Source organism: Dermacentor variabilis, chromosome 1, assembly GCF_050947875.1.
Source record: "Dermacentor variabilis isolate Ectoservices chromosome 1, ASM5094787v1, whole genome shotgun sequence".
NCBI lineage: Eukaryota > Metazoa > Arthropoda > Arachnida > Ixodida > Ixodidae > Dermacentor > Dermacentor variabilis.
Window position 1 is genome coordinate 169783280 of NC_134568.1, and position 128621 is coordinate 169911900.

Consider the following 128621-nt stretch of genomic DNA (forward strand, 5'->3'; position numbering starts at 1 on the left):
TTCTGTCATCAGACAGTAATCAATGGTTGCCGGTTTCCCACTTCCCATGTGATCTGCCCTTCACACTTAGGCTATGGCACATGACACCATACTTAAGCCCTGTATTCACAAAGGTTCCCGTTGTTGTCGGTATAGCCATTTAAATCCTGCATGTGGGCATTCATGTCACCTAATAGGATAATTTCAGCACCATTCCCGAGACCCTTAATATCAGCGTTTATGCATTCCACTAACTATTCTTCTCTGTGCAATTATTTCCGGTCCACAAATACGGAACGCCCAGCCAAGTTTTTTTCCCACTCATTGTACCGATAACGAAGCGAGCGCCATCGCTTGGCAGTATACCGCACTCTCGCGCGATGCCGCAGTTCCCTAGCAGCGCGGTTGCCATGAAAATCAATCGCAGCGGCGCAGGGCGGCCCATCCCACAGCGAATAGGAGCGGGCGCCGGCACTGTGGCGCTGTGCGTAAGCGTAGGCCTCTCGCTGCCGCTTTTCTATCGTTTTGTCTCTACTAAAAATCAAGTGCTGTGAGAGTGTACTGCCAAATTGTGCGTGTAGTCGCCTCCAAACGTACTGTCTTCATTATTTGTGCAGTGTGCGCGTGTAAGTATAGTTACGACTGCTTTTCTGCACGAATACAGCCACGTCTTAAAGAAAGAGGAGCTCCCACTTGTGGCCTTGACAACTGATGGAAATGTGAAGCCCAAGAGACTGAGATAATCTGCGCCGTGGAGATGCTCTTAGTTGCCTTTTTGTGCAATTCTTCGGAAAGTGTGACGTGCCATGTGGGAACATTGAGATTTTGTAGACGCTGGCTTTGGGAGGTCGTACTATCGCGATGAGAAAGCTTGTGTCACAGAAATGCAGGATACGCGCTGGCTCTTCGCTGCGTTGAAAGAGAAACGGCAGTAAGGAGGCCATTTAGCTCGGAGGCGACAGCACGTCCGCTCCTGCGTTCTGTACATTCCTCGGTAATGTAGAAGCTACCATTTCGGCGGTTGGCGCCTCGTTTGCACCTTAATTCGACCCTCGGCTGACAGTAGTGCCTGCGTGAGTTCATCAGTTTGATCGCGTCCGTTGTTTTAATCATGACACGAATGACGAGCAGCGAATTCTTGTGGATGGAGATTTTGGTAGAGTGTTAGAAATTACATTTCTTGCACAAAAGGGAAATTTGACGCACCACATTTAAAAAAGGGCAAGGTTCTGAGTGGTGTTGTAGAAGTCGCGGGGTGCTTTTTTAGTTGCTGGGTGCCTTTCTCGTCGCGACGATATATTGAAGTGTTTACAAGTACTGCTCGAGCAGGGTACATGTAACTGCCAAACGGAGGCCTCAGGAAAACACCTGAGATTATATACGCTGTGTGGAAAGGTATGTCGCACGTATCTGCTTTGCTTCAGTCCGTTTCGCTAACTCTGTGGCTCACGCCTACTCATTTTTGCACATGTTTTTTCAGAAGGACGTTTATTTAACTCAAAGCGGATAATTAAAAATGCTTTCAAATAATCACAGAGAGCAGCATACGAAAAGCCTGGCACGAGCGCAGATGCCCCTCAAGGAGAGCAGGCCCGGTCTCTACTACGGACTCTACTACTCCCCCGGAAAAATCAGTGATGTTATATTGAAGGTAGAGCGCCGTAAGGCGCGCAATAGGTATAATCCGGCATGACTGAGTCAGCACAAGCGCCGCAGGCACGAGAAAGTTTGTTCGGCGTAAACCCAGCAACCCAAAAAGCGCCCCGCGACTTCTACAACACTAGTCAGAACTTTGCCAAAAGAAGTACTGGAGTCAATTACGTAATAAATGTGCGTTTGATGTTTGAGCAGTATTATATAACAATTGTAAAGGACAGCATTCCGTGCACAAAGGCTCAAGCCCCAATCCCAATTTGGATCCTGACTAATGGCATCAAAACGCAAATAAAATGCCTGCATCACGCAGTTTGCAAAAAGTTTAAGAATATTGTCATGCATACCAGAAGTCAGTGTTAGTGTTTTCATATGGCATCGGACGCATTCCATGGCTTGTGAAATTGACATTGGCCTGAAAACAAGAGGCTGTAAAGAGTATGATGCGATTTCTCCACTATGATAAGATTTTTTGGTGGAGCTCCCATGAGCTGTAGGATGGCCTAAGTAATGCGGTGCTAATGCTAAGGTTTATGATGTTTATTATTATTTCACTGCATGCTTGGAAGAAGTATTCAAGCTATTAAACTGGGAAGGCTTAGAAGTGAGGATCAACGGCAAATATCTCGGCAACCTTTGATTTGCAGATGACATTGTCCTTAGAAGAACTTGATGTTGGGCGAGTTGGTGCATATCAGCAAACAATTTTATAACTGCGCGAACGACCAAAGAGAAAGCACACAGGGACTGCTCCTGTCCTTGTGTGCTTTCTCAGTGGTAGTTTGTTCGCGCAGTTATAAAACTTTTTGACATTGTCCTATTCAGCAACACTGGGGACAAATTGCAACATATGATTGAGAACCTAAACAGAGAAAGTGTAAGAGTGGGGTTGAAGATTAATATGGAAGACAAAGATAATGTTCAATAGCCTGACAAGGGAACAACAGCTCAGGATCGCCAGCCAGCCTCAAGAGCCTGTGAAGGAGTACGCTTACCTAGGTCAATTACTCACAGGGGACCCTGATCATGAGAAGGAAATTTACAGAAGAATAAAAATGGGTTGGAGCGCATATGGCAGACATTCTCAGATCCTGACTGGAAGCTTACCATTATCATTGAAAAGAAAGGTGTACAGTTAGTTCATTTTTTCTGTGCTAACATATGGGGCAAAAACTTGAAGGTTGACAAAGAAGCTCGAGAACAAGTTAAGGACCACGCAAAGAGTGATGGAACGAAAAATGTTAGGAGTAACGTTAAGAGACAGGAAGAGAGCGGCGTGGATCAGAGAGCAAACGGGAATAGCCAATATTCTAATTGACATTAAGAGAGAAAAATGGAGCTGAATAAGTCATGTAATACATAAGATAGATAACTGGTGGACCATTAGAGTTACAGAATGGGTGCCAACAGAAGCAAGCGCAATCCAGGACGGCAGAAACTAGGTGGGGTGATGAAATTAGGAAATTTGCAGGCGCAAGTAGGAATTGGTTGCCGCAGGACAGGGTTAATTGGAGATCACAAGGAGAGGCCTTCGTCCTGCAGTGGACATAAACGTAGGCTGATTATTATTATTATTATTACCAAGAAATTGCTAAATCCGAGTTGTTGATCACCCGATAGAGAGGGTAAGACAACATTGGTTATCAGCATCGTAACACCCACGTGTGGAAGGATACCATTATTGTTGGCATGGACGGAAGATTGTTGCCCTCATCCATGCACTATTGTTTCATGTATTCCTTAATGCATATAATTTTAAATCAAATGTAAAGGTACTTAGATCATGGGTCACAAATGTTATGTTCCAAGGCATTTAATTACCTGCTGGTCTTTGTATGCACTGTTTTGCGTTAAGATCATAGTTTCTTCATGCCATAAGAAAAAAAGAACATACGAACACAGGTAAGAATTTGCCTTGCAGCGTACTAGGGTGGAAGCCTAGGCAAGTTGGTAATAGTACATGGCAGTGTTTTGTGCAGTGCGTGAATCACTTTAGGAAAAATACAGGAGAGGAAGAGCGCTGACTTCCACCTGATTTTTATTTTAGTGGAGAGCAGTATATACACGTAGGTGTCTAAAAAATAAAATCAAGAATAGCAAAGACGAGTCAATTTGCTTGCAGCACGTGCCCATAATTGCCCCTCCACCTGACCAAGTAATCACGCGATAGTGCGTTAGAAGGGGTGCTTACGCCGCAGTCACCAAGCTTACAAATAGCTTCGCTTCTATTATTTCATGTTTTAACTGGGACCTGTGCCTTGCCAGTCCAGCACACTGATCAAGAAGGGAGATGCAGCCACAATCGCGGCAGTGAATGCTGAGACGGCCCTGCACCACACTTATGCACATTATTTCGGTGCTCACGCAGCCTGTCATTGAGACATCTGCTGGTCTACCTGACATACCTTTTTCCACATGTCAGTGGAATTGAATAAGTGACCCCTACTGCACATGACAGAATAAAAAGACATGTTAGTGTAAGGTGCGTTAACTTGTTTGCACAGTTTTTACAGCGTCATAGGTGCCGAAAAAACCAATCTCACACTGGCACACTGACCAATCTTTTTTAGCTTGTGTGAAATGTGTACATAGTGTAGTACGACTACCCGGCTCTTTACAGAGCTATCACGCTTTTTAGACTTGTCCCATCGCTTGACAACCTTTAGCAACTTCTTGGTCACCGCAGAAAGCAAGTGGTTTGGGTAGCCAGCGTCTACCAGACGCCCCACCTGTTGTGCGAGGCTGCAATGCATTGTGGAGGGCAGAACCTCTTGAGGGCGTCGGCAAAGCAAAGGTTGGTGATGCCCCTCATAACTAACTTCGAGTGGGCCGACTTGAAAGATAAAAGTGGTTTACCACTTCTTGGCTCATACATCCCGCAAACATGAGTAGGTGACATAGAAAGCCTCAAGTCAAGAAATCGTTGAATGTCATCAACAGGCAATTCATATGTCGGCTCTAGCAGCTGCAAGCAGTCACGAAAAACAGCCACAATGTCGAAATAAATTTTCTGAAATTTTGCATTGTCACATCAACAAGTACCAAAAAGCTGTTGACGTAATGACATACCTTGAAAATTACGGAGTTATCAAGTTTGTTTAACAAGGTGCAATCATGACGAGCAAGAAAAATGTCACTGAGAAGGGGTGCTAAACAGGATCCAATACAAATTCCACTTTCTTTTTATGTAGTTCCTGTCATTCCATGACAAAAAGGTAGCTTTAAAATAAGAACTGTGTAGTTCTAGCAGGCTTGGACGATTTGGTAATAGTACATGGCGGTGTTTCGCGTAGCACGTGAATGGCTCTGTATTTTTCATAAAGCCATCCATGCGCTGCACAAAATGCCGCCATGTCTTGTAGTAAAAGTTTTTTTTAGCTTTGGAAACTACTGCACGACTTTCACTTTGTGAATATGTTAGTTCAGGCAAGCACAGTCACTTTTTTTTTGTTTAATCAGTAATGAAAGCCTGTGAGGGAAGGCCGCAGCACGAGTTTAAAGGAAGCATTGACACCCTTTTCTGTACTGAGGATGTGGCTCACTTGAGGTTGGTTTTAGCCTGGGACCAGCATCAGGAAAAAAGGTTGCACATTTTGAAACTGCAGTTGGTAGAGATCACCATGTGAAGCAATAATGGTCTGTAAGCTAATTGGCCCCTTATCTGAACATGAAAAGTGCAAACAGCTCACCTTGAATTTTGTGTTGTGCACCACCCGCTGCAAAAGTGTCACAAAGAAAGTGTGGAGGCATACCTCGTATCAGCTCTTTAAAGTATTGTTGGGCATGTCTCTTCAAGCCAAGGCTGATTTGATACTGGAGGCTTGTTAACTTTCCATGCCAAGCAAATTCCCGAATGAGATTATTTGACATCATTGAACCTTATCATGTTGGCCAAGTGCGCCATGGAGACTTCCTTCATTGAATCCGGACTCTTCTGCCTTGCCGGTACATTGCAGGACTTTAAAAAAATGTTCAGAGTGCAGTTTAAAAAGGATTATTCTCGCTCATATCTGTGCCAAGCTTTGTTCCGCGCAGTGCATGACTGTCAAAAAAAGAATTTCTGCATGTGGGTGCATTTAGAAATAATATGGAGAGAGTTACATTCCATGTAGCTGCAAAATTAAAATGCGGTGTGGGACTTTTGTACCATTTGATTTGTATGCATAGCTGTCGATTTTCCATGTGTGACATGTGGGATGGTGTTCTTGCCTTTTTCATCCATTAGAAACAATGCATCATCACAGTGAAAACTGTTACAAAAAGCATAAAGCTTTGTAATCCAGAGGTGAAAGTGTCCAGTTTATCCATTTAAAGAAAAGTCTGTGCAGGTTGCTATCACTCAGCTTTGATGGCCACATAATACTATTTCTTTGTAGTGCAGTGGAGCACAGGAAGTCATGTATTCATTCATATAGATTTTACTAAAGAATAGACATGTTGACAGTTCAAGATGTGGCTCCCTTCATGTCTGAAATTTTACCTAAAATGTTTATCTGAACCAGCAGCAAGAGTAGTTGTGTCAAAGTGGCCCTCTCCCTCATGATAATAGTTTTGCATCTGGAAGTATGCATTTTTTGACTGCAACAACCAGTTTATGTATATCAGAGGCATGCATTTACAGGCATTACAGGCATTGTGACACCAAAGCTCTAGCCCATCACACAGGGTTAGACAAGGGTTAATGTATTTATTTTCATCGTTTGGTAATGGCAGTGACGATAGCTTTGCGATTAGTGTGATTTACATTGATTGGTTCGGTTATAACCTCGGACAGAATCTTCATCAAAGTTAAATCTATACACGACCATTCTTAAGGAGTTAAGTGACTTTCATTGGTGTGGCACTTCAAACCAAACTTTTCTAGCACAAACTGAGCGACCCATATCTTGTATGCTTTTGAATTGTCCCCTTTGAAGTCTCCAACGATGATCACAGGGGTAGTGTCATCATGACTAACCCTTGCAAAGTGCGTGGTCATGAACTTCTCGCACTTGGGTGTGCTTGGAGATATGTGCACAGTGGATATCATAATTCCGTCTTTGATTTGTACGGCATGGACATCCATCCCCACAATCGCTGCCATTGTCCTCTTGTGAGTCAAGAGGACAAATGTTCATACATTTTGTCCTTTGCATATATGGCAACACCTCCTGCTCATGAGTCCATGTGCTGTTCACAAATGACTTGAACCTTATGGAGCTATGAGCCTTTGCATATTTTGCTTGCATACGGGGCTATGAGCCATTGCTTCCGTGGGTATGAGCATTCATGGTAACAGTTTTCGACGTGCTGTTCTCTGTGTTGTATGCGGGATTAGAAAGAATGTAGGCACTGTTCGTTTCACTTTGTTAAGTGCTTGTAGCCTCTACCTTACGCGGCTATGAGCCATTGCTTTTTTGTTGGCACACATGAAAAATACACGGAACCCTAGCCATATACAGCTTCACTGTAATAAATGATGTCGAATTAGTCGTGTGGAAATTCGGATGGTGGAGTAAGTTTCATGAAAGTGAAAAAAATTATTCATCCTGCTGACATTAGCAAGAAGCTACAAAGGAAACCCATATGAGTTTCTCAGAAAGCTTTACAATTGAAGATAAATTGATCCTGATCTGAAGGATCAAACCTTGGAGCAATGCCCGTCTGGGGCAGTTGCTTTATCATCTGAGCTAACCAGGAAGTTAGCAGATTGCAGAGCAAGGCTGAATCGGTCGACAATTCAAGTCCAGATTCAATCCCCAGACCAGGATAAATTTTTTTAACTGTGAAACTTTCTTTCATAGAAACCTGTATGGGCTTCTTTTGTTGCTGTGTGTTGCTTTCAGGTGGATGACAATATTCCCTTTTATCAAGCAACAGATGATGCACTTTTGTTGAAATCTTATCATTAGTGATTACCCTATAGTAAATACCATATATACTTGTGTAAGGGCCGCACTTTTTTTCTATAATCTTGGCTGGGTGCGGCCATTACGTGTATCAGGCTGATGATGGCCCGCTAAAGGTTCACACTGCCTCTGCAATTGTAGCAGAGGGTAAGAGAGGCGCAAAGAACATAGCGCTGCAGTAAACGACCTCAGATGCCATCCCTTCGTCCCTGACCAGCACTGACCCAAACAGTGCTCCCTTCCCCAGAGGCAAAATGCCACCGATCTAACTGGAAGCACTGTCAACCACGGTGTAAGAATATTATGAGAGGTGTGCGAATGGCAGCGCCTCACCGTGCTGAATGCGCATCAACAACTTGTGCATGTTTTGGCCATCCTCCGAAGGGCAGCGCTATGTGTTCAGGGCCGCCAGCCCGTTCTAAAGGGTGAAGCCACATGGACATCACACCATCGTTTGCATTCGTCGCATGCATTTGCAAGTACTTCTGTGCTTTGTGCTGGTCTGCGTGTGTTGCTTTTGCATGGTTTCCTGCGATATGAATTGTTTTGTGAACCTGTTCACCGGTTTCTTTTTCAGCATGACAATTGAAACGTGCGTGAACGAGACTAAACGAAACAAGCGCAAGCAGCGCAAGCGAGAGCAGACGATAGTACGAAATGAGCAGTCGGGCATGCACCAGTTTTCCACGCACACGTCACTGAAGGGACTACTTTCATTGGTCTCCACTGTTCGCGGCTCGCATCTGTCATCCCCGCTCCGCATTCGTTCGTGCATCTTTCACTGTGCTCGTTCGTTGATAGCACCACATGAGCGCACCACCTTTCGGAAACTGCTTGAAGCGCATGCTAAACTAGTATGCTGGGCGGGCGCCATTCGCACACCTCATAATATTCCTACACCATGCTGTCAACACAGCCGAGACATCGCACCTCACAAAGAAATAATGGCGCAGCGGCGCCAGCTTGAGCACCTTTGATGGAAAAACAGCTTGCATCATCTAGTGGTAATGGAACTGACTTTGCCTTCTGGCGGGACGTTTTGAATTTTTTTCCAAAATTTTGCCCTCCAAAGTGGGGGTGTGGCCCTTACATGAAGGCAGCCTTGTACGACTATATACGGTACAGTTAGTATTTGTCAGCTTGAAGTTGTGAGTAGATTGCGAGTAAAAGCCCATCAGTCACATGGTGACAATCTGTTCTGCAAAGTATAGAACCTCGTTCATACGTTTCAAGGAGGAAGCATAATAACCGGGAAAACGTACGATCCAAATAAAAAAATATATATAACTGAAACAAATTGACAGACTCAACTGTTGTTAACATCTACAAAATGCGAAGCGTCGCGCGGATCGTTGCGGCACGAGGCGCCGACACTCGTGGAGCTGGTGCTGCTGCGGTAGAGATGGGTAGGGTATGCTTTCAAAGCTTCGTATTTCTTTGGTAGAAGAACGTACATTAATGACATAAGCAGTTATATATGTGCTTTTAGTTAATTTATAGAGGTAATGCTCTTGTCATGACAGCTTGCAAAGTTAGGAATTTATTTGTTGATCATATTGGTTGTATGTGCCCATGCAATGAATATAACCTGTGCACGAAACTGTACTTTTCCTTTTTCTCACTGAACCAAGTATAACATTGCAAAGTGTAACCAGAAATGCAAGCAAGCAGTTCAGTGGCAGCTCAAATGTTCAACCTTGCACATTTGTGCTTTTTTTTACATCATTAACATGTATTCAAATGTCTTTACATCTTCGTGTTTCCTTGTTAGATAATTATTTACTTTATTGATACTGATTTATGCTCAGCTCGAGTCAGGAAAGTTGCTATTATAATAAACTCAGTGTAGCTGTGGTTATGTGACTTTGAAATGAGCTAATAAATGCTATACTTTCCCTTAATTACAGTATCAAAAGTGGCGCATGGGATAAGAGCAGAGGTTTTATTAAGAGGCATGTTAATTTCTTCCTTCCTTTTCCTTCCTTTCCTAATCTTCCTTTTGTAATTCAGGCATTTCTTCTTGGCGGAGCGTGTGCCGGTTCTGCTGGTCTACCGCTGCCCATTCTATGCCTGGATCCCGCATCAGCATGCCATTTCTCCCCGACCCGTTCTGCTGGCTCTTCTGTTTATCTACCCATCCGTCTTCTGTATCTATCAGCGTGGCGCGGCGATCAGTGACGTCACAACTTCCCGAAGCTATAAAGCCTGAACTTCAAGGCTCCTGGATCAGTGGGCATGGCAAAATGAAGTTGTCAACAACGCTGACCGTTCGTCTTTCTTTTGTAATTCAGGCATTTCTTCTTGGCGGAGCGTGTGCTGGTTCTGCTGGTCTAGCGCTGCCCATTCTATGCCTGGATCCTGCATCAGCATGCCATCTCTCCCCGACCCGTTCTGCTGGCTCTTCTGTTTATCTAGCCGTCCGTATCAGCGTGGCGCTGCGATCAGTGACGTCACAACTTCCCGAAGCTATAAAGCCTGAACTTCAATGCTCCTGGATCAGTGGGCATGGCGAAATGAAGTTGTCAACAACGCTTACCGTTCGTCTTCCTTTTGTAATTCAGGTTAGCTACTCGCATTCTTCTGTAAAATCTAGTAATAGATTTCTTGTAGTTGTGCCATGCCCAAGCGCTCTTATGCATATCATGTACGAATGTTTTCTTGTGTGCGAGCTCCTTGTTTGCGGAGACGTTGAGTCAAATCCTGGCCCTGATATCGAGAGCAAGTTAATTGATATCGCGGCAGGCCAGAATGCAACAATTCAAGCTATTGCAGAACTGAAATCCCAGTTGTCGGCATCACAGGCTGCTTTAGTTGCAGTCAGTGCCAGGGTAGTGGAACTTGATAAACTTCTGCAAGAAGTCAAAAAGTCTACAGACCAAATTAACGACATTAATAGTGCTATTGACTCGGTTCTGTCACTCAGCAGTCCGAGAAGTTGGTCAACCTTGAAGACCGCAGCCGTCGTTCCAACTTGGTTGTTTACGGCGTACCTGAGGCGCCCGATGAAACAGCAGATCAACTAAAAGATAAAATTGTAAATGAAATATTCGAACAGAAGCTTGGGGTGAAATGTTCGTCCGTTAGTAGAATTCATAGGCTTGGTCGTAGTCATAACAAAAATCGACCGACTATTTTGTACCTGCAGGATTACAATGAAAAGCAGTGCATTCTAAAAAATGCTAAGAAACTGAAAGGCACACATATCTTCATCGAGAATGATTATTCCCGTTGCACTCTGCGCAGGCGCCGGCTTCTGTATGAGAATGCAAGGGGAGATAGGGCAAATGAAAAGAAAGTCTATCTTGTCAATGATAAACTACGGATTGACAACGACACGTTTGTGTGGGACGAGTACAAAAACACACGTGTTAGGCTCCCTGCTAGACGCGTCAACGCGGATAGCAATTTACAACCACATGTTTCTCGGCCACAGCATTTGCGCCTCTTAAACGTAAAGGTACGAAGTATAATTCACAAAACTGCAGAACTAGAAACTATACTCCTTTGTCAGGACCCTCATATAGTAGTATTAACCGGAACATGGCTCCATGAAGAAATTAAAGACGAGGACTTGGTTCCTGGTTCTTACAATATATACAGAAGGGACCGAACTTCCCGTGGCGGTGGTGTGGCCGTTATTGTGAGCAAAAACACGTCTGTTTCGTTACTAGAACAAATTGATAACCATGAAAGTTTGTTCCTATAGATCAATTTATACGGGTTCTTGTTTAACCTTGTAGCAGTGTACCATCCGCCGTGTGCCACGTCGGATTTCCTAACCAAACTTCATGAACATATTGTTAAATATTGCAGAAAGACCATAATAGTGGCTGGCGATTTTAACCTTCCCAGCATAAATTGGAAGAAACTTTTGTCACCTACTCTGGCGGACCAAATTATTTTCGACACAATGTTAGCTTGCGATCTCGACCAAGCAGTTCACGTTCCAACACGGGTGCAGGGATCTGCGTCCTCTATTCTTGATCTGGTTTTTCACAGCAGATCTCTTCGAGACGTTGAAATAACTGTTGAGGAAGGCATATCAGATCATCGGCTTGTGTGCTTCACATGTTGAACAGATAGTTCAAACAATAACGCGCTTAAAAATTGCAAATCCGTCAAAAACTATACTAAAGCAAATGACGAGTCCGTTATCGATTACCTTGAACTAGCACTGGAAGACTTCTCTGGCGATGATGTTGACTACCTATGGCTAAAGCTGAAATCCATTTGCCACTTCTGTATTGATAACTTCATCCCTAGTAAAATAAAGAAGGTGCACCGAAAAAATCCTTGGATCAATTGAGATATAATCCACCTCGTTAGAAAAGTAAAAAGATTCCGAAGGCAAAAAAAATTTGGCCCAGTATTCGACGAGCTAAAACAAACACTCACTAAAAAAATTAGAGCAGGTAGGCAGTTTTATTGCTCCCACACGCTCACCCAATTTCTTAAGACTGACCCTGAAAAATTTTGGCGACATTTGAACTATAAGAAGAGGCAAGCTCTTGACCATCTAAAGATTGAGGGTCAGATAATTCAAAATAAGCAACACCAGGCATCCAAATTTAATCATTACTTCCATTCTATCTTGTCTGAATCTAACCAGTGCTCTCCGGTCATTGCTGAAGATGTGGAAAACGTAAATTCTGATTTTATAACACACGAGGGTATATTTTCTATGCTCTTAAACCTAAACACAAAAAAGACATGCGGTCCTGACGGCATTCCTAATGCTTTTCTTCGTCGCTATGCCGAGTGGCTTTCACATTTTCTTCTCATAATTTTCCGCTCGTCCATATCTTGTGGCATCGTTGCATCAGACTGGTGGGTCGCTCGTGTTGTGCCTGTATTTAAGAAAGGCGACCCTACATTACTATCAAACTATCGCCCTATATCACTGACGGTTACATCTTGCAAGCTTTTAGTGCATATTATCTTAAATTACATGACGGAATTTCTTGAAAAACGTGGTATTCTGTCCCTGCGCCAACACGGCTTTCGTAAGGGGCTGTCTACCACTACTCAGCTTCTCTCTAGCGTCTACGCTTTTGCCTCCGTTCTTGATAAAGCCGGCCAGGTTGATGTTATATTCCTCGATTTCAGCAAAGCCTTCAATAGGGTCTCTCATTTTGGATTGATAACAAAAATAAGCAACTATATGTTTCCACCTAACATTGTAAACTGGATCTGTGAATATTTGAGCATGCGCAGACAATTCGTCGATGTTGAGGGCCATTACTCTGGATGTCTCCCCGTAAATTCGGGAGTGTCGCAGGGAAGCGTGCTTGGACCGCTACTTTTCCTAGTATATATTAATGACATAACAGCATGCATAGATGATAGTGTGAGTATGAAATTGTTCGCGGACGACTGCTTACTTTACAAAGAGATTAAAGATGCCAATGATCAAGTGATCCTGAATAAAAGTCTTACTGCCATTTCTGACTGGTGCGACACCTGGGAAATGAAACTTAATGAAGAAAATACGTTTTTTGTGTGCATTACCAACAAAAAACACCCTCTAACATATCAATACACTATTACTCAATCCGCGGTCTCTGAAACAGACTCCTTTAAATATTTGGGTGTAACCATCAACAATCGTCTAACCTGGTCGCAACACATTGATAATGTTTGTGCGTCTGCTCGACGTAAACTCAGCCTACTGAGACACAAGCTGAAACATTCTCCTCCATCCGTGAAACAATTGGCATTCAACACACTCGTAAGGTCGCAACTAGAATATGCTTGCGTCATCTGGGACTCATTCATAAAAAAAAATATTAAAAAACTGGAAAACATAAACAGGCTTGCCGTCCACTACATATATAATTGTTATGGACGTTATGACTCCCCCTCTCAATTGATTAATGAAAATAATATTGCCACCCTAGAATCCCGAAGGAAGGTAGCACGCCTAACATTGCTTTTCCGCCTTTGGAAAAGGGAACTACAACTTGGTCATTCCCCCTGTCTCCAGCCGCTACCAGCTAGAGCTACCAGAAATTATCACCCCGACAAGATAACCCCTATTTTCGCGAGTACAAATTGCTTTAAATATTCCTTCTTTCCTAGAACAATAAATGATTGGAACTCTCTGCCGACCGATGTATTTCTGTCCAATAACATATTACATGCCATTGAAAAACTGCATTTCAAATAAACGTGTGACCGCTTGAGTACTTTCATGCGTGTTAGCATGAAAAAAAACAACCTGTGTAAACTGTGTAAAAACTGTGTAAACTCTTACTGTAAATATTTCTCTGCTTTCAATTCAATCCCTTGCATTGTATGCTTGTAGAATGTGTTTTTTATGTAATTGATATCATCCTTCAATGTACCTCATATGATTCAATGTATTTCATATTTCATATGCACTTCTTTTCTTTGAACGTATTTAATTGCATTGCTGTATGAACATATTCCCTCCCGCCTGGGTCACAAGTTGGCCTGCAGTATTCTGTAAATAATAAAATAAAAATAAATATTACTAGCTCAGTGGTGCATATACATGATATTTTTTAAACTTACTTTGAAATTGTTAGCTAACCTTATTCCCCCAATGCCTTCATTCTGCTAAACATTATATCTTTATCTCTTTAGGTGTGCAAAAATGGCCACTGTGCATCTATTCATGCACATGCTTGTTGCTGCGTGCTCTTTCACCATGCTGAGTACACAAGTTCAGGGTGAAGTTTTCACCGCTTTGGTTGACCTCGAGAATCTTCTGCACACAGAAGGTGCCATCGTCCAGACGCTTCAGCGTTACCTGGACGCTGAAGAAGATAGACTAGAAAAAATTAAAAAGTAAGTCACTTTTCATCTGTCCTCTCATGTCGAATGGCTTTTTTCTTTGCTCTCTCTCTCTCTCTCTCTCTCTCTCTCTCTCTCTCTCTCTCTCTCTCTCTCTCTCTCTCTCTCTCTCCGGGCAGAAAAATGGGTAATAAAAGGAAACAGCAAATAAGTTTCATGAGGCCTCCTAGAAAATTATTATATGCCACTTGTTATATAATGTCTAGAAGGCTGATGTCTGCTTTCGCACTAAGCTTTTTTTATTGTCTCTCGCTGAACTTTTTTTGTCTATGATGAACCACAGGATGGCTTTTACACTTTTTTTTTAGATGTGTGTTTGACAGCACCCACAACTTTATTCTTACATGATTCAGAGATAATATTTGTAGGCAGGTAACTTTGAATGCATTATTTGTTACAGCACTTGACCTGAGAAGTTAAAACTGCATGAATCTCTGTGCATCAGAGCTCAGTAAAAATTCCTGTGAATCAATATACACATCACATTTCTCTGTCTATATGTTCCATTGGAAGGGTTTTCAAATGGAAGAAGTTACATCTTGGTAAGTATGGCAGTATTAGAATTGTGGTTTATCATGTTTGCTATTTTGGTGTACTTGAATTCTTAAAACTTTTGTAGACTGAATTTTGTCACCCTAATAGCTGCCAATTTAACACAGTTGTATACTTTTGTGGTCATGTTTACAGCTTAAAACTATATTAGCCAGACAAGTTAGTTGGTCTTGTTCTATCTTCATCTCATTGATACGTCATATGATTTTTTTTTTTAGACTTAGGCAAGAATTCAGCCAGCTGCACAAGGCTGCCAGTAGAGATGGTGATGAGTTCGTCTCCAATCCTGTCAATGCATTCCTGCTTGTAAAGAAGCTCACTGCCGATTGGAAGACTGTCTCAAGACTTATGTTGAACACAGAAGGAAAGGGTGAGCAGAAATTTGATGCAACTATTGCAGGCAGCAGCTGCAAGCTATAAAATTATGTGAATGTGTGCATTCATTCATCTTTTTGTTCAACTGCCACCTGTGCCACTGTCATGAGGCACGTGACACAAGATCTGCACCGTGCACAGTTGGGGAGATTCCCTTGTCATCAAAGGAAGAAAAGGGCTCCAACAGCAAGCATGATTGGGGGTAGGCGGCATTTATGGAGCAGCGCAGGAGTGGATGCTTACACTTCGAAAACACCAGGCAGTAGATGTTGCCATCACAGAAGCTTAAAAAGAAGTGGCATTTGTGAGCTAAAAAATGGACTGAACATATTCGTTCAGAGGATTTTGCAGCGCAGCTGTTAGTGCAACTAAATGCAGTCAACAGGGTCCCTAAAAATGCATGATACAAAATTTTTCTGCATTACCACCAAGCATTCTGATTTGTTGCTAAAGAACTACAAGCCAGGCCAAGACAGCTTTGTAGTAATGCTGAGAGCAGCTTGCGTGATATGCAAAGGAAATTATAATATAGCAGAGGTAATTGTGGGAGTTGTAAGAAGCTGGATGGTTAGAAGCATACTGACATGACATTTTTTACTGTTCATTTTTTGCATTTGATGAAGGTCTGAGGCTCTCTAAACCCTAGAATAAAATACTTGCAATCCTCAGAGCATTCTAAATAATTTAATATATGTAATAGCTTTTCTACAGCCGGTATCGGTTTTGTTTCCCAGAACATTACTATGTCATGACGTTATGACACAGAAAGTGGTCATGCGGGAGTAGGCCATTGTGAGGTTTTGACATTTGCTTCTGCTCGCTTGGTCCTCTTCTTTGCTGCTACATGAGCCCTCCAAATGAGGAGCAGCATAGAAGGCGACTCAGCGAGGTGCAGCAATTGCCAAAACAGCGGTGCCAAAGTCTGTGCAAGTTATCATGAGAAAGCTTTCTAAGTGTTTGGAGTGCTCCTGATGACCCATCAGAAAGAGCTAGATACCTTGTGGATGTCTTCTTCATACATCATCAAGAAAGTGTATCAGCAAAGCAAGTAATTATTTTAAGTGCTGAAACTTTTCTTGTGGCTCATGATTTCTGTTATGTACTAGGAATTACTTTATTCCGCACATGATACACATAATGAACGTAGCCTTGTTGGAGATGTGGTGACCGCACAACATCACTTGGTGCGAACCAACTGTCCATGTGACTGTCCCGCACCAGGGCTTGCCAGGGATGTGGCGCCACCCATCGACACAGTGGAGAACGTTCGCGTCTAGTTCTGGACACTCCCACTATGCGGCTGCACCCGTCTGCATACGAAGACCGAAACCCGAACTTAATCACGGACACAACACTTTTCCCCCCTTAGAAGGATGCCTTGTACCAAGTAGGCTGCCGTCTGATCCGTGCTGGTCGTTACGGTATGCTCGATTCGTATTCGAGTGGACATGAAGACGGCATAGCTGGTGTGCTTTTCGCTGGATTACTGTCCATGCCCCACGTGAGCGTTGCTGAGGCTTGTCTGTCCAGCTTAACTTCGCCGGTACGCTTCCTGAGCTGGTTTAGATGGCGTCTCACAATTCTTCCTGCACATTTCACAAGCCAAGATCTGTAGCCCATCCTCTTAACCAGAGTTCCTTCTGTCCAGTCTGGCCCCTTGCTGAATTGTTTTACCCATATGGCTTCTCCTTGTACAAGTTGACGACTCTTGAGTAGATCAGCTTGTGCAGCCTCCTGGCCTTCCGATGCAGTGATGAGGTCCTGCTGGTTTGGCAGCTGCCACCCGAACATGGCTTTAGCTGGTGTTAGCCCGGTTGACTGATGCACAATGGTATGCTTCCGAAACAGAAAATGTGACAAGCGAACACTGAGTGAACCGGGTGGTTCTCTGGCCAGTGCCCTCTTCAGTTCTCCAACATAACATTCTGCTTGCCCATTTGTAGCAGGGTGGTAAGAGGCTGACGTTACGCTTCGAATGCCATTTCTCTGGTAGAAGTCTTGTATCTCGAAAGGCACAAACGCAGCCCCATTGCCCGACACAACCTTGCGTGGTATGCCAAATGTGGCAAACAAAGAGCGCAGCGCACTAATGACTGCTGTTGACGTCGGGCTGTTCATTGGTCGCACCTCCACCCACTTGGTGAAAGCGTCGACAACAACCAAAAAGGTATGTCCTTCTACCGGACCTGCAAAGTCCACATGCAATGTGTGCCATGGTGTCGTAGGCTGCATCCAATTTGGAACGGGAGCCTTTTTGGATCATTCGGGGTGCGCTGGCACTGGTCGCATGACTTGACGGTTGTTTCGATCTCGGCGTCCAAGTCAGGCCACCAAAGATAACTGCGCGCACAAGCTTTTATGGCTACAATTCCACGATGGCCCGTGTGCACCAATGAAATGGCCTGTTCTCGAGCTCTCCGGTATGACAATTCTTGAGCCCCAGCTGATGCATCCTTGATGGATAGCAAGTTCGATGGCTCTTCTGCGGTATGGGGTGAAACTGTCTCCCTGCAGACGCTGCACGGTGCCATTCTGTACTGCTGAAAAGACCTCTGCTAGAATTAGATGCTCTTGCGTTAGTGTGGCCACAACCTCAGCTGTCAACGGTGGTCGTGGTAACACCTCGAACATGAGCACGTCTCCTCGTGGGTTAGGCTCTTCAATGCGGTCTGGCAGAGGCAGTCTACTCAGCGCATCTGCATTCTGATGACAACTACCGGCACGATACTGGAGGTCATAGTTGTATGCTGAAAGTTTAAGGCGCCACCTTTTCATTCAGGGCGAAAGCATTTCCGGTACAGACTTCCATGGTCCGAAAATCCCCAGTAATGGCTGGTGGTCAGTCACAAACGTGACATCTCGACCCACAATGTACTTGTGGAAGTGGGTGGCTGCAAAAACTACCGCGAGTCCTTCACGGTCAAGTTGTGCATAATTATGTTCGGCAGCACCCAATGTCCTGGATGCAAACGCAATCGGTGCCTCTCTGGCTTGGCTGTCCAGCTGAGCAAGCACGGCACCTACACCATACGGTGAAGCATCACATGAAATCAAGAGGGGCTTGTTTTCCTTATAGTATGACAGGACTTTCTTCGATAACAAGCATTGTTTGAGCTCATCAAACGCTTTTTGATGCCGTTGCTCCCACTTCCAAGTCTTGTCCTTTGCCAGAAGTTCATACCGGGTTGATTCCACTGTAGCACGGCGCTCCAGAAAGCGATCATAGAAGGCCAACATGCCTAAAAAAGACTGTAGTGTCTGCTTACTTGTGGGCGCTGGTGCCTTCATGATAGCTTCCATTTTTTTTATCAGATGTGTGAATCCCTGCTGCATCAATCTTGTGACCCAGGAATTTAACCTCCGCTATACCAAACTGACACTTGGATTTGCAGAACCGAAGGTTTGCCTGAGCCAGCTGCTGGAGAACTGACGCTAGGCGGTCCTTGTGCTCTTTTGCGGTTGCTACACTCATGATGATATCATCCAGGTAAACACAAACTCCCGGCAAGCTGCTCAAGGTGGTCTCCATAAACCGCTGGAAAATTGCTGGGGCGGCTGAAACACCAAATGGAAGCCTGTTTACCTTGTACAGCCCTTTTGTAGTGTTTACTGTGAGAATCTGTGCTGTCGCTGGAGTCACGTGAAATTGAGTGTAAACCTGAGCCAAGTCCAAGGTGCTGAAAACCCGGCCACCTTTCAAAGTGCTAAATACTTTCTCTGTTGTGGGCAGGGGTTATGAAGCCTTTTTCGCAGCCTCATTTACTGTACAGCGGTAGTCACCGCAGGCATGCAAGCTTCCGCCTTTTTTCCGCACCCATACTAGCGGCGTAGCCCAGTCTGGGAGTGTTGGACCGGCTCCCAAATACCGTCTTCTACGTACTTGTCAATCTGCGCCTCTGATGATCTGCGCATGGCAAAGGACACAGGCTGTGCCCTCAAAAACTTGGGGCTTGCCCCGCTCCTTCAGTTCCAGATTTACTGGCGCACCCGTGTGTCCTGTGGTGTCTTCACAAAAAATGTCTTCATGCTTCTTTAGCAACTGGGTCAAACTGCCTGCCCCGTTGTCTGGTGAATGCCGTAAAGCTCGATGCCGAGCCTGTCAAACCAATTTTGTCCCAAACAAGCTGCATCCAGTGCCCTGGACAACGAGAAGTAGTAGCTTGCAAGCTGTGTTCCTGTGACAAGCCGTTACTGTCGCCGTACCGACAACCTGCAGTTGCTGACCTGACCAGGTGCGCAGATGTATGTTGTCCTGCCTCAGAGAGAGTGGGTGTGTGTGGCATATGGTTTGAAATGTGTCTCTGCTAACCATGGTGCACACTGCACTGGAGTCGACCTCAAAAGTCACAGGTTTGCCGTGCAAGCGTCAGAGTAAACTTCGGGGCGCTGAATCCGTCTGCCACTGTACAGAGGTCATGCAACGCTGAAACCTCATGTTTGGTTTCGTTAGTCACTTCCGCAGTCCGTGAAGTTTCTAAGGAGATGCTGCGCTAGTATGTCTTTTTCTTGGCCTTCATCCTCGAGATACAAGCCTTGGCAATGTGCCCTTGTTTCCGGCAGTAATTGCAAATAGTTATGCTGAACTTACACATTTTGGGACTGTGCGAACTGTCGCAACGCCAGCAGCGTTGCCCTTGGTGAGAATGCATCTTGGAGATAGAACCACTGTCGCCGGCGCACATTGCTGCCTAGTTGATTTCCGCGTGATCAGCTTTTATCTGTGGTTGCTGCTGGACAGCACTTTCCGCTCGAATGGCGAAATCATAAGCCTTGCAAAAGGTCGCATCCTTCTCTGCAAACAGTCGCTGTTGAAGATTCTGGTTGCGGAGACCACACACGAAGCGATCGCGCAACATCACATCTAATGGCAGAAACGTTTGATTGCAGCCCGTAGCTTCCTGCAGTGTTAGTGATGCCATTCCCTCAACTGTCGTCGCCATGGCTGTTGTTGCCGTCGGCAGCATGCCGAAATTGCAGCTTGTAGCCAACTTACGTAGAGCAGCAACGTAGTCGTTTACCGACTCACCTGGGAGCTGATCTCGCCTTTGGAACATCGCATGACTGTAGACGGGGGTCGTAGTGTGCCTGAAGTGCGGCCATGATCTCGGCATAGCTCACTTGGTCAGGAGTCTTCGGTTGAAGCAAGTGTGCTCGTTGCTTGACAGGGTGAGTCACATCGTTGGACTTGAAAAAAAAATTGTAGCCGGCCGAACCACAATGCCCAGCTGGAGCCAGTAAACTCCTCCAAACATTCAGAAAAATCATACTGGCGCTCAGCCATGATTCACTGGATGCTCCACGATGCCCTCTGTGCTTCCCTGCCGCGGGTGATCCGCCTTGTCGACAATGTTATGTACCGGGAATTACTTTATTCCGCACAAAATACACGGGCCTCCTGCATTGCCCAGGGGGCACTGCAGAAATGGTGCTAAAAAGCACCCTCTGTCCTGAACTGGGTAGTACCAAGCTCGGTCGTCTGCTTTGGAAAGCACATTTACAATATGGACCCGCCACTTTCGATTGTGTTGTACCGCAGCTTGCAGCGAATATCGGGCACCGAAGATTTTTTCAGGGGTGGCACGCTGCGTAAAGGCAAGAAATTATGCAACGCCGAATACGTGTACACCGTTCAAAAAATAAGCGGCGAAGTTTTTGCGCGGTGTCAATCGCAAGTGAAATGAGTTGAGTATGAAGTTGAACTTCAGGTAAGGTTTGCACGCTACTAGATTCAGGCGCACATACGCAGGGAAATGCTTGCTATAAATGAATTCACAGCAGCGATAAGCAGGCATAATGTTTACAGAACTGCTCGAGCGCACGACGGTACGCGCCGCGACGGCAGCGGTCTTTCGACATGCCGTGAAACGGCGGGCCTCCTACAATCTTTGTTGACTGCATGCCGCTAGACAAGTAGTTATGCCTGCGCTGTAGTAGCAGCCATCTGTCCCTTTAGCAACTGATAAATAACTGATGCAGTGCATATGAGCTCGCAGTAACGTACGTGCGAATCGTGCTGCAGCGCGAGCTCGTGCACTGCTCGCTTGATGTTGCTTTTAATGACAGCGCGCGAACATTGATGTGCTGCAGTCAATACTACCTTGCTGCACTGCTTCAACGTGCTGGCTTGAGGTCAAGGATGAGCACCTTTAACTCTCTAACCTCTGGTGCTCGTAGTGGGGTAGTGAATTGTCACCGAATCAGCCCGACCATTTGTGATCATTTGCACACACCTGGTCACTTCACCACTTAGCACCTGTTGAATTGTTAATTGTCGCTGTGGCCAGGTCTCGAATCGTGAATCACAAGCCATGCCTGCTGCTGTGTTGGTCTGCCGTCAGGACTGTAGGTGTAAAAGACCAAATTTTAGAATGCAGATAATCAAGCAAGCTTCAAGACAGGCGAAGCAGTCAGCATAGCATGAAGTTTCGCTTACCCAGCACAACGAACTGTAGCTATCCAGCGCGCCCAATGCTCCGCTTCGTGAGGCCTTGAAGGAAAATGGTAGAATCTGATGTTGGGATTCGGGCCTTCTTGTGCATGGCAGCCCATGACGCAGCACTAACGACGGTGACGCTTTTTCAAGGCTGAACTAGGTCTCTCCGGATTGGCGCCGCAGATTCCTTCTGCTTCCAGCATTAAGTCCCACAGAGAGTCCATTTTCATTAAACAATAGGCTGCGGCTAGCTCTCAGCGTGGTCGGCGGGGTCTGTGAGAAGTGACGAGCCTTTTCGCACTCGCAACAGGGCAGAAAAAAGTGTGAATCGACGCAAAACTTGGGCTAAAAACGTGCTTCGCCACAGCCAGGGCTCAATACTACCCAAGCTGGCACGACCCAGATAACGTTTCGTGCACCGCCACCAGGTGCTGCTACTATTTTTTTGTGTGGTTTTTGTTGAATACTTAGTGCAGATACAAAAATGTTGATATTTAGTACAGAAAGAGGTCCCATAGTGTAAACACTGTAGGGGGACCTTTTATAAAATTAAAAAAACCCTAATAATACTTGACAACAAAAAGGCAGCGAACTCCAGCGCAAGACGCCCATACACATAGTGAATGTAGCCTTGTCGGAGATATGGCGACCATACAATATCACTTGGCGCCATACAGTTACTATACTGAACTCTATGCTTGGCGCGAACCAACTGTCCACGTGACTGTCCCGCACCAGGGCTTGCCAGGGATGTGGCGCCACCCATCGACCCAGTGGGGAACGTTCGCGTGTAGTTCCAGACACTCCCACTATGCGGCTGCACCCGTCCGCATTCGAAGACCGGAACCCGAACTTAATCACGGACACAACAATTTCATGTATTAGGTGAACTAAATAAAAGATATACACCAAGAAAGGAATGCATTTGGTCCAAAGTGCTTGAAAGAACTTGAGGAACAGCTGACTTTCAGCAAAATGGAATGTAGGAAGCTAATCACAGATACTGCATTTTTACTGCATTTTTACTGCAAAGCTGTGTAGGGCACTACTGAGCTTGCTTCAGCACAGCCTGTTTGCCCTGACTTCACCGAGCAGTAGGTACATAAGAGAGAGCACAGTGGGGCTAGATACACTCAAGATCAAAGGGGCTTCCAATCTTGTTTGTGTTCATTACTGCAACTGACCTGTATCACAGCTGTCGCTGGAAGAAGGGGGTGCTGTTGGAAAGAACACAAGGTGCACAGCTGAAAAAGATGTGACGTCACATAAAACCACAACATAAAACCACCCACACAGGATGATGCACTTCCATAGTTTCCAGGATAGCACCACCGAGGAAGTGTGCAAAGTCTAGAGGAGCACCAAGAACAGTGAGCAGCAACAGACTGAGCCTGGCAAGCACACACAGGGTACAGAAAAGACTTACCACAGCAAATAGGACTCCCATAGAAGAAACTGTGGGCAGGGCAGTGAATACTGTGCTGAAAAGACAGAAACAGGCAGAAGCAGCAGAACATATGACTTGAACTGGTTCAGCACTCTGGAAATGATGCACACGAGAAAAGAACAGAATAAGTCCACTCTGTTTGATATGTGACTACTAAAGGTATGCACAGACCTGGGGTACTTTTCTTGTATTCAGCTCTCTTCAAGTGCACAGGTTTCTAGAATGGGAGGGCAGTCACAAAGACAGCATATGTAGGTCACCAATTATCACATTATTAATGATGTTGCTTTGTCTTAGATATTATATGCTAGATTATTTTCAGCATGTAGTTCTGTGCTTCACATTTTACTGATACTGCATGCCATCAAGCTGCAGCTCCTATATTGTCATCTTAGAGGGCAGTTTCTTGTGGACAAGTCTTGCATTTTTGACATCGTCCTGCTGTGGTGGCCTAGTGGCTAAGGCATTGCACTACTAAGCCTGAAGACACGGGATTGAATCCCGGCCATGGCGGCCGCATTTTGATGGAGGTGAAATGCAATAACGTCCATGTGCCGTGCATTGGGTGCACATTAAACAACCCTAGGTAGTCGAAATCAATCCGGAGTCCCTCACTACAGTGCGCCTCATAATCAAATAGTGGTTTTGGCACATAAAACTTCAGACTTTAATTTAATTTGTAATTTTAATTTTTGACATCAACACCCTTAGCCTGATGTTGAGCTGTGATTTGCAGTTTCTCTTATCAGTTCCTCCACAACAAAAGCAAAGCCTGCATGAATATTTCTATTTTGTGTACTTTAAGTGCATCAACAGCTTGGGTATACTACTTGAGACCTTGATTTAGTCTTCTTAAGAATTTGAAAAGCCTAAATTAATTCTGCTGACTTCCTCCTACAGTCAGTAGATATTTCTTTTAAATGCAACAAATTTCATTCAAGCTAGTTCAATAGTTGCCCAGTGAGATCATTTCTGCACATCACATGTCTGAATAGGGGAGGATCAAGCTAAAACTTACCTTTAATATTTATGGTCATGTTTGCTCAAACTTTTCGTGTCATAGCACCGACTACCAATTCACTGTTCATTGCTGAACTTTGAACGTGCTCCTTTTCTCTCTGCTTATTATTGTGCTCATAGGTACCGCAGATACTCAGCAGCTTTTCTTTAACCTTGTACAAATCAGGGATCAGGTTTAATTGCTTGAAATGTATAAATGCTGACCATTCATGTACACGACTTTGTTACGTTACTGTGAAAAGCAGTGCGCATCAGTGTGATGACAGAAACCATTCAGTGGGCCTGTGGATATTTTTGGAATATTTGTTTTTTTATTTTCTTGTTCTTGTTGTTTCTAGTCTATTTTCTGTTCTGTGAGTATTCTGTGAGTGAATTTAGTGAGTTACATAGCAAAAAGCTTTCTACACGTAGCTCAATCTAGTCACCAGGCGTTGGTGGTTTAATGTAAGTTCTGTGGCTTTAGGCATGAGTATGTTGCATAAATGCATACTTCGAACAGTAATGCATAAACCACCAAAAGCAAATGCAAAAGTAACCCTCTGTGCCTTTGATTATACTAGGATGATTTTGTCTTTTCCTATGCATACATCAGCAATGGTGGACAACATAACACGCTCTAGCAACCTGCGCTTCCCAGATGAGGAGGACCTCACAGGAGCAGCCGTTGCTTTGCTCCGGCTGCAGGACACATACCGCTTAGACACAGCAAGCCTGGCAAAGGGCCGCATCCAAGGTGTTACCAGGCCATCCCCAGAACTTTCTGGTATGCAGCACTGTTTCGTTGTACTTATTTATTGTTTGCTTCTGGCTCTTCTTTTAGATATACTTTCTTTTTTCTTTTTTTTTTCTTTTTATGTGATAGAATATGGGTTGTGGGATAGTCTTTGCCTCTTTCGTGAGCAGACAGACGCTTCATGCATGATTTCATTGAAATTCTTTTACTACAACTGAAATTTGTTTATCTAGGCCTTAGAGAGACACAAATGAAAGGTCTGGCAAAAATCAAAGTTCAAACCATGCACCCCTTGGTCCTATGATAAGCATCTATGGTATAGGTTGCAGGCTCTTTGGTTACTTCAAAGGCTCAGAGAAACTAATGGTTCATATGAAAAGTAGCTGCATGTCAGAAAGTAGGACAAAGGGGACCAAACCTAAAGGTGCACTTCTTTAACTATGCACTTGTTGCTTTAACTATGCACTTGTTGCAATGCTGCAGGATGGTGTTAGGTTGGACGAGTTGGTACCTTAATATAACAACAAGTGGTTCAAGAACAGGACGATGGACAAGAAGGGCAGATGACATAGGTGTTGACTTTAATCTGAAGCTTATTTTGCAGCATTCACATTACACAAGTGGGAAGTGGAGAGCAGTACAAAAGCACACTAAAAATACAAAAAGAGTCAGCAGTGATATGGGTGTAGCATGTGCATTGCAGGTTAATTGAGTCACTGAGATGTGCAGCAGCTGAATCAACAAAGTGTTGATGAAGGAGAAGCTGCAGTTGTGTATCTGAAAGACCTGAGTAATTTCATGTCTTGCTGCTGTACAGTGATACCTCGTTAAACCGTAGTTGGCCGGAGCTCGGAAAAAGTACGCACTAAACAGCAGTACTGCTTAATCGAAATAGCATGCGATCGTCCGCTTACCTGTCAAAAACGGAACTCGGAGAGAATGTGATGAAAGGGGAAAAAACATGCAGTATTTATTTACATTGCGCGACAAACATGTCATTTTCGTTTGATGCCGCCACGACCTAGCAGTGACGACAGCGGCTTCAAACTTGCTGAAGCGGTGAGCCAGCTTTTCGGCCAGCCCCCTCTTCTTGGCAAACGCTCGCATGGCAGATCTCTCGTTGGCGTTACATATTCTCCGTTCAAAGGCGTGGTAGCGTTGCAGAAGTCGCTGGGCACCTTTTCATTGCGAGGTGCTGTTCTCGTTGCAACGATTGAATTTATGAGGCTGGCGTAATGCGCAGCTTCTGCCACTGTCGGGCCTGAATCGCCCGTGCTGTCGCTTTCTGTGTCGTCCTTATCACTGTCGCTAGGCGACACTTTGGCAACAACAGAGGCAATGATGGTGAAAAGTCGAACCTCATAGCCGACATCTCTTTGCGGTTGCAGCAGCGCTGCCGAGCAACTTCTTCGCATTCCAAATGCCACACGCTGTAGTCAACAGTAGACCTATGTCGCATGCCAGCGCTGACGTTTCGCGTCACATTCGATAGCACGAAGGATGTCTAATTTTTCTTCTAAGCTAAGCACCCAGCGTCTTTTATATCCGAGTTTCGACATGACGCGAGTTTTCGCTTGCACGACCCCACAACGCTCCCCGGCGCAGCGCCAAAATGATGTTGATGTTGATGTGGCTTAATGCGCAAACGCACAGGGTGCTTGGAGAATGAAACAAATGTGAACGCTTCTAACAACTGAAGTTTTTTCAAACATTCCATGTTCACATATACAGTAAAACCTCGGTTATTCAGATTTCATGAGACTGAAAAAAATTCTCGAATTAACTGAATGTCAAATTATAGAGGGTATCAAGAAAACAATAAACAAATGGTTACTATGTTAACACGCTAGTATTTACTAAATGAATGAGTAAATCCTGTTTCTATTCTGTACAAAAGCAGTGTGGAAGCTGCTATTCTTGTCATCTCATGACTGATTGGCTCTTGCAGCAGGGAAGGCCTCGTGACTTCCTTTGCAGCGCATACTTTCATCTGGGAGGCGCTTTTCACTACTGTGCACACGTACCAATTATTTTTTTGCCAATGAGCGATGTAGCCGGTGCTCTTCATCCCGGACAACGTTGCACAGAGTTAAAACAAAACAACTGTTTGCTGCAACCGCAGCCGCTATCGACACGATCATGGACAGCGACATTGCAGTTCTGAACATGCAGCCGATGCACGCACTGAGAAAACAAAACTACCGTTTGCTGCAACAACTGCGGACAAAACTGTGGTTGCTATCAACGTAATAATAGATGACGACTACGAAGTTTTGAAGGCACACAGCTGACGCTGAATGAAACTAGTCAAAGTGAAACTACTGTTTGCCGAAACCGCTGTGGAAGAAACTGTGGTGGTTATTGATGCGATCATGGATGGTGACTACGCACTTATGAAGGCACACGGCCAACGCGGTGTTCACTCTTTAAGAAGTCTGCACCCTTTGGGGCTTATCTTATCCAGCAAAAATAATCATCTGCCTTGCTTGCGTTTCCTTTCTTGAAAACTCTGCACTCGCTACTTTCCTGTTGAGAATGCTATGTAACCCTGATAACGTGTATGCCGTTTGTGACCTTAAAGTACTGGGCACACAGTGATAAAGAAAGGAAAGGTGTACAAAACAGATGACAATTATTGTTGTGTGACAAGATGAGCCCCAAAGGGGCAGACTTTTCTTAGAGTGTTACGCGCGGCAGTAAACACAAGAATAAAGGTTTAGCCACTTCTAGGTGGATGTACATAACGAGCCTGCTTACGTTGCAAGTACATTGCAAGGCTGTGGGAGAGAAGTGCGCATACGTAGAAGGGAATGCATCTATTTCAAGAATGTGTTCGTAACGCGTGGCTAGCTGCATGACACACAAGCAAGACTTAAACAACGCATACATCCATGGAGGAAGGAAAAAACTGAGAAGAGGCTATTCCTCGCGCTAGTTGGAAAGTGTGGAGAAAGTCACATTAGAGGCCCACAAAAGGCCTGAAAGAAGCCCGCAAAAGCATGCGAAAAGTGCCGGACGACTAGTCGTGGGGCAGTTTTTTGTGTTTTGCAGGCTTTCTTTAATGCTTGGAAGAACTTTTATGTAGCACGTATCGAGCAACAAAAAGATGGATCGGGAATTTTTCATGATGGCCTACAATTTCCTGATTGACAATTTTGCTCTGATTAATATATTTGATAAGTTAATAACTAATTATGAAATTAGGCAAAATACAACAAATAGTTTGACTTGCCCCAAGCGACGGCAAACAACGTTACCTTTGTTCTGTCCAGCTACGTGGCACTCGCATATTTTTCCATTTTGGCACAAGTTAGATCGGACATCCTGTATACGTCGTCGTACAGCTACCTGATGCGTCCTGTCTCACTCGCAAGTTAAAAAGCAAATTTCTTTTCCATCAAGTGATAGGATGGTGTGCTGAAATGCTTGGCCCCTTTGCTGATTATGCCTTTCACTTCTGTAATTTCATGCGTGCATTTATCTTTACAGTGGCTCATTATGCAGCAGTTTGAAAACAGCAGTGAGCAACTAGTCATTGCATCATAATGACAGGTGCCCATCTCTGTGAAGTGCCCATCTCTGTGAAAATGCAACATTTTGTTTGTTCTCTCTTAGCCAGTCATTTAGACAGGCCAGACGGGCCGTTGCATAGTTTACGCCACATGACAGTGGTATACTGTAGACCAATCCTGTGTAGGGCACAAATTGTTTGTAGTGCACTTTGGGCACCCTCTCTGCTTTTTTAGTCAGGGTAGGTTAGCCAACATGGGCGGCTTAGCTTCTTCAGTGCCGAAAATGCCACCTTCACACTCACCGTGCTGGCACCCTTTCTCAGACAATGCAATATTCTGCATGTATGTATGTACGGAATTATCACCAGCTTCTGCTTGTTCCTGAATGCATTCGTAGGGATGTCACCTGGGTTCCGCACTTTCTTTACAACATTGCTTTCTACTGAGACGAGCACCTGCTCTGGATAGCCTGCCGGCTTTAGACAACCTGCTTGTTCTCGTAGACTTGTCTTGACAGCATGACCACAGGACTTTTGAACAGCATTTGCAAAACATAGGTCAGCAATAGCTCGCTTAATCAATTTTAGGTGCGAATAATTCTGCGGCAGGAGTAATTTGTTAGCTCAGGGATGAAAAGTCCAATATGCATGTTTGTCATTAAATGTTAGTCAAAGATCGAGAAATTGCAAGTGCTGTCAACTGGTGATTTGTAACATGAGGGGGCAAAGCAGTTCCGGAAGATTCGTAAAATTTTCTTTCCGGGTCAAGGCTGCTAATACATTGCGATGGCTGTGGTCACTCATCGCTGTTTTCAAACTGCTGCATGACCAGCTACCATAAATATAGATGCACATGTGTAATTACAGAGGTGTAAGCCATAATCAGCGAAGGAGCCAAGTGTGTCAGCACACCATTCTGTTCTGTTAAAGGAAAAATAAATTTGCTTTTTAACTCGTCAGTAAGATAGGACACGTCACATGGTTGTACAGTGGGGTGTGTGTGTGTGAACATGGAATGTTTCAATAAACGTCAATTGTCAGAAGCATTCCCGTTTATTTATTTCTGGGCCTTGCTCTGTCCCTGTCTTAAATGTGCATCCCGCTGCAGTATGTAATTCCAGCTCACCCAGTAAGCAGCACTGTTTTGTAACATGCCCAAGCATTTGTGGGCTTGGTAAGATGAGGAGTTTAGTGCTGGTTTGAAATGTATTTTATTTTATTTGCGATACTGCCAGTCTCAGTGAGACAAAAGCATGGGGGGCACAGTTTTACAAAAAGAAACAGACAAGTCATGCTACATGGTACAGTAAAAAAAAGAAAGAAAAGAGAAAAAGCTTCCTTAACTACTGCAGAAATCACCAATGACGATGTGAAATGCAATACTTTTGGTTGGTATAACAATATTGCTCAGTAACAAATTTAGTATTACAAGAATTTATATAAAAAATAGCGAATAAATGACACATGTAAGTTTAGAGAAGTTATACAGCTAACAGATAACTGCACAGAAGCGGCCAGTTTAGGGCTTGAAATGCAGAAATTCCACGCACAGAAATAAGTATTACAGTTAAGATATGTGGGTGAGTTGAGTGACGTCTTCTGTGTTTCATGTCTCTGGTAGGTTGGTGAACGATGAAAGTGACAGAGAGGAAACTATGTCTGAGTGGAGGAGATTCCATTCTTTGATCGCACGTGGGAAAAGTGAAAACTTGAAAGTGTCATTGGAAAGTGTCACTGTACTGGTTTAGTGTAAATGGATGCTTTTTTCGCAATAGATGTGATCTAGACAAAGTAAGTACTTAGCTCGGTCCATCTTATAACTGCCGTGCATTAGTTGGTTCTTGGCAGCATGACAACATGCCACAAGTGAGCGTGTGGGCCATTCTGTGAAATCATGCTTTAGTGCTTGGATTCCATTTTTGCTTTTTATTATTATTATTATATATTATTATTCACATAATTTTTCTCAGTCGGAATTCAGTAGTAATGCTTATGAGCATTTTTCCCAAGTCTCAGATTAAATAGAGCAGAATAACTCAAAACATCTGGTATTGACCATGTTTTCATGAAACTATACGCTTCCTGTTTGCTGTTGAAAATGAGAGAGAGAGAGCCCTGAAACCAGGATGTTGAAGTGAACTCTAACCTCAGCCAAGAGAAATGCCTGAACGGGAATTTTGATTGGAGCTGAATTTGAACTGACCCCAACTCTGGAATTCTTGCATGTTGCGTGCTCAGCCTCCAAAGAGCATCGAGTTTCTGTCCCACATGAAACACGGTTGTGCCCAAGTTAACAAAGGACAGGCTTTGAGAGACAAAAATGACATCCCCCTGTCTTGTAGCACAAAGCTACAAAGGAAACCCACATAGGTTTCTCAGAAACAATGGTTCGCTGTTGAAGAAAAATTCATCCTGGTCTGAGATTCGAACCCAAGACCAACGCCTTTCTAGGATGGTCGCTCTACCATCTGAGCTAACTGGGAGGGTAACAGATCGCAGAGTGAGGGCAAAATAATTGACCACTTGAAGCACTGGGACACTGAATATGGCAAATCAGTTCTGCGGAAGCTTACGAGGTGGAGAAAATTTTATGAAAGGGTCAAATGACATCCACCTGTCTATACAGGTTTTTCATAAAGAAAGCATCACAGTTGAAGAAAAATTAGTCCTAGTTCAGTATTGCTTTCCAGACATTGCAGTATGCATAGAAAGTAAGAGGTTTTTCAATATGTCTAGGACTAGTTTACATAATTTATTTTTTTAAATATTTGTCACTTGTCAAATCTGTGCGTGTGCTTTATGTTATGATTCTTTTATCATCTTTTAATTATTTTACATATTCACAACAGTTTTTGAAAGCATGCACTGTTTTACCTCTAAATTTTGATGTCTCATTTCAGTAGAAAAAATCACATGGTAATTCAGTTATCACCATGAACATCTTGTTTACAAAATAAATACCAAATTCCACATATTTCAACCACTCGTTAGATATTTAACTTTACTTTCTGCAGCTTTGGTAAGGATCAGGATTAAAAATAATGTGGAAAAGGAGGAGTGCAGGGTCTGACATGTTCAGGTGCCGTACAGCTGGCGTACCACTGCATCAATGCTACTGCCTAAAAAGCCTCATTTTGTGTGCAAGCTTGCCCTACCTATATAACTATAAATTTCTATGCTTTATATTCATGTAAAGACATCAGTTGCTCTTTACCACGTGCCAGTAAGTCCACTTCTGCCTCTTCTGGACAAAAACTTGTGTATGCAAAGGAGACGTTATGTTGCATGCATCATGGGGCCCGTCAGTGTCGGTGGTGTGAACTGCAGCGAAGTGGTTTGCAAACTATCGAGATTTTTTATTCTGTCAAATCGGTATAGAACTCAGACAAGATAGGCGGAAACTCAACTGTTTCGCCTTCCCTGTTTGACACCCTGCCCTAAACCACCTTCACATAAAAATTTCATTCTCTACTGGCTGCTCTAACGCACTGTGTGAGGAACATTCTACTGCAAGAATTTTTCTAAAAGGCATAGTAGCAGTAGCTGAGCTACAAGCACATCTTAAATATCTATTGTGCAAGCTATTGCCAGGTATGTGTACAGTGCTTAGCGATTCAAACGCAATATCGGTAGCGCACTATGCCGGCGCTTGTGCCATCGGTGGGTGCTGGGGAAACTGGCTAATGCATTGTGGTATAGGATAAGGGTGTGTGTATTCATGACGCTTGGGGACTGCGTTTGGCCCCCCAGCAGTCACTCAGTGCTGATCATTGGCACTACAAGTGCCGGCCACCATGTTGTCTAAGTAGTATCATGCGTGAATCTCTGAGCACTGTACATAGGTCAGGAAGTGTTTGGCTATATTTTCATAAATGACTGCCATTATAGCGCACTTTGTGTCATAATTTAGAAGTATATGGTCAATCATAGAAGATTGTTAATTAGAAATTTGACCTTGCAAAATTTTTGATGTAACAAAATTTATTAATTTCTTTAGATTGCTTCCATAGAATACACTGAATTCCTTGAGTAAGTTTGGAGGTGCTCATGTGACTACAAAAATATAGTCTTAACAGTTTAGCTATATAATTGTTGCCCAAATTTTTTTGTTTGAAATCCCCTTTGCAGATGCTCATTTATAGCATGCTACCCAACAGGTCTGCTTCTTGAAGCATATAAAACTGCAATATAACAAATAGACAGAGGCCTGTTGGAGTAGTAGAATGGATGACAGAGCAGATGAAATGCAGTTGGAGGTTAATTGGAGGTGGTTTGGGGATGGGTTGATGAAATCAAATTTGTAGGTGTAGGATGAGTCTGGTTGACATAGGACAGACGTTAATTAGAGATACATTGAGTATGTTTTTGTCTATAAGTGGACTAAATAGGCTGCTGCCAGAGATGATGACGATGTTTACTGAACATTGCTTATAGTCATAGTACTTCTTTCTACAGTGTTCTGGCTATACTTTATGCCTTCAAATTTCCCTATCAACAGCGGGTGATTGCTTTGAGCTGGGCCGGCAGTCATACAACAATGAAGACCACTACCATACAGTATTGTGGATGCAAGAGGCACTCGACAGGGTTGATGAAGAAGTGGACAAAACTGCCGACAGAACTGAAATTTTGGAGTACCTGGCCTTCTCCACTTTTCAGGTGGGCTTCTCCTTTTCTGACTTGGATGTTACTGGAAAAAAAAAACAACTATACTTGAGGAAAATAGTCACATATTGAGCGAAAATATCCAATCATGTACCTTCCCACTCGTTTTAGCAAAACATTTTGCGCATTTTTTTCAAGCTGGCAGCACAATTTCAATCGGAAGTGTCTCAAGATGTATGCGTGTCACGAAGCTGTGTGGCTTCGAGTTCAGGTTATTTAAATAAATAAAAACACGATGATAAAAGTCATTGGAAACGATGAAGCCACTTGTAAAGGCACACGGCAAACAAGCTATATTTAAAGCACACAGGACAAGCAAATGGAAAACACACAAGAAAGAAAGTTATATCATGAGAAGCAAGCCAACGACCAAAGACACCAAGGACAACATAGGGGAAATTACTTGTACTTACTGATTGAATTAAAGAAATGGTAAAGTAATGGTCGTTTCCCACTTGCGGCAAGTTGTTTTTTCATCCACTTTCATTGCCATTAATTTATCATTTAATTAATTAGTAAGTATGAGTAATTTCCCATATGGTGTCCTTTCTTTGATGTCTTTGTTTGTTGGCTTCTCATGCTATGATTAATAAAAATCGGGCCCCTCGGTCACCCCCCTTTCGTCTTGTTCATTACATCATGATGGTCTCGAATCTGGCAACATTGATGCCTTCAGGTAGCATGTGTGGGTTTATTGGCCAGTTGCCTTCACCCAAAAAAGATCACATACTCGTGACACCTGCTGCAGAGAGGATATTCCACATCCACTGCCAAGGTTTTGAGTGGTGGCGCTGGCTAACATTCCCAAGGTTAGTTCTAGTAGTAAAGCATAAATAAGCATAAAGGTGGATGGGAAAACGGCACTGCGGTAGCTCATTTGGTTAGAGCATCGCATGTGTAATGCGAAGACGTGGGATCATTCCCCCCTGCGGCAAGTTGTTTTTGTCCACTTTTATTGCCATTAATTTATCATTTCTTTAATTAATTAGTAAGTACAAGTAATTTCCCCTATGTTGTCCTTGATGTCATTGTTTGTTGGCTTCTCATGATATTATTAATAAAAATCGGGCCCCTTGGTTAACCACCTTTCTCCTCGCTCAAGAAAGAAAGTTCTAGTTCATGCAAGTGTTCAAGGTCCACGAAGAGCGTTCGCCAGTGAAGTGGGCACGATGTACAGTCAGGGTGATGAGTGCTCAAAAAGTAGATTGGAGCATGTCTTAGATATTGAGCTCGGCACTGCATCGATCCTTGTGTATTTCAGCAACAGCTGGACGCCCTGTCGATGTTCACCGGCCGGAGCTTGGTTAAGGTATTAGAGACGCCGGGCAGGCCTGGATTGTGGGGGGGGGGGGGCACCCTTACGGCATTCACCAGCCGCAGGCTTTGGAAGGGACTAGATGAGGTGCCTGTGTCCAGGTGGAAGCCAGTTGAGGTAGCCTGTTGAGGAAGCCTGTTGAGAAGCTTGGTTGAGGTATTGGAGATGCCAGCCAGGCCTGGGTTGGACACCCTTACGGCATTCACCAGCCGCAGGCCTCGGAAGGGACTAGATGAAACACTTGCATCCAGGTGGAAGCCTGTTGCAACCACAGGCTGAGAGCTCAAGTGGCCACTACCCCCGAACACTGGATGCCACCTTCCATCTCCTGCCATATCTTCTGTGATCGCCGGCTTCTCCTTAAATGCTCACTGCTTCTTTTTCTTCCACTTCGTTTGGAGGGTGCTGATTGGTTCTGATTCTCATGAGCCTCATGCTGCGGCTTTGCGGCAACTTCATCCTTCACAAATTTTTGTTAGTGCACATGCACCAGCATTCTGCGCCATCGTCATCGTCGTAGTGTCTGCACCACACTGCACCCGCACACATCGTGATATGTGTCCCTCCTTCAAATTCTTATCAGAAAAAAATAAAAGTCACAGTTTCACCCGAAAGGCGAAGCACTGATTCCGATAGCAAATTAGTAGATAGCTATACGAAGTAAGGATAGTAGTTTTATCAGCCGTATGAACTTGTAAACATTCACTTACTAACTAAATTAACAATAATATAATGTGTAAGCACAACTGAATGAGGACGTAGAAAGAAACACACGCACAGAGACAGCGCTGTCTCTGTGTGTTTTTTTTCTACATCCTCGTTCAGTTGCGCTCACACATTCTATCATGGATTCAAACGAACTAGCCCACCAACATCTTTCAACTAAATTAACAAGCATGGTGCCATGCGTGCACAGGTAAACATGAACACGTCTCGCTCAATGAGTGCACATCAGCACATCAGGCAGCGGACACATCAGCACCTACAGGCAGCATGCACCGAAGAAATGCTGCTGCATGCGTGGAGTGCTGTTGCTGTGCATCCAGTGCTGAGTTGTGCAAAATCTTGCAAAAGTTAATAATAATAATAATATTTGGGGTTTTACTTGCCAAAACCACTTTCTGATTATGAGGCACGCCGTAGTGGAGGACTCCGGAAATTTTGACCACCTGGGGTTCTTTAACGTGCACCTAAATCTAAGCACACGGGTGTTTTCGCATTTCGCCCCCATCGAAATGCGGCCGCCGTGGCCGGGATTCGATCCCGCGACCTTGTGCTCAGCAGCCCAACACCATAGCCACTGAGCAACCACGGCGGGTTGCTGTCACAAGTTGTTGTCACAATCCTCTCAGCTTCGTGAACAAGAGAGGGCTCGAGGCACCCTGTCAGAGTGACGCTCTTCAGCGTGGTGTTGGTGAACGATGACTAACCACGAGCAGCTGTGCTCGTCGGTGTTTATTCGGTACGGTAACCAATGTTACCCACCGAGCCTGGCAGGCCAACGAAGATTATGCCTGAAGGGGCGTCACTTGCTTGTCACACCCCTTACCGCCAGTTTGTTCGTTCAATACAAACAAAATATGCCCAGACGCAATGTATAAAAAACATAAGTTCACGCCTGGTCGAGGCTCCGCCACCGTCCCAGCCAGGTCGACGGCGCCTGTTAACCAGGCGAGTAACGGTCCGGCGGCCTCTGTGGTCGAGTACTTTGCCTGGGCACCGGTGTTGACGGGCCAGGTTCGGCAACACCGGGTGCTGCCTGAGCCAGCCTCGCTCCGTCCGGAGGGTCTGTTTGGCCGGCCTTGAGAGTGGCACTGGACTTCACACTGGCCCAATGGGTGCCGCACAACTGGCAACGCTTGCCGCCTCCGAGCGGGGCGGTGCTTCGCTGGCAGCGACTGGTGTTGCCGTTGGTCCCTTTGTGGGCTGAACTTCTGAAGTGGCAGTTGAGGGTGCAAGCCAGGTCCCGAGGCGAGGCCTATCATGGTCGGCATGCCGGTGCCATGTGGTCCCATCCTGCATGCGGACGAGCAGCAATGAGGTGCTGCAGGAGATACAACCTGCCTGGCGGACCAGGATGGGCCAGGACGGACCTGGTGAAGACTGCAGCTCCCGACTCTGGCAAAGGCCCGGGACAGCACCCTCGGTCAGCAGGCAGCTTCTGCTTCAGCTGCTTCAGAAGCGCTATGGACCGGAGGTCAGGGTGCAACACGTCCAAGGGTGTCTTGATCATCCGACCCAGCAGGAGCTCACTGGGGGCACAGCCAATGACATTGTGGGGCATGGTCTGGTACTGGAACAGTACCCGGGCAACCTGCGTCCAGAAATCCCCAGCCTGGCTCTTCTTGAACCCGCCCTTGATGGTCTGCGTGACCTGCTCGGCCGCACCATTTGAAGCAAGGTGATATGGCGGAACCATCATCCGGCGGATTCCGTTCTTTGTCAGCCAGGCAAGGTACTCTGTGCTGGCAAAAGTGGGATCATTGTTGGACACAATGACGTCCGGCAACCCCTGGGCAGCGAAGACCTGTCGCAGCACCGCAATGATCGCGCCTGCTGATGGGGTGGTGACAGGTAGAACTTCCACCCACTTCGAAAAGGCATCCATCACCACCAGGAAGTAATGGCGCTTGAAGGGCCCCCCAATATACACATGCAGGTGGGACCAGGGTCTCTGTGGGAACGGCCAGGGGGGGATTTCCACATGACGTAAGGCCTGCTGATGCTCCTGGCAGACTTGGCAGTTCTGCACCATGTAAGCAATGTCCTGGTCCAAGCCAGACCACATAACGTGGGACCGGGCCACCATCTTTGTCTTTTCCACATCAGGATGACCTGTGTGCAGCAACTGCAGGACCCTGGACCGGAGACATTGTGGGATCACCACCCTGGAACCCCACAGTAGGCAGCCCTGCTGCAGGCTCAGCTCAGTGGCCTTGTGGCTATAGGCCCACTGAACCAACTCCTCCCCACGGGACACCGCCTTGACCACCTGGGACAGGACTGGGTCTCGGTTGGTCGCCTGTGACACTGCAAATCTGGAGAGCACCTCCCAGTATGCGTGCTCGAGCATGAACATTTCAGCAGGCTCTGGAACAACAGCAGGCACCTCTGGAAGGGGCAGGTGGCTCAGTGCATCAGAAGGTCCCACGTCCTTTCCCGAACGGTAGACCAGCTGGTAGTTGCAGGCTGCCAGCCTCAAGGCCCAGCGTACCACTCGAGGTGATGCCTGCACGGGAACCGCCTTGTCAAGTCCATGACCGCCTTGATCTTCTGGTCCCACAGGTACTGGTGAAAGCGCTCAACCCCGAACATGAGGGCCAGGCCTTCCTTGTCCAGCTGGCTGTAACGTTGCTCTGCAGCATGAAGCCGATGAGAAGCAAACGACACAGGGCGTTCCTGGCCATCCTTGTTCCGTTGCGCCAGAACGGCTCCCATGCCATACCGCAATGCATCTACGGTCAAGACGACAGGCTTGGCCGGATCAGCACTGGAGCCTTGGTGATTAGCTCCTTGCTGCACTGGACTGCCATGTCCTGCTCCTTCTTCCAGACTCACTGCTGACCATATCGAAGCAGCAGATGGAGTGGCTGTAGATGCGCCGACAGGTTTGGCAGGAAATTCCTGTAGAAGTTGATGAGGCCGAGGTAGCCCTGAATCTCCTTCTTGTTCTGGGACCTAGGCGCCTTGAGCACAGCGTCAACTTCGCGCGGGGCCGGAGCCAGGCCAGCCTGGGAACTGACATGTCCCAGGTACTCAACACTGGGTTTCAGGAAAACGCACCAGCTTGAGCTTAAGACTGGCGTCCTGCAGTCCTGCCAGGACATTGTGCAGGTTCTGCAGGTGGTCCCCTTCGTCGGTGCCAGTAGCCTGGATGTCGTCTAAGTACACTGCCACGTGCCTCAGGCCCCTGAATCGGTTGTCCATCTCCCTCTGAAAAATGACTGGGGCAGAGGCCATGCCAAATGGCGAGTGTGTGTACTGGAAGAGCCCCAAGGTTGTCGGTATTGTGGCATACTTCTAGGAGGCATCCTGAAGCACCAGCTGCTGGTAAGTGTCTTGGAAGTGGAGTTTCGTGAACTTCTGTCCCCCAGACAACGCTGACCAGAGATCTTCGATCTGGGTCAGCTGGTACTTCTTGACGGTAGCGACGGGGTTGATGGTACCCTTGAAATCCCCACAGATCCGCCGTCTCGCTTGAGAACTGGTACTGTAGGAGCGGCCCATTCAGACGTCATGACGGGCACCAGAATGCCCTCTTGCTGCAACCATTGCAGCTCCTGGGTGACCCCATCCTTCGGGCGAACTGCAGTGAGTGAGGCTTGAAAAAATGAGGCCGGGTTCCCTCAGGTACATAGATGCCAGCCGTCATGCTGGTGAATGTGCCCCCCCCCCCCCCCCGGCTCGAACAGGGACTTCAAATCAGTCAGGAGGCTGGGGCGTCTTTCATCACATGCAGGATGGCTTCTTGGTACTCCGGCAGACAAACGCACAGTGCATGAATCTGAATCCAGTTTCAGCCCAGCAGCATAGGCAACCCCTTGGTTAGATAAAGGGGAAAAATTGCTTCCCCGTCGCCAAAGCAAACACTGACCTGGGCCTGACCCTGGACCTGGGAGAGCTGTCCGGAGTAGCTGCACAGCATCATGCATGAAGCCTCAACAAACATGGCGGGGAAGGTATGCTTGAACAGTTTCCCGGCCATGACCTACTTGCTGGCCCCTGTGTCCAGCTCCATGGAAATGGGGTGCCCGCAGGCTTCGGCGGTCAGCATGTACGGCAGCACAGACGATGGAAGAAGGCCTGTGTGCCACATGTCGAAAATTGGCTGGTCCTCAGCCATGACGTGGAGCCTGGCCGCGGAGGGACCTGAGCCTGCTGCCACATATCTCTGCCGCATACCCTTGCGACAGCTACCCTGGCCGCGGGCTTGTGTTGAACCTAGGCTGGATCCAGGCTGCTGCTGCTGTACGCTGTTCATCCTCCCCCCCTCGGCATACCCGTGCCCAGTTTTCCCGCATGTGAAGCATTGTGCTTGGGAGAGCTAGCACTGTGAGGGGGAGTGGGCACCGCCACCACAGCGACTGCACGTACTGCCCTTTGTCACCATCTTGTTGACCACATCTTCCGCCGACGGTGAGCTGGCCACAAGTGCAATCTCGCTGGCGTCCTTGGCCGCAGCATCCATCACCAGCGTTGCCTTCACGTCGTCATCCAACGACATGTCGGGAAGCTCCGGGAGTCCTGTCTGCATGGCGGGGTTGTTTATGCCGCAGACAAAACGGTCCCAGAGCAGCAAGTCCAGCTGGTCCCCGAAAGCGCAGGCACTCGCTAACCCTCATAACGCAGTGACAAACTGCCCGAGGTTCTCTCCTTCCCGGAGGCTCCGTTTGTTGAAGCGGAACTGCTCCATTAGTGTGGATGGTGCAGGGTTGAAATGCAAGCGCAGTATGGTGAGCAGCTCACTCAGCGTCTTAACATGTGGTGGGGCTGGCTTCAGAAGGTCGAGCAGTAGACTGAAGATGCAGGTCCCGCAGCTGGCCAGGAAAATGTCTGGAAGAACATGTGGACTTGCTCCTCGTAAACTGGCCAGGTGAACCCATCTCCCTCGAACGGCTTGAGCCTTCCGTACAGCAGCATGGCAGCAGGAATGGGGGGCAGTGTTTCACCACTCGTGGTGGCATGGGTCGATTCATGGGTCCTCGTTGCCAGTGTCACGATCTGCCCGGGTTACTGAACGAGGGGGTGCTTGAGGTACCCACTGTCAGACTGACGCTTCTCAGCGTGGGGGTGGTGAACGATTACTGACCATGAGCAGCTGTGCTCGTCGGTGTTTATTTGGTGCGGTAACCAATGCTGTCCACCGAGCCTGAGGGGACCAACGAAGATTATGCCCAAGGGGGTGTCACATGCTTGTCACAGTTGTCGTATCTCCGAAAGCAATTGACTGAGAATACTGCTCCACGGCAATGCTGCCACTGCTGATCGACACATGCGGTGCACTTTGTACTGTTGGTAGTGCAATTCTATATCCTCGAGTAGTGCTTGCCAAAGTAGGCCAACGAAATTTGGACGGCAAAGTTTCGTTCTGTGATGCCTTACTTACCTGTGCTGTCTCATTTCGCAACAACGAAATTCTCGCGAAGGTGAATTTTTTCACCCTTCCTGCCAGTTTCGTTATTGTAAGGTTCAACTGTACAAAATAAGGTGTCCAGAAATCAGTGAAGAGCAGGCTTCTGTTGAAAAGAGCATGTGAGGGAATGGTGACTTCACGGTCTGCTTTTGAGCTCCACATGCTGTGCACGACTGCAAAATCTGGCTGAGATATTCACAGCAGTCTATGCTATCCGCAGATTGCATTTCTTTCACCAAGCCTGAGGGGTAGTTAGGGCCCTATTAAAGAGGCCCTAAACCGCCCCTCGGGCTGGGTGAAATAACATAGTCCGCGGGTAGCATACGCTGCTATCAACATCTCAGCCAAGTTTTGCAGTCATACATGGTGCATGGAGCTCGCAAGTAGATCGCGAAGTCACCTTTCTTTCAAATGCTCCTTTTTCAACAGAAGGCCCTGTCCTCACTCTCTTCTGGATGCTTTATTTCGCAATTCTCGTTGACAGCTGCTAAATGGTGTAGATACCACGGCTTCCACGGGGTGCCGCCACGAGTCCATTGGCTAAGTGTACTGTGGCTCGCTGAGGACATCCATGTTTGGTTTATGTTTGGCGCATCGCAAGCACCAAACGCGGAAGTCGTGGTGTCTACGTTAGCATCCAAAATGAAGTTTGAGCTGCATACCACGGTGACATTTAGAAGGTGGAGCGTTGTGGAAGCGCCCCACTGCGCCGTAGCCTTTGCAGCCCAAGGCATTGAAGAAGGAACGGGAGCACAGTGGAGGCTGTGTTTGATTGCCAATAACTCCGCTTCTTCTGCATGCATTGAAGTACTTGTTGCGGCAAAATATTTCTGAAATAGCCTATTTCCACTTCAAATCCCTTTCTCCATTTTAATAAAAAGTGGTTCAGGGCCCCTTTAATAGTTTGGACAGTGTGTGGCTCATCATTCAAAGCCCATAATTAGCGCATGCACACGAAGTATAGCAGTCTACAGTGTGTCTCATGTCATACGCCAAAACATATTTTTTAGGTTAGAGGACTGTTTTAAGTAGTGTTTTGCTTTTTTGATGTGAAAAAAATTATGGCAGAACTCATCTGGCAATGTCTGTTGGCAGTAACGCGATTAGCATTCGAGCAATGTAGCAACACACCATATTCCTGAAGCCACATTTATTTACCATATGTAGTGGTCATTCTGAGACTTTCATTGCTTCGGCTATATGGGGCATGCGCCGTTATCGTCGGACTTTGCTGTGGCACTCGCTTGCCAAGGTCACCCATGAGCACAGCGATATGATGATGACTGTATGAAGCCGACGCAGTGACGAAGAAGGAATTACGTCTGATCAACAGAAGTGGTATAGCGATGACGACACGACGACAATGAGATGAGGATGGTATAATGATGACAGCGTTACAACGGCAACCTGAGGACATTGACATGATGGCGTGACAACGATGGTATGATGACAACAGGATTCATCGTCATCATCATCATGAGCCTATTCTATGTCCACTGTTGGACGAAGGCCTCTCCCTGCGATCTCCAATTACCCCTGTCCTGCGCCAGCCGATTCCAACTAGCACCCGCAAATTTTCTGATTTTGTCGCACCACCTAGTCTTCTGTCACCTCTACTTCGCTTCCCTTCTCTTGGTACCCATTCTGTCACCCTAATGGTCCATACAAAGGGCAGTACCTGCAGTCGCTGTGGTGGTGGCTCCCACTCCCCCTCACAGTGCCAGTTCTCCCAAGCACAATGCTTCATGTGCGGGTCTTACATTAACAGGATTACGAAGCTGGAATAAGACGATGGCACGACTACAACGATATCAGGATGACGATGTGACAACAGATGCACGATAGCGACTGTCTGGCAGGTTAGGTTAGGATAGCATGGTTAAAATAGAAGGCTGACAAGGAATAAGGTTAATAGATAGATGAATGTGGTATGACAAAGATGGCACGACGATAATGAGATGACATTACTGAAATGATAACAATGGTAAAAGGACAGTGGCATGATGACAATGGTACTATAACGACTGTGTGATTGTGATGGCTGACGACAACGGCATGGCAAGAGTCAGATGTCGCAGTTAGAATGATGACAACAGAAAGACTGTGATGGCCTCATGATAACAGTATGACAGCAAATGCATGATGGTGACAAAATGACAATGATAGCATGACAATAGTATAAGAATAATGGAATGATGAGTGTATGAGTAAAACATACTTTTATTAAAATACCATAAATTAACGGCAATTTACTGGCAGTTCAGTAATATGAGGCAGACTGTGATCTGCAGGTTCCATTTACTAAAGAGACAAAGAAATTGTTAAAATGTGCAGGTAATGAAGCACCTGAGAGCTTAGCGCTTGATAGAAACACTAAATCAGCTTAGACTGATACATTTTTCAATCAAAACGTTATTTTTTATATTTTTGTGGTGATGGATTGATTAGAGGAAAAAATGGTAGTCAAGGTTCCATTTCTTTTGCGCCAGAAGCCCAGCATCGGTATACATTTCAAGTAATATATTGTATTTTGATTGTTGTGACTCTGTAAACTTGCCAAGTTACGTCTGTGACTCCTTTAGAATATAACATGTGGTTCATCCGTAATTGCAAAACATTAATTAGGTCTGAGCTGATGCCATCAAACACCATGATGTCACAGCGAGCTGGTGTGAAAGTTGAAGGTGGCATCACCACGATTTTTTTCATTTTTACATTGTTTGTGGCTTATATACCCTCTTCTGCAGTAAGAGAGGCTGCTTTAGTATTGTAGAGGCTAATACCCCTGTCAAGCGGGCAAGTTAAATGCACTTATGGAGAGTGCACTCAGTTTTAAGTGCGCTTTCCCAAATCTAAATGTCGCAAGCGGAGTGTACTCGCAGAAGAGTGCACTCCGAACAGAGTGCGTTCACGGAACGCACTTTGCTGGTCGAGTGCATAGCCTCGCCGCCAGCGGTTTCAGCGATGCAAAATGTAATGCATAGCAAAATTACACAGAAGTTCATTCTAGCTGTTGAACAGCTTTTAACAATATAATCAGAACAGAACTCGCTGACATTCTGTTCTAGCAGAATCAGAGGCCGCTTCGTCGCAGGCCACCATCTTATTCTGGATTGGCCACGCAATTGTCTTGGCCGGCCTTGACTTGCAACACTCTTATGATAAAAATATTTTCGTCTTTTGTTGAGTAAATATAGATTATGATTGTTTTTCATTTATAATACAACTAAAGCAATCGCCTTTTAGAAGTTTTTTTTAAATTTTAATCTACATCTAAACTCCCAGCCCACGTCCATTAGCTTGCAATGTGCTAAATTTGTAATCTTCTGAACTGCTTTACATGCTGTGGTGGATGATTCGAACAATCGAGCTGGCACCGGTAGACCGGTAGAGAGAAGCACTGTCTGTTGTCAGGCTGGCAGAGTGGCCGTGCTGATGCACCATTCGCACTCCTGTTGCCCGAGCGACCTAGGTCACTCCTTAGGAGTGCCTCGACTTCTGCCCCGTGTGTACTCCCTCCACCCCCCTGAGAAAGAAAAAGGAAGAAGAAAAGCTTTTGCTTTGTGCATGATCATGAAATTTGTCAATAATTTTCAAACACCTTGTAACTTTATTAAAATCCTGCAAACGCACGCAACCCAGTCTTGCCACATCACCAAGAATGGTGGCATTCACTTCCATGGGTAGCCTTATCTCTGTATTCCATGCCATCCATCGTCTTCAGCATCCAATGACATTTTGAAACTTCTCTACCTTTATGCCCATCATATCAAACGGTACGAAGTAGTACCTTTGCAGCTGCCAAGAAAAGTAAACAGATTCCCTTGTCGTGTGTCAATCATGTCCTTATCACCATCAGGCAGCAGTTAGAATGCCGCAGTGACAGAAATGCAAGATAACCAGGCAGGTAATGAAATGTCAGCCTCTGAATGCATGAAATGTACAGCTTTCTGCTGCCAAAATGTTTGTGGAACAAGCATACCAGCAATTCAAATTCATGTCAACTAATAGGAGCGCTCCCTGCATGCCATGTGACTGCAGTAATAAATTGTGATGCAAGTTTCCCCTTTTCACGCTCGCTTTGTTGTTTTTATTTCTACATGGAGAAAGGCTGCACTGTGGCTGTCTGTAACTCCAATCTCGTTTGTTTACGACGATATCAAGATGGCAGCACTGCGTCAACAGAGAGCCACGTGATCAGTGGCACGATAGCACCTCCCGAAGCCAGATTCTGAGGACAACACGCTAAAAAAGTGAAATTTTCTTAAATTCCACTCTTTATTTCTTCCAAATATTTCACCATGAGATAAAGGAAGGTCTTAGGATTGCGGGCAAAAAATGAAAAAATATAAAATTCTGAGCAAGTCAGCCATGTCATAGCTGTGTCCCCTCTTAATTTCCAGATTTTTGAGGGTTTTGGGTGATACGAATTTTCGGGCAGTCCTGAGACGTTTGTTTCATCGAGATTCTACTGTATTTAGTTTTAGCAATTTTTCCGTAATCCAAGGCTTGCAAGCCCTCTTCGTGCGTACCGTTTTGGTAATAAAGAATTTCTTGTAGACGAAGTTGAAAATAGACAAATTCATTAGGCTGTTTCAACGAAGTTGAAAATAGACAGATCCCTCATAGGCTGTTTCAGGATCGCTCTGGCTGTATATTGCTTCCCATGAGACTTGGAATAACGGATTGTGAATCTTGCCTAAAGCATATGGATTTACTTCTTGAAGAGACGAAAGACAACTTCCTTACTCAATTTAGTGGAAACAATCTTATGTGCTATTAGAAAAATAGGTAGATAATCACTTATCGTGGCACCTATAACTCCAGCATTTAATGCATCAGACTCAATATTGCTGATGAATACATCAAATAATGCTGTAGGACTGTTCTCAAGGTGAGCAGGTTTCTTAATACTAGTTAAAATGAGCATGCAACTGTAGTGAAGTTATTAGATTGCAATGACCAGATGTAATGTATAGCACATTTATGTTTGTCTCCTCCTGACGCGAGGCTGTGTATACACATTCTCATTAACTCAGCACAGGAAGTTGTCCAGGAACTTGAGGAAAGTACTTACACAGCTGCTAGGTGGCCAGGAAAGTACCGTAGAAATATTCTTCTTAGAAATGATAGTGAGTATGTCGAGGTCATCAGTTGTGGTAAAATCTTCAGCTAGGTCTGATTGAATGTGGGTTTTAGTCATTAGAAGTATGCCACCTCTTTTTGATGTATAACTTAAGTACTAATAGTAGTTTAAATATTTTGTCCTTTCATCCATACCATGTTTCGGGAAACATAACTTCAAATGAAAAGGTGATGCAGGAAAACAGTATCAAGGTTGTCACCCTTATTAAGTGCAAACTGCAAATTTAAAAGGAAAAATAAAACAGGGGTGAAAAGAGATGCAGGTTTTTTTCTTAGAGCTACATACTATTTCATTAAAATCGTATGGGCTAAAGCAATTTGTTGCCATCCTTCATGTGCACCTAGTTAAAGAAGCAATAGGTGCCTACTCCATTTTACTTAGGTCTTCGAAAGTGTTGATGTGCAGAACGTGAGACGAGTCATACTTTTGCACAAGAATTTCTCCTTCTTTTGTCCACGCATATTTCCATTGTTTTTCGTTCTTCCGAGGGATAGCCTGTCCAAGCACTTTCTTGAGCACAGGGCACAGATGCTCACTGATAAAGATTGGAGAGCAGCCAGAGACGCTGAGCTAAGACGAACACATGCATTTCTTTTAAGCTTTTTCAACAACCGCATCACACTTTGCTCGTGAGCAGAACTGAACAACATTTGGACACCCTTCATGTTTTCTGACGATGCGATGGCAAACATCAGTTTCACTAATAGGCTCACTGACTGCACCACCACTTTTTCAAGGATGATTGGAAGATTCTCATGCTGTGAAGAAGGAAGGCTTCTGATTTCTATGTTTTTGTTCCTTGAATACTGCTTCAGGATTGTTATCCTTTGCTCAAAAGCAGTAATCTGTTCCTTGAGCCTTTTACATTAGGCTGTGAAGGCAGCGTTTCCCTTTATAAATTTTCAACGATTGCATGGCCATTGCATACCAGCCAATTCTCCCAAAATTTCTGTTAAATTTATAAATTTTGGCTCATTCTGTGATTTGACTAATGTTGCTCAAGTTTTATGGAAAATAGATCCTGTTCACGAAAATGCTTCAATTGTCATTCTCCAGAGCTTTTGTTGGAAGGAAGTCTGATAGTGAAAGGACATGAGAGATGTATTTGCATTGAGCAAGTTTGTAAGGACAAGTTCCTGAATAGGCCAAATCGGCAGCAGCAAAGTCATTGAAAAAGCCACTGTTATCTAAAATCATGTTGCTTATCAATCTCTGCTGTTCCAAGTTTGCTGATACTTTTGTGCTGTGTCTAAAGGTAAAAAAATCTTTCATAAAGTGCATATGTACCCTGCGAAAGGCCTGTGTTGAGGGCAAGGTTTAAAAAGAAATGGATGCTATCCGCACCCCCCCCCCTTCCCCCTGTTGTGTCTGTAGAATTTTAAAACATTTTTAGGTTCACAGGTTGGCTGTTGTGCCATTACTTTGAACTGTTCGTAAATAAAATTGCTCGATTGGTTTAATTCTTCTATTTCTTTACATTGTTCTGCTTCCATTGTGGTACACATGTCACGCATCTTTTGCCTAAATTCCTTGAAAAACTTATATAGCTGAGATGGCAGGCCACAAGCACATACAACATTTGCAATACAAGATATACAAGACTACTTGGCAACAGTGGAAGCATTCCCACTTGTCTCCTCATTACTCTAAAGGGGGCAGAAATGGATCATGCAAGATAACCTAGAAACTAGGCACTCCCCACTTTATTTCCTTTGGCCATACAACAGATGATGAAGCACGCATTAACAGAAGCAGGTTTGGCAATGAACTCTTATCTTCCTGTACTGCTTTTCTTATGGGCATATAGTATTATATCATTTGGTAGTTGTGCTTTAGTCAATGACAGCATATGCTTTAATAATGTTTGGTTCAGCTGGAACAGCAGGAGCAGCAAAATGTCAAAATTTTAAATAAACAATCTCATTTGGCCGAAGAGGCACCTGTGACCTATGTCACACACAGTGCACTTTTCTCACAGCACTCCAGAACTTTCTCATGAGTTTTCACAGCCAATGGGACGTGAATATAGCACCTTGAATTTTTCGCAAGATATTGTTTCTGCACTACAGGAAAGCCCTATATTTATGCACAGAGGAATAACTGCTGTGGCTGGCCTATTATCCTCACTGCAGTAAATATGCTCTATCAGCATGTTTGTGTAAGCAGTATGCTTTTTTATTCTATGAAGATGTGCTATGTCTGTGTAGGCTAGTGTAGCATGACCCCCTTTTCTGTGAGGAGAAAAATTTCCTCAGGTGACCATCTTTCAACTTCTGTACATATTTTCATGTCACTGTGCTTTTCTTCCAAAGGTGTTTTCTGTCATTGGCTTTTGGCTGTTGCATGTTTTGTAATAGTACTTACTTTTATTTATTTCACAGCAAGGAAATGTTCATCATGCACTTAAGCTGACAAATGACTTGCTCGCTGCAGGTGAGTCATTTTATTTATTTATTTATTTATTTATTTATTTATTTATTTATTTATTTATTTATTGTGTGTATGCCAGGCAGTAATTCATTGGTGACAGTAAAATACTTGCCTTCCATGTAAAATGACCAGATTTGTCTTACTGCAAAGTGTAACAGGAGAGAGAGACAAGAGGAGGGGAAGGAGGAGCAGCTGATGTTTACTGAAAGAGTAAATGAGCATTAAAGGGCACTGTAAACAGACATGTAAACAGACAAGTGCAGTGCATAGGTGATGCACTGTAGATCATGTTTGCAAAGTATGAAACTGTTGCACAGCACAAGAATGGCTACAGTTTCAAATGAAAGCCTGTGGGGCCTTCCTCTCGAGGGAGCCCCACTTCCTGATGGAGAATCAAGGTCACATGCATAAATGCTTTTACATAAGACGCCTGCAATGTTGTTCATTATGGCATGTGACTTTGGTGAATTCAATGTAGAATGCACAAAACCGCCACTGGAACTGTGCTGCACTATGAAAAGCGAAGAGAAGGGGGGGAAAAAAGAAAAAAGAGGCAGTGCTCATAATGTGTGCGTCAGACCCTTGGCACCGGTATTGGAAAAGGCAGGAAAGGAATGTCATTTGCGCACACTAGTCAAGACAAAGAGAGAGAATGCCTATGTTGGCAGTGAAGCTCACATCCTGGCAGCATGACAATGATGCTACATTTCAATTCCTCCTGTCTCCTCTAATAAATAACCAACTTGAAAAATTCTTGTAAGATTCTCCCTAGACAACACTTAACAAGTTCCAATGTATAGGTATAGCCAAAATTTCAGATGGGGCATGGTGAGAAGTCGTTAATTGCTGTCTGGTTCAGTTTCGTCGTAAAATTCCGAGCAAGCGCACCCCCACCCCCCCTCCCCGCTAGAGTGAAAGGTAATCTAAGAACGTTTGCAGGGGGCCCTTGCTCGGCCACGGATTGAAATTCAAGGGCTGTCGGGCCCAGATTTGGCAGCCAGCGAGCTAGGCCTATACCGTCTGCCAAGCGATCGCAAGCGCGCATGGCTTGCTTGTTCGCTTCCGTCGGTGTTGATAAAATCAAATGTATCGCAATGTAAGCACAGCATAATTGTGTATACGTTGTGCTGACCAACATAGGTGCTTTATTACGAGCTCCATGCGGTCGTGTCACAAGTGCCACCAGTATCGGATTCAATGGCCCAGCGAACTAGGCCTACCAGCTCCTAGTCATCGGCAACTGTCACTGGAGCCGGCGCTATGATGTGGCCTTGCAGAAACAAACATGTCTATGCTGCTCGCATAGTTGTGTTTATAGTGGCATCTTTTGTTTAATACGACAGAGCTGTACAAACATGTTTGTTTTCACTTTATTTGTGAAGTCATTCCAAGCGTCCATGCAAGGGCACTGGCTCTGGGCGGAGCTAGCGCCGCCTGCTCATTTGTACCATGTGTCCCGAATCGTTGTATGCGGCAAGTCGGACTTCGACGCATCATATGACAGATTGCACACAAGATGGCACCATATGTCTCATGCTTAATTCACATGTGACACTTCACACGTTTGACCAAAATGGCGACTGACGAAGGCTATGGCTATGCAGATGCCTGGCTGTGATGAACTATCGGGCCTCGGCAGAAGTGCGGCTAAACAATAAATTTCTTTCTCACTAAATTGTGTCATTTTATGCAATTTAGTATGCAATTTCATAAAAAGTTTACAAAAATACTGCAGCCAAGCAGTCCGGTGAAAATGCATGAAGCAGTAAACAGGATGAAGAAATGTAGCGGGTGCTTTCTCGGTAGTTGGCGCCAATTTAAAATCACTCGAAAGTAGAGGAGGGCACTTGCACAGGTAAGGGCGCTTGCTCGGAATTTTACAGTAGTTTCATTTTCTTATTGTCGAGATTACTGTTGAGGTTGATTTGTTGTTCAAAAGACCCAAGTTTGTGGTTCACGGAGCATAAAAAAAGTGTGTTCACAAGAATGCACACAAGTATTAAATTTATTTCCAACGTAGTACGAGAGGGCATTGTGTCCCAGCTCTGTTTTCAAGCCCTTGTGGCATGCGCTGAGCCATCTGGTAGGTTTGGCTGTTATGTTATCTATTAATGCAAACAGTATTCTTTGCCTACTTCAGCCGTTTTTAGTTTATCAATCTATCTATCCGTCCGTCCGTCCGTCCGTCCGTCCGTCCGTCCGTCCGTCCGTCCGTCCGTCCGTTCGTCTGTCCGTCTGTCCGTCTGTCTGTCTGTCTGTCTGTCTGTCTGTCTGTCTGTCTGTCTGTCTGTCTGTCTGTCTGTCTGTCTGTCTGTCTGTCTGTCTGTCTGTCTGTCCGTATGTCCGTCTGTCTGTCTGTCTGTCTGTCTGTCTGTCTGTCTGTCTGTCTGTCTGTCTGTCTGATCTTCTTCACTGACCCATTGGTCCAATTTGTCTATGAGCTTGAAACACTAGGTATGTGCTTGTAGCATGATGCCGTCATAGTCGTTCCATCAGCGTCATTGCAGCTTGGTGATCTGACTCGCCGTGCCATTGCCCTCGTACCTTCTACACCGGCTCAGTGGCATAAGTTGTCTGATAGCTTTGGCCACTAGGTGGCCACTTCTGGTCATGCTGCCATCAGGGTCGTTGCGTCATTGTCCTTCCAGCTTTGTCATCCAACTCTCTTCATGCCATTGTCATCATGCATTCGCTGTCACACTGCTGTTATGCCTTCGTGGTTCTTCCGTTATTATCACTCCTGCTACGCCATCCGACTCTCATCATGCCATTGTCGTCTCACCATTGTCGTCATACAGACTTCATGATACAGTCATCACGCCATTGTTGCCATTCACTCGTCGTCATCCCATTGTCCTCATACTATTGCCATGCCATCGTCGTCAGGCAGGCATGGTCATAACGTTGTCGTCATTTTAACTTCATCCGACTCTATGTCATCGTTTGTCATGCTATCACCGTCACAGAGTGATCGTCATATCATTGTCATCACGCCATTGTCGACACCCTGTTGTTTTACTATCGTCATCACTTCAGTAATGTCATCTCATTGTTGTCATACCGTCTCCGTTGGTTCATCTACGTCCATCCTTCTTCGTCACTTCACTGTAATCATGCTGTCATCATTCAATTGAAATTATTTTGTCATTGTCATCCATTGTCGTCCTTTCGTCGTTGTCAGACAATCATTATGCATCTGTTATCATACTTTGACGCTATACCACCATCGTCACGCCAGCGTTGGCATATGCTTGTAGTCATCCAATTGTCCTCGGGCCATTGTCATGCAATCTTCCTCATTGCGTTGTCACACCATTGTCATCATACGTTTGTCATCATCCCATTGTCCTCAGGCCATTGTCATGCAATTGTCGTTATTGCGTCATCATCATGCATCCGTTGTCATACTTTGTCATCATACAAGCTTCGTGATTTAGTCATCACATCATTATTGTCATGCACTCAACGTCATGCCATTGTCCTCAAGTTGTTGTTATGCGATCGCTGTCATTGTATCCTTGTCATGTATTCTTTGTCATACCTTCGTCGTGATGGCATCACGGTCATTCCAGCGTTATCATTCTAACTTTGTCATCGGACTCTCGTCATGCTGTCATCATTCAGTCTTTACTATGCGCTATTGTCATGCCATGGTTCTCATGCCGTCGTCATCAGACAGTCACTATCATGCATTCGTTGTCATACTGTTGTCATGCCGTCGTGGTCGTACCATCTTCGTTATCTGGTTGTCATCATTCCATTGTCATGTCATTGCCATCACACTGTTGTCGTTATACCATCGTCATCATTTAAAAGATCATCACCTCGTGGTTGTCAGGCCATTGTCGTCAGGCCATCGTTGTCATACCTTCATTGTCGTTCCATTGAAGTCGCTCCTTCTTCATCATCCCATCATCGTCACTGCATCGTCATACAGTCTTCGTCATGCCTTCATGCTCATGGGTGAACTTAGCAAGCGAGTGCGATAGCTAATTTGGACTAAACCAGAGTGTTTCACATATAGCTGAAGCAACGGAAGCCTCAGAACGACTCTAGTCATTCTGTCGTCATTCAGTCTTGACTATGCGCTATTGTCATGCCATGGTTCTCATGCCGTCATCATCAGACAGTCACTATCATGCATTCGTTGTCATGCTATCCTCATGCCATCGTGGTTGTACCATCTTTGTTATCTGGTTGTCGTAATTCTATTGTCATCATTTAAAAGATCATCATCTCATTGTCCTCAGGGCATCATTGTCATACTTCCGTTGTCATTCCATCGAAGTCATTCCTTCATCATTCCATTGTCGTCACTGCATCGTCATACAGCCTTCGTCATGCCTCCTTGCTCATGGGTGAACTTAGCGAGTGTGATAGCAAATTGGGACTAAACCGGAGTATTTCACATATAGCTGAAGCAATGTAAGCCTCAGAATGCCCGCTACATATGTTAAATGAATGTAACTTAAGAAATACGGTGTCCCGCTACATTCCTCCAATCCTAATCACATTAGCATCGATAGTCATCATGAGATGACTTATTCCATTTATTCCATAATTTTTTTTCTGTTAGCAGGTGCGACTGATCTTTTCTGGGTATTTGCAGTTCAACCATGTGAATTCTTTTGGGTGCACTTTACCACAAGGAAGTGAAGACCAACAAGTCATAGCCAGCAATAGCAAGATGGCCTTTGATTTTCTGCAATAGGTCTCTGTCATACTCAATGTATACATGATCCAGGAGACAGTCTACCACTTTCTCTTCAGCTTCCTCTCACACACACGGTCTTGTCCAAATGCGTCGTAACAATATATTTGTAGTCAGTCATACGAGCATGACCATTTTCAGACATACATAAAGCTGATGCTCCTACTTCCTGCATCATAGTGAATTCTGGACAACTTAATTGCCAAAGCCTTAACTATGGAAGAGCGCAATTGTCACACCTTTAGCAGACGCCCACTAGTGACACGGCATTTACACCTCAAGGTCACACAAGCATGAAACGAGCATCCTTATCAAGTTGCACTCTCACTGAAATCTTGTGGGTTTCCATGCTGGCTTTTTTAGGGGCACAGCACTAGGGCTCATTGCACCTGCTCAAAAGTGCTTGTCATCTTGCCCAAGGGCACGATTAATATGCTGCGACAACATTGATACATCACTGACAACGTCCTAAATGAGAAGGGAAAAAACATGCCAACTGCCAGCTCACTACTACTGTGTGAGGACTCAAGCAAGTGGCAGTATGCAGCCATGCAAGTGTGCATGAGCGGTGATAGATAGAATGAAGGGCGAAAGATAAGCGTGGACCACAGCCTGGCACAGTGTTTGCTATATCATTATGTCGAAGTTTAACTGCTGCAGGTGTGTGTGCACGGGTGTGTATGCATGCATGTGTTAAAGCTCAATATAATGAAGTCTGTAAAATCGACAATTTGCTTTGTTGTATCGAAATTTCGTTATATGAAAATTAACCTTTTATGCGAATAAGTACAGTCACCGAAGAATTATTTTTGTTGTTGTTTACATGTTGTTTAAATTTTACGAATTATCGGGCAATCCCAAAAAGCAAATTAAAATGATAAAAAAATTCATTTTGTTGAATTTGAGAGTCTGCAATGAAAGATGCGGTTTCATGGCGTGCCGATGATATCTTCACATCGGTGATACGAAGGACAAGGCAAGTTCTGGAGGACATGCTGCTTAACGTTTCCCTTGTTGCTGTTTTTTTTTTTCATCTTTTTTTTTTTAAAGGTGCAACAGCGTTATATTGCACAAAGCAAATTTCTCTGGTGCATTTTTATTTTTGAAGTGATTTGACCTGATGAGAAAGGTTACTGCAGTGCGCAAAGCCATTGAAATCGGTTCATACAAAAGATTGCGCCTATGTTTTTAAGACAGAATAGCACAAACAAATGATAGTTTGCATACAGATACACCTGCCAAAAAGAATAGCACCCACCACCCAAAGAATCTCATTAGCAGGCTTCACATCAGAAAGAAGTAAGCAAACAGTACTCATTGTACTGTTTGTCGACAACAAGCGCGACATTGCAGACTTTGTTGCTGATGTGTGAAGCATGCTTGGCATTTTTAATTGGGTCTTACGTTCACATATTATGTGACGTCTTAAAATTACAGGCACAGCAGATTCTCACCTTTCTTGGTGTTCCAATCACAAAAAAGACATTCTGCATTAGACAGTTTCTCAAAAACAGCACTGTAATTTACATGTTGCCATTTCTCATATTGCCATTAGCGCGACAAGTAGCAAGAGGGAGAATGCACAGCACGTGCGCCATGAGCAATGAGAGAGAGTGCATGCCCAGTGCGAGCGCTACGAGCAATTCATGACAGAGCACACACAGTGCAAGTGCCACGAGCAATGAAAGAGAGAGCCCGTAGAGTGTGAGCACCGCGAACAACAAGAGAGAGAGAGAGAGCACGCACATTTCAAGTGCTACGAGCAACGAGACAGTACAGGCAGTGCAAGCACAATGAGCTATGAGCATAAGAGCACGCACAATGTGACTGAGTTGCATGTACAACTAGATAGGAGCAAGCGCCGCACGAGCGCCATAAGCAACAAGTGAAAAAGCACACGCAGTGTGAGTGCCACGAGCAACAAGAGAGAAAGCACGCATAGCGAGTCGGAGTGCTGCAAGCAATGAGAGGAACATGTACACACAGTGGCACAGCGACATGACCACAAAAAGAAATCTTTTAGCAATGGTGGCAATTCTCAACTGGCACAGCGTACCGCCTGGCCGAAGTTGTTAGATGTATAGGATCTTACTGCACTTGGACTTTATACAGAACATGACACTGCTCTATTTTGGCAGTCGCGCGTGGCCGTGTGGTGTACAATTTTAGGGGTGCATGTGCAAGTAAGGTGTACTAGATGGGGGGGAGTGGGTCCAACAGGGGCTCCCCACTGAGGCTTTTTTTCTTGAAAAGTTGGTGGAGCCACCGTTGCCTTCACCTGAATGAGCGGCCCAGCGCACCGGTTGGACGCTTGTCGTGTCAGAGACCCTACCACAGCTGCATGGAGCTTTGACAGGTGTTTCATTCTTCTGCATCTAGTTTTGATACTGGGTGGTGGAAACAGTGAATTTATTCCCCATCGAGCTGTAGTCAATAAAATGGAGAAAGAGCAATGAAAAGGATGCAAACGATGCAATGACGATGATGCATTGAGCAGACGGCAGCTACTCAGCCCGTGAGCTCGCCTCAGCGAATGGATGCTGCCGAAACAGCCGGAGCTTCAGAATACGGCGACAGCAGTGCTGCCGCAATTTCAGCTTTTGTTTTGCATCACCCTCGGCGCTTGCCAAGGCATCCACTGAACCCACCCTACATTCTAGTACATTCTATCGTAAGCAGCCATTTATAATTCAACCATTTGACCATCTGCGTCTGCAGATGTTACCATTTATTGTCTCGGCATGCCTTTGCGGTGAGAGTGAAATTTTGTTATATTCAAATCATGTATAAACGCACTTAGCACTCTTCATTTTATTTAGGTTCTAAATACATGGTGTTCTGTGGACAAGAACTTGTAAAAAGTGAAATATTTTGTTATGTCAAGGTTTAACTACATATGTCAGTGTGAATGCTTACAGGGAATAGTGGACAAAACAAAAGTATTTTTGTGTTTGGTTCAATTTCGTTCGATGAAACAGGGTTTCACTGAATATTTTCAATAAAACAAACAAAAGCTCCAGGCACCCATACTGAACTTGGAAGTTCTCTAGTGTGCTCAGTAATATGAGAGACATGCAACAAGCAGTGAAAAGACACTAAGCCGAAAAGCACATAAATAATTTGCTCTGTGTTCATAGTTGGCTTAAATCTTGCTGTCACTGATTGCCCTGATTTCGTGATTCTTTCCTGATAAAATTTTCTTGGTGAAATGTTGTAAAGGATGTTATTTAAACAGTGAAGGAAATGACCATAATTTTGAGTGTCTTAAGAAGTTCTGTTGTAACTTTAAACAGTTCCGGACCATCCCCGTGCTCCGGGGAACAAGCGGTACTATGAGGATACTTTGGCAAAACGAGAGCAGTACAAACGAGGAGATGACGGCGATGTCTCTGAAGATAGCATTACTTTGAAGAAGAGGTCACCGCTTCCAGATGCTGACTCTGAACGTGGCATCTATGAAAGGCTTTGCCGTGGAGAAAAGTTTCCAGTAAGTCATGATGCTCAATGTAAGCCATCAAAGTATAGTTTTAATGGTAGCCCAAGAATCACTAGCGTCTGTGAAATCTCTGTGCAATATATTTGTTTGTTTAATATGCATTTAGCAGACAAGATTTTCGGTCTGAGGTACAGTTATACAGCTGCTGATAGAGATTTATTTCACTGTGTTGTTCCTCTTTGTTAAAATAATTTAATAGTAGTTAATGTACAGTCGCGTGCAATATGACTTGCAACACCCTTGTTCATAGTTGAAGGGGCTCCAGGGCTGTGCGGTAGCTCTGCCATGTGAAATAGCCATTTAATAAATGCCACTAATTGAAGCTGTGTTTAGGTCCGGAACTTACCCTCTGTCTGCTTAGCCGTACAGTCTTGAAGCCCCTTCAACCATGGACACCGTTGTTGCAGGTCATATTGTACGTGACTGTACATTTATAATAAATTACAATAAATGGTGACATTCAGCACCTGATACCAAGTTGAAGTCTCCCTTACCACCATACAACATGCACTTTAATTTGAAGCATAATAATTAGTGACATATAAAAGCATGTTAAAAGGACACAGCAAAATAAATAGTAAGCTGTGTTTGGTTGGCAAATTGTACTTCTAGAGCGTCAAATAGGTGATTTGAACCTACAAGGGTGAATCAAAAAATCTTTGCCCCCATTTATTTATTTATTTATTTATTTATTTATTTATTTATTTATTTATTTTTTAGTCAGATTACAGCTGTAAATGTCAAGTCAACATATCCATTCCCAGTGGTGGACCTTTCTTGGCCTTAGCTACCTGCCTTATCTGTCGGTTGCTCTGCGGCACAGCGCTGCTGTCAGTTGTTGAAGATGGCTGTTGTGCTTCACACATCCACGGCGTATGAGCAATCATGTGTGAGTCGTTTCCTTTGGAGCAAGGGATGACCACCCATCAAAATCCACAGGGAAATTCAGCCCACGTATGGGGAAAGGTGTCTCACTTTGAGAAGTGTGAGGTTGTGTTGTTGTGAGTTTGCAAAAGGCTGTGAAGACTTCCATGACAATGAGCATTCGGATAGGCAGCATTAGGATAAATTCTACCACAGTGGCATATGAAATTTACTGCTGTGATGGAGCAAACGTCTGAACCGGTGTGGGGACTATAAGTAAAAGTAGTGTAAGGTATGTGGAATAGTATGTATATTTGTAGTTATCTGTAAGTACCTTATTTTGGGTAATAAAAAATAGGGGCAAGGACTTTCTGATTTGCCCCCTTATATGTGATCCAAACCTATATATTTGAAAGTGAAAGTATTAGTGCCACCCCGATTCTACTCCTGCATAGGCTTTGCATTGTCTGTTTAAGGCTAGGTAGCTGCTTGTTATATTTAAAATGATTACATTGCACTAGAAAATTAAAATTAAATTTAAATAGTCAATTTTTTAATCGTTTTCTGCATTTATGAAAATACCATAAAATTCATGGCATCACACCGATGCCATCAACGCCACATTTCATGTTCTAAATTCTAGCAGAACAGTTCAGTGTTATTTTCCTCTGCTGGTGAGCACCCTTTGCCACTAAGAAATGCTAAAACATTGTTTTATATGTATTGCTTGGCTAGTTGCTGTGGCATGACTAATAAGACAAGGACAAAGAATAAGGAGGACACAGAATTCTCTATTGTGTCCTCCTTTATTCTATGGCCTTAGCGTACTGTTTTATTAATAAGGTAACCTAGTAGTCGAACCTTCTTTCTCTCAAGTAAAAGGGACGTAAGAGACTATTAGGAGCACAAAGATTAAAGAGTAATTTTTATATTGTAGACCTTGGGGGGTCTAAATGAACCTAAAGACCTCCCATCTCTCATAGCCCATCCAGCCAAGGCATAGCTTTAAGTTGTGAAACTGCATTTCTCTATTAGTATATTATTATCATCATAGTCATTTAACCTTAATTGCAAAGTTGTAACAGTAGGTGGTTGGGTAACTAAAACAGTCATAGCAAATGAGTGTCTTCTAGACAAGCTTGAGCCAGGCCATCTGCTCAAGGTATAACCACTCTGACATCTGTAAACAGACCATAACTGACTGCCCTTCTTAATTTTTTCTTCGTTGTAAGCAACTTGAAGGGCATACATAATGAAGGCGGCTTTACATTGATATTCAAGAATGTGACCTGCATATGTCTTGAATGTTTTACCTCTAACCCTCAATAATGGGCCATTGCAGCCATTATACCATGACCGGGAGCTGACTTGCCAGTACCGTACAAACAACCGGCCATATCTGCTGCTACAACCAGCCAAAGAAGAAGTGATGTTCCCAAAGCCACGAATTGTTGTTTACCATGATGTTTTGTCTGAGCATGAAATGAATGTCATCAAGACACTTGCACAGCCACGGGTAAGCTGCATACACATCTTTCCTGTTGTCTACTCAATGCATACATTTGTCAGACAGCTTCACATCATTCTAATGAGTTCAAGTTTGATGCTAATTGCCAGCATTAAATCTGCATATATAAGTGCTTACTGCAACCTCTTGGTATAATGATTACAGCTTGACTAATTGCATTTTTTAGAGAATGCTAGCATGATGTGGTATTTGGTTGCAGGCTATTTTGTCAACACTCTCTACTGGTGATGCATTTCAAAGCACATTCACTGTTAATTAAATGCCATGTGGTCATTATCTAGGTAGAACAGTAGCATGTGTGTTTCATTAGACCTACATAATCTTTGTGTTAAGTCCCCGCCTGAACTATTGCAGCTGAGGAGAGCGACAGTGCAAAACTACAAGTCTGGAGAGTTGGAAACTGCCAGCTACCGTATTAGCAAGAGTGCCTGGCTGAAAAATGAAGAGCATGGTGTAATATCCCGTGTCACCCGAAGAATAGAGGACATCACAGGGCTGACTGCAGATACTGCTGAGGAGCTTCAGGTGGTCAACTATGGAATAGGTGGCCATTATGAGCCCCATTTTGATTTTGCCAGGGTATGTATATAGCCTACTTACTCAGTTAAATCTCTTGATGAATCATGGTCTTGGTGTGTGTGTGTGTGTGTGTGTGTGTGCACTTGTGTGTGGGTGTTCATGAGTGCGAGCACGTGAACGTATTATTCAAGTGTCTGTTGCTGTATTTGTTAAATTTTTCATGCTGTGTTGAGGCTCGGGGTGGCATTTCGGCCAGGAATCCACCAAGCCCATTGAAGAGTACGTCCAGTAGCAGGGATTAAGGAAAAAGGATTTGTTTTACATTATTTACTTTTGCTACAGATATGGAAGCCCACTCCATGTAGGAGCATATTAAACATCTGAGTTCACATCAGGACACGTCAGCACCTCTCACTGCATCAAAGGTCTGCGCTTTTAATTCCGTTGTCTTCCCTAGGTGACTAGACTAGGGAATCTGATGACTGTATTGTGGCCAATCACAATCGTCGAATCGGTTGCAATATCCCGCCCATGATATTGCACCATTCCACTGAACTCCGCCTCCAATGTTGTACCTTCGCCCCCGTATTGTAGCAAGCACATAGCAATCTGGGAATCTGAGATTGAAGCCACTCTCACAGTCGCATTGAACATTGGCCTTTGTCAGGTGCAGGTAAAGGGGTCTTTTGTTGACCCGTCAACAGTTGATGTCAATGCTGCATTGACTTCTAGATAGGCGCTGATAAATGGGCTGGGTTGGCTCTTGGGAAACATCTAATTAATGCCCTTGGTCGTGTTGAAACGTAACAGCCAATACATGATGGGCTGCACGCAAAACTATTGCAGTTCTGGTGCTTCAGGTGCTCTTCTGGCACTGGTACTGCAGAAATCGCAAAAATTGTATGTAAGGAATTCTCTCTTTTTACCTTGGCCAGGAAATGTACCAACTTCCAAAAGTAGATAACAACACTGTGTGTCGCGTGACTCTCTGTAATCACGTATGCTAGCTTCACACTTATGCTCTCTTGTGCGGTTTCACGCTGGTGAGACAATACAGCTGGCCACCCATGGTGTTATATCCACTTTTGTTATCTACGTGAGCATACTAATGTCACTGTTGTGACAAACGAAATCTGCAATACACACAGAATGTGCCTACACAGAATGTGACTACACAGAAAACATGGGTGCAGTTGACCGTGCGAATCATTACTGTGCGAGCTACTCATTTTGTCGAAAGACAATGAAATGGGGGCGAAAGCTTTTTTTTCTGGCTTCTAGAGGTTTCCATTGTCAATAGTTTTATTTTGAGGTGCACACAGCTGCAGAATCATGGCAAGAAAGAACAGTAGCACCTGCAGTACCGCTGCAACCTCATCCAACAGCTGGTGGGTGACATGAGCGCTAGAGCCAAAAGTGGGGCCCGTCTGCACGGAAGGAGTGCGAGGAAAGGCTAGATGGGAGGAGCCATTTCATCTACAAACTCCCAGGCCGAAGCAGCAAGAACTGTGCTGTTTGTAGCAATCTAAAAATAAAAGGAGGCAGGAGGGAAACTGTGTTTATCTGCAAAGCCTGCAGTAACAACCCTGGCCTGCACCCACGAGAATGCTTCGAGTGGTATCACACGCTGCTCAAATATTGGTAAAGGAGTTGCCTGCAGAATGCAAGAGAAAAAAATAAATATCCTGCCAGTTTTTCTTCCACAGTTTATGTTTTTCTTCGCGGCGCCAGAAACTGGCAAAATAGTTTTGAACCAGGACTGCCGGAAAGTGAGTAATAGTTTCGGACCGTGAAGGGTTAAAGAGTAGTCATTCATGACGTACCAAATCGTATGCTTTCACAAAATCTATGAAAATGCAGTCTATGACGGAAGAACTATCTAAAGCAGTAAATGAGTCGTTAGTGAAAGACAAAAGTTGTGTCCCGCAAGAGTAATTCTTTCTAAACCTGTGTTGTTGTGTAGTGAAGAAAGAGTTTGTTTCCAAAAATGTTACCAGGTGACAATAAATTATATGCTCTGAGTTTGCAAGGTATACTAGTCAGCGAAATGGGTCTATAGTTATCAGGGTTATGTTTACTACCGGTCTTGTACAAGGGAACCACCTTCCCAGTCTTCCAATCATCCAGGAGCACACCATGTTCTAGGGACTGCGAAAAAATCATAGAAAGTATGATGGATGCAGGTTTCAGTATATTTGAGAAACCTCGGGTTTATACTGTCTACAACAGGGAAGAAAGCTTTATGTTATGAATTAGGTGGCTTACCCCAGCAAAATTTGTAATGAGAGGGTCCAATGGAAAAAAATTCTATGTAGTAATTTCAGAAAATGAAATTTGTTCAGTATTAACAAATGAGATAGAGAATACAGTGTTAAGTACAGAGCAACAATCATTCTTGGAGACAACAACATTGCTGGCAGTGGTTAATTCAACTGTCTGTTTAGTATCACTGTTTACCACTTGCCAAAATTTTCGTGGATTTGATAATAACAAAGACGGAAGCGTTGTTTAAAAAAATTAATCTTATCAAGTGAAAGAGCATGCGTGTACTCGCTTTCTGTAGCACAATATACTGTCCAACATGCAGGGGTAGGTGATAGCCTGGCTTTGCTGTAGAGGCGCCGCTTCTTAGGTGCGCGATTGTTTCCTGTAATTCTGTGAAGTGGTATGTAGCAGTTAGTAAGTTTGAATACTTTTGATTTGTAAGGAAGCCAGTTCTCGTGTACAGATGTATCAGAAAAACATGATGCAATCTCATTCAAAAAAAATTTAAAGCTCAGCATTTATCAAGCTGAAGTTCCCTCTTGCGTAATCTCTGATAGTCTTCACAGCTTTGTGTCCACGGGGTGAAGTAATAAATAGATCGAACTGTATGGAAGCATGATCACTTAAACCTGGCAAAAGTGACACTGATTGTACCATTGAGGGGTGAGAAGTTGGTAATAAATATAGGATAGTTGCACTCAAAGATGTTGTACGGGTAGGTAGCTTAATTAATTGAGTAAGATTAAAATTGGTGCAGGTGTTAATAAACGCTTCACATTCTGAGGAACCGCTATTCGCCTCTAGGTTAGGGTCATTCCATGATATAGTAGGGAAATTGAAATCTCCTATAAGAAAAGTGGAGGCTGCATGGTACCTGACTTAAAATTTGTGCAAAATGTCATAAAGTTCAAAGGAAAACCCTGGTGGTGTGCTAGGAGGGCGATAGCAGGCACAAAAGATGACGTCCTTGCGGTTAATATGGATGCATGCGCAGGTCAATTCTAATGGTGATGAAACGGGAACATTGAAAGAAGTCAAGTCATCACTCACTGCAATTAATACACTGCCACCTGCACACGTGCCGCGATCGCATCTGTAAAAGTTGTACTTTTTTTCGCAGTGTAATAGTTCTGAGCTATCTACTTTCGCCGAGAGCCAAGTTTCGGTTAAAATAACGATGTCTGCTGAGCAGGTGTCAACCAGCAACGAGAGGGTGTCGTGTTTATTGATTATGCTACGTATATTGCATGACAAGACAGAAGTATTCCAAGAAGCATTCTTCAGCTATTTCTATTTCTGCAAAGGACCAGCCTGGGCTATTGACATTTCAGGCATAGAACGATTGGCTAACATAGTGTTGCTTGCCTCAAGTTCACAAATTCTGTCTGTAACAGGGCAATAGGCGTAAGTTGTTTTGTTCACAGTCAGCTTACTGTGGCGCAACGTATATGGCTGTCCAGTTGACTTCGCAAATTCTAGCAGCTTTTTTCTCATTGTGCGGGTGGCTTTTGAAAAATCTTCACCAACAGAGACGCCTGTGCCACGAAGTTTTGATTTCATGGACAAAATGTTGTCTTTAGCTTTACAAGAGAAAAACTGAGCCATTATGGGCCTGCACTTATTTGGGATAAACGACCCAAGTTGGTGGGCACAAATGATTCCCTCGTCTGACAACTGCAGATTGAACGTCTCAGAAAGTAGCTTGCGAATGTTTATTTCCATGCTTGCCGACGTCTCTGTAGAAGAGTCCTTAATGCCGTATAATATAAGGTTGTCCCTTTGGGCACGGTCTTCCTGATCATCTAACCATGCTTGTAGAAGTGCACTTTTGTTCCTAACTGCTGTAGTCGCCAACTGCTCTAAATTTCAATCAGGAATATTTTCAAGGCAGTTCACTTTACCTTCAAAATCAATTCATTGTGATGTAAGATCGGATACCTTGGAATCGAGTATTCTTTGATTTTCCTTTACTTCATCAATTGATTTGATGAGATTATCATGACGAGTGTCTAAATGCTTAGACAGATTTGAGATAGCAGCTAGTATGTCGTTGTGCTGTTTGCAACATTCTCCTTCGCGAGCACCCGGGTTATGTTCAATGTCCCCACTGAGCAAGAATACCTTACAAACATGAACACACTCAATCACAATAAAGGCTAACACACTTTGGCATGGTAATAGCAGCAATGCAATGTTGTTAGAACGTTTGGAAAAAAGGGACTTAGATGGACTAATTTGTACAAAAAAGCAAAACTTGTTTGTGGAAACCATTGCGGCTGCTTTCCCATGCCCACTGAAAGGAGCTTGGGCGTGCTGAATGCTTATGTAGTGTCCCAGCGATGATGATTCTGTTGCTGAGGATGCCAGGTAGCAGTAGAGGCTTGTCGTTCCACTGTTGATTGCGTAGTCTTGAGCGAAGCAGTCACGTTCGATGACAGGACACACGCCCATAGGTAAGTCGAAGTCAATATCTCTGATTGACGGCTGCGCGGTTGGTAGCACAGCAGCCATGAAGCACATGCCCGTGATGGACGCCAACTGTACAAAAAAGCAGAACTTGTTTATAGAAACCATTGTGGCTGCTTTCCCATGCCCAATTTGCCACCTTGGAGAAACAAATCGGCAAATTCCAGCTTTTCACCATCTCGAGAAACTGTCTGAGGTGTGCGAAGGTTTCAGATAAGCTTCAGGCAGGCACATTTTATATATCAAACTATTGTGTAAGGTTACATATCAAACTATTTTCTGATCCCTTTGAGTTTAACGTAACCAGGATTTTTCTCTTTGATGTCCCTTTAAAGTCTCTCTGCCTCTCACACTTAAAAAAATTAAGTCAAAGCCGACTTTTTCACATTAAGAGGTGTTAAGAGAAGAAGCCCATTAACATTGCAACAGTGAGAGTCATTATCAATAAGAAATTAATGAAAATGAATGAATGAATGAATGTACAGTAGGCATAATGAAACTTGCACTCAGCCTGGTGTGCCATAAGGATATTGGACACCTACATGTGCTAAAAAGGATTATTATTTTGCCATGCAGCATGCTCTGAACGCTGATGATTGTAGCGTACACTGTGGCCCAGCTGTCTGAAAATAGAGCTAAACTATTTTAAAGAATGGGGCTACGAGATACGAAGATGGGACCAATGATGTTGTGTTAGTAGTCGCCTTGCACAAACAATTTTTCTGTTATCATTGATAACCTAATTAGTCTAAATTAATTACCTAGTTAATAAATACCTAAATAATTGTGCAAACGAATGTCAAGTTATGCATCACTTGAAAACATCACATTCAACATTTTCCAGCTTGCTACATTTATCCTTGTCATTTTTTTTTTCCGCATTTCAAAATTGTACAAGGGTTCTGAGCTGGGTTAGTTGGTTTACGTTTATTATGGTAAAACAGCACAGGTGATGGGACGGGTGAAACAGACAGGACATTGCGCTGTGTTAGATTTGGAGCCTGCAGCTGTTTTGTTTTGCTGATAAATTTCATACCTAAAGCTTGTTTTTTTTTAATGCTGAATGTAAGTACAGTTCCATAAAACAAAATTGCTGACTTTAGAAAATGTTACAGGCTGTGTACAGAGGAGAGGAAGTGATGCCTGTGCATGCACTCATTCCGAGAAGCACAATCCAAGGTTTGGACAAGCCTGTCACCCTTAGGTTAGTGACTGCTCAGGGTGGATGAGACAGGCTTGTTCAAGATGGTCGATGGGTTAATTTATCACAATTTGTGGGCATTACTGCACATAATGTTTTGTATAGTTGAATGCAGTGTTCATGGTTACCTAAAATGCAAGCAAACAAAATGCAGAAAGATTGCCAGTGCCAGCTTTCATGATCAAAATTTATTGGTGCTGTGAAAATCATGCTATACATTAGAGCTGTTTGTGGATGTATGTTTTACTTTATTACGCAGCGAGAAGAAAAGAACGCTTTTCAAAGCCTTGGGACAGGCAACAGGATTGCGACGTGGCTCAACTATGTAAGCACTATGTGGAGTTCCCATTTGGCATGTGCCTTAATCAGAGATACCTTTGTTTCTATTTTCAGCTGACTGTAAATAAGTATACATTTTGATGCATAGTTATTTTCTTTTTCTTTTCACGAAAGTTATGGTTTGAACACTGCATCATTCATCTGTCTATGTTCCAGCACTGACTGCAATGCAAGTTGGCTTTTTCCATGTTTGGATTTTTGTTAAGAAACTTGCACAAAATCGAGAAGCGTTTATGTGAAGAAGTCACCTGTCTTCCTCTGCTTCCTAAGTGTTAAGTTGTTCATAATTGTTTTACAATAGGGCCCTGTACCCTGCCTTGAGCAATGTGAGTAGTCACCAATTTGTTAGGTGGAATATGTGGGCATAAGCCCAAGATGTGAAAGTTTTACTGCGTTATGCTGCATGCAGAGTTCAAAGGTAGAATGCTAACTCTTCATCTCCTTTGCGTGTGGCATGTGGTTATGGCATTTCAAGGTACTATGTGGTGTCACCCAGCACAGATCTGTTACCAAACCACTTCGATATCACATATGGTTAAGTTGGAGTAGAGAGTAGCAAAGCACCAACTCGTACGACAGGACATAATGTGAGAGCAATTATCGTATTGCAATGTAAACAGCTAATGCAGAAAAATAAAAAAATAAAGGGGAATCCATGGAGGTGATGCTACTATGACAGGCTACTGTCACGAAAACAGGTTGAAAGAGAAGGAAGAGGGGAAATACTTGTCCTTAATTGTCCCCATTTTTTTTTTAAGCATTTTAATAGCGTGCTTTGTCATGGCATTTCCTGTGGTGTGGCCAACAATTTCCAAGGCATTTATGCATTTGGTTCAACACAAATATGTTGCTAATACCTAAAATATATGCAGAGTCTAACAAGTCCTCCAACTCAAAATGTCACATACACGGCAACTTGTCATACATTTTGCTTGTGGCATATTTTGTAACTGTGCTTGTTTTGTTCATTTGGGCAAAATAGAAGATTCACTGTTGGCTTTAGCCGGATGTTGCAAGACGCAGCTGAAGGATCAGGCTACAGATTATATCAATGGATTACATAGAGCATAATATGCTCCTGTGGTGTTGTCTCTTCATTTTGTCACAGAACACTAAAATAATAGTTCTTTGTAAGTAAACGGATGGAGTGATGCAAGAAGTAAAAGTCACAAAACTTAATTTTCGTGCAAAATAATGAGTGTATCTAATGTCCTTAGTAAAGACATGACAGATAATTTTCGAAACAAATAGTTTAACCTTGTGTTGGTTTGCTTACATTCTTTGACCATTTCTATTAGCAATGTCATAATAATGTTGTACACAATATCATTGGAATTGAAAAAAAATATATATTGTTTATGTATTGTAACTTCCAGCAAAAGCGATTGACCAGAGAAAACTTTTAGAATATTATTCCCTTTGGCAATAGTTATTTCTTCCATATTCATCTCTTATTATGCTTGTTAACTTTTTACTTACGTCACATAGTACAGGTTAAGCCTTTGTTTTTACTAATCTTGCTTTCTGTTTGTACAGATCTTTTGTGTTTATTTTGCATGTAATATGTGCTGTGCATTTCTGTCTTTTATTTTAAAGCTAGCAGTACACACGTTGCTACTAACCACTAACCTGTATGCTGTTGCAACTAATACTATACTAACTCCTTAAAAAAAAGCCGATTGTGAATGTTGCTGTATTCGTGATGCTATTCTTGCTTATGTTTATCTTTTTGTTCTTATTTCAAAGAAAAAAGGCAAGCAAAAGCTACCACCGCACTTGTCAAATGGCAACCGGGTTTCCACGTGGCTTAACTATGTAAGCAGATATGAAGTCTCCCTTTCTGTCTCTTTGTCTATCTTCTTGCTATAACTACAAGCTTTAGTGAATGTGGGAATGCTTAGACTGCTTGCATGTTTGCAGGATGTCTTTAGTTATGTAACGCATGCATCACTGACGGTGCATATACAAAGTGTCATGACTGAACACTTTAAAAATGACAGACTGTAGACAGCAACAGATTTCTTTCTCGCCATCCATTCGACATAGCTTTTGCAGTAGTGCTAGGTGGCTTAGTCTCATGCAATGATATTAATTTTATTTTAGTGTAAAATAAAAAAGCAAAACTTAAAGCAGCAACATTTTCTGCGATCTCATAGTTTCCATATCTGAAGTATCGAACGAAATTTTAAAAATATTTATTTCCTCACATATGTGTATACTTCAGTCAGTGATAATATAGGTCATTCAAATACTGTTGGCATGTACCAGTTGGCTTGGACTAGGCCAACAGCTTTGCTGGGGGACAAGGTATTCCATTTGTGCAAGCAGGAACTTGGACACAAGAAGATGCAAATGTACGCATACACACGATGCTTTGACACAAGGCATACAATCATACTCTTAAAATCAGAGTGTGTTCTAGCGGCTGGTGTAGGGATCTTGTGCCATCGAAACTCAATTTTTTAACTGCTGCTGTTTTCATCATTCAAGACTTTTATTCAAGAGGGAGAACATTCTCTATATGTAGAAAATTGCGCAATGTTGTATCACATGCACAATATCATACATGCGACACCACATCATGCTATTTTGCCATTATGCATTACAGAAATGATGCACTATCTGGCATTTGCATGCATATATTTTATGTGATGCTGACCCCTAGTTTTGATTCAGTCAAATCAAAATTAGTTGAGTTTTATTCCACAGCAGAATGTTTTTGCAATTAAAAGAAGCGAATACTTCAGTGAGCTACACTAAGCTTTGGCACCTTACAAGCTACAAGAACTTAACCAGTACATGTACAGTAGTGTAGAATAAAATTAAGCTATTCATAAACCACTCTGAAACAGCCATTCAACACAGAAACAGTGAAACAGGGATGTGCAGATAGGTAGGGTAGGACAATAATAATAAGTCAGCATCCAATTTTACAGGCTCCCTAGGGATCACAAAGACGTCCTAAAAATCAGGCAGTCCAAAAAAATGAATAATGCATGCCTTAAACTGCCCTCATGGGCTCAAAGCACCACAGACACATCCGAAATAGCTCTAAAGGCATGTCAGTACAATTATTAGGCATCTAGTTGCCAGTGCGATGAAATGAGACAGCAGGTGCGCACGTGTATAAGGAACACATTTTATGTCTTGTGGCAGTGGCCTCTTTGCACTCTTTGTATGCTTCACCGCAATGGATTATGTATGCTTGACCGCGTAACACTGCTGTATTGCGGCAAAGCTTTTGAGACCCGTCATTGTGCAATGCTTTAGACCCTTGCCGTGTTTTCCACACTTGGACACCATCAGTGAGAGAATCTGCGCCTTTGCCAACAGTGGAAAATCTTTTAGATGAAAAACATGGTACCGAACAGCAGGAAGCTCAATAGCTAGTCGAAGCAGCTAGGCCTTACAACAGCACAACATGACTACTATGGCTGAGTGGATCGACACGCGAAAGCACTGGTTCGAGGCAGCGAAATAAACAAAACTGTGGCATTGGTAATGCTTTCTCGGACCTGTGGTCATGGCAAGAAGTCTAGAAAATTGGATGGCGAAGGGTTTCAGTTCCCAAAATTTCAGACGTTTTTGTACATTGGCTCTATCAGGTTTGGGGGAGGGGGGGGGTAGCCGCGAAGGCATCCGAATTCAAGCATGTCCAAAAAATCGGCTTCCAAAAAAATCGATCATTGTCTCTATTATATATAGGAATCAGCATTTTCCACTTAAAAAAGAAAGCCGATCATCATAATTTTTTTCTGAGATTTGGTTTTAAATAAACAAGGTCGGTACGAAGTTTACCAGAGGTTAAAATTGCGATCGGCGCGCAGCTGTGAGCCTGCATCTGCTCCAATGCAAGGAGTTTGGTGAGGTCAAAGCAATCTTTAATTTATTTCTTATTGGTGTCCATTTTGCCTGCCCCAGCGCTGGCCCGGGCCCTGGCAGTCACACTGCAGCGGATGAACTGGGCAAATTCACTGGTGCTAATGCAGGGTTGTATCTACATAGTCCTTTTTGTACCCACATAATGTTACAGATGAAGGCGTATTCTGTTTGTGTTCGAATATCAAACACCCACTACATACATAGTTCCTACATAGTTCCATCGCCATATAGCACGCTTTTGTTTGACTGCTACTCGAACTTTGTTATGTTGTTTATTGAATGCAAATACAGTGTTGAACCAAAAATAAATAAATAAACGGCAAGCTCAACTCGAAACATTATCCACTGAGATAACCAAATGAGAGTCCATCCAGAAAAATATATTCAACGAAAAAGCCAAATTGTCCAATGGAAATAAAAGCCAAAAAAAGTATGCCAAGCTTTTGGAAAATAAAAACCAAAAGCACTGAACCCTAGTTTAGAGCTATTTTGAAAACTAAAAGAAATGCTGTTTGATTTCACATTGAAAGAGGCACAGATATCTACTACAGTTGTTTCATTGGTTAATACCAAGGGCTGAGACTGCTGTAGACTATGTGAGCTGCAATTGTCACTGTCAGGCAACTTATGGAAAATGTCCTACTATGTTAGGCTGTAATTTGTTGTGATAATGTATATGTCTGTATGAATCCACTGACAAGTAGCATATCGTATGCTCTGACTTGATTTTCACAAGCATGGTTTTGAGTGATTGTAGACAATCGTCATTGGCTCAGTGGTTATCTACTGGGCGCAGGATTTATGCGTTGCCTGGCCACTTTTATTATATTGTATGTGAGCTTTCAGGATAACTGTGTTGAATTGTTTGTGTTGCTTACATTATATTCTGCTGAAAACCCATGCTGTGTGCTCAAATTTGTTCTTTAAATAATCCTAATTTTCCTAGCTTTATGTATCACATACATTGGCACAGAAAGTCTCATGCAAGGGTGGTATTTTCAAACGATCACTTTTGGTGATATTTTTACTTCTGATAACCAGCATTAGATATGTTGGCGTTCATACAAATAAGATAGTATGGTTGGAACTGTGCCGAAAATGCTGTTGCTCACTAGACACCAATGTTGCTATTCCGACACTAGTGACTGATGCTTCACATGCAAAATCTTGCGAAAGTTAAGGTATCCCTTAAAATGTTCAATTGAGCATTGAGCCTCAAGAATTAACTCAGCTAAAACTGTTCAACCAAAGATTTATGTCATAGTTTAATGATAAGCAAATTAGGCTCAATTTTGTATTGCTGCTGATAGTGGCATCTCTGCTGCGCATGCAGAAACGACCACTGTCACACTATGACTTCCGAGCTGCTCCCGTATCAGTGCCAGTGGCAGCTCAAAATGCTTGGTGCATCATGCTGTTTTTGGCATATACAGCAGGCTGCACTTTGTGTACAAGTTCAGCTGCTTTGGCAACAGTGGCCCATGCCATGCAGTCAAAGTTACAGCTTGTGTTCAGCAGCAGCAATGAAGCTGTTGCTGCTTTCCTTATTTATCAATGCTTGTCCACTGGCTTTTTTGAGTTCTGCTCTTTTGAATGAAAGATCATGCTAGAATTAGGAAAATGCAGTGCATTGTTGTCCGGTGAACTTTGAAAGGAACACATAGCATCTTTCCTGGCCACTGGTAATCTCACAATGGCTTATCTATTCACACATAGTCATTCCAGCCCAAGAGAGTGTGCACTGTCCAGCAGTTTTTTTTTCGTCGTATGCAATGCACTATAGCATGCCTATGCACTGTATGTAAAACATTTTAGCATTTCAGTGTGAGCTAGCACACATTTGTGTTATTGAGCATTCACATGCTGCAGTTGCCTGTAATTGTGCAATTACAGGGCACCCAGAGATCACATTGTAAGATTTGTTTTATGGGCACAATATGATCCTTCCACTTATTGCAGGTGTATGTAGCATGTGTCCAGCCCTGCTGCATGTGCTGCACCATGTGCAGTTGGTGCATTAGTGCAGGTGCTGCACCATATGTGCAGCATGCATGCGCCTGCACTAAGTGGTGCAGCATGTTTGAATGAAAGCTTCCTAAGCATGTGAAGCTTGTGACACCGCTGGTTGCTGTGCTTCAGAGAGAGGCAGATCTAGGTGCAAAGAAAGTGGTATGAGGAAGACAATAAATTGCGAGTAAAAATGTGTCTGGTTATCCTGCATGCTGCAATTTAATTAAAGCAATATTCAGGCCTGATAGGCCCATAGCAGAGCACTGAGTTTCTCTTCAGCATGCCCTTTGCAATGAGAAGTGACCACAGTAACTCTGGGAAGGGTCATCATAAAAGTGCCAAAGGAAAGGGCACGTCATGTACTGTGCCACTGCAAGTAATTTAGTGTATTGCATGTGCCAGTGGGTAGTGTTCAATTTAAGCCCTTAGAAACACTGCGCTTTTACATGAGGTTTTCATGGGGATGTCCCTAGTGTTAGATATAAGCAATTATTCAAAATTGGAAAGTTTAGCATAAGTAGGCTCAGTTGTATTTGTTTAACTGTGTCATGCCAAACAAGTATTTAGAAGGCCAAGTCGAAGAATGGCTGTATATGTAAATGAGAACCAGCATGTAAAATCAACATTGACATTGAACAAAAAATGATACACTTGGAGCATGTCTCAGCCAGGGGCTCCGGAAGTGGGGATGGGGCAGGAGACCCCCTCTCCCACTCCCTCAACCTCTCTTTCTTTTTTCAAGTTCATTTCAACTTTAGGATGTGTACAACATGTACATAAACATTTCCTGGGACCCAACAATGTTGTCCCAAAACAAAACTAACTAAATAAGTATAGAAAAAAAAACTGGTTTCTCTAGAAGTAATAAATATAAAACAGGACACAATAGCATAAATAAAGCAAACAGAGGAGTGAAAGGCCGCACTCTGCACATTGTGATGTCTCCTTGCAGTAAGCATTACCAAAGCCCAGACCTCGTTTAACCCAGGTCCACCACATTGAAAAGGGGTGATTTTGTGGCGGAAAAGTTGGGAAGGGGTTTGGCCATCAGTGCTTGGAAGGGAGAAGGGGGGTGGGGGGCTGTTTATGTTGAAGCATGTGTACAACAAACATTTAGCCAGAAATATTTGCAAGAAGTCAAGCTATTTACTCCTTACACCACTTGTATTTCTTTACTTGTTTGCGTGTGTAAAGTTAAAGAAAGTGCAAGGGAACTGTGAAGGATGCTGGTCAGATTAAAACACAAGAACTTGGTGCATTCTTAACTTATTTAACAGTACAAGTGTACACAGGTCTAATTGGAACAACTTAAAAAATCTTATTTTGTTTTATTTATCTGTTTACCCAAAGGGCCTAGAAATTGGGGCCTTAGGGAAAACATAAGGGGAGAAAGGTACATAAAGTTGAACAATGCATAAAAATGTAGAAAATACACAAGTTATGTACAATATATGTTGATATACAAGATATGTACCACTAGTAGCAACATCAACATAAATAATGAAAAGGTTCTTCCTACAAAAGTCACAAATCAAAGACAGAATGAGGAGCCCTCCATTACTGGATACAATAAATCATTTAAAAGAAAAGATCATCTCTAAAAAAAGAAATTACTTCATGTTAAGCATTTAATTTTGAGCGGACATTGTTTGGGAAATTAATAAGGAGATCCCACAGGACGTATTGACACGTGGACTTGTTTATCTTTTACGGGGGAGCACTTTTCAGCGCCTAACAAATGTTATCACTCAGCGCGGGACGCGCCCGCATGTATCAGAAGTTTCTCGAATGTTATCGATGGTTCTGTTGTCACCGAAGCTTGTGTAATCTGATTGCATGTGCAACGCAAATTGTCAAGACTTTCTGGAAGACATGCGGGCACCTCCAATTACTCTGGAACCTTCAATGACTCGTGTATAAAAGCCCACGTGCTTGACCGGTAGATCAGATTTCGACAATCGACGACCGTGTTCAGTGCTATTGCTGTGCTTTGAGTGCAACTTGTTTCTGTGGGCAGAAGTTCACCCGATAAAAGTTTAGTTTTGCAATTCACAGTTTTACAGCTGTATTATTCACCGTCACTACTATGTGACAGTGTTCAGGACCTGTTTTTGTGTGTGTGTGTGTGTGTGTGTGTGTGTGTGTGTGTGTGTGTGTGTGTGTGTGTGTGTGTGTGTGTGTGTGTGTGTGTGTGTGTGTGTGTGTGTGTGTGTGTGTGCGCGCATTATATTTTTTGTCTACCAGCGCTTGTGGGGCTGAAAATGAGCTTTTGAACCGTTGCATAGATATATATTAAAATTCCTAGGTTTATGTATCTCGTTTTAGGTATATGTTCTAAATTTCATCAATGCAGATCAAATAGAAAAGAAGTTATGGCTTTCATACGGACCAATTAGGCATGTCACCTTAGAAAAACTATCATTTCAGAAATAATGAAGACACACTGATTGTTTTCGGTACATACCTCTAGGGGGGTTATAGTTCAGAATAAGGCTAGTTGCGCGTTTGTCATGACATTTCTGAAACAATGTCATCAGTTTGAGGCCAAGTTCAATTTTGTTCATTTTCATTATATGTCAGATATGTAAGTAATAATCTTTTGTGTTAATAAAAATTTTGAAATATGAAAGGTACGGTCATCTTGTCCCTGACAAAATTTCAGCCCAGAAACTACTTTGGAAACACATTTTGGCGAAGTAGTTTGGAAAAGATAGTTTTCCCAAAGGTTTAGTTCGGCCAAAAAGTGCAAACTGAGAGAAATTAGTGCAAAGATTTCAGTATGTGCTATTTTATTTTAATGCCGAAAATGATTAATCAGGATGCCCTGCTCCATAGGTTGAACCCCCTCCTCTTCAATTTAAACCTGCGCTACGGCAGTTTCTTCAAATCATCACTTTTTTTTTTCAGCTTTAGAGCAGTCCAGTGCCCTTGTCTATCCTCGCAGACAAAGGGAACCGCAGGCAGAATTATGCCTTTCTTTTTTGCTTTTACTTTGCTTTTCTTTTTTTAGTTTTTACTCTGCTGTACTCTTGATGAAATGTCTCCCATGATTAGAACGTACAAAAATCAAATGTTATAATGTGGGCATTCACCCCGTGTTGGGTTTCTTGCCCACTCTGGTGGCTGTGTCTTAAATACAGCGGTCACGAGCGCTCTCAATGAGAATTGTTTCTCTATTTCTCTTCTTTTCTATGGTGTAAATTACAAGCAAACTTAGTAATGAGCTTCTTTATACGTCTAGGAATCCAAAATAAACAAAATTAGGAAATGCATTTTTCTGGAGATAATTGTGATTCTAACCCCTCATCCCCCTTAAGAATGCACTTTGGAGCCGAGTGTTGTAGATGCTGCATAGGAATACTGCAGCCAGAGGCATAGTCATATGTGCCACTGTTTAATTGCTCTTGTGGTGCAAGACCTTGCTGGTAATAAAACATGGACAAACATTTAGCTGCTCTTCAGTTGCTATAGCTACTGTTAAACGTCTGCCTATCAAGAATAATTTGGCCTAAATGCGTCTGTGGTGTGAGGACTTTTAATTTCAGTTCTATTCTCGAATCCATGGATATTATTTTTGTACAGGTTCCACAGCCTATACAATTGTCACTGTTCTTTTGTGGGGAATTTGTGTCACTTTTGCTTATTTGACATCAAATCATTAGGACTTTGACAGCGTTAAGATGTCTCAAGGGCACCAAACTTGAGATGTTGAATATTGTATTACTCATGCTAGAGCAAATTGTTCGACCTTAGATTACAAGTACTGGCAGTTACGTTAAAAGCACTGATGATGCAGCATTCATATGTGGATGGTCATCACCTTGTTCGTGGTCAGCATGACAGTGTACATTTTCAAGCTGCCAGCAATCACAGACTGTTTGGAGGTGCTGTTTCACACCACTAATAAGCCATGTCAATATAAAAGGCCCAGTGAAGTTCTTCAAGACATTAGCTTAATTGAGACAGTTCTAATTCAATGCAGAGATAGAAATTGGATAAGTTTTAAGTGATTGTGATATAGATGTCTGGTTATTGAAAAGATTTGGAGGCTTATGAGTCACTGACTAGTGAAGCCTGCATAAAATGTGCCTGCACCACAGCAGAGATTGGGTTTCTGTATGGCACTAGGACTGATAATGAAGACACCTAGGAGCCATAACTCACCATCCCCAAAGTGCAGACAGCACTAGGCCTTGCAAAATGCTTCCCTGTTAATGCTGGCAACACCAATCGGACAGTGACCGTGCATGTTGGTCTTGTGTAAGAGCATGCCCACTTGCAAGTTAGCACAGGTGGAGGCTGCTGTGAGGATACACATAGATAAAATGACTGCTTAATTCCAAGCAATTTTCTAATTGCATTATTTATTTAAACTTTTAAGCTAGTTGTTGCATTTACAGCCAAGAGGTCAGTAAACGTTAACATCCTGGCCTTAAATGTCGCCTTGAATATCCCTAGCTTGTATTTCATGAGAAGTTTTGGTGCTGACACATCTTGACACAAAATCGCATGCTAGTAGTACAACTTCCCTTGGCCAATTTTTTAATTTCAGATATTTTTGATAATGACCCCTGCCCGCTTTATGCCTGAGCAAATAAGCTTTTCTCCAGCCATGTCTTAAATTATGAATTTCGTGCTATTGAATTTTTTCTCAGCAACTATTGGTACCCTATACACTGGTAAAAACACTCCTTGCTGGTGATCTGTGTGTCAGCATTATTGATAAAATTATATTAGAAATTTTGTGCCCTTTTACGTGATTGAAGTTGGTAAAACTAGAGAAAGATGGAGAGCAGAACACAGAAGCTGGGATTATCGCTGGCTGCTAATTGAAGCTAGAAAACACGCAAGATTAGATGCATACAAAATCAGGAACCACACTATTTTGGGCTTCTGTTTCTGTCATTTTACTCAGCCTCTGTCTGCTTCAGTACACTTCATTTTACTGACAAGTGCTCCCTTGTGTGTAATGTTCCTTATTTGTAATGCAGTAATGTGTAATAACAAACGCATGCAACCTTGTTGGAAAAAATGCATGACTCGCATCGCTCTCTCACTCAGATTTCGTTTGCCTCAAATTTTATTGACTTGCCAGTAGAAGCAATAAAAAGGTTGGTATGTATACACAACCAATGTGGTTAGCAATTTCAGGTTCTGACACTACCCCCCCCCCCCCTTTTCACTTCTTTTTTTTTTTTGCCACCTTCAAGCATATTACTTACTTTTCAGTAAAGTTTGAGCCTGAAAACTTAAATTATTTAGTGTGATGTCCAGTATGCTAGGTTTTTCATTGTTGACAATAAGAAAACCAGCTGAGATATCAGCAAAGGTCACCATTTTAAATAACTTTTCTTAAGGTGAAAGAAATGGAAGTTCTCACAAAAAAACAAATATGTACAGCTTCTCAGTCATTTGTCATACTGCTGTCTGAAGTGAGACGATCACTCAGTATGAGCTACAACTTCGCTTTTCTTGTTTCGACTATCGCCCCTTCATGCCTGCTTTTGCCATCTCTCCCAGGCTTGAGGATGGAATTTTTGTCTCACAAAAATTGTCTGAATGGACCACCATTTGTGCGAGCTGGGTATCATTCATGCTTGTGAAAATGCAAACTTCTGTTACATTATTATTTTATGCTTGATTTATCGCCCCTCAGTGCGGCCATCACAAAGGTTTCTATAGTACCACGCAATGCCTACATTTGCCTTTTCCCTCTTTCTGCATGCAACCACAGTATATGCAATATAAACATCACTGGAAACTCGCGGTGTCTTATCTACGATATTTCACCGGTTAAAGTGCGTAGAACAATGATTGACACATAGCTCACACTAAAAGTGGCCACCTTGTGTCCTTATCGTTTTTGTGAGATTTAGATTTGACGCACTAGGCTGGGAGAGAAGGTGAAAGCAGGCATGAAGGTACGATGTTTGAAACAAGAATAGTGAACCCTCTCCCTTTAGGTCGGTTACAAGGTGCCAATTGGTGCCACTGTCCAACCTGAGAATGGGCTTTGCCTCACACTCGTGCATTGTAGCTCATACTGAACACTATAGTACATTATCCATGATGGCCTAGGTTGCGTCTCTGAACCAACTAGTAATTGGCTGTAAAGGTCTAGCTTAGCAATTAAAACTTGTTCTTCTTCCATATTTATGGAAATAAATTGAAACTGGAGATCTATAAATTTCGTTAACAATGTAGAAACCATAGTCTTCTAATCTGTTTTGAAAATATAAAACTTGCATTGCCATTTTGTTGTGTTTAAAACTAAAGTTCAGAGACTTTTTTGAACCTGTAAAGCCTGATGACTCTGAACACCCAACTATGATAAAACAGATCCTGCATGACCTTCATGCTTGTTATAAATGGTTGTGACTGTTTCAAACTGCCCATACGGGTGAGATGCTTGCTTCATTATTTGATTGAAGTGCATCGAGTGTCATTTTATATAGTTCATAGAACAGTGCTAAATAACGCATAATTTAGTTGAGCTGGTTTAGTAAAACTTAGCACCACTACAGCAGAGTCCCTAATGTTCACCCCGCAGGGGCGTCTGCGTCAGTAGGCGTTTGGTGTGTTGCGACACCACGTACCCGAGCACACGAGGGTTGGACCCTCCCGCGTGTAGCCGTGCGCGGCTTAGCCGTGTCTGGGGAAAAGGGGATCCTGGGGGTTGAGCCGAAGCTGGGTGTTTGGACCTTTAAGGCCCCCCGGCGGAGGCAACACACCTCTTCGGCCTCGGCTTCACATAGACGGCACCCCCGGACTGACCCACCCGGGGGAAATCGGCAGTCGCCTTTTCCTGTCCTCCTCTCCAATCTTCGTCTTTCTCTCTCGCCTTTTCATCTTTCCTGTCTTCTCATCACTTCTCCTCACTTCCTAGTTTCCCGGCGGCAAGGGTTAACCTTGTGTAGCTAGCCAGCCTTGGTTATGCTGTATTTGGTTATAGCGGCGATGTACGGCTGGCGTTGGCAGGGTTTCTCTAGCAGAAAGTCCTGTCGCGTCCCCCTGTTGGGCTCCATGGTGGGTGGTCGGCATCGCGGCCGAAAACCCAACTATACTCATGGAAAACGCTTTTCCTAAACTCCCTGATCGCCCTCAGAAACGAGGGCGGACCGAAGAGATCTTCCAGTTTTTCGGACGCCAAGTCCAGAATTTTCCTCGTTTTCATGTAATACACGCAGAAAAACCAGCTAAACAAGTGCGAACAATCTCCCCGTTCCTTGTAACTAAGTCTCTTACCGAACTTTTTGGTCCAGGATATAAGGTGTCGAGGATGGCTAGCGGTGACCTCCTCCTGGAGCTCCGCGATCAAAAGCAATTTGAGAAACTGCCTCAGCTAGTATCATTTGGGGACACCCAAGCAACAGTAACCCCGCACCGTACCATGAACACCACCCGCGGCGTTGTCTCGGATGATGACATGCTAGAGCTCACTGAAGCTGAACTCTTGGAGGGCTTCAGTGAACAGAATGTCATAAATGTTAAGCGAATTAAGATCAGGCGAGACGGTAAAGAGATCAATACGAAACACCTGATACTCACTTTCGGTTCAAGTGTCCGCCCCGAGTCCATCGAGGCCGGTTACATCAAACTTCGTGTTAGGCCATACGTGCCCAATCCTCTCAGATGCTTTAAGTGCCAAAGGTTCGGCCACAGTTCACAGAACTGTCGAGGCCGGCTGACATGTGCCAAGTGCAGTAACAAAGAACATTCCTCTGAAACGTGCCAGAACACTCCACATTGTGTCAACTGTGAGGGCGAGCATGCCGCATACTCGCGGTCCTGCCCGTCCTGGAAAAGAGAAAAGGAGATTGTCACAATCAAAGTTAAAGAAAATATCACTTTCAAAGAGGCACGTAGGCGGGTGTCATACCTGTCTAAGAGCAGCTTTGCCGATGTGGCGCGTAGGGGGGCAGCGTCACAACGGCCTCCGGCGGCTGTCCGACCCACAGGCGGTGAGTCGGCAGTTGCGCCGTCTGCCCCCGCGGCGGTTGCAGCTGGCGCTGCTCCGTCAACCGAGGAGAAGGGACCATCCACCCCGAAGGTGGGTGCAGCCGAGGCTGCCCCAACCTCCGAGGCCCCTTCCAGCGCTGGCAACGGCCAGCGCAGCCAAATCCCTCAGGGAGCCCCATCGACCTCCGGGCTGGTGGGCGCAGGGGTCTTGCCCTCCAAGGCGGGACTCCCTCTGAAAACCTCTCGCTCGCAAGAGCGCTTGTCCGGCGCCTCACACGAGGCAATGGACACTACACCTGTCCCCAAGGCGCACCAGGCGCCTAGGGAGCGTCGAGAATCGCTCGAACGCTTCAGAAAGAACAAAACACCTATTACAGGGCCTCGAAAGGGCTCTGCAATATAAGGCATCCACTCCGTTTCCGTAAACACAGCACCAATTTACCTTAAACATGGATACACAAATAATTCAATGGAACATCAGAGGTCTCCTTAGAAACCTTGATGATTTGCAAGAACTCATCCACAAACATAATCCAAAAGTGCTGTGTTTACAGGAAACACACTTAAAATCTAAACACACAAACTTTCTCCGTACTTATGTTACGTTTCGCAAAGATCGCGATGATGCCGTCGCATCATCGGGTGGTGTTGCGATTCTTACTCATAGAAGTATTGCGTGTCAACCTTTACAGCTACAAACGCCCCTTGAAGCAGTGGCGGTTCGAGTTGTCCTACTAAATAAACTCATCACCATTTGCTCCCTTTACATACCCCCGCATTACCCACTGAACAAACATGAATTTCACTCCTTGATCGATCAATTGCCAGAACCTTATGCTATTCTTGGCGATTTCAATGCGCACAGCTCCCTGTGGGGCGACTCTCGTATAGATGCGCGAGGTCGCCTTGTTGAGCAGTTCCTTTTTTCTTCTGGAGCGTGCCTTCTCAATAAGAAAGAACCCACATATTACTCTCTTGCAAACCGATCCTTTTCGTCAATAGATCTTAGTATAGCCTCCCCGTCTGTACTGCCTGAACTTGAATGGGAAGTTACGACCAATCCTTACGGGAGCGACCACTTCCCTATACTGCTAAGATCATATAAAGAAAACGAATATCCACCATACGCTCCTAGGTGGAAGATTGAGACAGCTGATTGGGAGAAATTTCGATCTCTAACTAGTATCTCATGGGCTGACCTGTCTTCGTTAGGAATTGACGCTGCAGTCGAGTTTTTTACAGCATTCATAATAGATGTCGCATTTAAATGCATATCAGAAGTAAAAGGCTTGGCCTGCAAACGGCGTGTCCCATGGTGGAACGACGATTGCAGGATCGCTCGTAAAAAACAGAACAGGGCGTGGGGGTTGCTACGCGCTTCTCCCACTGCAGAGAATCTAGTCAACTTTAAAAAAGTAAAATCCGAAGGCAGGCGAACCCGCCGACAGGCCAGACGAGAAAGTTGGCAGAAATTTCTATCGAGTATTAACTCGTTCAGAGATGAGGCGAAAGCCTGGGACAGGGTCAATAGGATAAGAGGGCGACAAGCACATGCACTCCCTTTGGTAAACACAGAAGGCGATACCCTACAAGATCAGGCAGACTCACTTGGGGAATATTTTGAGAGCGTGTCAAGTGCAACAAATTATACAAAATCCTTTCTCAAATACAAACAAACAGAAGAACGTAAGCCATTAACAAGAAAAGGTCGAGAGAATGAGCCTTACAACCATCCTTTTAGTATTGCTGAATTGAGAGCTGCCTTGAGCGCATGCAAGAGCTCCGCACCAGGATCGGATCGAATTATGTATGAAATGCTCAAAAATTTACACACGGATACGCAAGTTACACTACTCACACTTTTCAACACCATCTGGGATGCAGGGTACCTTCCGATCGCGTGGAAGGAAGCCATTGTGGTCCCTGTTTTGAAACAAGGAAAAGACCCTTCCTCAGTGGCAAGTTACCGCCCAATAGCCCTCACAAGTTGCATTTGTAAGGTGTTTGAAAAAATGATAAATCGGCGACTCATCTTTTTCCTTGAACAGAGCAAAATGCTTGATCCTTATCAGTGCGGCTTCCGAGAAGGGCGCTCAACAACTGACCATCTTGTACGTGTAGAAGCAAATATCCGGGACGCATTTGTACACAAGCAGTTTTTCTTATCCATATTCCTCGACATGGAGAAGGCCTATGACACAACGTGGCGCTACGGCATCTTAAGAGACTTGTCAGAAATGGGCATTCATGGCAATATGCTAAACATAATAACAAACTACTTGTCTAATCGTACATTCCGGGTTAAAGTCGGCAATGTACTGTCACGTCCTTTCATACAAGAAACTGGTGTACCCCAGGGAGGCGTGCTTAGCTGCACGCTCTTTATCGTGAAGATGAACACGCTTCGTGCTTCACTACCACCCGCCATCTTTTACTCTGTTTACGTGGACGACATTCAAATAGCTTTCAAATCTTGTAACCTCGCAGTCTGCGAGAGACAGGTACAGCATGGCCTGAACAAAGTGTCAATGTGGGCAGACAGGAATGGATTTAAGATCAATCCTAACAAAAGCTCTTGTGTTCTTTTTACAAGAAAGAGAGGACTTATCCCAGATCCTTGCATAGAACTGCATCGACAACAGATACCTGTTAACAAAGAACACAAATTTCTAGGTGTCATACTTGACTATAGACTCACTTTCGTCCCCCACATTAAACATCTTAAAGAAAAATGTCTGAAAACAATGAACCTAATCAAACTTCTATCCCATACTTCGTGGGGTAGTGACAGGCAGTGCTTAATTAATCTCTATAAGAGCCTGATTCGTTCACGATTAGATTATGGTGCCGTGATCTATCATTCTGCCGCTCCAAGTGCGCTAAAGATGCTAGACCCTGTTCACCATCTAGGTATCCGTTTAGCCACAGGAGCTTTCAGAACGAGTCCCATACAAAGTTTATATGCAGAATCGAATGAATGGTCACTTCATATCCAGAGAACGTACATCAGCCAAACATATTTTCTGAAAGTCCACTCAAATCCTGAACATCCCTGTTTTAAAACCGTTAATGACATGACATATGCTACACTCTTTCGCAATCGTCCCTCCGTAATACAGCCTTTCTCGCTGCGTGTGAGGGAGCTTAGTGATCAAATGCACGTCCCACTCCTCGAGCTCCGCCTAATGCACCCAGCCAAGCTGCTACCTCCTTGGGAGTGGCAGCTCATACAATGCGATATATCTTTTGTGCAAGTCACAAAGCATGCTCCAGATATCGAAATCCAAATGCATTTCCGGGAACTCCAGTACAAGTATGCCTGCACCGAGTTCTATACAGACGCATCGAAATCGCGCGAGGGGGTGTCCTATGCAGCCGTCGGTCCATCCTTCTCGGAATCCGACATACTGCACCCGGAAACTAGTATCTTTACGGCTGAGGCTTATGCACTGCTGTCGGCCGTAAAGCATATAAATAAATCACAACTCCAGAAATCAGTTATATATACGGACTCCCTCAGTGTTGTGAAGGCCTTGATGTCTTTCTGTAACCACAAAAATCCAGTATTTATTGAACTCTACTCCGCACTGTGTAAAGCATATATATCGAACCAACATGTGATTATATGCTGGGTGCCTGGACATAGGGGCATTGAGGGAAACGTACTAGCGGACCAGATGGCCACATCAATCTCATTGCATGCAGTTAACTCTACTGCTTCGGTCCCTGTCACAGACCTGAAGCCTTTCTTAAGAAGGAAACTACGAAATTACTGGCAACGCATGTGGGACGAAGAAATAAATAATAAACTGCATGTAATAAAGCCACAATTAGGTTTCTGGCCTCCTGTAACAAAATCCCGCCGGACAGATGTCCTATTCTGCCGTCTAAGAATAGGACACACTTTTGGCACACATAACTTTTTACTCACGGGAAACGAGCCTCCAACCTGTGGTAGATGCGGGGAAAGGCTGACCGTCCTCCACGTCCTACTGGAGTGTCGGGAAGCCGAATCCGAAAGAAAAAAACATTTTCTCTTAGCATACCGCCACCATATCCCCCTTCATCCTGTTATGTTACTAGGTCCAGAACCACTCTTTGACACCAGCGCCGTTCTAGGTTTTTTGAAAGATGTTGTGTTGCATGTTATTAACCCCACACGTTCGTAGCGCTTCCTCTCTCCAGAGGATGCCGCTGCGACAATTATTTTGAATAGCACATGCCTCTAGGCCCTTGTGGTTCAAGGGCTCGGGTGAGGCAGTAGTGCTGTAACCAATTTAACATCTCGCATATTTCAAACAATGCATCATTCTTTTACGATGGATTTTAATGTTCATAGTCATCGCCATAATTTTATAGAACGTAGATTTTACGCACTTTACAGCGACTATTTTTAGGCCACTTTACAGCCAAATCACATCTTTCATAATACATCGTTAACGCTACCACTTGTCATGGCGCTCTTTGGCCAAACCTGGCCCTTGCGCCACAAAATAACACACATCATCATCATCATCATCCCTAATGTTCATCATTAGTTGTGAATCCCAGAGCTTGTGCCCATACCCTGTAGTTGTGAGCATTGTATCTTACCAACGCTTCCTGAATGAATTGAACTCAATTCACCAATAAATTGTTTCCTTGAACAGAGCTTGGAATACTTATTGGATTCTCTGATGCGTGTTTGTTCTTTAGCAATAGGTAACATGTCTACTTAAAGTGATAGTGTAGTCCATTTTGATTTTATGGATCATTATCCTCTATTTCTCCTGTTAAGTGCTGAATCCAAATGTTGACAGATATTAATTTGATTTTGTAAAATTTATTGATATGGCATAACATAGTTACTAGACGTCAACAAAGAACCCTGTGTATATGCAGCATTAAGAAGAAATGTGGGGCTTAAAGGTCGACTTTTGAACCAACTTGCCGATTTTACCAAAATTTTGCAGGATATATTGTCTTATTGTCAATATAAGATGTAGTAAATTTTATTACCGTTGTGCAAATGGAAAAAAAGTTCTGCATGTCCCATTGGGCAAATGAGTTTATCACCTTAGGAAAACTATAAATTTAAAAATTGTTAAGATAAATAATTTTTTTCTGAATAAATATCTTCTGGATGCCCTTATATTACAGGATAGCTGCTTGCAATTTTGGGCTTTTTTCTGTAAAACCGCATCACTTAAAATACGTTCGTTTTCTTTTTTGCAATTTAGAAATTAATGACATCCGTAGTCTTGTTCCTCACAAATTTTCAGCATAAAATAATCATGCAAACAGTTATCATTGAGGTTTTGAAACTAGCTTTCCTAAAGCTACAAATTGGCCAAAAAGTGCAAACTGAGAAAAATCCATTCAAAGATTTCAAAACATGCCATTTTATTCTCTGAACGGTGGCCAATTGAATGCCCCAGCTGCATAAGTGAGTCCCTCTCTTTCAATTCAATGCTGCTCAATAGCAATTGCTTCTGTTTAGTGGTGATTTTTCGCACCTCAAAGCTTTGCTGCGTCAAAGACTTCGTGGTGGGCCCAATCCACCACAGTGCCAGCCACCTGTCGATCACAATGAACAAGCAGAAAAATTCAGAGCAATGTGAAGGTGTCCAGCACCAATGAGAATGAAAACAGGACTGGGCACAAAAACCCTGTGGGCAAGAAAAATGCATTTTCACCAATCCAAGCTCCAGTTTCACTTTCGCTGGCAATATGGACTTGCCATGGCCATAAATGAGCCTTTCTAATGTTCTTTTCCTTTTCTTCTTTTTTTTTTGTTTCTTTCCATGCGTTTTTCACTATTCTCAACAGAAGGCCCCTGATCGCTAGAAAGTGTGTAAAACAAACTTTCTAACAAGTGAATTGACTCTGCGTTAGGTTCCTCTCTTGCTCTTTGGCCACATCTTGAAAACGACGTTCATAGGGGATTTCGACAGGAAACGCATGCCACCGCCAAGTAAAAAAAAGCTAATTTTCTTCTTTTATATTGCGCAAATAATAACCAAACTGAAGAGCTTCTCTATATGTTTAAGAATCCAAAACGGACAAAATTTAAAAATGCATTCTTCTGGTGAAAATAGCTAATTTAGCTCTGCATCCCCCCTTAAGAATTTACCAGAGAAACTAATAGATAGTGTGACCTCATGCACACCCACATCTTCCATATTGTGTTGGTACTCCACCCCTGAAATTCCTTTATTGCCAGCAGACTATTATGCATTGTTAGAAAAAAATAGATAACGCTTATAAAAAAGTAAAACTCTAACCATTTAAGTTGCCCCTAGGGTTGGTTCTCAAAACTGTCACCATTTTACTTAAACAGGGTAAAAGCAAATACTATCTGAACAAAGTGCTCTAAAATGGTAATGATAGGAGACAAAACTGGTATGTACTTAATTAAGGAATTTGTCCCGATCACCTAGATGCCAATATGATGGTATTTTCGTAAAGTGCTCACATTTGAACTAATCTTACGGTTATAGCCAATGCATTTACTCAATTATTTTTTAAGAATCTCTGCACTGCTGGTCAATAACCTGCCTAAGCTCTCCCATTAGCCTCATTCCTTTTATTTAAAACACATCGTCAGAAGTCAGTAGCACCTCAAACTTATTGCATGTGAGCAATCTTGTGCGCTTTTTAATATTATTAACAGTGCTCTTGCACGGGCATTTTTTTTTACTGTCAAACAAGATAAAGAAACACCACTATTTTAAAAAGGAGATCAAGATGTTTTACTTATCATCTAATAACCATTGTGCCATGTTTTATTAAGGTAACTGAGAAGCTCATTGTTAATCACCTAAAAACAAAATTTAATCTTTGACGCCTCAGCAATTTAGTTTTTATACTAACTTGTCAACAAAATTAGCCCCAATAAATGTTTCTGATAGCATGAAACAATTTCTCAATAATGGGCTTAGGCATGCAAATTTTCTAATTGCATCCTTTAAACAGACATCACAGAATTTCATGGTGATAGAAATATTAACAGTTTACTTGTGGAGTTAAGTACCACAGTCATGAACATTGTTACCTGGTATTGTAACAGCTTACAAAAAGTGAGCCTCCTGCTAAAACAAGCTTCATGTTATTTCATTATTTCCAAGAAATTTATTCAATAACCCCCAAACTTTACACGGATAACTGTGCGATTCTCCAATCAAATTCTGTCATTTTCCTTGGTGTTGTACTTGATTCTATTCATAATATATAATACCTCAATATATTGAGGTTATATGATATATATAACCTCAATATAAGAAAGTTAACTCACCGCCGTGGCTTAGCAGCTATGGTGTTCCACTGCTACGCACGAGGTCACGGGATCAAATCCCAGCCGTGGCATCCACATTTCGAGAGGGGCGAAATGCAAAAGCGCCCATGTCCTGTACAATGGGGGCACATTAAAGATCCCCTGTTGGTAAAAATTAATCCGGAGTCCCACACTACAGCGTGCCTCATTATCAAATCATGGCTTTGCCACGTAAGGCCCCAGAATTTTTTCATTCAAGGTTCATAGTTTTATCGACGTCATGTGTGCTCAGGAAAACATGAACAGATCTCACTTGATGTCCATGAGCTAGCTGTCACAACACGAGCGAATGCTTCGCACACCGTGTCTTAGAAGCTTATGATTATGCAACTGCCAACATCAGACGCACGGAAACCCAATACACATCAAGGCACCAACCGTCTTGGCTCAGCCTTTGCACTTGCCGCAGAGAGATTACCTCCCAGATATGGCGCGTTGTCCATGCATGGACATGCGCTAGGAGAAGAGGGCAGATAACGCGCATTGGCAGCACATGAGGACGTCATGGAGAATCAGTCGCTTGGATTATTCAACGTGCCTATCACTGAGCTCTTGTGTTTCTCTGAGTGCTGTGAGCTGCCACGCACCCCACGGCCTCTGCAAGTTGTTTACCAATGTGAAAAATGGTGCAGCGGTGTTTCCTGGCTACCGCGTCCGGCACTTGCGGGTGCTTCGACAGTGTTTTTGCCACTCAAACCTTCTTGCGGAAGGACCCTTGAAATAACTTTTTCCTCAGCTGACATTTCTATAGTATTTTGCAAGATTTACTAACCATACAGGCTCCAAGTACATGTTTGAAAGGGCCGAAAACTTCGTTTAATTGCGAAAAAAATACACGGTTTTTAATTGAACTAACGTGGGAATAGGAAACAGTTCATTACGTCGAAAATTTTTGTTAAATCGAGACTCATTATATCGAGGTTTCACTGTACGTGAAATCAATCGATAAGAATATTGACATTGGTACTTGTATGCTGCTTCAAGCAAGGTGTTGTTCCAGCAATATATTCTGAAAATACTTTACATTAACAGTCACCTCCCCAATTTTTATCATCGGGCAACACTTCCTCTGCACGTCTGTCTTCCCTCACCAACCTTTGAAACCAGACATCTCAAACTATCGCTCTTAGTTTGTACAAGTGTCTCAAACGTCCCGTTTACTACAGCCTCGACATTCTATCATTAATTTGCACATTCAAAGTTAAGTTAGGTCTATTACAGTATTGAAGTCACAGTGGTTACATTCCCGCTGAGCTAGTTACGCCGACACATCTTCATAATACAAATCATGCACATTTTTCAAAACAAAAATAACCTTTTACTACTAAAGTGAACATAACAACGGTAAAATGATAGCCATTGTTCCAGCCTTATCACTTTGAAAGTCTTTGGCAGTAAATATTAGACTATCTCAGTTGCAATGTTTTCTATCGCACACTAAAGCGGCTTTTAAAAAGGTATCGAAGGAAGGTTAAAATTGTGCAGGAAAAAAAAAAAAGAGGACAAGCGGAAGGAACACACAAGACACCACGAGCACAGTTCGTTCCGCTTGTCCTCACTTTTTTTTTTTTTTTACACAGTTTCAATTTTTTTTCAGGTATGAACCAACTAGCTAGCAAGAATGTCCTACAAAGAAATTACATCACATGATTTCTGTTAGTAGTCTAAGTCTGCTTCTTCATTCTTGCTGCATATATTTGTTTGTGCATTTTCATTTTGTATAACTATTCCGTTTACTAAATTATTGCTGTTACTTGTGCCTATTGAACTATTTGTTATTTTTCTTACACATCGTTTGCTTCCGAGATGTGTGCATTTATTTATTCTAATGCTTTATGCCTGTTACCAATTATACATTCTTTATCAACACATGTTCTAGCAGGAAATCATCCTGGAGGTAATACCTGGGTCCTCCTTTTGTACTGTGTTGCTCTGCGCCTTTCATGTAACAAAATAATAGTTGAATGAGCTTGAATGCAGAAACACACACAGAAACAATAAATGGGACGAGCATTCTTGTGTTCATGTTAGCATTTCTAAATTACTAAACAAATTAAAGAGCCCCTAAACAACCCCCCGAGGCCAAAAATTCATTACATAGTGCCAGTTGTGTATGAGTCTACAGCGAACATGCAACCTCAAGAATTTCTGAAAATGATGCTGTAAAAGTAGAGTTGCAGGTGTCTGATTATCAAGAATGCCGGCTGCCACTTGTTTCTCCCTCTCGTTCGCGTCTCTTCCCTCAAGCGGTCTCTTCTTCGTGCTGTGACTTCTCTAAACTCCTCTAAATAGCATGTGGACGCTGCGTCATTATCAACATCACATTCATGTTTTTATTGTTATAGCAATTATATGGACACTCCAGGCTTATTTCCGCCTTTGGTGTTACCGTAATGTTCCGTATAAAGTCCAAGTGCAATAACATCATGGCTGGGTGCCATATGGTGTCGGTGTGAGTGAAAGTGCAGGGATGAGCCGAGAAGCATGGTGGCTCAATCTCATGCGGGCAAGGGAGGAAGGTGAGAAGGAAGTGCGCCGTCTTCCATCATGCGCAAGGCACGATGGAAGACAGTAGTCTACTCTAGGCACAGCTGCGTATGGTGCGGTTGAGCATGGCTGAGCATGGCCATGCGGGCCCTATCCTGAAAGCAATCTGCATTGGGTAGAGTCCATGCGTGCTGAAGGCTGATGGCTTCGTGTACTCTGTGTTCTCACTGCTTAGTTCACGTTAAAGCAAGAGGCAGCACAAAGGGCAATTCGTTCACTGCTGCTGCCACTCTTCGTCGTGCCAGTGTTTTGACAGCGAATGTTCGCAGTCATCGAGTCATGTGTTCATGTTTGCCTGTGCACTCGTGACACCATGCTTGTTAATTTAGTTAACGAATGTTTACAAGTTTATACGGCCAATAAAACTGCTATCCTTGCTTCGTATAGCTGTCTAATAATTTGCTATTGCAATCAATGGTTCGCCTTTCGGGTGAAACAGTGACATTTTTGTTCCTTGTTTCAAAACGCCACCTACATCTGGTTACCAAGGCTCCGCAAATATTTTTGAAAATGTGTACTTGAAACACTAGCAATGTGCCACTGCGAATTACAAAGCAAAACATGCAACATGTGCGTGCACAAGCAAGCAACACCAACTAGGAAGAGCAGGCGTACAACTGGCATCAACTGCATAGCGGCAGGCTAGTTGATGAACCAGAATTCATAGGTTCTTGTAGGTTGACTAGTCGACAGCCATTACCTTGTTGACACCACCTGGAGCACCCTGCTGACATCACGATGTGCCGAGAGGCACTGGAAAAGCCAGGAGAGGAGCACAGGATTGTTTTTTGAATTTTTGGTGTCCCCGCAATGTGTAACTCAGCCGCATTCCCTAAAGATGATTGTCATGGCATTCTGTACATGATGCACATGTTTACTTGAAATGTGTCAAAAAAGTTCAGTGGTTATTTAGGGGCCTTTTAAGTCAGTGGTACAGGTTGCATCTGCTACTGTGGGTTTTTATGGAACTTCCTGGCTGTGTGAATAGAATCCTTGAAAACTTCAATACATACCTGATAAATTCAAACTCTTAACATGGAATGCATAGTGCTTATATACGTGTTGGCTCCTTATAAATGTGCTGTGAACAAACCTATGTTTTACTCCTCTGACTCCCTCTTTGGTAAATCAAAACTGGTGCATAATGTTGCTTTGCTAAATTGGAATAAACTAGCAATCTCCAGAATATCAACATCACAGGATTTTAAAATTCTTGATATCATGAATTTTGTTGAATTAATATTCAGCTCCTCTGCATTAACAGATACAGTATATTAAAGACTGTGTTCCTTCCCAGTTTGGCTGCTATTTTATTGCTGCAACATTTTCTATGGGTTACAATGACCTAATAAATGCTAAACAATTTTTTTCAGCTAAACAGCTGATTGTGTAACAGAGTATCATTGATACAGCTGGGGCAGCTATTTGCATAGGAAGGTAAAAACGTGCTAAACTGCATTGTTATGCATTTGCTCTCATCATTGCCATACTGTCAGCAGTTGCTTAGCTAATGAATAATGAGCTAGGTTGGCCAAATCAGAGTTGATCATCTTTTGTATTGAAACCAAAATAAAGATGCTGGTGGTGCATCATATCATTAATTATATGGAACAATCCAGAGTTCATATATGATGCGTGTGTGCTGCTGTCGCTGCAGGTTGTGAAAACTGATATACAAGGTAACAGGTAAAAGTATCAGAGCAGAATCCACTTATTTAAACATGGCACATGCGTCTGTCTCCAACAGTGGCTCATAGACAGTGCTGGTTCTGCCATCAGGCACATCCTTTACTGTTCACATATTTGCCATTGTTATTACAGCAGCATTGAAATTGTATCCAGTTTTGTCTCAACCTATGGCATTCTGTCAATCAGTTTTATCTACATGGAGCAATGTGTTTCCTTTTATGAAACTGATATAATACAACCGTATGAATCTTGATAATGTCAATGTGGGCCTGTTGGCTGATCATCTTGAATTTAGAACAGCGCTGCACGGGCAGACATCTGTCCTTGTCCCATGCACTGTTCTAAATTCAACATATGAATCATGCTGATAGCAGTACAAACTGAAGTTTTTAGTGATTTCAGACTTCCTTTCTAAAACTCCTCACAGGCCTAGTCAGCATGACATATATAAAATTAAATAGTAACTAAAAAGAAGCTTAGCACAAGATAATGATGACTTACGTGCACTTTGTGTTCCCTTACACAATTGCTTAATCACCTATAAGCACACAGCAAGTGTCAGAATGCATGTTAAACAACATGACAAAAATTTTTCAGCAGGTGGTGCAGCAAAATAATAAAGAGGAAAAGAAATGAAATGTGAAGGAAAAGAACATTATAGTAAACTTCATGCATGTTGACAAAGATGATACTTGATACTCCTTCTTAAATATAAGTGTTTAAACTATTCAACTACTAGTTTCCATGCCTGTTTTTCTTATGTTCATTTTGCACTACTGTTTGCATTGTAAACCTTCATTTTTTTGTTGCACTCTCTCCTCACCCCACACCTTTTTCTGCTGACTTATTTAAGCTTATTTCAATGCCCCATGTTTCCACAGATGAGTGATGTATCTGCCGGTGGTGCAACAGTCTTTCCTCAGCTGAGATTGACCCTTTGGCCAGAAAAGGTAACCCTTATAGTATGATATGTATTTATATGATATGATATGTATCATGTATTAATGTTATTGTCTACGAGAGTCCACAGGATGGGAAGATGTTACGATATAGGTGCATGATGTCAGTCAAGTTCTATCAATGTTTTTTTTGCATTTTAAGAAAGCTACTTATAAGTGCTCTAAATATTTTGACAAAGGCAGACAGAAAAATAAAGCAGCAATGGCAATATTGTATTATAGTATATACTGAAGCATTTCACCTTATAAGACTCAGATTCTGCACAAGACTGGGGGGATCAAAACAACAGTTCACTGCATATTGCTGAGTAAGCATTGACATATTCACACATCTTGATGTTAGTAATAATATTGAAAAATCTAATAGCAACCAATTAGTATGAGATAGGTATATATATGTTGTGATGGCTCAGTGCACTTTACTGCTCTCAACAATGAGTTTCCAGCTTACAGTCCAATAATAGCAATAGCTTTTGTAGCTTTTTAGTTGCATCTGTTAAAGTTCCACCAGTGCCAAATTTACCTCTCATAGCAGGCTGGTACAAGGCAAGAAACTTTGCACTTAAATGGCACAAGCCTGCTTCAGGCATGTGCCTGGTTGAAATAAAGATTGCTTATCTCAATGCTGAGAGTGTAAGCATGAAATAATAAAAGTGTTTAAGGTGGTTGTTGAAAAATAAATTAACAACCATATGTAATGACAACTGTTCTGCATTCTTTTTTTCAAAGAGCTCGCACTGAATTTTATATTATCATACATCCATAATTGACCAGAGTGACCAGTTCATCTTATTACGAGTACATTTGGCAGGGTGTTAAACCAAAAAGTTTTTGAGTTCAGTTTGGATTCAGGTTCAGGCTACTGCATATTTTCCAGTTCGGCTCAGGTTCCGCCCCAGAGCAAAAATATTATGATATGAACCAGTTTTAACTTGTTTATATGGGATTGTAATGGTTCGGGTAAAGAATGACTAGTCTTAAAGAACAAAGTTTTTCAGCCCCGCCGACGAATGTATTTGAGCAAAAGATAGATTATTTGCACCCTTACGTGATGCAGGCCAATGAGTGTCTGGTGTCTTTAATATTACACAATAAATTGAATGCACTGAGAAGCACAGGCGTACTGTGATTTCCTTTCAAAGGCCACAGTGCCTGGTGCATTAAAAACACATTTAATTCCAATTATTTGGAATTTGTCGCAGTGATTTGGAACAGTTCTTTCAATAAGTGTAGGTTCAGGTTCATTTCCAAGATGGCAGAAAAATAACGGTTTGGTTCGACTGCAGTTCAGCTCTAGTTTTCAGTTCAGTTCAATTTCCTGGGAATCAGGCTTGTTACTTCTACTGAGTGACCTCTCAAAATTTTTAGTCCTTGCTGAATTTCAGGTTTGTTGACATTCATACTTTTGGTTCCAGAAATAGTAGTTTGATGTGTACTCTCCCTTTCAAGAGCCTTTTAGCATACTCAAATATTAGAGCAGCCTTGACAGGTATAATGTTTGTCAAAAGTTTAGAAGCCGCTGTGAGCATTTCCTGACCTGTTGCTGGGCCACACCCCAGGGCTTGCGTAGAACTTTTATTGCTCCAAAGCTCCAGAGGTTTAGAAAGACAGTGCTGACTGTTGTCATCGTCACAGTCTTGTACGTTGCCACTGAATTTAGTGTTGTATTTGCCATCCTCTTGACCACTTCCTCTTTGTTTTGGGAACACTGTTTGGCTGCACTGACAAACTTGTCTTTTAAAGAGGCCTTGAAAGCCCGCCGTAAAGTTAGTTTCTTTATGGCGCTGCTTCCAGTTGAGGTGTGCACTTCGCTCTCACTATGTGAGATGGGCGCTCTGGGTGCCTTGTGTCACCATGCCTCTGGAGCTACATCACCTATGGAGTTGTCGGAGCACGAAGTTGTAAGCAGCCCGAGGGGTCATTACAGCACTCCATGGTGACCGCAGCATCTGCACTTCGCAGCATGACAGTGCAATCTCTGAGGCCACACACAGCAGATGCAGCTACGCGCAACTGTCGTGTGTAGACTTCAAGGGCAAAGATGAAATACTTCTTTGGTCTTTTTGAGTTTGCAGACAAATATATTTTTTATTTAACTCAAAATGGAGTTATTACTGAGAACGTTCCTGCGAACGCAAAAATCTACCAATACCGCTGGGTGTGTGAGTCTGTGCATGTATGCGAGTATGTTTTCTTGCGACCTGAAGTTGTCACGAAGATTAATTACCAACTAGCCCAACTGCAGTTCTTCTACCGGTTGGTTGGTTGCTTCGCAGCTTGTGATGGAACTGCTGATGACATTGCAAAGGGTTTCTGACACAAGATTGTAAATTCCCTGCTACATGCAGTCTAATAATTGGCTGACATGTTATCAGGGGTCTTTCTTACTGCGATAAACCCTCACTATGACGAAATTGTTTTACTCGTATTATTGCTTTATTCAAAATTTCTACCAGTCCCAATGGCAAAACGCATGCATTTTAAACCATATTACTCGCATACCAATAAGTTCCTGCACTTAAAACGAACTAGCAAGGGCCGTGTGTGCACTCGCGGATGAGCTCCGCACCTTTCGTGCTGAGAAAAGCTTTGTGCGTTGGGCGAGCAAGTGACGCTCTCCTTCACCAGCTACGCTATCGCGGTGCCTGCATACCCTTTTCCTCCATGCTGTGCCCACATGTTATCAGTAAAGTTAGTAGGGAGCCTACACGCAAGTCTTGTTTTAGTGTGGTGACAACCTTTGTATGGGTACTTGCTACCACCAGCTAACTTGGGAAGTGAAAATTTCCTATAAATTATAATACATGGGCCACAAAATGGCAAAAGGCCAACCAAACAGAGCACATTGCCCGCAACTGTTGGTTATGTGAAAGTAATAAATTTTTTCCAATAATCTTTGGCACGTGACGTGAAAGTAATAATTTTCTTTTTTTTTAATGAACTTTGCCCGCAACCTACAAGAACATATAGTGTATGTGAATACAGTACATGACACATTTGCCTTATAGTTCAACAGGCTAGTAAGCACAGTCTTTATTTACTCACACTTCGAAAAACACCCTGTATACAGTCAACTTCCATTAGTTCAACCCTGACGCGACTGATTAGATCAATTGAATTATCTGATGGGTCGAATTGAACAAATGCGAAAAAAATCCGAGGGCACCCAAGTGCTTATTAGTTGTAAATGTGAAAGTATTAATGTCCAATTGAATGGTGCTGAGCAGTCCTTTGAGTTTTGCATTGCGAGTAATGTATCATGGTGTTATGTGCTCCCCAAGCCAGAAAGCAGCAGCAGCCTGTGGTGCCAACGCCGCATGCCACCGACGCAGCGATGTCTTCTCCCCTCATGCAACACCTGGCACGCTAACGCTATTGCAGCAGCAGGTGTCCCTTTTGTCTGCTCTGCTGACCCCTCTTACATAGCGTAAGGCTTGTGCACTTCGATCCATGTCGTTGTGCTACCTTGTCCAATTACCACAGAATCTAATGGGGATGCTCCCGAGTAAGCTGCGGTGATTTTTACGTCACCCCTTTTGTCACGGTGGACTTGACGGTGGAAATTTCGCTCCAAGTAGCATGACATCGTAAATCGGAGTGCACAGGCCTGCTATGTAGGAAGTGTTGGCTCTGCTCCGTCGAGGAGCCCTCGTTCCGAGAGCGAGGGGGACATACTTCGCGGCGATGCCCTCCCTGCTCATGCAGCACCTGGCATGCTAGTGCGGCAGCAGGTGATCCCTTTCGCCCGCTCTGCTCTGTCAAGGCGCAGCTCGTCACCTGGCGTCGCAGCCAATGGGAACTCCATCGAGGCACGCTCGTGATGTGGTGTCACAGCCAATGGCATTGCGAGTTTAGGTGCCGTTTCGCTGCTACAGATGACTGACGTCGGCTTTTTCGCTCAATGGGCTATTTGACGCTTTCGCATCAAAATGTCAAAACACCGCTGATTCATTTGGCAGCATTTGCCCTACTTTAGCACGTCCCGAATCAAACGCGCGCTCGCTTTCTATGTGTACAAAGTAGAAAGCTAACGTAGAGGTAACATTAAAGCGCCTAAACAAAGTAGAAATCTAACACATACCGTACGTTTAGCAAGAAAAATGGTAAATGGTGTAATATGTGGCACAGTGGCAGCCTATTTCCTAAAGTCGGCTTCGCCGCAATACAGTCGTGTTATGCGGCAAGGCGTACGAACGCTCTGGACGTGGTTTTCGGCATAATTTACACGAGATAAAAAAAAAAAAAGAGGCGCGTTGGAATAGAATAAATACCGCGATTGGGCATTATGAGCTACTGTTATTGCTTGCAAATCTTCCTAGGGAAGGTCAAAAATAGGCGTTTTCTATGGGAGATGATGTTTGTTAAACGCATTCACTGGCCCCTAAGCCGAAATTGACGCTAGCAGTAAAGAGGTTGCTATTGGGGTCACCATGGGGGTCAGGCACATGCATGCTGTCTGCTCAAGTTTGAATTATTGGACGAAGGCCAATTTTAGGATCGGAATCACGTAAGTTTGGGCCCATAGAAGTGCATAAGTGCCAGCAGTGACCTTTGGTCCAGATCTGATTATACGAAAAACCGAATTAACTGGGGTCTAATTAACGGAACTCTATTGTATTACATACAAGTGGAGGAAAACAACTGCTTAATGCACCTCACATTGTCGATGTGAGGTAATGCTACTAAGAGCACACCGCCATGCTTTATAACTTGTTGCTTTGTATGCTTCCTGTGACATACAATTGAAAAAAAAAGAATAATTTTGATGTGTAAAATGAAAAGCCAACATATACACTGACGGTGTAAGCAGGTTTCCAGCGCTTACTGCTAAAACCTAATTTAAAGATTTTGTAAGTTGCGTGCCGGCATGGGTACATGTCAGAGCGTAACAAAAAAACCGAAGGAATGTGCCACAATTTCTAGGAAGATTGGCGATCAAAATGGCTGCTTGCCAAATTTTGTGGAAAATAATGGTTAAAATTTTGGTGTTATCAGTACCTTAAAGTAGGGCTTGCATGTAGGCTCTCGGGCAGTTCTGCCATGGCCCAGTGACGCTCCGCACCTTTCGCCTCGAGCAACCCTCTCCATTGCTAGTTGTTGCCATTGTAGTGCCTGTGCACCCTTTTTTTTTCATACCGCACCCACGCAATATCAGCGGTGAGCGGCGCTGCCGTGGCACCATGGAGCTGTGCAAGTAGTGTGCAACAGACAATGCAAATGCTACTCCACGCAGCCTTTTGCATGCCCAGTGTGGTACTGTGGAAGTAGTGCATAATGAAACAGGCAAATGTTACTCCGTACAGCCTTTCATGTGCCTGTCATGGAAGGCTGCAAAGGCTGTGAAAGAAGCCAATCACAACTGAGAAATTCGATCCCAATCGAAAATGCTCCATGCAACACCCATATTAGGCTTCTGTGGAGTTGTGCTATTTTGGCTCTACTTTCTTAGCTTTTATGGATTAGTCACTTTTACCAAATTTTTTTGCCACCCCATTCACTTTGTTATAACGAGGGTTTACTTTGTATGTTAAAAAGTGTTTCAGATCCCCTTTAAAGTGTTTGTGTTGGTTTTGCATGTATCAGCTGTCTGACTACTGTTTCAGCTGGTCTGTAGTTCCTTGGCATCATTGGTGAGGATGGCTGAATGTACAAACAAAAACTAAATGTTTTACCATTTAAGTAATATGGCAATTTTTATCAAACATCTCTGTGGCATGAAGCACGTAAAAGCAGTGCCTGTCTTGCATGAACTTAGGCACTAGTTTCGTTTCCTACACATAACCCATGGTGTTCCTTCCATCACACTGAGATGCCTCATCTCGCTTGCTTTATACAGTTGGAGAATTAGGTGGTTCATTCATTTTAAAACTTTTTGTGCGAAAACAAACAGGGACGAAGAATGGGGGCAACACAAGGACGAGTGCTTGTCCTTGTGCTCGTCCTTGTGTTGCCCCTATTCTTCGTCCCTGTTTGTTTGCGCACAAAAAGTTTTAAGATGAATCTGTTCCAACTAGGTCGACTCGCAGTTATGGTTCATTCATTGCTAGCATTCCATGGGAAAAACATTATAGGTCTTCTGAGGCTTTACAGATGATAGCCCATATTCGGTAGCCCCGTTTGAGCATTTGCAATCCTTCTGCACATCGCAATGCCGAAGAAAGGACAATGAAATTGAGGCTGCGAAAGTTGCACTGTTCACCACCTTTGATGGCTGTGAAACAGCCTCATCAATGTGCACACAAAGGTTGGGGGGAGGCATCAACTAGCTTGATCACAGCAGGTAAGAAGCAGAAGCATTTGTCCTTCTCTGGGGAACTGTGAAGTTGGTTTTTAAGAGATACCAAAATGGGTCATTTTGACCTTTGTAGTATTTGTTTGCATAATTGTGTGTTGTATTTTATAAGGAACAGTGTGAATCTACTTTTACCCTAATGACATAATTTAAAATGTTATACCCGGTTATCCTTGTTATTTCCAGGGTGCTGCTGCTTTCTGGTACAACCTGCATCGTAGCGGTGAGGGGGACATGCTGACTCGGCATGCTGCCTGCCCAGTCCTTGCTGGCTCAAAATGGGGTTAGTGTGTCTACCATACCAGCAGACCTTACTAAGTGTTAGGTCATCTCTAACACAGAAGACTCCTTGCTAGTACTTACTCAGTGTTGGGACACTCTGGGAGTCTGTTTTCACCTTGCAGCTAGTGGAGCTCCCATTATTCACTGTAATTGTTTAGTACACAGTACACAAGTGCTTAATGCTCATTTACGATACATATCAGTGGCCCCACTACTTTCAGCAAGAGAACTAAGAGCCTATGTTTCATGAGCTTGCTAGGGGTAGTGTGTTTAAGAAATTGTGACATCTGAAAGCACTCTGAGTGCAGCCTGTCAATCTATTCATGACTCATTTTCCAACCTAATGTTAATTACTACTCATTTAGCTAATAAAATTAACCCCGCAGAACCCAACATATCAGTTTTAAGACGATGAGTTTGATATAACACCTCAACTACTAATATTCACTTCGAGTATTCTTAGTATAATCCAAATGTTATTCATTATTCGTTTGCTTTACTTACGATGACTGTGAATAGCACGATAGTGGAGCGATCCGCGAAGGAGACATGGGCGGCACACATACCAATTGCAGGGGCTGTTCCGCCATCGGCGACACGGACAGCAGGTGTTGTGATGGGTGTAACTATTTTCTTCAGCCGTTACGAAGGTCAGTGCTCATTACCGACAAATGCGCCCCAGTGTCTATAAGAGCAGACACAGAAACACCGTTGACTTGCACATCAAGAAGGTTCAGATGAGTGGGCAACGCCAGTAGAGGATTTGGCGGCGTAGGGAGCAATGGGGGGGGGGGGGGGGGGGGGAGCAGCATCACCTCGAGGCGCTGCATTGTCTAGTTTTCCAGCTGGGAGCGGCGTCCGAAGGGAGTCAGCAAATAGGAGCGACGGGGCTGGGGAGAACAAGATTGTCATCGTTGGGGCGAAGGCGAACGAGAATAGGGGCGGCATTATCAGAGCGTGCGGCATAGGGATGAGAAGGGCCACCTGGGGGGCGAGAGTAGGCATTTCAATAGAATAAGCGCCAAAATTGACGGCACACAAGAAGAAATACAGACAGGACAAGGCGCCTTGTCCTATCTGTATTTCTTCTTGTGTGCCGTCAATTTTGGCGCTTATTCTATTGAAAGCTATGCACCAACTAGCCCCACAACGTGTTTTACTGCGAGAGTAGGCAGTATAAGTAGACCGGGTCGAGGAACTCCAGCGACTGTGACAGGGCTGAGAAATGTGCCCGATTCAATGGCAGTGAAAACAAATGGGCTTGTCGTCAGCAGTGCGCCATTCAGATGGGTTGCGGAAACGTGGTGGGCAAGAAGATGCGGGACGGGGCGGAATCGAAGAAGCCGGGTGGGTATCAGGGCGATGGGCCGAGCAGATGGTGTGAAGAGTCATGTTTTCGAACTCCTGGTGTACAACTGCCTGGATCAGGGAAACCGTGACTGCAGGTGCGTTGGTGGGGCTGAAGTCAAAGGCAGCCGGATAGGCGGCCGGATGGTCCTGGTAACATCGCCAGTGTTGTTGGGACGAGGAGCGTTGGCACAGGAAGATGTCGCTGGGGTGTTGGGCAGACGGGCAAACTGCTGGTCGATACGTCGGCTTTTAGCGAGTTCCAGGCGGCGGCACTCTTTTATAACTGCATCCACTGTCGCCACGTTGTTGAAAACGAGCAAGTTGAAGGCGTCATCGGCAATGCCTTTGAGGATGTGGGAAGCCTTGTCTGACTCAGTTATGTCTGCGTCAACTTTGCGGCACAGAGCCAAGACGTCCTGAATGTACATGACATAGGGCTCTGTTGACGTCTGCACACGGCCGGAAAGTGCCTCCTGCATGGCTAGTTGGTGACCGTAGGGGTTGCCGAACAAGTCTTGGAGCTTTTGCTTAAACGAATCGCAACTGGTGAGCTCACCTTCGTGCGTCCGAAACCAAACTCTGTACCAAACCGAGGCATAGTGGAATCTCGATTATACGAATCTCACAGAGTCACGAAAAATATTCGTATTAGCCGAAATTCGTATCATCGAAAAAATTAAAACTAGCTAAATTAAAGAGTCAGAGGTAAACTCACTCAGGCACACGTACGTAAAAAGCGTTTATTTCTTGAAGAGAAAGTCTCTAATGTCCTTCTGCTTCTTTTTCTTTGTTAGGTCACTAGCAGACTTTGTTCAAATCCATAAAAACACATGCACGTGTCGTCGCTGATTTCATCCGCGGCCATAGCATGCCTCAGAACTGCAAGCGCGCGCAGCGTTTCAGCTGCCGGTGGTGGTCCTTTGCCGTCGCCCACGTCTAACAAAAAGAATGCATCCCAAAGCACAGCAGCTACTCCGTCCAATGGCACGCGGAAAAGGAGGAAAAGCACAAAAGCGTCACCGCTTCAAACTAAACCTCAAACTCTTCGCGCCCAGTCGTGGCCTTCGCGCTGTACAGTGCCGCGTCCGCATCTCCGCACCAAAAGAGAAAGGGACAAATCGCGTGACTGTGCGCTGTTATCTTTCATGGCCGTCTGTGGGGCGGCCTTTAACGGCTCGTGCTCGCGGTCGCGTCCATCCATGCGCTGGAATCGTGCCAACTGTGGCCTCTCCTCTGCGCAGCGGCGCAACCTCCTCCTCTCCTTAGCAGCCGGCACGCCGGTGGGGGGCACAGCTCTGCATAGCAACCGTGATGTCACACAGTAGCAGTAGAACGAGCGTGCGCGCGTCGGCGGTGGCAGCTGCACTGCCGCTCCTTTGCCCGACGTCTCGTTGCAGTCGAGTGAGTGAGGCGCATGGCTCCAAAGCAGCCCAGTGATTCCACGCCAAGAGGTTCGGGGAAGCGACAGTGGACGCCGGATTCCCCCAACACCAAACGCCAGAAGAACAAGGAGCGAATGCGCATGCAACGACTGAACATTGTCATCAGATGCGAAAGCAAGGGAGGCAGAACGAAAGCGGCAGCAGCGACAGGCAATATCGCCGAACACGAAAGCGAATGAATTGGAGTGCAGATGGCAGCAGCGACTGGCTATGTCCCCGAACAGCAAAGCCAGGGAAGCGGAGTGCAGACGGCAGCAGCGTCTGGCTTTCGCCTAGCACACTTTAGAATTTCCAGTGTCTTCGGTAATTTTCGTATCAACCAACGCCGGTCGAAAATTGATTCGTAACAACCATTCTCCAGCACGTTTCAAAGTAATGGGGCTCGGCCAGGACCACAGAAAAATTTGTATCATCCGGAAATTCGTATTAGCCATGATCGTATCATCGAGGTTCCACTGTAAAAGACTACGTTGGCGAGCGCGATAGTAGGGTCCCACCGGTTATTGCGAGTGACGTGTTCGTACAGGCTGATCCAGTCCTCGACATCTTCCCCATCTTTGCCCGAGAATGCGCCATTATTACGGAGAGCGGGGAGGGTGATGTAGGTCGTCGAAGTGGCAGCAGGTGTCGGAGCCGGCGGAGTCGAGTTGTCGTCGCCGGGAGCCATGAAGGAAGGCTCGACGTACCGTCCACTGCGAAGCTTCATGACGAGGTACAGGGAACGCCCACCTCCACCAGATATGTTACGTAGGAAGATGCAGACGAAAAGCTATATACAAGTATATTTACAAGATAATACGCCGCACTTGGCCAAGAGGCAACAGCCCGCGCTAGCCCCTAATCATCGTCGTCGTCGTGTTCACACTGCTCGCCTCTTCGTGATCGCAAATACTGTTCCGTAGCAATGTTATGTACAGTTCAGTTTATTCCCTTAAAGGCCCCCATTTCAGGGGTTGTTACATAAGGGGTGGGATTATATTTTGAATAACAAAAAACAAACAGCGAAGATTATTTAACATTGAAGATGATCAGTTACGTGTTCTTGGAAAGTAGATGATGTAGCGATGGAGACGATGTCATAGGGTAGGCCGTTCCAGTCTGTAACTGCCCGAAAAAAATAATGAAACAGAAAACGTAGTAGTGTGTAATGGCGGGTCAATCTGATCAGCGGGTCAAGCACATCGGCTTTTATACATCAGTCATCGGATGTTCCAGAGTAATTGCTGGGACCTGCGTGTCTTCCAGAAAGTTCTACACCATTCATGTCACGCATACATGCAATCAGATTACACAAGGTTCGGCGACAACAGACAGCAGATAGAACCATCGATAACATTCCAGAAACTTCCGATACATGCACACATGCCCTGCGCTGAGCGATAAAATTTGTTAGACGGTGAAAAGTGCTCATCCGTAAAAGATAAACAAGTTCATGTGTCAATGCTCCCCTCTTAAAAGGCATCGTCCTGATGCTACAAACATAATGAGAGAGTGAAACACAAAAGGACACTTATTAAACAAAAGTAACAAAACATCAAAGAAACAAAGTCCAAGGTAGCACAGTCCAAAAAAAGTCGAAGTTTCAGCTATGCAAAGTCCCAAAGTTCATTAGCACTGGTAGAATGGCTTAACTCGGACAACATGGACTACTTCAGGTCGTGAGTGGTGCCGCTGTGATAGTGAAATGCTGTCTGGCACGACCTTATAGTCGAGTGCGCCAATGTGTCGGATAATCTTTTAGGGCCTGAAATAGTGGCGTAAAAGCTTCTTGCTAAGTCGTCGTCAGCGTATAGGGGTCCAAACCCAAACACGATCGCCGGGCTAGTACCCGACGTAGCGTCATCGAAGGTTGTAGTGTTGGCTGTTGGTCCTCTGCTGGTTCTTGATCCACAAGTGGGCGAGCTGTCAGGCTTCTTCAGCACGCTGGAGATAGGTGGTGACATCAAGATTCTCTTCGTCGCATACGTGCAGCAGCATGGCATCGAGAGTAGCTGTTGGATTCCTGCCAAAAACCAGCTTGAATGGCGTGATCTGTGTTGTTTCTTGCACTGCCTTGTTGTAAGCAAAGGTTACGTACGACAGGACCGTGTCCCACGTCTTGTGCTCGATGTCGACGTACATTGCTAGCATGTCGGCAAGGGTCTTGTTCAGGCGCTCTGTGAGACCATTCGTCTGCGGGTGGTAGGCAGTTGTCCTACTGTGGCTTGTCTGGCTGTATTGCAGAATGACTTGGGTTAGCTCTGCTGTAAAGGCCATTCCTCTGTCGGTGATGAGGACTTCTAGGGCACCATGTCACAGCAGGATGTTCTTGCCAAAAAATTTCGCCACTTCGGCTGCACTACCTTTCGGCAGAGCTTTAGTTTCAGCGAAGCGGGTGAGATAGTCCGTCGCCATAACAATCCACTTATTTCCGGATGTTGACGTCTGAAACGGTCCCAGCAAATCTATCCCGATCTGCTGAAAAGGTCGGCAAATAGGCTTGATCGGCTGTAGTAATCCCGCTGGCCTTGTCGGTGGTGTCTTGCATCTCTGACAATCTCGGCATGTCTTGACGTAACGGGCGACATCGGCGGTCAGGCACAGTCACTAATACCTTTCCTGCATCGTCGATAGCGTCTGGGAGAATCCAAGGTGCCCAGCAGTCAGATCGTCATGTAGGGTGTGCAGTACTTCTGGATGCGGCGCTGACGGAACAACGAGAAGGTAGTCAGCACGGACTGGTGAGAAATTCTTTTTCACGAGTAGGTTGTTTTTGAAGCATGAACAAAGACAATCCGCGCTCAAATGACCTAGGGACAAAGTCGGTATTGCCTTCTAAATACTCGATGAGGCCTTTTAGCTCTGGGTCTGCTCATTGCTGTTCAACGAAGTCTTCCACACTTATTATTCCAAGGAAGGCGTCGTCATCCTCGTCGTCTTGCGGCAGCGGGTTAATGAGACCACATGGGCAGTCGGCGTCAGAGCGTTTTCGTCCGGGCTTGTAGATTACAGCGATGTCATATTCTTGCAGTCTGAGGCTCCACCATGCCAGCCATCCTGAAGGGTCCTTTAAATTAGCTAGCCAACCCAAACCGTGATTGTCACTGATGACTTTGAATGGCATGCCATATAGGTTAGGGATGAATTTTGCTGTAGTCCAAATGATGGTAAGGCTTTCCTTTTCCGTGATAGAATAATTGCCTTCCACTTTTAACAGCTCGGCTAGCGTAAGCTATCACCCATTCAAGTCCGTCTTTCCACTGGACTAGGACAGCACCGAGGCCTAAGGCTACTGGCGTCAGTGTGGATTTCGGTATCGGTATCCTCGTCGAAGTGGTCAAGCATCGGCGACGACTGCATGCGTCTTCTGAGTTCTTGAAATGCATCAGCCTGCTGCATTTCCCACTAGAACTCAACATCACATTTGGTTAGATGTGTCAGCGGCTCAGCGATGCGTGAAAAGTCCTTGACAAAGCGCCTGTAGTAGGCACACATGCCAAGGAATCTATGCACTGCCTTTTTGTCTATGGGCTGCGGGAACTTTGCGATGGCAGCTGTCTTGTGCGGGTCAGGGCAGACTCCAGATTTGCTGATGATGTGGCCTAGGAACAGAAGCTCATCGTAAGCGAAGCGGCACTTTTCTGGCTTCAGAGTGAGCCCTGATGGCTTGATGGCCTCTAGTACTGTTGCAAGCTGCCTAACGTGATCGTCGAAATTTCCAGCGAAGACGATGACGTCAACCAAGAAAACAAGACAGGTCTGCCTTTTCAATCCTGCCAAAACCGTGTCCATCACGTGCTGGAACGTTGCAGACGCCAAGCACAGTCCAAATGGCATAATCTTGAACTCATAGAGGCCATCTGGCGTGACAAAGGCAGTCTTTTCACGATCTCTTTCGTCAACTTCTATTTGCCAGTAGCCAGACTTGAAGTCCACCGACGAGAAGTATTTCGCGTTGCAGAGTCGATCCAATGCGTCGTCTATCCGTAAGAGGGGGTATATGGCCGTCTTTGTGATCTTGTTCAGTAGACTATAATCGACGCAGAAACATAGGGTTCCGTCCTTTTTCTTCACCAAGATTACAGGAGATGCCCAAGGGCTTTTCGACGCCTGGATGGTGTCGTCGCACAGCATTTCTTCGACTTGTTGCCTAATAGCTCCACATTCTCGCATTGGAACTCGGTTAGGGCTCTGGCGGAGTGATCGAGCGCACTCTTCAGTTATTATGCGATGCTGTGCGACTGGTGGTTGTCGAATCCTCGATGATTTCGAAAAGCAGTCTTTTTATCGTCGAAGAGGTCTGAGCTGCTATTGCTTACTCATGGGGAAACTTGGATTTATGTCAAAGTCTGGTTTGGGAACTATGGTCATTGAGGTAGATGCAGCAGAATCCGAGAGGACAAACGCATTGCTCGTTTCCACAATTTTCTCGCTGTACACGATTGTCGTGCCCTTGTTGATGTGCTTGAACTCCTGGCTGAAGTTGGTTAGCATCACTTCCGCTTTCCCTGCGTGGAGTCGAGCGGTCCCTCTTGCTACGCAAATTTCGCGGTTGAGCAGTAGACATTGCTCACTCTCGATGATGCCTTCTGCGTCAGCAGGTGTTTCGGTGCCGACAGAAATAACAATGCTGGAGCGAGGCAGGATGCTCACTTGATCTTCGAGCACACTCAAGGCTTGGTGACTACGAGAGCTCACCGGCGGTATCGCTTGATCTTCCAACAGCGTTATCAACTTCGACTTCAGTTCGATGATTCCGCCGTGTTGGTTCAGGAAGTCCATGCCGAGAATGACGTCTCGTGAACACTGTTGGAGGATAACGAAGGTGGCAGGGTAAGTCTGGTCATGAACGGTAATTCTTGCCATGCAGCTTCCAGTCGGTGTTATGAAGTGTCCTCCAGCGGTCCGAATTAGAGGGCCTTCCCATGCAGTGTTAACTTTCTTCAACTGGGCGGCAATGGGTCCACTCATGACAGAGTAATCAGCTCCTGTGTCTGCTCAGACGGTGGACTGCGTGGCCGTCAAGAAGCACGTCGAGGTTGGTGGTTCTTTGTCTTGCATTACAGTTAGGTCTTGGTGCTGAATCACGGCTGCGTTGCGTTGACCTGTGGCTGATATGTTGCGTCATCAGGTCGTCTTTTGTTGGCGTATTTTTTGCTTCCAGACTTCGTTGGGACAACGGCGTGTCGTTGTTATGTCGTCAAGATAGTCTCTTCAGTGTCTTCGGCGGCGGCGGAGGATCTTCATCAGTTCGACGAAAAGCAACCACACGTCCATCGGTTGCTGCTTTTAGTTTTCTGGATATGGGCTGACGGACCGGCTCCGGGCTGGGCCAGTGTACGGACGGCGCTGCGGCGACAGCGGCCTGGTTACAGCGAACGGGACAGTCGTCGAGAGCTCCACTGAGTGGCAGCGAGGTAGTCAGCAATGTCACGAGGACGCTCTCCAAGCTGTGGACGCGGTACATTGACGGCAAACACTCTCAGTCCAAAATCGCGGTATGGGCATTGGCAGTGCACATGGCCAGCTTCTCCGCAGTGATAGCAGAACGGGCGGTGGTCGGCGGTTCGCCAAATGTCCATCTTGCTCGCGTAGCTGCGCTGGGCGATGGGTGGGCGTGTTGGTGGCGGCGGCGCTGGACGACGAAATTGCGGCTTTTCAGGGCCTTGGCGCGGGCGCAGAGGGGGGGACCTTGACGGCAGGCGACAGCGGCATAGGTCATCACTTCCGGCACGAGAAGCGGCGATTCGGGCTGCACTTCGGAAATGCCCAGTGACTGTCAAAGTTCGTCCTTGACAATGTCAGTGACAGAGGACACCTGAGGTTGCAACGAAGGAAACGTCTTGCACAGTTCTTCACGCACAATGGCCCTGATGGTCTCTTGGAGGTCACTGTAGCCCAGTGCCTAGATGGTGCACTGCGGCATGAGCACTTGGCAGTTATATTGCCTAGGCGCATTTCCAGAGTTTCCTCAATCATCATTGCCTCTGTCAAGAGCTCAGCTACAGTCTTCGGTGGGTCTCAGATCAGTCTGGCGAAATGTTCTTGCTTTACACCTCGCATCAAGAAGCGGACTTTTTTCTCTTCAGACATTTCCGGGTCAGCGTGCTGGGAAAGACTGGTCATCTCTTCTGTGAAGATGGCAATGGTCTCATTGGGTAGTTTCCCTCGGGTTTCCAGCAGAACTTCGGCCCTTTCTTTTTGAACAACGCTCGTGAAGGTCCTCACGAAGTTACTGCAGAAAGGGTCCCACATTGTAAGGGTGGACTCCCGGTTCTCGAACCAAGTCTTCGCAGCGTCTTCCAAGGAGAAGTACACATGGCGTAGCTTATCCTCAGAGGTCCAGTTGTTGAAGGTCAATATCAATTCGAAGGTTTCGAGCCAGGTTTCTGGATCCTCCGACGTAGCTCCACGCAAGGGAGGGGGCTCTCTGGGTTGTTGTTGCACGATGGGTGACAAGAAAAGCAGCACACGTGGAAAGCATGGACGCATGTGTAAAGATTAGGTCGATTAGCCACCGGGAGGCACGCTGATTGCATCGCATCGAATATGCGACGTCATAGTTCACGCATGGAGGCTCGTGCAGTTCGGAGCTTTCTACTCACATGCGAGCACACAGACAAACTTCGTACGCGTGCTCACGGTAGTTGCCAGCTGGTCAACCGTGGACATGAACACCATGTTTCAACAGCTGTCGCTATAACCCATACATGTATTCTTGCAACTAATCACTGATGAGCCACCCATAGGAACATATTAGTGACAAGCTTTCCGTGACAGTTTGCAGCCCGTTATCACATTGGCCAGCGGCGAATTTTGACAGTGCAGCAGCTGCACTGTCTAGCCCGTTAGGCCTAATCAGAGCTGCATCGTCAGGTGTCGACTACTAAAATTAGTTACCAAATTGACGCAGATCTATTCACAGCGGTCACACAACTGTCAAAAAATCGACAACCCGCCTCGCCTATGAGAGCGAATGCACAGGATGACTGTTGGATGTTCACGAATGCCATCTTTGTGAAATACCGTACCGTGGCCCCTCGTTTCAAATGCCATTCATAGGCGCACAACAGTTTCTTTTCGTAGCTTTGAGCGACCGGTCACAAGACTAGCTTTGTATTTACATGGTGAGCTCAAAAATATAATGTGACAATTTCCTGACCCTTGGCTGCAGACACATTTACACAGACGCGAACTTGCCGTGTACCTCCCAGTTTGAGAACTCTTTATAATCGGCACAAAGTGCAGTCAGCGCTTACAGCACTAATGACCACGTGGAGTGGTGCTGAGTGATGTCATGCGCATTCTGCGCTTTTTCTGTCGCACAGATTGGCCTTAATGAGGTGGTGATAACCCAAAGAAACCACCTGCCATAAAGATAGAAAAGACCTCTCTTCTGTTTTCTGGAAGAAAACTAGAAAACAATACTTTCTTTTTAAATAATGTGATTAGCCTCCTAAATATGTGCAGTGCTGCATGTGTTTAGGAGGCTAATCACATTATTTGACACAGTGATGTGTCTTGCACAAAATTTGGAAGCATAAATATTTGTGTTAAATTTTCGGATGTTCGATATTCTGTTCAATATTCAGTTCGATATTCAGCTTTTTTTTTCTTGATTCAATTCAGTATTCGATTTGAAATTACTATTCAATATTCGCACACCCCTCATCAAAACCAAGAGATAACTGTAAGTCAATAATTAGCTCAGACACTTTTGCAGATGATGGCGAGAGAAAAGGGGTCATAAATTATAGCAGCAGTGAGGAAAAAGAAATTACTGAGTGGTTTCAGTATCATAAGCAGAGCTGTGTGTTTGCGCGAACAGACCACACAAAAGCTGAGATTTCATGGCAGTGCACTTTCCAGTAGCATAGCTTCACCATAAATACAAATGAACAATTGTTTGTTGATTTTAAACACTTGGAGTTCTCTCATTTGGAAATATATTAGGGGTGTATGAATATTGAAATTGTCTAATCAAATTGAATATGAATATTATAAAAAGACGGGCTTAAAATATTGAATTGGATGTTGAATGTTATATCACTTCTAAATGAAATGAAGTATAAGAGCTTTCATGAATTATAAAAACTCCCATGTAGTCTTTTTGGCAACAAAAGGCTTGTTTACATTATTTGATACATTTAGTGCCATATCAACTGAATTTTAACTCATTTGATAAGCTTCTAAATGAGAACAAGCGAACTGTGACTGTAAATCTTGGTGCACTATGGCAATGACAGTTATTCAAAAAACAAAAAGCACGTCAGTAGATGCGTGTAGAGCTCTAGCGCTTATTGAAGGAGCGAAGTGGTGATCATACAGTGCCGCATGTCATTTTAATTGGATCAAAGCATGATAATGTTGCTCAAAATAAGTAGATTTGCCTAAGTGTAATGAGAAAATTTGTAGGCTGTCTACGACAAGATGTGTGTTTAACGGAAAACTATTGTGTATAAATGATTTCCTCCATGCATTTGCTCATGAACTTGTGCGTTTGCACAACAACAGTGGTTCTCCTGCAGCAGAATCATTCGAAAGACTTTACATTTGCATCAGTCTTTCTTTCTGTAGACTTCAAAAACCCTTTCTGTCCCTTAGTATTCGAACAAAATGAATATTCAGCAACTTCAAATAATTAATAGTAAACTCTCTAACACAAATTGTATGGTGAGAACTATTCGATTTGTATTCAACATTTCAAATATTCGCATAACTCTACTATTTTTGCCACTGTGATGTGCATGAGCAGGGGAGCTTATGTCGTTTACAGTCCTCTCTTAACATGGTGTCTCTTGGACAAGAAACCAGAAGGTATAGAAACATGTGGTACTTTGGTGGGTAGTCAATAATAACAAGCGAGATCAGTGCCTCCTTAGGCCAGGCCAGTTTTGTTTCCTCTTGAGATTGAATATGGATTCTTTGTTATGGCATGGAGAAGCAAAGTCCCTGTTAAGGTTGTTACCTCCAAACTGTAATAGGTAGGGGGCATAGGACAACACTCAGCATGTTGTGCAACAAGATATTGTGCCACATTGTCGCTGGTTATAATAAGCAAACACTACTGGCCCAGCATGTAGTGCTTTGCAATTGGCGATTTCTGCCTTCTGCCTGCTCCTACATACACACTTCCTTTCCGTTCCTTTTAGTCTCAAACAAATGGTTCCATGAAAGAGGCCAAGAGTTCCTCAGGCCATGTGGCACACGCATCAACCAGTGACAAGTGACACAAGCCCAAGTTTAGCGGTGGCAGAGCAGTTATGTGGAGTGCTGACTTCTGCCCCAGCCAGGCTGCCTGAAGCCAGCACAAGACAAGCTAAGCGCTTACTCCTCATTGGGAACAACGTACAACTCTGTGCCTTTACACTTCAGCATCGTCTCCTACCATCAAAGCCTACATATGTTCTTGCCATTGTGCAACACATGCAGCTTTTGCTATCCAGTTTTGTAGTGTTACTTTTGTCAGGCCTTTGGCTTACATTTGGCATTGTTCTTTGTCATTGAAATCTATTGTGCAGGCCACAATATAATGAACAAAAAGGCCACATCTGAAAAAAATGTTTCATTGTATTTCTTCTTTTTGGAAACTGAATCCTCATGTGTAATTGCACTTATGCCATAAGCTCTGTCAAGAGACAATACAGTCAAGACTCAGAAAGGAGTGTGAGCTTTTACTGAGCCATGTTTGCGAATAGGCATTGTAATGTTTGTGTAGTCCTCATAGTAAGCTTTTACGCCAGTATATGTTCTTCTACAAAGGATAACGGCTATTTTAGTCCTGTTCATCTGTTATGTGCTGTGTTTTTAAGTTACAATCTACTTTAGAATCTCAGTGATCCAAACTTTGTTAGACCAGATTTTGAGTGCTACTGAGAAGGCATGCATTGGGGCCCAGTAGTCAGTGTTTGCAGTCATGAACTTGAAGCAGCCAGAAAATCAAGCAACAGCTGCTGCGCCAATGAAAGTTGTTGCACAACTACCCTCAAGTATAACATGTGATTTTTACTCATTTGGTTAATCCAGCAGTAAAGTCATGTTAAAATTCTTCTTAGGGTGTACCAAAGTAAAAATTTATTGAATTAGCACCTAGACCCTAGCAATTATTAAAATGTCAGTGTGATGGTCAGCTAGAGACACACTGTCCTGTGCTGTCTACCTTCTGGAACCACCACACTGTCATCACGCACCAGCGGGCCCAGAAAACCACCTACTTAATTATTAAAATATATTCATGCTGTGATTGATAGCATGCAAGGCAGAGAGTTACAGCATTCAAGGCTGCATATAGCTGATGCAGGTAACTGTTTCATGGTGTTGCACCTATCATTGGTCACAATGTTCCAATACGTAGCATGCACTGGATGTCAGCTCCAATCATGCATCCTCCATTGCCGTGCGCATTCTTCATGGTGCCAGTGCTCGTCGTTGTACCATGCGGCATATTATGTGCACTGTGTACCTTTTCCTTGTGGTTGTGCATTCATGACATCACAAAGAATACTTGAGGATGGTCCCGCATGCTTTGATGAACTTGTGGACCTGACGCACGCTTGGTACGGAGAGAAAATTGCCATGTGTGACAGGATGTACCTATTTGCCTCGAGGGCCACCACAGGAGAGACCAGCGCTGCTATTGCAATGATGTAGAAAGTGACATCTTGTGACACGTGTTTGTGCTTTTGCCACGGCCAACGCATCTCGCTGGGTGAAGCCTTGATTCAGGCAGTAATTTAGTTGTCCACTCTTGCAGCTTGGTTTACTGCTCGGTGCCGCAGTGCCAGACGTACTTGACCGAAGTCGGTGGGAGTTTTCATGCGTACCCCAAAATGAAGCAGTAGCGAAATGCCTGGCCGATAAAGTCACTGAAAATGAAATAATATGGTGATCGTAAGATTCGATCAAGCAATGCACACAGGGCTTGTAGCATGCTCACTTGATATCGCATCGGTCAAAATACTCTGCACAGCAATGCATGCAACTTGCATGCCTGCACATGGTGGAAGCGTGGATTGAGGCAACAAAAATATAAGTGTTTGATATTCCACGTATTGTAATAGGCTGATGATAAATCATCGTCTCACAATAATTCTGCCGAAAGTGACAAGCTGCCCTCCCTGCAACAAATGCTGTGAACAGCACTGTTATTCCGGCAAAAGTGCACATAGCTACTTTTGTGAAAGATCATGCAAACTGAATAGCTAATGTGAAAGCATCAGGTTGCTCACTCGCTAAAAATCTTTGTTGCCCTACGCATCAGACTGGGATGTACGCGCTAGGCTGTTATGCAGTCAAGATGCCAAACATGCAATGCCCAAAATATTCGAATGCTCAGAATTAACTGTGGCTGAACTGCTGGGGACACCAAACACTTCACAGCTGGAATCACATAATGCCGTTTTCTATGTCACGGAGATTCCAGCAGATGGCACGATGGTATGTCCTCGAGGCCAATATCAACTCCCAGATGCTACAGTCTTGTGGTATTGACACGAGCCCTGTACAGAGATAAAATTATGTGCGACGTCATCAATCCATATCAACTATCAGGTGCTACGGAGCCTACTGCCAGGTGTCATGCACATTAACATTATAAATTGTCTTGTCAAATGGTTATGTTTGTTATGCTTGTTTGTTGTTTACCAGTTACGCCTGCAGACAAGAACATTGTTCAGTGTTTTCAAGTTCTTTCTGTTGATGTGCACAAGCCATGTGCCTTGCCGCTTCTCGGATAGCACCTTGGTGTGGTCACACTGGTTTATTATCGCCTTCGGCAGGCATTATGTGCTTGGTCTCTTTTCATTTGACTTGCATTTGCTTCCAATTCGGCAGCCAAATATCACACAAATCGCCATTGCGATGGTTTTGGTGAGGTGGTGAAGTCACAAAACTCAATCCAGTGAGGATGTCAACAGTTTGTCCACTGCCATGTGCTCGGTAATGTTGGCACCATATCCCACAGTTCTACACAACAATGTGCATATAATCTATTCATACAGTAGAAGCTCATTGATATGTTTCTGTTCATGTTTTCCCAGCTGTTACTCTCTCAAATACCGGTACTGTTTAGTTCCCATAGATTTATGTATTAGCTTCCCGTTTGTTACGTTTCTCCTTCCGGTTGTTTCGTCCAAAAACTACCACTGACGCAACCTAGTTCAGCAACTGCACCTACATTAAGCATGCTATAGCATGAATAGAAGCCCATGTCACCTATTATGAGTACACATCCTAGCATGAATAGAAGCCCATGTCACCTATTATGAGTACACATCCTCCAATGATGGTGGTGGGACATTTGAACCACTGAGTGTGTTGGACATTGTTGCAGATCTCAACTTTTTTTTATCCCAGTTTCAACTGAAAACGCTGAACCCTATATATATATAGTAAAATGAGCTAAAGCAATGCACTAATGGATTCCTTCTGTTTACTCCTCGTTGCTCATGCTCAAGAACTGCTCAGTCAGAGATAATTCAGTAGACATTTGAATATTCAGTTTTGACTTTGGTAGGCATTAATAATGCTAGTGTATTTAGAAGACAACAGTGCAAATAGCAATGGCCCTGCATTGATATGCTCTCACTGACAATTGGTATGCCCAGCCAAAACTCAAGCTGGCATTTAGGTCTAATTTTTTTTTTCTTGTAATTCTTATTGCTCAAGTTTGTATCAGGAGATTCTGCTGTAGTTACCTACCTGCTGTCATTAGAAGTTCTGGAGCTATTCTGTTGCACAAGCCACTCCCTTTAGTTCAAGGCAGTTATTTCCTTGCATGCTTTTATTTTTCATGTTTGCTGTGTTTATGTCACAGATAGCTTAAGCAGCTTTTTTTTTCTTTACTGAATTAAGACCTTCAGAAATACAGCCTTTTTTTTTTAACCTTGTGGAACTTTGTGAGAAACCAGCTATTCTGAAATGTCATTAATGGTTTGTTTCTGCTAGTAGAATGTAACACTTATCTCATACTTGGCTTATGATGTGCTGTACTTGCAAGTCTTAACAAACTTCTAGTCAGTTTTTAATTTTTCAGGCTAGTATTCACACTTGTGCAGCTTTCCTAAAGCAGTAAGGTAGTGCAAGAAGCCAGAAAAAATTGTGTGGCTTTATCGTTCTTTTCTATTGTGATTTAAGAGTTTAATGTCATCATTGCCGTCTCTAGCTGACGGTCCCTAAGCTCTTTTATCTCAGTGTTTTGCTTGCACTCATGTTCTTTCTGGACGTCTATTATACCTTTCGCTTTACCTCATAATTGCATGTTTGTTTACTGTCCAGTCTATTTCAGACACTGCTCTGCATGACAGGACTGCATGGCTCAGCTAGAGAGTGCCAATGAAATGATTGAAACACACTCTGAAACTGCATCAAAACAGCAGCAAATGATGGTCCAGGCTACATGGAAGATCTATAGGAACAAAATATAAGGACCAATTACAGATCTTATTCACAAGTGGTGCATTGCGGCTGCGTTTAGTTACTATACCCAGTCTAGAAAGCAGCTCTTTAATGAAGTCTTGATACTACAGGGTGTCTAACATGAGGGAAAACTTGGAAAATCTGGAATTTTCAGAGAACTCATCAGTTCTGGAAAATTCAGAGAAGAAGCAGGGTATTTTCACCCCACTTGCTTTGAATCAGGGAAATTAATACGTACAGTGGCCAGAAGGAAGCAAAGTTTTCAACTGAACTTATGCAGTTATCGAAATGATGGTGTCTTAAGCTGATTTTGTTAGCGTGAGCTTGGCCAGATGGTTGGAATATCGTGAAATGCATGTTTAGTCAAACTTGGTTGTCTATCTGCCTGATTTACAGCTTACTGATAGCAGTTATTGAAAATTATGGGCTAGCATAGTAGCTTGGCAATCTGTAAACCACCATTTTCATCCTTGAACCTGCTTTCTGCGGTGTTGTAGACTGCCAGGGAAGGTTCAAAGAAAGTCTGGGAATACCTGGAAAAAATGGGGAATTTGAAAGTGTTAACATAGTAGACACCCTGTACTATTTAACATGCTGCATGGATCTTCACTTAGGATTGCTAAGAAATTTAGTACTTGTGTTAGAATAAGTGATCATAGATGGAAGCATTAGCTGTGTTCAAGTCGCATCCTGCATCTGCATAATATTGCTTAAATCTGGCACTTGCATCAATGCCAATCAACATTGCCATCAACAATGCCAATATATTAATTTCCTATGACTTCAAGCTATCAAGAGGCACTCAGGCTAGTAGCACATAGTCATATGAACAGAGAGCACATTGTTGAAGTATTGCAAAGTGTAATAATGTCCTGTACTTTGTGCCTACTAGCAGCACTATTTAAGGTCACTCACAATAATGCAATAGTCGAACCTCATATTAATGAACTTCTACGCTGCATGAAAATACCTTCATTATACCCATTATTGTTATAAGTGTACATGCTGATATCGGCAAAAAAATTGCAGTCTGTATGTGAAAAAAAAAAAAACTCCAGCACGATGGCCCATTGACGGGCTTGCCATTCTGATACATGGCACGTGAACAATACTGAAATTGCAAACGTGCTTTGCACTGTAGTTAATGGGCAGCCATGTGATCAGTGTGATCACATGGAATAGGCATGTTGACTTGCCTGCTGCAGGCCAGCCAAGCCAGGACATTGGTCACAATGTGCACGTCTGTCTAAAATGTGCCATTTCAAAATGCACTTGCCGAGTAGTTGACATTTTTGCTTCCAGAGTAGATAGCATATACTTTGAGCCCAATCGAGTGAACAAATCGCTTTACTGCAACCAATATTGTTTAGGATTTTACATTCTTGTTTGAAATATTGCATTAGAATACTTATTGAATTAAAGCATGGCAAACTAAATATTATATTTACTTCATTTAATAATTCAATATATTCAATAATTTTTATACCCATATTCATTATTATCGAGGTTTGACTGTATACTGGTAAGAATGCAGCACTATGCAAAGCTATATGGATGCAGTTCACAAATATGTAGGAATGTTGAGAGGTCACTATAAAATGAACCTATTTGTCATCACTTGACATACATGACCCTGAAAAAATGTTCTGGATTGCTGCAATAAAATGCCAGACATAATAAACATTACGAACCTCATTGATACAAAAGAAGATATAGAAGAAGCACGACTGGTGCAGAAGTACTTAATGGTTTGGGCTTAGTGGAAAATTTGAGCTTTCAGTGCGTCTGCAAAGCCTCAATATAATGCAGCTTTGATTCTTCACTTTTTTACTAGGGGCCAGAATGGGAAAATGAGGACATTTAATTTCAACCACACACATTTGCAGTACTTGTGGCACAAAAATACTGCTTGTGCTTTCAAGTGAAGATGCAGATACCAGAATTAAGCTTTCACATGCATTTCACTGCATTAAAGCTGCTTTTCCAGTTTCATGTGCATCAGTTTTCAGTCATTATGACACATCATTTGCTAGCTTTCTGATATCTAGCTACCCAGCAAAGGACGCAGTGCACACACAATAATTTTATAATAGAATTGTATGCCATCACAGTCAAACTGCACACCATGGCTATTAATGAGAAAGTGTTTTTCATGCTTGTTGTTTGTTCATTGTACCTGTGCCTCATTTGGGTTTTGAGATTTCTTATGGCATTTGTGTACAATATATAGTGCTACTGGCATATTCATGAAAACAATCATTGGCTGTCCTCTTGCTGAGCTATGCAAACTTTAGGTACCAGTTATAAACATCTATTACAAGTTGTCATTAATATGCATAGCTTATCTGATTGCATGTAGGATTTTTTTTTTCCTGCTTCTGTCTTTTGTCACTCATAGTAAAACTATTTCCTCCAACTTGTTCATAGCTTAGCACATGCTGCTCAAGTGATTCGTGATTTTCCTTCTAAGGTAGAGAAAAATGCTTGTGGCACTGGTGGGCTTGGATAGCAGAAATTACTTTTGTGCAGCTGGTTCCTCGGTACTTGATTTCTGTTGGTGCCAAAGCTTGTTTTTCTCTTGTGATCCTGTCTTTTGTAGTAGTCACTATGTTGTTGCAACAATTGATGTTTCAGATGCTGCACCTTTATTTCAGGACTGTACTCAAATGCTTACAGCTACCAAAGTTACACTTGATACCCTTTGCATAGTCATTTTCTCATTATGAAACAAACTGTGCCATGTTTATTTTTCTGTTTTAAGTGCCTTAGTCATCTTTTAATATAGTGCAGCAAGCATATGATATTGTGATTTTTTTTTTTTTGCAGCCTAGTGAGCCTAATGGAACATTAGACTAAATGTAGCAATAATGGTTCCTGTCTTGCCAGAAGTGTGAGCTTTTTACATGCAAGTGGGATTGTGAATTCTTATACATATATATATATAAATGTGTGTGATGCATGGCTTACCTTGTTTTTGCAATAAATTTTTTTTTTTAAATCATGCATATGAGATACTTATTTGCAAGTTTTGATGGAAGTCATCTACAGAAATGTCATTCTTAAATAGTTTAAAAGGTGCGTCCAAACACTATCTGATATTTTGAATACAAATCAAGTATATAGTTCTTGTTACTAAATTTGTTGCTCGATTCAGAATGGAGTATTATATATGTTTGAACATTCATTCATAGCTTAATAAATGTTATGTTTTGCTGAACTTGCACTCAATTTTTCAGTGAAGTGGCCCTTTATAGTTAAAGAATACCAATGGTGCATAATTTGCATTGGAATTTACTAAATCCAAATATATTGTAGTGCAATTAATTAGCTAGGTGTAGTTCAGATCAGTTATACAAATTTATAACTCATTTTTGGGGCATAAATCATGTTTCAAATTTGCAGAGCATCTTCCGAAACATCTGAAACGGTTTCCATTAGGTGATCTTTTGCATGGTGCCTTTTTTTTCTCAGCTTGAAAGGAAGCCGGTGAAATTTGAAAAAAAAATTTAATTTATAATGTGCTTGCTCTCGTGAATAAAAGCACACTCCAAGCACATCTTCAAGTAACGGTGATCACATGCCCACCGCAAAAAAATTTGGGTAGGGTCTTCTTGCTTACCACGTGGTCTCTGAGAACGGTGGTATATATGCACGTATTTCATTGGCCACAGCGGGCAATACTGTAGTGGATGATGATGACATGGTGCATTGCAAAGAAGTTCTTGAAAAGATGGCAGTGTCCGTCTGTGAGAGCCTGCTGCTGTTGCAGTAACTTGAGTTCAGAGCCGGAGGAATTGCTGAAATTGATTTATTTTTGTAGTGCAATCAAAACATTTTTTCTTTTCAGAAGTGTCCATTCTTGCAGAGGTTTCCTCAGAAAACATGAAAAATTTTTAATGATTTTTAGATCTGCGAGCTTCCTCAAGTATAAGCATACAGAGCAATGACAATAGTATACACTCTGAAAATTGAACTTGAAAATAGTGCACGTTTGGTAGCAAGGAAGCTGTTTTTAAATTGCAATTGAATACATTAAAAAATGTCTATATTTGTGACAGGCCTGAAAGAAAAAAACACGTAATTTGATAAGCCAACAAGTGTTTTTCTTTTTTGATAAAAACTCGGAACAGAACTAGTTATTTAGTTGTTCATTCTAAGTTTTGTTCTCACCCTAAAGAACCGTTTTGCTTTTGACCATCCTGGGGAAATGTTTATATACATGCATGATGGTCACTGTTCTTTTTAGAGACCATACTCCAGTGTTCAGTAAAATTTCATCAGGTCAAAAAACATGTTGTACTAAATAATTGCACTCGGTGACAATGTAAAAATAAAATGTTGGCATTTTGGAACCCTTATACCTACGGGTTTCTTGATTTACACAAAGCACGCAGACAACATGTAGGCAAATTGCATGTTTCCGTCGGACCTGATATGGTTAGCAGCTGTTGATTGAATTAGGAGTGATTCCATGAAAAGGTTGAGGAAGGTTTACCTCGGGGCCAACTTCCATTTACCTTTTCTAGTGCATGTGAAACGCAGTATTGCTTTTATTAGACAACTGATCAACCAATCTGAATGAAGTTTCTCTCTCTTAAGAGAAAAAGCGAAATCCTGCCGACTGAAGGAAGCTGAGTATTCATCTAGTGCCTCGAATTGTTTACTAAAGTTGCCAGAAATTAGTGTTTCAAAAAAATTGAACCTGCAATGTTTGCAAATTCGTAACTCTGCACCAAAAATGGACATCACAGTTCTGTAAACTGCATCTGTGAGACCATCTAAGGCGGACAAATTTTGATCAGTGAGTCTGCAGCTTCCATGAAAGTGTTACAATGCTTGAGGGTTTTGCAAAAGTCCGAATTTGTAGTATATTTCAGGGCAATGTATATCCCTTTCAGGTGCTACATGCACAAATGTGCACGCTAGGGCCCCAAAACCAAAAGCACTCTTAAAACTAGTAATATTTAAAGTGTGTAACATACATCTTGAAACACTTTAGATTGGACCTGTGCTGGCAAGTTTGAATGTGTGTAAAGTGTTGTAGTAAAATTAGTTGGATGGTAGACGGCTGGGTATTTGCCCTCAGTGTCATTAATTGCAGCATCACTTCGCCGTATAATTGCTATATATATATTTTTTTTCTTTTTCTCAGACTGAAAGGCCCCCTCATGTAGTAATCGTCATCACGTGATAGTTCAAAGTGCAGGTACACCCATGAGCAAAAGTATACGGACCACAGGGTCGCAGGAAAAACTAAATTTCCTAGTAGTTAACATGCATAAACTTAAATTGGCGAGTACACTGGAAAGTTCACAATGCCAAGTTTGGACTGCAGTGCTCAATTTCAAGTTGCATTCACGGACAGAGGAAAAAATTGGCTTTATCGGGCAATCCCTGGTCCGTATACTTGTGCTCAAGGGTGTACGTACCGTACCTGCACTTTGAACCACCACACGACAACCCTATCCTACTACCAAGGTATGGCTTATAGAGGTTTCCAGATAATCTGGCAGATAAAGTGGGGCAGCAGACACTTTATCGTGATAAGATCATGTCTTATCAAACTGGTTGGTTCTGTGAAGAACACCTTTGAAATTTGTCATTCTTGCTCCTCATTAATGGACCACATCACATTTGAAGTAAAAAAGAAAGGTTAATTTGCACTGCAACTGGCAAGGAGTGTTTCTCATATGGGCTTGTCAGTGCGCCATCGGTTGTTTTAGATTATGTTCACTGCTTGAAAGCACAGTTTCTTGCTCACTTGCAGCAACTAAAGATTGCTGAATGTGACTCAACTGCCTAGATTGAATGTGGTACAATAAATGCCCCTTTTGATATTAAGCTACAGTACTTGGCACAATCCAGAAGGCCTCATGCTAACAATGGACAATGCTTGGTGTCATGTTCAAGAACTTTCAGAAAAACATGAGCTATTCTGTGGTACTCCTCACATGTAGCCTTTATAAGTGCCAACAATGGCTGTTCAAAATGAGAATAAAAACAATATGCAAATCTTGTACACTGTTGGAATAGTTTTAGGTGAAGCTTACATTGGTGTTTGTAAAGAATACTGGTCTTTACACAAGGACACAACAAACATGGCCACATTTTCCCCAGGAATGCCTCACTCAACGTAAGCTTGTGGCACTCCAACATGCAGATATGCCATGCATGATGATGAAGGAATGATGATAAGGGCATGATGACCATGGAACAACCACAATGACATTGCAACGGTGGCATAACCATGATGGCGACTTTATGGTGATGATGCAATGGTGCCAACAGCATAACATCAGATTAACGAAGGCAAACTGATGTCGACTGCATAATGATAATGGCATGATTATGACGGCTTGTTGACAATGGATTGATGACGACGGCATGAAGACAGAATGATGACAATGGCATTAACAAAGTGATGACGAGGGCATGATGACGTAGTGATGACAGTATAATGACGAAGACATGTTGATGGTGGAGTGACGACAATGATGGAATGAGGATGATGGATAAATGAAAAATGCATGGTGATGACACAAAGAAGATGAGGGCATGTCAATAATTTAATGATGACAATAGATTGACAACCAGAGTGACGACGACCAAACAATGATGATGGCATGGCAATGAAAGAATGATTCAGATAAAATTATGATGATGGCATACTGATAAAGCTGTGACAATGATGGATTGATGACTGCATGATGACAACGTCAGAGTGACTTTGACAAAACGATTATACCATGGCAATGAAAGAATGACAAAACTAGAGTGATGACAACAGAATGATGATGATGGCATGGCAATGAAGAAATGAAAATGAAAATGAAGGTGGTCAAATGTCTATGATGGAATGATGATGGCAGTACGTTTGTGCTGGAGCTCACGTCTGCGCTTGCATAGATCACCTGCCACACCGGACCTTCTCGCTTTGCACTGTATCCTGTACTGGTTTGCACTATACCCGGAACCAATACCTGGCCAATCATGCAATATGGCAGCCAGCAGGCAGTAGCCAGCACTCAAAAGGTGAGTGGAAGAGGCAAAAAAAGCTTCGCTTGAATACTTTTTCTCTTATAATGGCGACTTGCAGCCTGGCCTTAGTGTAAATATTTGAGAAGTATGAAGTTCCAACAACAAATACAAAACATTCCCATATTGCTGTATAACACAAAAATGCATAAACACTTCAAGCACACAAAGACAACAGGGGCAGGGCAAGTATCAACTAGCAAGTAAAAGTGTATTAAAAGCACACACAAAAATAGAACTCCACAGGTATAGTAAATGTTACTAAAATGGCAACAAAAAGGTTGAAAATTACAGCCACAAACAGCAACTGGTCAGCATATAAAGTAGTATTTATTGACCAAGAAAAATATTGATTGGGTTATGTATCTCTTACCATGATTGTTATGTAAAATGGTTTGGTGTTGTTGTGCATGCACGTTAGTATTTCTGAACAATGATCAGAACCTGGCATTACATAAGTTGATGTGCACACATTGCAAATACAAGAAAAGCTGCGCACTGTATGTTTCTCCATTAATGTCATGCTTGTACATCTGCCTATCCACAAACCGAACGCTTTCACCCACACAATGGCAGTGGCATGCCTGCAGTCGCAGAATACATCTGGTAACAAGTCCTTGTCAGTCTGCCTCGCTAAGAAAAAAATGTGCCTCTGTTCCATACTCAACCACAGGAGATACGTTTCTGATGTGCTCAAACACAATGCATCTTACGCCTCGAGTGGATGTACGTGCCATTTATAGCATGTTTTACAGCAAAATTATTTTATAGAACAATAATTTACTGCAGAGCTAGAGTATTGGCAGGTGAAGGGTCCCATACTGGCAGACGACAGCCTACCCTTCTGTCTTCTTTTTGTCCACTAAATCTTGCAGGTTACTTGAAAAAGTAAGACCAGAAGTCTTCTGAGGCTCTTGTAAACAAAGAAGCAGTCTATTACAGTGCCATTCTTCCTCAAGATTACTTTGTCACTGCATACCACAATGTACATTTACTATATTGCTATCAATGCTTCAATTTTTCCAGTTTTTGCATACATGTTTACTTAGAGTCAAAAATAAAAAAAATACATCCACAGTGGTACTTTGAGAGTGTGCCCTACTGCTACTATTTTGTTGCTCTCTATTCCTATTTTCAATTCTCTACATCTCCTGTGACTTAACTACGCAAGGAGCTTTCAGAAATCCAAGTGATTAGCCACATTTACAAAAATGCACCAGATTGTTGATGGTGCTATTCGACACACAATTTGGCCTACAAAATCTGTATGCTGCTTCCTACCCCTGCCTACCTGTTTTCATGCAGAGACACTTCAGACCCTCACACTCCCTAATGATGTAGCCATTCATCACACTGAGCATAGGTAAGGCAACCCTATCTGCAGGCAGCATCATACAGTGATACTAACGTACTAGGAACCTCTTCATTAAAATTAAATTATGGGGTTTTACGTGCCAAAACCACTTTCTGATTATGAGGCACGCCGTAGTGGAGGACTCCGGAAATCTCAACCACCTGGGGTTCTTTAATGTGCACCTAAATCTAAGTACATGGGTGTTTTCACATTTTGCCCCCATCGAAATGCGGAATCTCTCTTCATCTTCACCTCACCCTTTACATCCATAACATCCCCCACATCCATTCCTTACATGTGTGTGATCTGGGTTGCACCACCCAAAGATCTGTGCCAGACCTGGCTGCTCCTGGTGCACGTCTTGCACATCCAGGGGACAATAGCACACTTCACCACCTCCACAAATGAATACGATGTGGGCTAGAGTTGTCATTGAGTAAATTTTCTTCTTCAACCCAATCCAACAGTGCTTACCTGCATGCAGCACCTCAGACTCACTTGAGTTGTCTAGCATCCTGTCTAGTGAGCATGCACCAGCATGGAGTAAGCGATGACAACACACCAGCTGTTGTGCTTCGCTTCTCTTCTCCTTGATGCGATGCTCCAGTGTTTTACATTATTTTAATTGATCGGATTTCTCTCTTAATGTACAGTAGGAACCTGTTGAAATATTGCTCATGGCTCCGGGAAAATAATGCAATGAGCAGGAAAATGTAAAGATCAGGACACCACTAAAATTAATAAAGGCATTGTTGTTTCAACTTAAAAATGGTTTAAAAGTGTGACTTCCAGGCTTAAAATATCTTGGGTTGATGTGACTTGAGACATCTTAATTATCATAATTGACAACCACATGCATTGTTTTCGCTTTTTTTTTTTTTGCTTTTCTATGCAACAGAGGTGGCTACTAGCTGGCGAAGTACTTCTTTTGCATTTGCTGAGGGAAACAATGATGCCATGCCATCACACCCACTTGGTAGCCTACAATATCCCGTATTCCTGAGAAACCGATGCAGTGGGTACGGTGTGTTCATGTGTGAAACTCTCTACTCCATCTCCATACCACTAAATTTACGTCTCCACCTTTCCAGAATGCAGTGCAAGATACAGAAATATTACAGAATGACGACATATGAAATGAGAATACTGTACGTAGGAGTCTATGGGCTTTACACCGGGATCATGCAAGTGAAATGTAATAGCAAAGAACATGTTACAACCAGGAATGCATCAACACGTTTACTGTGTCCTATCTAGCACATTACAGTATTTTGTTTTTGCATATGACACCTGGTGATGCCTATGCACCCTTTCTGCCTGCAAAAATTAAATGAAGCATTTCATTTGTTTAGATCTGCTGCAAAAATCCATTATTGGCACCAAGCACAGCAGCATGTTACAATTTTCATTACCAGATCTGAAACTGCCCATACTGAATACTGTATGCTGTTCACAATGATTGGTTGAGTGTGCATTTCATATTTACTTAATTTCTTCCTATATAACAAATGTAAAAAAAGAAACACTACGTCTAAGTTTTAAAACTTTTGCATTGAAAAGACAAGCGTGAAAACTAATGTACAACATCAACATGGCTTCCAACGATACTGGGAGTGCTACCTGTTGCTCAACTTACAACACGCAGCTTTACGGGTTTTTTTTTCTTTTTCTTTGCTTTCTTTTTTTTCTTGCTGGATGGACAGTCTTTTTTTTTTTTTCACTAGCTAGCTTCTTGACTAATAGCAAAGTGACTGATCTCTACAATGATGTCCAAATTGAAGGTGACCCTGCATCTGTCTTTCATTTTTTTTACTGCAAACAGCAGTCATGATTTAGGGAATGAGCTGAATGTGTCTCCATTTGCAAGGATTTCTAACAATTCTCACTCAACATTTAAAAAATTGTGCAGTAGTGTAAGGAATCAATCTAGTGCTTCTGTGGTGTCAAACTGAACACTGCAACTGAACACTACTTCATGTCCGCTTTCTACCATGATCAACTGTTATAAGCTGGGAAATGTGCTGAATGTGTCTGTCCCTGGCTGAGCAGATCCCCTGGGCTGCATAGATTCCCCAAGTATTCCACCACTGAGTGACCGTTCAGTTGATGATACTTGGCATTTGTGTTGTCCTTTTCATTCTAATTATGTCCATGTTTGCATGCGTTGGTGTTCCATTCTACTTGAGTCCATGGACAGGACTTCCTCCATCTCCTTCTTATGTCCTGTGTCTCATGTTCTTACCATTATATTATGCGACATGTTTGCATGCCTGCCTTAGAATGAACCCTGCACAGAATGATGTGCATTAGGAAGGAAAGGGCTGTGGCACTGTGGGTGTGAGGCTAGAGTTAAGTGTACAAAAAAGCTTTGTGCCAGCTCTATCAGTGCAGTGCCTTCACTTGGAGGATTAGACTGGACTGGAGGATGGAGAGCTGCAGCTGGGCTTCTCAGAACTGACCAAGACAGACAAGTCAGAAGACTGAAAAGGAGCAGCCTGAGAGCGACTGCGTGCTCTTCGAAAACTCCATGCAGAAGATGGTGCAGCAGCTTGAAAAATAAAAGGTCCACGAAAGCAAAAGAGGCACAAGAAAATGAATTATGGGTGCCGTTTGCAGTGAATCAAGTTAAGAAGATAAGTCACCAAAGTCACTGCCAGCTTTTTTTTTTTGTTGTTGTTGCAGTTGTCAAGGATGAAGAAAAGCAGATAAAAAAACACTGTTTAACAGCCAAAGCCATTTCCTTGCCTGGCTTCAAGCTAAATATAAGATTATGACAGGAAAAATTTGTTATCCATTGAAAGTAGCCAAAGCTACAAAGTTACAAGCTACAAAGCTACTGGATGGACAGTCTTTTTTTTTTTCGCTAGCTAGCTTCTTGACTAATAGCAAAGTGACTGATCTCTACAATGATGTCCAAATTGAAGGTGACCCTGCATCTGTCTTTCATTTTTTTTACTGCAAACAGCAGTCATGATTTAGGGAATGAGCTGAATGTGTCTCCATTTGCAAGGATTTTTAACAATTCTCACTCAACATTTAAAAAATTGTGCAGTAGTGTAAGGAATCAATCTAGTGCTTCTGTGGTGTCAAACTGAACACTGCAACTGAACACTACTTCATGTCCGCTTTCTACCATGATCAACTTTTGGATTCTGTTACCTTGGTGTCACCTGTTACTGCCCCTTTTGGATCTTTTACCATAACAACACTGCTTACAATATTGAACACGGAATCCAGTTTGCAATGCTTGCAAGAAAATTGTCACTACTGTTACTGCTTTATGACTGTTAAGAAAGTTGGACAAACAGTTAATCCTTTCAGTGTCATTTTTTTTATATTATAAAATAAACGGTTTATTTTCGGTTATGCAGAAAAAATTACACCAATGATGCTTGGCACTCTTAGTATGGTCCTTACATTCCTCATTCTCTATTTCCTACCTAGTTTCGTTCTGATGCACATGCACAGCTTTGGGTACTGTTGGGTGAATAACTAGTTTTTCCTTTCATGAATCTTCCTTCACCTTGCAGGCTTCTGCAGAACTGATTTGCCATATTCAATGTCCATGTGCTTCAAGTTATCAATTCATTCGGCCTCGCCTTGTGATCTGCTAGCCTCCTGGTTAGCTCAGATGACAAAGCGACTGCCCCAAAAATGTTTGGCCCAGGTTTGATCCTTGGAACAGGAAACATTTTTGTGTGAAGCTTTCTTTCCAAGAAAGCCATATGGATTCTTTTTTGCAGCTTTGCCTGCTGTCATTTTGATGACAAATTTACTCTTTCATGATACTACCTCCACCTTGCGGGCTCCTACAGAACTTATTTGCAATAAGCATGAGGTTGCCACAGCAATGCAGTAATTATGGTGATAAGTCATAGGAACAAGCCCTAAAAGCAAGTTGTAGCAAAACTGCCCTTGATACTGGCATTAAGCAATGTATGTGTTTGGAATAATCAGTGTGTGCTTCTAGTTCAGTGTAGTATAGTCAAATCTTTAACAAAATGGGCACATGCACGCGGTGACAAAATAATAATGGGATCTGCAAGCACATGCCAAACTGCATTTTTGCGCCCTCTGATGAAGCAAGTATGGGACATGGCATTACACATGTGCATCCTTTGATATCAAAATCACTATGCCTGCAGAAGCTTACGCTAGGAGAGCAGTGTGTTTCGGCAATTGTGAAGTGCAACAATGCACTACGCACTTCGCTGACCGAAACAGACACCGCACCACTAGTGTAGTCTTTTGCAATCATTGCCCTTCCAACAGCAGTCTACCAAAAAGTGGGTGTATTGGCAGGAACGCTAGCCATAAAAGATGTGCATGAACAATGCCACATCTTGACACCAGATACTTGCTTCATCAGAGGGCGCGAAAATGCAGTTTGACATGTGCTCGCAGATGCCACATTATTTCGTCCCCATCTGAACATTCTGTTAAAACTGCTTTTGGATTCTGTTACCTTGGTGTCACCTGTTACTGCCCCTTTTGGATCTTTTACCATAACAACACTGCTTACAATATTGAACACGGAATCCAGTTTGCAATGCTTGCAAGAAAATTGTCACTACTGTTACTGCTTTATGACTGTTAAGAAAGTTGGACAAACAGTTAATCCTTTCAGTGTCGTTTTTTTTATATTATAAAATAAACGGTTTATTTTCGGTTATGCAGAAAAAATTACACTAATGATGCTTGGCACTCTTAGTATGGTCCTTACATTCCTCATTCTCTATTTCCTACCTAGTTTCGTTCTGATGCACATGCTTCCGTGATAGCACCCACGTACCAGGGAAAAAAAAAGAAAAAGGAATAACTTTTATAAATGTATGACAGACGGCAGAAGCATGCAAGAGTGGTGGCCTTGTGCTACAGCATGAATATTTGAATGGAGAATCGCAGCGCTATCGGGTGCAGAAAGTTTGGGAACCACCCCTTCCATTTACGGATGCAGCTCCACGAGTCACTATTACACCCAAGAGGGGTGCGTTCCACAGTGCACTAACTAAAACCCAGACTATAAACATATAGAACAGATGGTGGAACTACCTCACAGCACACCAACTTCGTCTAACTGTACATGTCCAAATGGAGAGTGGAAAACGTAGGGTACGTCAGTGACATGGTGGGACAGAAACACGAAAATGTACTGGTACGTCAATGACACAAAGTGTTAAACTGCCCCCACCAAGGTACCCAATGCAACTACAAGGTAACGTATAAAACAGCTAGTTTCCTGGCATGGCTTCTGGACATAGGAACACATTTAGAGCTTGAGGAACCTGTAGAAAGTGTCCAGAAACAGAATAGACAAAAAGACAGCAGTCTTCTGTAACTTGGCCGAATCACAGCCCAATTTCCAGCAAAGCTATTTCTTTTGAGCAGTTGCACTAATAATTTCTATTGTCTTTAGTAAACTGCACACTCTAAAATCCATTAGAAACCATCTCACGATGACTGTTCACTTAATGCGATTAGCATTGAAGCAATGTAGCAACAGATAGTATTGCCCATGGTGAAAAGCATCATGTATGAGGCATGTATGCAGCTAGGCTCCTTTCTTACACTTCAATGACAATAATGTTTGTCATTCAGCATGCATGTCATTCATGTATGCATGCATGT

General features: G+C 43.4%; 1 protein-coding gene across 7 annotated transcripts; it reads left to right on the forward strand.

Annotated features, from left to right (window-relative positions):
* Window positions 1–385: 385 nt before the first annotated feature.
* On the forward strand, window positions 386–117597 carry PH4alphaEFB (prolyl 4-hydroxylase subunit alpha-1). 7 transcript variants are annotated; one of them, XM_075699319.1, is made up of 14 exons: window positions 386–463; window positions 14127–14330; window positions 15107–15258; window positions 24756–24926; window positions 32906–33066; window positions 48048–48099; window positions 56101–56294; window positions 58510–58683; window positions 59050–59274; window positions 65406–65471; window positions 67232–67300; window positions 91766–91834; window positions 98322–98418; window positions 110341–117597. In XM_075699319.1, the coding sequence occupies exons 1-14, from the start codon at window positions 390–392 to the stop codon at window positions 110409–110411; spliced, it is 1779 nt and encodes a 592-aa protein (XP_075555434.1). In that variant the 5' UTR covers window positions 386–389; the 3' UTR covers window positions 110412–117597. The 7 variants fall into 7 exon arrangements, with proteins under 7 accessions (XP_075555434.1, XP_075555448.1, XP_075555481.1 ...); XM_075699343.1 differs by having other exon boundaries at window positions 424–1052; XM_075699351.1 differs by having other exon boundaries at window positions 424–605.
* Window positions 117598–128621: the final 11024 nt, after the last annotated feature.

Coding starts and splice junctions, on each gene's coding strand:
- PH4alphaEFB (XM_075699319.1), top strand. CDS start 390: ATGAAAATCAATCGCAGCGGCGCAGGGCGGCCCATCCCACAGCGAATA. Junction 14,331..15,106: donor AGACTAGAAAAAATTAAAAA/GTAAGTCACTTT, acceptor TTTTTTTTTTAG/ACTTAGGCAAGAATTCAGCC. Junction 24,927..32,905: donor GCCATCCCCAGAACTTTCTG/GTATGCAGCACT, acceptor CCCTATCAACAG/CGGGTGATTGCTTTGAGCTG.